Source organism: Trichosurus vulpecula, chromosome 5, assembly GCF_011100635.1.
Source record: "Trichosurus vulpecula isolate mTriVul1 chromosome 5, mTriVul1.pri, whole genome shotgun sequence".
Taxonomy (NCBI): Eukaryota; Metazoa; Chordata; class Mammalia; order Diprotodontia; family Phalangeridae; genus Trichosurus; species Trichosurus vulpecula.
This window is the reverse complement of record NC_050577.1, coordinates 66,988,092-67,132,270: the sequence shown is the minus strand read 5'-3', so window position 1 is coordinate 67,132,270 and position 144,179 is coordinate 66,988,092. Positions and strand designations below refer to the sequence as shown.

At 38.6% G+C, this 144,179-nt stretch overlaps 1 protein-coding gene and 1 pseudogene across 1 annotated transcript; one reads left to right on the top strand and one right to left on the bottom strand.

The window, feature by feature from the left end:
• Positions 1 to 39,358: 39,358 nt before the first annotated feature.
• Positions 39,359 to 91,819, bottom strand: RAB18 (RAB18, member RAS oncogene family). Its single transcript, XM_036759914.1, has 7 exons — positions 91,504 to 91,819; positions 83,387 to 83,442; positions 66,112 to 66,173; positions 43,906 to 43,978; positions 42,287 to 42,405; positions 42,144 to 42,210; positions 39,359 to 41,139 (listed from the first exon to the last, which is right to left on the bottom strand). The coding sequence occupies exons 1-7, from the start codon at positions 91,569 to 91,571 to the stop codon at positions 40,967 to 40,969; spliced, it is 618 nt and encodes a 205-aa protein (XP_036615809.1). The 5' UTR covers positions 91,572 to 91,819; the 3' UTR covers positions 39,359 to 40,966.
• Positions 91,820 to 95,431: 3,612 nt separating this feature from the next.
• LOC118850892 lies at positions 95,432 to 96,346 on the top strand (annotated as a pseudogene).
• Positions 96,347 to 144,179: the final 47,833 nt, after the last annotated feature.

The window sequence follows — 144,179 nt, the reverse complement described above, 5'->3', positions numbered from 1 at the left end:
ACTATCAGGGTACCAGAGCCCAAGTGTCCATCCTTGTGGCCTTCCCAGACAAGAGGGAGTTAAATTCCAATCTCTGGACTTTTCTTGTGTCTCTGGAAGAGATCATCAGACACTATGAGGATAAGGATAACTACAAAGATAAGTAAAGGCCTACCTGACCCAATCTGGAAAAATGGGCAGCCAAGTGGTGCACTAGATTATTGTGGTTGCAATTCCTCCTTTGTTCTTGGAGAGGACCGATGACATCAGGAGGGTGATGTGTTGACTTGCAAGTGAATTGGATTTAATTTAATTGTTCCTGGAGTCAATCACTTACTAGATGTGTGACCCTGGGAAAGTCATTTAACCTCTGTCTGCCTCCACAGGCCTGGATCTTGAAGTGTGGAGATGGTGTTACCAAGTAAAAAAGACGCAAGAAAGAGGAATAAAGTCCTTCAGAAACAAGAAAGGGAAATAAAGTCCTTACAGAGTAATCAGAGAGGGGCAGCTAGGTGGGGCAGTGGATAAAGTGCTGGGTCTGGAGTCAGGAGGACCTGAGTTCACTTACTAGCTGTGTGACCCTGGGCAAGTCACTTACCCCTGATTGCCTCCCCCACCCAAAAGAAGAGAGAAAGTAATTAGGGACATAAAGAGCCCCATCTCTACCGCAACCCCACACTGGGGGCAGGAGGACTCAGGTTCAAATCCTGGCTTAGTCTCTTGCTACTTAGTTGTAATATAAACCATTTAATCTCAGTTTCTTTATCAGCAAAATAGAGGAGCTGGACTAGATAACTTCTAAAGTTTCTTCCAACTCTAAATACTATGATCTGAATGAGGCTAGAGAAATAATGGGTCAGAAGGAGTAGTAACCATATTCACATTGTGTTTTCATTTCCAAAGCATCTTCATATTTCTTATTCACTCCAATCAATAGTGAAGACGTTTTTATGAAGAACCTCCATGGAAACCTGGCACTGGAGATAGACCCTGCCCTCAAGGAGATTATGTTCCATTTACACTGCATAGATCTGTACATACATGTGTACCTATTGATTTGCATGTTGTCTCACCATTAGAATGTGAACTCTCTGGACTCTGTTTTTGCCCTTTTCTGAATCCCCAGAGCTTAGCACAGTACCTGGCATGTAGTAAGCACTTAATAACAACTTGTGGACTGAGTGACTGACTGATATTTTTTTTTTTTGGAGAGGGGAAGGCAGGGCAATTGGGGTTAAGTGACTTGCCCAAGGTCTGAGGCCGGATTTGGACTCAGCTCCTCCTGACTCCAGGGCCAGTGCTCTACTCACTGTGCCACCTAGCTGCCCCCAACTGACTGATATTCTACTGGAAGGATGTAAGATAATCCATGAAATATCCCTGGATATCCAGGATGGAAAAGTATTATGATTCCCATCTTATAGATGGAAAAATTGTTATGTAGAGGGGGTAAGGTCTAATGAAAAAATTGACAAGTAATGAGGTGAAAGAATATAATGGAAAGAGCTCCAGACCTTTAGTCAGGAAATCTGGGTTGGAGTTGTGCCTCTGACAATTATAAAGCCTGTGATCATGAGAAACTCACTCAAATTTTCTGAGTCTCACTTGCATAAACTTTAAAATGGGAATAAAAATACTTCTAATACCAATCTCATCTTTGTTCAGTCATTTTCAGTCAAGTCTGACTCTTCATGACCCTGTTTGGGGTTTTCTTGGCAGAGACACTGCCACTGTTTGCCATTGGTTTGCCATTTCCTTCTCCAGCTCATTTTACAAATTAGGACACTGAGGCAAACAGGGTGAAGTGATTTGCCCAAGGTCACACAGCCAAGGAAGTGTCTAAGGCCAGATTTGAACTCAGGAAGATTCCTAGCTCAGTGCTCTATCCACTGCACCTAGAAGACAAAGGGAAATTGCAACTAAATGAAAGGACTGTTCACGGGATATCCTTGGAGAGACTAAGGAGTCGCAGAGATGGCTTCTCATGCATCTGAAGGTAAAGAGCAACACCATTTCACAGGACATTTGCTCATCTCATATGATAGGGCTCATGATAAACACTTGCAACAAAAACCATCATGAAGATATATGTGCATCTTCTGTGCCCCCATCTGTGGCTACTGAAAAGTTGTACAAATTCCAAATGTGATCAAGATAAACTTTAATATACTGGGCAGCTAGGTGGCACAGTGGATAGAGCACCTGGAGTCAGGAAGCCAATAAGGCTGTATATTGTCACCTTATTTGTTTGACTTATATGCAGAGTACATCGTGTGAAATGCCAGACTGGACAAATCAAAAACTGGGATTCGGGTTGCTGGGAGAAAAATCAACAATCTCAGATACGTAGATGATACCATCTGATGGCAGAAAGTGAAGAGGAATGAAGAAGATTCTTGATAAGGGTGAAAGAGGAGAGTGTCAACGCTGGCCAGAAGCTTAACACACACACACAAAAAAACAAAGATCTTGGCCATTGGTCCCATCATGTCCTGGCACAGAGATGGAGAAGAAATGGAAGTGGTGTCAGATTTTGTATTCTTGGGCTCAAAGATTGCTGCAGACAGAGACTGTAGCCATGAAATTAAAAGACACTTGCTCCTTAGAAGGAAAGCTATGGCAAAACTGGACAGCATGCTAAAAAGTATAAACATCACCTTGCCAACAAAGGTCCATATAGTCAAAACTATGGTTTCTCCAGTAGCAATGTATGGATGTGAGAGTTAGGCTAGAAGGAAAGCCGAGTGCCGCAGAATCGACGCTTTCGAATTGTGACGCTGGCAAAGACTTTGGAGAATCCCTTGGACAGCAAGGAGGTCAAATCAGTCAATCCTTAAAAAAAATTAATTCAGACTGAAAGATCAAATACTGAAGCTGATGCTTAAATACTTTGGCCACATGATGAGAAGATTGAACTCATTGGAAAAGACTCTAATGTTGGGAAAGATCGAAGGCAAAAGGAAAAGGAGACAGCAGAGGATGAGATGGAAGGATGGTGTCATGGAAGAAGCGAACATGAGTTTAGACAGACTTTAGGAGAGAAGAGCTGGGTATGCTGTGGTCCATGGAGTCATGAAGAGTTGGACAAGGCTGAAGGACTCAACAACAACAAAACTTTAATACTTGGTTACTTAAATGAAAAGGTAGGTGGGGGGGGGCAGGGCAAAGTCTAAACTAATGAGCCATGTGCTATAGTTGGTGACTAAAAACACTCTCTCGACTTCCAATCTCATGTTCTTCCCTGGACTCCATTAGTATCGTAGGACTATAGATCTAAAGTTGGAAGGATCCTAGAAGGCCCCTGATTCCAACCTCTTCATTTTTGAGATGAGGATACTGAGACCCAAAGGAGATTAACTCACTTGCCCGAGGTCACAGGGCACCAAGCATCAGACACAGGGTTTGAACTCAGGTCCTGTGACTCCAAAGCCGGTGCTCTTTACATTGTACCATACTGTCAGTCAATAAGCATTTATTAAGTGCCAACTATGTACCAGCACCTGAGACAGCTAGATGGCTCAATGGATTGAGTGCTGTGCCTGGAGTCAGGAAAATCTGAGTTCAAATCTGGCCTCAGACACTTAATAGCTGTGTGACCCAGGGGAAGTCATTTAACCCTGCTTGCCTCGGTTTCCTTACCTGTAAAATGAGCTGGAGAAGGAAATGGCAAGTCACTTAATCTCTGTTTGCCTTAATCCACTGGAAAAGGAAATGGCAAACCACTCCAGTATCTTTGCCAAGAAAAAACCCCATGGATAGTATGGGTGTGCTATGGTCCACAGGATTACAAAAAGTCAGACATGCCTGATCAGCTGAGCAACAACAGGTACCAGGCACTGTAATAAGTACTAGGGATGCAGGGAGAAGTCTTTGTATAGAGTCTTCGCTCTCAAGGAGCTCATGATCCAATCGCACTGTCTAGAAGCAAGAATTTACAGTAATATAAACAGCAGACTATATTTTTTGCCATTCATCCCGAAAGTGGGGACCGGTTGAGGGCATAGACATCCCCAGGACTGCCCTCATACCTTGGCAAAACATAATACGAGGGCTGAGAATAGCCGCCTAGCAAGGACCTCACTTCCAAGCTACTTTGAAGTCACCTTGGGTGGTAGCTCTCGGTTGCTTCCAGGAGCCATGACTGAGACTTTACTTAGCTGGAAGGAATGTTGTGAAATTCAAATGAGATAGTTTATGCAAACTGCTTTGCAACTGGAAAACATTGTGCAAACAGATATTATTACTGTTGTCGTCATTTTCCATGTTGGCTGCAGAGGCTCCCTTGCTTCCCAGACAATGGCACTGTTGCCACCGTCATCAGGAACCTATTAGAGACACTGTGCAGAATGTTAAAGCTGGAAGGAACCTCAGAACTCATCTGATCTAATCCAGCCTGTTCATTTAAAAAAAAATAAGGTTTTGTTAGTACTTTTGTTGTTGCAGCACAGTGACTTCTGGCTATATTCTCTTGTCCAAGCCCCTACACCATCCCAGGAATTGAGCCTTCTCTTATAATAAAGAAAAACAGTTAAACAAAAACAACTGACCATGTTTCACCATATATGCAGTATCTTGTCCATGTAAGTCCCCTGCCTCTCTGCCAAGAGGACACAGATATGTTTGATTATCTGTTCTCCAGGACCAGTAACTGACTTTTACCATTACACTGGGGCAGTCGTTATGGACCTTTTTTCTTTTCAGGTTTCTCCTCTTTTGCTCTGCATCAGTTGATACAAATCTTCCCATGCTTCTCTGAATTCCTCATTTCTTTTTGCATGACAATATTTCATCATTAATTATGTACTAGAGTTTGCTCAGCCATTCTCCAGGGGATGAGCTCCTACTTTATTTCCAGTTCTTTGTTACCATTCATTTAACAAATATAACCTTGGAATTCATGCATGGATTTAGGATAAAATAGCATTGATGATATTAGGGCTTACATTTGGACAATTTGGACAAAATTGCAAGATGAGTAGTTTGTCTCCTTTAAGTATCTTTTCCCTCTGCAGGAACCCCAGGAAGAAGTCCTATTATGTAGGATTTATCACCACATGTGAAACATCGACCACCCATGACCCTTACCAGAAGGCCCCTCCTGGGTCTGCTTTCTCCCTATTCTGCCTCCGCAGACACACCAGGCTGTTGCTGCTATGCTGATCCCCACCATTGAAACACCCCTGACCTATATCTTATTCCCTTGAGGTCAGGTGCCTTCTTCATGCCAAGATGACAATTAAGATCACAAGCTGAAAAGAGACAAAGATAACAATAAAAGCTGTCATGTGCATGGTGCTTTAAGGTTTACAAAGGGCTTTATATATTCATTCAAGTCTTGCTAAAAGCATTATTATCCTCATTTTGACGAGACAATTAAAGTGATGTAAGATAATTCATCCAGAGCCTCATGTTAAGGTCAGAGGAGGGACTCAAACCCAGACCTGCCTGACCCTAATCTGGCACTGTGCCATATGGTTTGAGTCCAGCCTTACAGATGAGGAAACTGAGGCTCACAATGGTGAAGTCTGACCAAGGTCACACTACTACTAAGTAACAACCAGGATTCTAACCCAGTTAGCTAAGCTGATGAGCTATGCAGCTGTGTTACTGGGAGGGTGGAGCAAATTTATAAAACCTCTACCTCTATGCCCACCCTACTCCAAGTAAAGGCCTCCTGGAGGCAATGTACCTGTCTTTAATGTCTAACTCAGTGGTTTCTATAGTGTTGGAAATGTCGTCAGTTGGTCAATTAACATCTATTAAGTGCAACCTGACCGGTAGATATTGAGTCTAGAATTGGAGGAGGGAGGGAGGTGACTCCAGAGGAGAGAAAGGAGTTCTAGACTCTACAGTTCTGGATTTGTGAGGAACTGCCTTGGCACATGCCTCATTATACTCTGTGCCCACTCTTCCCACAATTCCTTTATCTTTTTGAAGAAAGTACATCCCAGGTTTCAGTGGAAGAGCAGATGTGGGGCAGGGTATGTTCTGTAGTTACTGTTTTTGCTATGCTATTTTAGTAAATGTCTTTGCTGAAAGCTAATTGTTTTTATTGGCTGACTGTTACGTTGGTGGAGGCTCATGAGTTAGAAGGATAGATTCATCAGGGTTAACCCTAATACTCGAGGGAGTGGCCACCCTCTGGGAACCCATCCTGAAGAGCAGCCCAAAGGGGGTGCTCTAACAGTAAACCAATAAATAAAAGAATTCATACTAAAGCGTTAATGACCTGATATTTCTAGGCTTTGTTGGAGGCCCATTGCTAAAAGAGGACAAAAGAAAGGGAAGATGACAGGCACCAAAGATGTAGTCCTCCTATTCCATAGTTCACCACCCACTATAGCCTGCCAGCTCCATCATTTTGCTGGAAGTGGGGTTAACCCTACATTTCTTAGACCCAGCTGGGATGAGTTCCACTTCAGCATGCCATTTGATATTTACAACCCGGGCTCCGCTACTGACTTTGAAAGGAAGTTCTGCACTTCCAGCTGTAAAATAAAGATAATTAATTCATTCCACAGATGAGACTGGAGACTCAGGCTCCCTTTATTGATCCACCCACTCAGCTTGTGAAGAAAATGCCAAACATTACTCAGTCTTTGTCAGAGGTGGAGGAAACCATGGGTTGAAAGGTGGAAGGAGTAAGAGCAAAGCCAGAGGACCAGTGAGGAGGCAGATGAGGCCTGAAGGCCAGACGCTCCTGCTGTCCTGTCCCTATTGCCTAGAGAACACTCCTTCCTCAGCAGAGGATGGGGAGAAGGGGTGAAGGAGTCCTCTATAGAATAGGGATTCCTCTGTATAAACAGCAGGGTTGCTCCCTGCTTTCATGGGCAACCTAGAGGCCTAAGAAAGCCCCAGGTGTCAGTTTCTCAAAGATGCTTTGCCAGGAGTATTAGAACTTAAACTTCCATTAGGATGCCATTTAAGAAACTATCTTTTCCAGGATGCCAAGGTCTAGAAAATAAATTTGCTTCTTAAGAAAGAGTAGTTTGATTCCCACTTACCATCTAGATCAATCAGAAAGAATTTCTTAAGTGCCTACTATGTGTCAGGTCCTTTGCTAGGCACCAGAGATGCAAAAACAGAAATGAAACTGTTCCTACATTCAAGGAACTTATAATCTAATATTGTAAGGTAATGGCGAGGGAGCAGCAGACCAGCAACTGGAGGATCAGGAAAGGTCTCATGTAGGAGACAATTATCACTGCCACCACCAGCATCATTGTCATCACCATCATCATCACCATCCCCACCACCACCATCATCATCACCATCCCCACCACCACCATCATCATCACCATCCCCACCACCACCACCATCATCATCACCATCCCCACCACCACCATCATCATCACCATCCCCACCACCATCATCACCATCCCCACCACCATCATCACCATCCCCAGCACCACCACCACCATCATCATCACCACCACCACCATCATCACCATCCCCACCACCACCACCACCACCACCACCATCATCATCATCACATCATCATCATCGTTAATAATAGTTAACATTTACATAGCACCTACTGTGTGCCAGACACTATCCTAAGTGCTTTTACAAATATTTTCTCATTTGATCTTCACATCAACCCTGGGAGGTAGAGCCTATTATTATATCCCTTTTAAAGTGAGGAAACTGAGGCAAACAGCGACTTGCCCAGGATCATACAAGTTAGTATATGTCTGAGGTTAGATTTGAACTCAGGTCTTCCTAATTATAGGCCTGGCACTTTGAAAGAAAATAGGTATTCTAAGAAGTGGGGGTGAGGTTTTATATCCTTTATGATTCATAATACTTTACAAAAACACTACTCTGATGTCTCTGATGGTCTGGACTGACATGGGTTCTAAGCACCAACTCTGTCCCATTTGTTCATAGATTGCTAATGATCCTACCAGGCAATAAGCTCTTTGCTATTTATTACCTGTGTTGATATTAGACAAATTATTTTACATCTCTGGGTCTGATTCCTCATCTGTAAAATGAGAGGGTTGGGCTACATCACGGGCTCTTAACCTTTTCAGGCTCACCAATCCCTTTGAGAGGCTGGTGTAGCCCATAGAGCTCTTCTCTGAATAATGTTTTTAAGTATATAAAATAAAATACACAGCACTACAAATAAACCAATTATATTAAAATTCAGATGTACATTTTTCCTTAAGTGCCACTTTGGCTGCGTCCCATAAATTTTGGTATATTGTCTCATTGTTATCATTTTTTAAATGAATTATCAATTGTTTCTATGATTTGCTCTTTGACCTACTTGTTTTTTAGGATTAGAATATTTGATTTCCAGTTAATTTTTAATCTCTCTTTCCATTGTACATTATCGAATGTAATTTTTACAGCACTATGATCTGAAAAGGATGCGTTTACTCTTTCTGCTTTTCCGCATTTGGTTGTAAGGTTTTTAATGTCCTAATACACAGTCAATTTAGGTGCCATGTACTTCTGAGAAAAAGATTTATCTGGCAGAGCCAAGATGACAGAGTAAAAGCAGGGATTCCCCTGAACTTTCTCCCAAACCCCTCCAAATACCTGTAAAAAATGACTCTAAACAAATTCTAGAGCAGCAGAACCCTCAAAAAGACAGAGTAAAACAAATTTCCAGCCCAAAGGCAGCCTGGAAGGTCAACAGGAAATGTCTGTTAAACCAGGCTGGGAGAGCACAAGCCATGCTAGCACAGACTGGGCCCCAGAGAAACCAAAGCAGGCCTCAGGGGACTGAATCACTGGTAGGTATGGCAGTTTCCAGACTTTTCAACCCACGAATGCCAAGGACAGCTTAGAAGGTTAATAGGAAAGGTCTGTCAGACCCGAGTGACAGAAGAGCACAGTTCAGTCCCAGCACAGCCCCAGGATGGTAGCAGTGGCAGTGGCTGTTTCTGGAGCTCTCAGCCCACAGACAGTAAGGGGATCAAACAACTGATTGGAAGGAGATTACAGGGGCCTCTTTGCTGGCACTAAGGCAGGAATCTATTGCTTCACCTATATTTGGATCTGGGTCGCAGTCTTGGGTGGCAGTCCTGGGGCAAGGAGGAGTACTGGCATAGCAGAGCTTGTGGCAGCAATGGATAGGGAACCCTCCTCACAATTCCATGGCAGAAAAAAGGATTTGTGGTCACTCACAGACCACAACACAGGAGTAAATACCTTTCCTTACATCATAGCACCTTGAAAGAACTGAAAACTTACAGGTCTCTAAAAGTATCTCTGAAAACAGCTGTATGAAACCCTTGAAGCTTGGGACACTGTGCCCTGCACATTGGAAGCAGAGCTCTACATTAACAAAAAGTTAAAAAGTCAAATAATTGGCTGGGGAAAATGAACAAACAGAGGAAAAGAACTCAGACTATAGAAACTTCCTTTGGTAAGAAGGAAGATCAAAATATAGACTCAGAAGAAGACAACAAAGTCAAAGCTCCTACATCCAAAGCCTGCAAGAAACATATGAATTGGTCCCAGGCCATGGAAGAGATTAAAAAGGATGTTGAAAATCAAGTAATAGAGGTAGAGGAAAAATTGGGAAGAGAAATGAGAGTGATGCAAGAAAATCATGAAAAACAAGTCAACAGCTTGCTAAAAGAGACCCCAAAAATACTGAAGAAAATAACACCTTAAAAAAATAGACTAGACCAAATGGCAAAAGAGGTTCAAAAAGTCAACAAGAAAAAGAATGCCTTAAAAGGCAAAATTAGCCAAATGGAAAAGGAGGTCCAAAAGTTCATGGAAGAAAATAATTCCTTAAAAATTAGAATGGAGCAAATGGAAGCTAATGACTCTATGAGAAACCAAGAAATTATAAACCAAAACCAAAAGAATGACAAAAATAGAAGACAACGTGAAATATCTCATTGGAAAAACAATTGACCTGGAAAATAGATCCAGGAGAGATAATTTAGAAATTATTGGACTATCTGAAAACCATGATAAAAAAAGAGCTTAGACATCATTTTTTCACAAAATTATCAAGGAAAACTGCCCTGACAGTCTAGAGCCAGAGGGTAACATAGAAACTGAAAAAATCCACCAATCACCTCCTAAAAGAGATCCCAAAAGGAAAACTCCCAGGAATATTATAGCCAAATTCCAGAGTTCCCAGGTCAAGGAGAAAATATTGCAAGTTGCCAGAAAGAAACAATTCAAGTATTGTGGAAACACAATCAGGATAACACAAGATCTAGCAGCTTCTACATTAAGGAACTGGAAGACTTGGGATATGATATTCCAGAGGTCAAAGGAGCTAGGATTAAAACAAAGAATAAGCTAGCCAGCAAAATGGAGTATAGTCAATGAGGAAGGAAAATTGACATTCAATGACATAGAGGAATTTAATGCATTCTTGAGAAAAAATGAGAGCTATAGAGAAAAATTGACTTTCAAATACAAGACTCAAGAGAAGTATGAAAAGGTAAACAGGAAAGAGAAATCATAAGGGGCTTAATAAAGTTGAACTGTTTATGCTTCTACATGGAAAGATGGTATTTGTAACCCATGAGACCTTTCTCATTATTAGGGTTCTTGGAGGGAATATATATAGACAGAGGGCACAGTTGAATTTGAAGGGATGATATCTAAAAAATAAAATTAAGGGGTATAAGAGGAATGTACTAGGAAGAGAAAGGGAGAGGTAGAATAGGGTAAATTATCTCATGTAAAAGAAGCAAGAAAAAGCTTTTACAGTGGAGAGGAAGAGGGGCATGGTGAGAGGGATGAGTGAACCTTACTCTCATTGGATTTGGTTTAAGGAGGGAATAACACACACATTCAATTAGGTATGGAAATCTATATTACCCTACAGGGGGGAAGGGGATAAGAAAGGGGATGATAGTAGGGAGGGCAGAATGGGGGAGGAGGTAATCAGAAGCACTTTTGAGGAGGGACAGGGTCAAAAGAGAATAGGATAAATGGGGGGCAGGTTAGAAGGAAGGAAAATATAGTTAGTCTCACAACATGATTATTATGGAAGTGTTTTGCATGACTATACATGTGCAGCCTATATCGAATTGCTTGCCTTCTCAATGAGGGTGGGTGGGGAGGGAGGAAGGGAGAGAATTTGGAACTCGAAGTTTTAGAAACAAATGCAGCTGGGAAATAAGATACACAGGCAGTAGGGTATAGAAATCTATCTGACACTACAGGAAAACAGAAGGGGAATGGGATAAGAGAAAGAGGCAGGAATGGAAGGGAGGGAAGATTGGGGAAGGGGTAATCAGAAGGTATGTAGTCTTGTTTGTTCTGATCCCTCTGACTGCTCAGATGTTGTTGATGCTCTCCCGATCCAGTGGTGCATGTAGGTGGTTGTATTACCTTGTTCAGACAGATTGAAGCCCTGGCTGTTGATCTTTGTGCTAATTTCTATGCTTGTAATTTCTCTGCTTGTATTTTCCCTGCTTGTATTTTCTCCACATTCAGGGCACTGACTTTTTACCTGAACTAGTGAATATAATTAAAGCAAGATTGTTAACCCCTTTGAAAGCTATCTTTCCCTTAAAAGCAGATCAAAGAACCTGTGCTAGCAGACCATCCTGAGTATGGTAGGGTGCTTGCTGTTACAGGGGGAGGAGAAGGAAGGGGAGAAAATTTAAAACCCAAAAGTGAAGTGAATGTTGAAAACTAAAAGTAAAGAAATTATTTAAAAAAAGAAATTATTTTCTTCAGTGAGCTTTTGTACTACCTTTTCCATTTGTCCAATTCCATTTTTTAGGGAGTTATTTTCCTCAGTAAATTTTCGTATATCTTTTCCTATGCTATTGATTATTTTTTTCATGATTCTCTTGCATTACTCTCATTTGTTTTCCCATTTTTTCTTCTCTAATTTGCTTTTTAAAATCCTTTTTAAGCTCTTCCAGGAATTATTTTTGGGCCTGAGACCAAGTTACATTTTTCTTTGAGGCTTTACATGTAGCCGTGTGGACACTATTGTCCTCTTCTAAGTTTATGCCTTGATCCTTCCTATCGCCATAGTAGCTTTCTATGGTTAAGTTCTTTTTTGGTTTGGGCTCATTTTTTCTGCCTTTGTTTCTGGCTCGCTGTGTTTATGTGAGAGCTAGGCACGGGTCCTGCACGGTCCCAAACGTTTTCTGCTAGAGCTCTGGGTCTTACTGCTGGCTTTCCCTGGGCTTCAGAGCTTAGCTGCTTGCTTCCTCAGGAGGCTAGGCTTCCCTTCTGGCTTGTACTGGTAGATGGGGCCTCCTTGTTGGCCTCCCCTGGGTGAGGGGTTTAGCTGCTGGCCTTCTCCAGAGATGGGGCCCTGCTCCTGGACTGCTATGGAAACAGGGTCTCTAGGCTGGTAGGCCCCAAGGCAGGGTCTCACGGCTGGCCAGCCCCAGGGTGGGGCCGCACTACTGGTGAGCAATGGAGTCAAAGCATGGTTGGTGGCATGTGCTGGGGGTGAGGCCCTGAGGTGGGTCCTGGATGAGCTGTTCATTTGCATAGGGGGCTACTGGTTTGCAGGAGGGCAGGGCTTTGATGGTGGATTGCCCCAGGCTTGGAGCCTTGCTGCAGGCCCCCTGCCATGGGGCTGGCTGCTGCTGCTCCTGCTGCTCCTTGGACCTGGCTCCCCTACCACTGCAGTGAGAGACCTTTCCTGCAGGGCTGGTAAGCTGCTTCCTTGCTCCTAGACCAATTCTGAGGCAGTTTTCTAGGTGTCTGGAGGGGAATTTGGGAGGGCTTCAAAGGGTTCCTTCCTCACTCTGCCATCTTGGTACCAGAAATCCATTTTCCTTTTCTGTCAGATAAATACAGAATTACAGAACTTCTGAGTAGGAAAAGACTTCAGTACCCATCTAATCTAACCCACACCCCATATATTAGGAAGGCAGAATTTATGATTTCAAAGAGAATCTCATATGTGCCTAAAAGGTCCGGAACTGCAGGATATAAGGAATTCTCTAGGCAGAAGGCAGGAGAACTAAAGCATGTATTTACACTCCACAATAACAAGCCCACAAACCAGTGTCCCCATTTTGATATTTTCATCAAAAGCTTCCAGGCCCAATAAGTCCGCCTTACAAGGGTAACCAGGAGGCCACAGAGAAGCGAGATGGTATAAGGCAAAATCGTATACATGCTTCCCCTCTACGGTAAGAAGATTACCCACTAGCCTCTAGTCAGCTCTGCTACCGCGGCTGTAGGCGTCTCTGGCTCCAACAGGAAAAGGAAAGGAGAATCTTCAAGCTGTCCTCTCCCCTCTTATAGAGTTTTTGACATCATCAAGCGCCGCCTGAACGACCAGGGCCGATTGGTTCTTGACTTGGCCCCTCCCCCTAGTGTAGACCACGTTAACACACCTCCCCTCAGCCAGCCCCACGACTCATCACACAGGAAGCTCTCCGATCCCTGGCATGGTCGCTGGGCCTCCTGCCCCGGAAGAGCAAGCCCCAGCGTCCAGGGAAGCTCAAGGAGGCAAGCTGAGTCATTCAAAGAAAACAAAGTCCATTCTGGCTACACCCCACAAAAAATCCCCTCTTCAGCATATATCAAGATCCAGTCTTCCAGCATTCACTCAAACCCCTCTGACCAGGAATCTAGTACTGCCCCCTTGAATGCCCAGCACTTTTGTATAGCTCCCAATCAGGAGGTCTTCATTTGGGATCAATGATCTTGGTTGTGGAGGTCATTGTTTTAAGTTTTGATAACTGTACAACTAGGTCCTGATAAGTGCCATGAAGTGGTGGCATTTTTCAAATTTGCACTGCTTGAGTTATAATTATATGTAAAATATGCTAACTGGTTCCAGCCCAATGGGATATGCAATTCCTATTCAAATAATACAACTACTTCATGGGATGCCTTATTTGCCCTAATCAGGACCTAGCTGTAGAGAGAAATAATTGGCTTCCTTTATAAGTCTATGTATTTTATGTATTTACAACACTATTTTGAGAAGAGGCCCATAAGCTTCACCCATAAGTTGCCAAAGAGGTCTGGGACACAAAAAAGGATCAGAATCCCTGCTCTGAATATAAGGAAGTTTTTCTCTCAATCTGGTTCTTTACAGCTTCTACCCATTGCTCCTGGTTCCACCCTATATAGCCAAACAGAACAAATCTAATGATGATGATAGTTAGCATTTATGTAGTACTTTAAACACTTTACAAATATCTCATTTTATCCTCACAACAACCCTGTGAGGTAGGTACTATTATTTATTCCCTTTTTACAGGCGGACAGAGGTTAAGTGACTTGCTCAGAGTTACGCAGCACACCCTTTGAGTATCTGAAGTTAGATTTGAACTCATGTATTCCTGACACCAGGAATGAAGTCTTGATTCCAGCTCCAGAATGCTATCCACTGTGTTACCTAACTACCTAATCCATCTCACACATGGCAGGCTTTCAAAATACTAGGAGACCACGCTACCACATCTACTAGCAGACCATCACTATCACAACTTTTCTCCTCTAGGTTCAACAACTCAATTCCTTCAACCACTCTTCCTGTGGCTTGAATCCAAGGCCCTTTGCCACCCCAGCTGGCTTCTACTGTATGTTCTAACTTAACAACGCATTTCTTAAAATGTGGCTTCCAGGACTGAATCTGAATACAATAATCCATATGTGGTCCGACCAGGGCAAAACAGAGGGGGGGACTACCTCTTTATTTGCAGAAACTATGCCTCTCAATTAGACCCAGATTCCATGAACTCTTTTGAGCACCCTATCACACTCCATGACAGAGCCAGGGCCCCAAGACTCCAGAATACCACCACTGGCCCCACTATCCCTGAATTTGGGCTCAGCAATCACATAAATGGGGATTTCCACTACTACCTTCACCCTCTACTGGGCACATTATGACTTGAACACCACTGTTATCACTTAAAAAGACTTGAAGCATTGCCTCCAAATATAATGTTTATCCAAAGTCTCTTGACCATATGTGAAGCATCAGAAACCAGTGAAAATTGAAATATGGAGAATTAGTTTCCCAAAACGAAAACTTAAAGAGTGCAAACTCTTTAAAGCCTTTAAAGCACTCTCTAGACTACCCACAAAGCTTTCTTTATTGAACGTCTTGTTTCTTTTAGTTGCTGATTTAGCTAAATCCACATAGGATTATAGAAAGGGAAACAGCTCACTTCTTGTATAAAATACAATCTTTCCCCCAATGGCAAGAAGAAAATCCTGATGCCTAAGAATTCACTCTATTTGCCTTTGGAGCTTATTGACTTTGCCTCTCCTGGTATTTTGCAGTCTAGGAATAGCTTCACATTACCCAGCTTACTCCCTCTCTAATTTAAGCCTCTATCTGAGTCTCTTTGAGCAAGTCACGCCCATTTAAGCAGAAAACATTTGGGTGGGGAAGTGGTTCAGTCTAGTGCAGGTAGCAAGTTTCACGGAATATAATTTACATAACATTTCCCCTTGCAAAACACAAGGGGGAATAAAAATGCTATAAATTTGGACACAGGACAGAAAGGTGAAGTTAATTTCCTCTTTACCAAGGACATCTTATAAATCAAGCTGATATTTAAATGTCTATCATCTTAGATTCTATGCTAAAAGGCCTTATTAGGCAGGATGATTTTTCCATTATCCAGCCTCACTCTAATGCTGTCCTAGGGGGCCTATGTTGAGGGACCACTTTATAGGTCAAACAGTCCTATAATGAGTTCCTTTCATTACTTTAGTAACTAAACCCGCTTGGATGGGGTCCAAAATGGAGCTGCATTATGCTGGATTCTAGAGTGAATAGTATAAACATATCATTATGGTGAGTCAGATCTACTGATCTATGCTTCCTGTCCAGGTGTGGGCCCCTTGGAGAGCAACTTGCCAGGTGACACCTGCCTCACAGTCTGACCCTACCCATGTGCCCAGGTCAATGCTTTCTAATTAATGATGCAGAATACAGTACAGTGGAAAGACTGCTAGACTAGACAAATGGAGAACTGGGTTCTAGTCCTACTTCTGACACTAATTTGCTGCGGGGTTATAGGCAGGCTAATTAATCTCTCTGGTCCAGTTCATTCTTGTGGAAAATGAATGAGTTGGGCTGGATGATCTCAAGGTCTTTCTAACTCCAAACTCTACATTTCTAGTGGCTTAAAATAGAATTCCTTCAACCTCAAGTGAACAGAAACTGAAAAAAAAAATCCCATCCTTAATACCAGTTGGTTTTTTATATACAATAGTAGTATTTAATGTTTCTCTTAGTTTCTATTTATCCCTTTCCCAACCAAGCAGCCCAGTATGGAGTTTATAAGGGAAGGCACAAAGGAAGAGCCACCCTCCACATTTCTACTGGGAAAATGCACTGAGTACACCCCCAAACCAGGTCTACTGCCTTCATCAGAATCTGTTTTCTGGGGACCAGAAATTTTATGCTCACATACATACATATATATATATATATATATATATATATATATATATATATATATATGTGTGTGTGTGTGTGTGTGTGTGTGTGTGTATATATATATATATATAGAACCCAGAGAGACATACTTTGTAAGTAAGTAGTCCTCTTTAGCAGGGTTGCTTTGTTTCTCTCAGTGAAGTATTAGGCAGAGAATAGCAAACAGACTGGGCAGCAGTTTTTGAGAGAAAACAAATTTCTTTTCTCCTATTAAAAAAAAAAGCAAGGAAACTAGTCTTTAATTTTTGAAAAGGACTATACTCACAAGTTCCCTGATGACTTCTGGGTAGTTTCACAGGGATAGAATGGACCTGTACCTGTGATTTAGTTGGTATAGGGAATGCCTGATGAGGAAGTTGCCTTCCACCAAAGCAGGTCCAGCATTCTCTCTGCAACCTATATTCTTTAGAGATTTGTCAGAGCAGAAGTGTCAAACACAGAGCCAAAACGTAATAGGGAAATATCTAACAAGATAAATAAAAATACAATAAAATGTCAGTAACATTACATTTTTAAGCTAAGTCAATATGGGGCCCCAAAAATCCATTTCTACTTGAGTTTGACACTACTGACCTAGAGCCCCAAGAGGATTAAACTATTTGCCCAGAGCCACAAACTAATATATATTATAGGCAGGATTTGAACCCAGGTCTTAAAAATTATTTTTTTTTAAAGTTTTATTGATATGCTGTTTTTACCTCATAAACATTTACAGATTACTGCCACTTAGTGAACAGTCTCTTGTAACAAAGTAAAACAACTAAGTAAATCCAGTAATTCAGGACCTCATCTGGGAAAACATGCAACAGTCCATATCTGTAGCACTGCTCCCACCTCTCTTAAAAAATTAATATAAATCTATTTTCTCTCCCTTCCACCTCCTGTAATGGCAAGCACCGTGGGATTTTTTGCTGTTTTTTCTTTTGGAGTGCTTCTCAGCACTAAAGCAATCAAGTGCCTTTGATTGAGTCGACTTTGTTTGAGTCAAGAGTCTTTAATTGAATCAAGAGTCTTTGATGACTTGCTTAAGTCACAAAAAAGCCTAAGTCACATGAGTTTGAGTCACATGGTTGTGACACCCTCTGTGGGCTGACCCTGAAGAAGTACACATATACTCTGAGGTTAAAATTTTGCTTTGGGGCTCACTCATTGGAAGAGTGTTCATGTGATTTGACCAGGCGAGAGTCTGGGTAGCCGTTAAGGAGCCCCCTGGCTTTAAAAACCCAGATGTTGGTGCTTCTCTCTCTGGTATGTATTGCTATGGACAGACAGTTAGAAGCCCTGTCTGCTGATTTGTGTTATTTGCTCTGTTTTTGTAATTTCTGTTTGTGTTTTCTCTGAAGTTCAGGGTGCTGACTTTTTCCCCTGAACTAAATGAATGCTACATGTATGTTTAAGTAAAGCGAGATTGTAAACCCCTTAAAGTTGCTTTCCTTAGAAAAGCAGATCAAAGAACCAGCACTAACAGCCCTTCTGTGTGTTGCTGTTGTTGGTCTTACACCTCCACAGCAGCTGCTAGTAACATTGGTGTTACACCTCCCCACCCTGCTGGGGAAAAAAAAAGAAAGAAAAACAAATTTCTTCTAATAAATATGTATAGTTGAGCAAAATAAATTTCCTCAATAGATGTACATAAAATATGCCTCACTCAACACCCTGAACATATCACCCCTCTGGAATCATGAATGGACATTGTATTGATCATAGCTCCTATATCCATCTCTGCTACACTATGCCGCTTCTGAGTCCTAGAAAGTTCACCACAAAGTCTTTCTGGCATGGTTTTAAAGCCAGGTTGACACAGCAGAGATTGTTAGAGTAATAGTAGGGCCACATCCTCCTCAGTATCCACCACAGGATGGAGAAATATCCCCAGGGGAAAATGGGACTTAGTATATTAGGATTCAGAAACATTGGTTTCTATTCTTGGCTCAGCACCTGAATTTCCTTTGGTGATTTAAGATTACTATTAAGAGTAGTCTGTGCCTCAGTTTCTCTAGAGTCAGAATGAGTTTTTTTGAACCCAAGAAAATGGTGGCATCTCCAAACTCTTGAACAATATCTTAGCTAAAACTCACTCTCATCTTGGCACCTCATTTCCCTGGCAAATCATTGGGACCCTAGGAATCTGTGCACCTTTAAACACTATAAAGAGAATCTTGGTTCTTATCATTCTTTCTGTGCTCAATGCTTAGCACAGCGAGTGGCACATAGTAGGCACTTAATAAATGTTTACTGACTGACTGACCTTCATAAAAGGGAAGTAAGCTATATAAAAGGATCACAGGCCCACATTTTCTAGTGCTGAAAGGAATTAGCTTGTGCCTAAAAGAAACAGGGCTTTGATTTACATCATACACCAAAGTACGTAATTTTATAATGTTAATCAACATCCCTGATCCTCACAATTTTTATTGCTGTTCAGTTGTTTTCACTTGCATCTGACCTTTTGTGATCCCATTTGGGATTTTCTTGGCAAAGATACTAGAGTGGTTTGCCATTTTCTTCTCCAGTTCATTTTCCAGATGAGGAAACTGAGGCAGGCAGGGTTAAGTGACTTGCCCAGGGTCACACAGCTAGTAAGTGTCTGAGGCCAGATTTGAACTCAGGAAGTTGATTCTCGTTGACTCTATGCCTGGCTCTCTATCCACTGCACCGCCTAGCTACCAACAACAACAACATCTTTGATCCTCAATCAATCTTTGATCCTTCATTCTCACAATAATTTTGTGCAATAGAGTAGTAGGACAGGTATTACTAGCTCCATTTTATTAATAAGGAAACTGAAAACTCAGGTAAAGCGACCTGTGCATGGTCTTATAGGTAATGAATGTCCAAGCCAGGATTTAATCCCAGCTTTTCTGACTAATAAGAAATTAATTCAGGCTATTCACTAGAAGGTCAAATATTGAACCTGAAGCTTAAATACTTTGTCCACATAACGAGAAGATGGGACTTATTGGAAAAGATCCTGATGTTGGGAAAGACTGAAGACAGAAGGAAAAGAGGATGGCAGAGGATGAGATGGAAGGATGGTGTAATGGAAACAATGAACATGAACCTGGACAGACTCTAAGAGAAGGTGGAGGACAGAAGGGCCTGGTGAGCTGTGGTCCAAGGAGTCATGAAGATTTGGACATGATGAGCAGCCGCAGCTCCCTACTACCTAATATGCCCACCTCTTTTCCCCATTCAAACAATCTTTCATACTGCTACTAGATTTACCTTCCTCACTCTTTCTGTTATACCATTGCTCAAAAACATTCAGTGGATCCCTAGTATCTAGTAAGAAAATGTCAAAGCACTCCACCTCACATTCAACACTCTCCACAATCTGAATCCAACCAGCCTTTCCATTTTCTCCCATAGTACTTCCTTCTACAGCCTTTCCTAACCACACTAGACTCCTCGCTACCATATACATATATATATATATAATGTGTGTGTGTGTGTGTATATATACATATATATATATATGGTATCATGTATTATTTTGTAGTATCATTATTTGTGTCCTTCTAATGCTTTATGATGGTGCCCTGTGCTCTTAAAGGCTATGCAGAGAGAGCACAAGTTCTGGAAGTGTCTACCATGTTTAAAAGGCTTCAGTATGGTGCTGGTAATAACTTATGTATATTTTCTGAGGTGAAGCTTCAGTTTCCTCTTCTCTAAAATGGATTTAAGCAAACAGAAGACAAATGTTATTAATATGCAACTGAGTGGTATAGTAGATAGAGTGCTAAGGCTGGAGTCAGGAAGATGAGTTCAAATCCACCCTCAGATACTTACTGTGTGACCCTGGGCAAGTCACAACCTCTGTTTGTCTCAGTTTCCTCATCTGTAAAATGGAGATAATAAGAGCACCTACATCCCAGGATTGTTGTGAGGATCAAATGAAATAATAACTACAAAGCACTTAGCATAATGCCTGGCACATAGTAAACATATAAATGTTTAATATTATTATCTCCAAAATAGCTGTCTATATGTAGTCAGACTATCAAATTGTTAGAGAAAAGATCAAAATCAATACCAAACTGGAAGAATAAAAATGGAGAGATAGGGTGTACAATTGATACGACTCTAACCTGAATTATTTAAATACAATTGGATGCCAAAAAGTGAGTAATTAAAAGAACTGCCGTTGATGTGGGCTATCACCATATCCCAAAGCAGACACCACAACAAAGAGGCCAAAAGAGCCTAGAAACAGGCTTAGCTAGAAAACATTTAATCTCCTTGCCAGGGGGGAAGGTATGGCAGCCAAGGGTAATACCAGTTTATAAAATCTTATGGAGGAGGATGGTAAAAGACTATGAATAGTATCACCTCATAAAGCATTAAAGAACAGCAAAGGAAAAGACAAGCTTACAGAAGACTTGGCAAGAAACCCAACAGATCCAAATCATACTGAGAACATTTAAGGTTGAAACTGGATGGAAGCCAACAAACAGACAAAAAAAAAAAGACCTATCAAGCTTTTTATATCAAATTCTTTTATCCATCAATGATAGTTTTTTTAAAAAGTACTATTATAGATTTACTTTACATATTAAAGTACATACTTTACTATTATTTATATCTGATACATACGCATATGTATCAGAGACAGCTAGGTAGCGCAGTAGATAACACTGGCCTGAAGTCAAGAAGATCAAAATTCAAATCTGTCCTCTGACATTTACTAGCTGTGTGATGTTGGACAAGTCACTTGACCTCTGTTTGCCTGTTTCCTCAGCTGTAAAATTGGGATAACAACAGCACCTCTCTCTCTGGGTTATTGTGATGACTAAAAACGAGATGATATTTGTAAAGCTCCTAGCACAGCACCTGGCACAGAGTAGGTGCTTTGTAAATGCCACTTATTGTTATTAGTATGACCATGTACCCCAAGGCTATCCTTTAAAGATACAGGGAAAGGACCCATACGTACAAGAAAATTTTAAGTAGCACTTTCTGCAATAGCAAAGAAGTGGAAACAAAATGGATGACCGCCAGTTGGGTCATGGCTTAAACACACTGAGGGATATAAATGTAACGAAATATTATTTTACCATAAGAAATTATAAATAAGACAGATTTAGCAAAACATGGGAAGGCTTGAACAAATAAATAGTGTTGAAATACGAAGAACCAGGAGAACTATTTACATGATGACGATGCTAATAACGTCAAGGAATAAAAACTTCACAACTTTGATCAAAGCGGCGAAAAATAATGACTTCCAAAGGCTGATGAGACATACTTCCTACCTTTTAATGGAAAGGTAATGGACTAGATATATTCACAGGTATGAACAATCTGTTTAATTATCTTTCTGGACTCAACATATCAGGGCTGGGAGTGAGCATAAATAGAAATATATTTTTTTTTAATGCATAGAAGGGGGAAGGGAAGGGAATAAGTATTTGTATAGTACCTACTATGTGCCAGGCACTCTGCTAAGTACATATTACAAATATTACCTCATTTGATCCTCACAATAACTCTGCAAAGTAGGTGTTATTATTATCCCCAATTTATAGTTTAGGAAACTGAGATAAATAGAGGTAAACTGAATTGCCCAGGATCACACAGCTAGAAAATGTCTGAGGTCAGATTTGAACTCAGCTCTTCCTGAGTCCAGGACTAGAGCTATCCACAGTGCAACCAGCTATAGAAGAAATAAGTGTGGAAGGAGACAAAAGTATATATAGCAGTTTTAAACTACTTTATTAATTAATAGATAATCTATATTTAACAAAAGTTCAGTTTTGTATACAAGCCTCTTTATTATTCTTTGCATTTTGAAATGTTTATTTTTGCTGATAAAGTTCATCATAAAAAAGAAGGAATAATTTAAAAACAAGAGCACATTGGTTGCAGAATGTGACCTACATTTTGGGTGGAATATTATATATATAGACAGCAGGCTCAGGGTTAGTTGAATATGAAGGCATGATATCCAAAAAAATAGAATCAAATTAAGGGATGAGAGAGGAATATATTGAGAGAGGGAGAAAAGGAGAGATAGAATGGGATAAATTATCTCACATAAAAGTGGCAAGAAAAAGCAGTTCTATAGGAAGGGAAGAGGGGGCAGGTGAGGAGGAATGAGTGAATCTTGCTCTCATTGGATTTGACCTGAGGAGGGAATAACATACACACTTAATTGGGTATCTTACCCCACAGGAAAGAAGGAGGAAGGAGATTAAAAAAGGGGCAATGATAGAAGGGAGGGCAGAGAGGGGGAGGAGGTAATCAAAAGCAAACATTTTCAGAAAGGGATAGGGTCAAAGGAGAAAATTGAACAAAGGGGGATAGGATAGGAAGGAGCAAAATATAGTCAGTCTTTCACAATGTGAGTATTGAGGAAGGGGTTTATGTAATGATAACACGTGGCCTATGTTGAATTGCTCGCCTTCTTAGGGAGGGTGGGTGGGGAGGGAAGAGGGGAGAGAATTTGGAACTCAAAGTTTTAAAAGCAGATGTTCAAAAAAAAAGTTTTTGCATGCAACTAGGAAATAAGATATACAGACAATGGGGCATAGAAATCTATCTTGCCCTACAAGAAAGTAAGGGAAAAGGGGATGGGGGGGGGAGTGGGGTGACAGAAGGGAGGGCTGACTGAGGAACGGAGCAATCAGAATATATACCATCTTGGAGTGGGGAAGGAGGGTAGAAATGGGTATAAAATTTGTGATTCAAACTCTTGTGAAAATCAATGCTGAAAACTAAAAATATTAAACAAACAAATAAGGAAAGAATAAATTAAAAAAGGATTCCTGTGGGCCTCATCTTGACTTAGTTTTAAAATATAATGATGTATCGTATGTTTATTTATTTTGTTAACTATTTCCCTGTTCCATTTCACACCTCTGCTCTAGATGATTTTTTTTTGCAGATTACATTGTGCTGAACCCTGTACCACTGTAAAAATCTTGCCGAGGATGGAGGCACATGCCTCAATCCCTGCTATTCGGGAGGCTAAGTCTGGTAGAATGCTGGTGCTCAGGGGTTCTGAGCTGCGATAGGGCTAAAGCCAAAAATAGCACCAATATGGTGAACTCCAGGAATAGGGGGCCATCAAGTTGCCTAAAAGGGATAAACTGGCCCAGAACAGAAATGGAGGAGGTCAAAGTTCCTGTGCCATTCATAAATAGGATAGACTCTGTGAGTGGTTATTGAACTTCCATCCTGGGTGAGACAGGGAGACTCAATTTAAAAAAACAAAACAATAACCACAATAGAATGTCCTAAATGTGATCCATAATCACTCAAAAGAATTCAGTACAGCTACCCAAATAGGAAAGACAAGCGGACAAAGAATGCTTATTACCTAGGGTATGAGATGTAGTGTTAGAGAAGCCATAAAGCTGATATAGCTTTAAAAAGACATTGCAGATAGGCAAAAAAAAGACTAGAATAAGAAAGGAGACAAGAAGGCTGGATAGCCTTTGATGCTTTTAATGACCTCAAGTTGCTCCATGAAACAAAGGACCATCTTTTTAATATCAATATTCTCCCAATGTGGCTGTGAGCCATGGAATACCAATCTCTAAAGAGTTAAGTGGAAAATGAAGAGCTGAATGGACTGGGCACCCACTTTAAATGGAGGTTCTGAGAGGAGCTTTCCACTTCACTCTCCAATCAGAGGGGTCCCAGGGATAGAGGGTACTGTTGAAGTGTGACTACCACGGCTTAATATGATCTTGCAGGATGCTGAGGTTCCTAGAGATGTGATCGAGAAGTCCAAAGATGTGGAGCCAGGTGGGAAAAGACAATAGTCCAAGGGGTTAATTTAAAAAATTCTTTAACGAAACCTTATTCAGTAAATACTTGCCTAATTGTCTTACAGACATATTTGCCTTAAATTGTCATCAGATTGTTTCCAAACCACGACAAGGGTTTGACATTGCAAACCATTTCCCAACTGATGTTCAGACACACATACATATTCTCATCTGAATTCTGTCCGCTGCACTAGAGTGGCTCCTTCATTCCCCTGTTATCCTGTAATCGTAACTCATCAGCTGTGTAATCATGTGACCAAGTTATCATGAGTGTTTGTGTTCTTATGGTCCCAATTGCCTGTCTATTGCTATGAAAAAAGTCACTTGGATCAATACACATTTGCATTACTTGTACTAGCATGGTATTATTATATATTTAACAAGTATTGAATACGAAAATGAAATTTTTGTAGAAATGTAGTTTTATTTTTAAAATTATAGCAGCTCCAATGGATTATGAAATACAGACAGGAAGTATATGGAAAAAAGAATGTTGAAAAATACGTTAATGAGGAATCTCAAAATATTTATTCAGATCCAGCACGCTGCTATCAGGAAACTGGCAATGGTCATTTGGTGGGTCACAGTTCCAAAACTGAATGTCCAAAATATCTCTCTTATAATAGGCATGAAAAGGAGGAAATACTATGAATACATTAAATTGGTTTATTTATTTCTTGGAGATAATGAATATCTATGGCTGAGATGTATAATTTGTGGAGAAGTTCTTACAAATGAGAGCTTAAAACCTTCTCTTTTATCTTGACATTTTCAATAAAAACATGAAAGCTATAGTTATAAACCTATTGATTTTTTAGGCAGAAAAAACAGTATCTGAAAACATACAATATTGATTCATTTATTTCTGTGAACAAAAAAGTTAAAAAAGCAATCAATCAAAGTGTCATATTTAGTACCAAATTGCAAAAAAAAATGGAGAAACTCATACTATCACAGAAAATTTAATTTTGCCATATGCCAAAGCAATTGTCAAGTGTATGTTTGGAGACAATTCCATTAAGAAGTTAGAGATGATACTCTTTCTACGAACTCATTGGATGCATGATATATTCAGCTGAATCAATTATCATGGAGTTTAAAAAGTTATATTTACATTTTGCAATGACATGAGATAACTGATGTTTGTAACCTAGTAATTTTAATTGTATTTATAAGATAACTATATGATGGTAAAGTGGAAGACAATATGCTATTTTGTCATCAGTGAACAGGATGTGCAATTGGGGAAGACACTTTTAATCTAATTGATTCCTACTTTGAAGGAAAACAAATCAAATTGATTGGCTTCTGGTATTTGCACAGAGGGAGCAAAATTGATAACTGAGAAATTTGGGGACACTTCCCACATTAAGAAGATTATAGTACAGGTTCACTGCAGCATACACAAAAAAGTTTTGGCATTAAAGGGATACCATAACAACTTAAAAGCACTTTAGATGATGCTGTCAAAATTATTAATTTTATAAAATCCAGACCCACTAATTCTCAATTGTTTACTATTTTATGCAGAGATGGGCAGCAAGCATGTTATACTTCTAATGTGTTGGTGGCTCTCCCATGGTAGAATTATTGCTCATCTATCAGAACTGAGAGAAAAGGTAGTCTTCTTCACTAACTATCCTATTCATAAAATGAGTGTGCTAGTGATATGACATGGCTACAAAAAAAATGATGTCTTTAGGAGACACCTTTTCCAAAAATTAACAAACTCAACACATCATCACAGGATGCAAATCCAAACACATTCAATGTTTAGGACAAAGTAAAGAAGTATGATTAAGAAACTAAAAGTTTGGAACTGCCCAATTGAGAACAGTACTGACATTAGAAAATGAACTGTCTTTGGATTAGGCTATCAAAAAAGACATCTGAAATTTTTAGAAGTGACTTTCAATGAATATTTTCCTGGAATTTCTAATGAATTAAATTGGACTCCTAATCCATTTGATATGTCATTTACTTCTCTGGCTGATAAATTGACAATGAATAAAAAAGAAATTCTAATTGACACATCAATGGATTTTTAACTACAAATCACATCTGAAAATGACAGACATGTAAATTTTTGGCTAAAAAGAAAAACAAATTTGAATTTCTCAGTAAGAGAGCTTAGAAAAATTCTACCATTTTCTGCCACATATTTGTGTGAGTGAGCATTTTCACTTTATTCTTGTTTTAAATCAACATACAGAAATAAACTCAATGCAGAGCCAGATTTAAGACTGCATTTATCTGGTATGGGGCCAAATATTACAAACCTTTGTTCAAACAAAAAAGTCCAACATAAAGATTAAATTTACATGTGATTTTTATGTTAAACATCTTCTGATCTGTAACATTTCATTAAAATGTTATTTATATTCAATAAAATTTGTAAATTAAAAAACTGCATATGGAGTCATACAGATAATAGTAAGCATATGAAGTCTTATTGGATTGCTTTTTAAATTCTTTCAGAATGTCCCAGGTTTTAAAAATATTTGTAATTATTTTACAGAATTTTATGTTTTTTTTTTGAGTAACTTTTTTTTAATTTAATTTAATTTAAATTTATTTATTTAACATATTTGGTTTTCAGCATTGATTTTCACAACAGTTTGAATTACAAATTTTCTCCCCATTTCTACCCTCCCCCCCATTCCAAGATAGCTTATATTCTGGTTGCCCTGTTCCCCAGTCAGCCCTCCCCTCTATCACCCCCCTCCCCTCTCATCCCCTTTTCCCTTCCTTTCTTGTAGGGCAAGATAAATTTCTACGCCCCACTGCCTGTGTATCTTATTTTCTAGTTGCATGCAAAAACTTTTTTTTTTGTTTTTGAACATCTGTTTTAAAAACTTTGAGTTCCAAATTCTTTCCCCTCTTCCCTTCCTACCCACCCTCCCTAAGAAGCCGAGCAATTCAACCTAGGCCACACATGTATCATTATGTATAACCCTTCCACAATACTCATGTTGTGAAAGGCTAACTACATTTTGCTCCTTCCCAACCCATCCCGCTTTATTGAATTTTCTCCCTTGACCCTGTCCCCTTTCCAAAGTGTTTGTTTTGATTACCTCCACCCCCATCTGCCCTCCCCTCCATCATCCTCCCCCCTTTTATTTTTTTATCTTCCTCTATCATCTTTCCTGTGGGGTAAGATACCCAACTGAGTATGTATGGTATTCCCCCTCAGGCCAAATCTGATGAGAGCAAGGTTCACTCGAATTTTATAATGTTATAATTAACATTATAGGTAGGATAAAAATTTATGGTTTTTTATTTTAATTACATAATATAAACACTAATTTGGAGCTTTTGGGGTAAAAGTTATCATTGTAGTTATTGTAATTCTTTAAGGAATAAATCTAAAAGAATATTATGAGTAAATTACCCTGGGGGTTCACAGAACATTTTGTTGTTGTTGAAAGGAGTTCACAGAATAAAAAACGTTGGGAACCAAAGAGCCATGTTTTCCACCCAACTCTGCCTTATATAAAGTATTCAAATATATAAAAGAATGCCAAATGAAAGAGGGCAGAAGGAGGAATGAGTGAAAATTGAAAATTTAGGCTTGATGTCAGGAAAAACTTACTAAGAATGAGATCTGTCCCCAAGTACAATGGACTACCTTAAGAAAGGATGGGTTTCCCCTAAAAGGAGCTCATCATACAAAGGCTTGATGACAACTTGTTAGGGATGTTAATGATGTGGTTTCTTCATCCAGTATGGGTCAGACTAGTGGCTGTGGAGGTCTCTTCCAACTCTAAAATTGTATGATTCTGAGAAGAATTTAAAATTTATATTTTCATTGTGTACTTATCCATCATACTTCTGCCTCTGCGTGACCTTGGCAGGTCACATCTTCTCTGGGCCTGTTATTTCATCCAAAAAAACCTGGCATTTTGGACTATATTACCTGAAGATTCCCTTCCATCTCTAAATCTCTGATTGTATGATTTTTTTTTTCTTCCTTTCAGATAGATCTCATTTTAGGTGGGTAGCCTTGCTCTGGGGATAATCTAAATTTAGAACAATTTGATGTGTATTTTGTAATTGACAACCAATGTTTTATGTTTATAATATTGTAATACAATCTTTTCAAAGAAAGTAACTTCTACCCTCTCCTTAGTCCTACATATTATGCTTTCCAATGCAGTCTGAGCTTACATAAGCTTTTTTTTTTTTTTGATAGCCATATCAAATTGTTTGTCGGCTATAATCTCTAAATCTTTTAATTGCTATCTAGTCAAACCTCCCCCATGCTGTGTTTATGAAGTTGATTTTTAAAACCAAGAGCTGACTTTATGTTTATCGTCATTAACTTTCATTGTAGAGGAAACCATGGCAAAATGGATAGATTTGACTTCAATGCCAGAAAAATATGAGTTCAATTACCACCTCAGATTCACACTGGCTATTCCACCCCGGGGCACATGTCTTCTAGGCAACTCTCTAAGACTGTAAGTTGCAGATAAGATGCTGACCTGCCTTGGAAGAGGGAGTTTTCTTATTTGGGAGCTCCCTATATGAATGAAATAATAGGTTTAGTCCTTTTCTTCCAAACAAGACACTATCTCTTGGTTCCAGGCATTCTCTTTGGCTGTCCTCCAAGCTTGGAATACTCTCTCACTTGATTCTGCCCCCTGGCTTCTTTCAAGTCCCAGCTAAAATTCTATCTTCCACAGGAAGCCTCTTCCAACACCTCTTCATTCCAGTCTTCCCTCTTGCTCAGTGCTTTCAGTCATGTCCTGCTCTTTTGTGGCCGTTTCAAGTACCTTGCACAGGATCTGATCAGTAGTAGTTGCTTCACAGATGCTTTTCGACTCATTGTTGCCATGATTTTGTTTTCATCCTATGTTACCTGTCCTTGTTTGCATCTTCTGTCTTAAAAAACCTAAACAGGTGAGAGTTTCCTGTGCATTTGCCTAGGCAGCTTCTCTTTAAGCAAGTTCTCCCTTTCCTTCTCAGTAGAATGGTTTGTTTCTTCATCATTTCATTCTAGAAAGCACCCTATCACTCCAGGGTTTCCTTTACCTATCTGAATTTTAGGCCATGGCATCCTATCTATTCATTCTCTGAACCGTTCAAAATCTGCTCTACAGCACATATCAAATCAGACATGGCTTTCTTATACTTCTCTATCATAAAACCCTAAGTCAAAATGACCGCTTTAGTTAATTTCAACAAACATTTATCAAGTACCTACTACATACCAGGCAAGAGGCAGCTGGGTGTAGTTAGTGACTAGTGAGCCAAACTCAGAGTTGGGAATACCTGGTGTCATATCCCGCCACTTTAGTCAAGTCACATTAACTTACCCACCTCGGTTCCTGAGCACCTGAAATTTCCACCTATAAATCTATAAAATTAGGAAACACATATACATGGAAATATATATGGATATGTGTGTATATACATGTAATACAACTGGGGGAATTAGGAGATGGAACCTGAACTCCTTAAGGGGAGCCAAGAATTCCAAGAGGCATAGATGAGGAAGGAGAATATTTCACAAATGGGGCACAGTACATATGAAAGCAGATACCTAACAAGCCAGTCTTGTCGGAATGTGTCAGTGATAAGAGACCAGTGTGCCCATCTCCCCATAGTCATTCTGACATTAGCTATTTTCCCTTTTGGTCAACCTCAAAATTGTTCTAATGTGCATTTCTCTGTTTATTAGTAATGTGGAGCATGTTTTTATATGGTAGTTGACTGCATGGATTTCTTTGAGAACTGCCTTTTCACAGCCTTTGACCATTTATCTTTTGGAGAATGGCTATAATTTTATTTGTCAATTCCTTATATATCTTAAACATTAAACCTTGACTAGAGAAGTGAGTCACAAAATTTTTACAGTTGTTTCCTTTCTAATCTTAGCTATATTTTGTGGGGGAGAAATTTCCCATTTTAGATAATTAAAATTGTCCATTTTCCATGATACTCTTTCCCTTATCTGTTCATGAACTTCTCTCCTGTATCTAGTTATGAAAAGATTTTTCCTCCAAGCTCTTCTAATTTATATAACCTTTTTTGTCATGTATCTGTTTGGAGAATATTGTAGATGGTGTAAGATGTTGGTCTAAAACTAATTTCTGCCAGACAGTTTCCAGTTTCCCCATCAGTTTTTGCTGAATACTGAGTCCTTACTCCAGGGTTTTCAGGTTTACTTAACTCTACACTACTGTGTTCATTTTTTTCCTCTCTGTTGATGACCTAATATGTTCTATTGATCAACTGAACTCACACCAAATAGTTTGATGATTACAGTGTAAATTGACACCTGATACTAATGGGCCACCTTCTTTGCTTTCTATTTTTAAAAAATAACTTCCCATGAGAAAGAAGATATTTTGTTTCTCTAGGTGAATTTTGTTAATTTTTTCCTAGCTCTCTAAAGTGAATTTGTTAGTTTGGTAGTAACAAACAATGATAATTATAATAGCTAGCATGTATATAGTTTTAAGTTTCCTTTAAGTTATATTATACTTCACAAATGGTATTTCATTTGATCCTCAAAACAACTCTGGGAGGTAGATGTGGTTATTATCCCCGTTTTACAAAAGAGGAAACTGAGGAAGACAGAGGTAGTGAGTTGTCCAGGGCTATACAACTAGAGTCTGGGCTGTATTTGAATTCAGGTCTTTCTGATTCCATGCCCAGCACTCTATCCACTGTGCCACCTAGGTACATAAGTGCTGACATACAGTGGAATAAATAAATTTAGGTAGTAGTAATTTTTATTATTCTGGTGTGCTCAACATGAGCCGTTAATCTTTCCATTTATACAAACTAATATTTCTATAGTGTTTTGAAGCTGCATTCACATAATTCTATGTCATGGCAGGTGAACCCCCAAGTATTTTATACATTTGGATGGAATTTCTCTCTTCCAACTAGATTTTGTTGGTAACATACAGGCTGATGATTTGTGTAGGTTTATTTTTTACCTTGCTATTTTGCTGAAGTTAGTTTCAATTACTTTTTTACCTCTCTAGGGTTCTCTACGTAGATCATCATATCATCTGCAACATGATAATTTTGCTTACTCACTACTGAAATTTGAGCAAGGGAGTGACATGGTCAGTTTTATGCTTTAGAAGAATCACTTTGACAATTACATAAAGGATGAATTGGAGAAGAGAGGCTAGGAGATCAGTTAGAAAACTATTGCTTTCTTGTCTTTCAAGATGAGAGATTATGAGAGCCTGATTTAAGGTGGTGCCTGTGTGAGTGGAGAGAAGAGGAAAGATGTGAAATGAGAAGATTTGGCAACTGATTTGATATGGGAGGGAAATGAAAGGCAATTGAGGATAACTCCAACATTGCAAGCCTGAGTAACAAGAAGCATGGTGGGGCCCTTGACAAGAAGCAGTTAGGAGGGGGTAGGTTTAAGGGGAAAGATGAACTCTATTTTGAACATATTGAGCTTGAGATGTTTAAGGGACAGACAATGAGGTAGTAATGTCCAGCAGAGAGCTGGGAATGTGAGACTTAAGTTCAAGAGAGAAGGCTGGATAACATAGATTTGGAAGTAATCTTCAAAGTGACAATAGCTGAACCATAGAAACCGATGAGTTCAATAAGAGAGTGTAGTAAGGGAAGAAGACCAGGACAAAAGTCCTAGAGTATAGTGACACAGAGGGAAGTGGAATAATGATCCTCCCAAAGGAGCCAGAGGATTGATCGTGAGATAGAACCACAACTGAATATTATGATGAAAATCCAGGATAGATAAAGTATGCTATAGAGAAAGTTGTTTAACAGTATGAAAATGCTAGAGGTCAAGTATGAGGACTGAGAAATGGATTTAATATTTACAACATTAATGGTAAACTTGGAGAAAGCAGTTTCAATTAAGTGGTGGGGACAGAAGCCAGAGGGCAAAGGTTGAGATGTGGGTGGAAGGTGATAAAGGAAAAGAAAGGCGTGTGAAGAACTTGTTCTTTCTCCTCCTTCCCTCCCCTTTCCCCCAACCCCAGCAGTTTAGCTGGCAAAGGAATACGAGATAGATAGCCTGAGGGCTGGTAAGGTCAAGTGGAAGCTTTTTATGGATGGGGGACATGTGGGCACGTTTGTATGCAGCAGAGACTGAGTCAGGATAAGGAGAGATTGAAAGGGATGAGGTTAAGAACATATGTAGAGGAATTATTGATGGGTAGAAGGGTAAGGATAACCACATCCTTGGGGAATGGACCAGGTAGGAGAGGACAGGGGATGAGGAGATGTGAGGTATAGAAGTGTGAGAAAGAGGGATGACCTCAATTTTTTTTCATTGAAGTATGAGGTGAAATTCACTGCTGAGAGAGGGGAAAGATGGTGTGGATGACCTGGGGGGCAGAAGACATTTGGATCAAATATGGGGAGTGCAATAGAGTGAGTCAGGCAAGAATAATAACCCATTTATAAAGCACTTTTAAGACTTGCAAGGCACTTTACAAATATTGTCTCATTTGAGCCTCACAACGACCCTGGGAAGTAGGTGCTATGATTATTCTCATTTACAGACAAGGAAACCGAGGCAGAGAGGTTAAATGATTTACCCAGGCCACACAGCTAGTGTGTAAAGCTAGACTTGAACTCTGCTGGTATCGAAGCCAGGTATCCTGACTCCAGGGTCCAGCACTAATGATGGTCCAGTGAAGATCAGATAATAAATTAGTGGTCAACTATTCAACATGGTAGTATGCCTTCCTCCTCTATAAGCATTCAGCAGCACCCAACCAGTAGTAATAAAGGCCCGGCATCTAGAACGACACAAATGCCAACAGGACAAAGGGGTGAGGGATTCTGGGCTAAAAAGATCATTTAACTGTAGGGCCAAGGCTCTGAAGAAAGGAAAATGAGGTTAGATTAAGGGTGACAGCCTGGGAAAACAAATTCTCTGTCTGGAGAATAAAAGGTGAAGTCAGAATGGAAAATAAGTTCCTATCATTTCTACCCTGGCAACCTGTCTCTCACTGTTGCTAAATAGGGTCCAAAGTCGCTCCCCTCTTTGGTTCCTACATATTTGCAAGGATGAAATTATTATTAAGGTAAGCCAAGAAATTATTAGCTGCTCTGCTTCTGGAGGAAGACAAAGATTGTAGTATATGTACAAATAACTGATGTCCCTTATCAATACCACATCATGCCTTCTTGCTAGTTTTCTGGTCTATTTCCCAAACTCATTTTTTCTTTCTTTCCTGGTAGCCTATGAAATACTCTAGTGACAATGTTTGCTTCTGCCTTCATTGATCTTTATCCAAATTCTGATCCCTGGACTTTCTCACAAGCAATGTTAACATTCTTTGTAAATAATGTTAGTCCCCTCACTCGGACCAGTTAAGTAGCTTTGAAGTCTTAAGCAATATTTTTACAATCCACATTTACGTATGACTTTAAAGATTTCTAAATTCTCTCCATTGGCAGTGTATTACACCCATTTTACAAATGAGGCAATTGGGGTAAGAGGCTAAGTGTCAGAGCTAGGCTTCCCAACTGTTCTTGGGCCACACCCACACCCATCCACACATTCAACAGCCATCATTATTGTCAAATTCTAATACCAAGAAAATTATTTTGGAGTGGTAGAATTTAGTTTTTAAAGCTAAAGATTATAGGGATTTAGGTGGGGGAAACTGGTCATAGACTGCTAAACTAAAAAGAAATCTAGTCCAACTCTTATTTTACAGACAGGGAAATCAAGACCTGGAGACATGATTTGCCCAAGGTTAGTCATACAGTGGTAGAAACAAGACTTTTAACACTGGTCTTCAGACTTCTCGTCATTACGCCAAAGTCTCAGTTATCTGTGAGTTTTGCTCCTTCGAAGAACATCTGTTCAATACACCACGTATTTACTGGCGTAGTTCACATCCATCAACACTGGGTCCAGACGTGGTGTCATTGTTGGGCAATATCATGCCTTCTGAGTAAGGACATAGTTGAGAATGGCAGAGCCAGACTCTGATGAAGAATACAATAACAGAATTGTCATCTAATGTAAAACATTTGGAGAAAAGAGTCTATTAGAATTAAAATGTATTCAATATCCAGGAATCAAAATCACTGACCAATTTAGTTTTAAAGTTTAGTGGAAAATGAAATGCAATTTGGAATCCTTTATTTTAACTATTTCCAGAAAACAGCAATCCTTTTCTCTCCCCATCCCCAGAAAAGAGTAAACCTCTGTGCCTGCAATCCAATTTCCAAGCCCCCACACACCCTTCAGAGTGGGAAGGGGGAATAAAACTTTGGACTGAAAAATGCCTCATTAAATTCAGTTTTTAAAAGTGCTATTGGCACCTCCATTGCTTATATATCACTACTACTCCTGCCGCCGCCTCCTCCCCCAAAGAATCCTTTACAAAGCTAGAACCACAGAAAAGCAACCACCCCCTTCTCCAAAATACAGAATCAATCATGCTTTCATTTTCCCCACATTCAGCACAGTCAACCACTGTGAACGCTGGACTGTAACCTGACGCTGAAGGCTGTTGTGAGGTCGGCTTGTTGACATCAGCATCAGCCAGCCAGTTCAGAACAACAGAAAAACTTAGATCAAATAAAAAAGGCGTTAGCCTGCTCATCTCCCGCCAAAAAAGACTCCAAGGGAATAGGTGATGAGGGAGCAGAGGCTGGCAAAAGAAAGTACAGCCGGTATGAGTTAGGAGTCAGAATTCTCTTCCCATGCCGCCCTCCCAATAGGTCTGGGTTCCCCAGGTTACTTAAGAGTTGCTGCCACCTCATGGAAACATGAAAAATGTCCCAAAATAATTCTGCAGTCATGTCTTAAATCTTTCCCTTTTAAAAAAAAAAATGTGTTGCTTAAGGAGACATTAAAAAAAGAAAAACGGATTTCTTATGAGAACCCTTCTGAATTTTTGTGATTTCTTTTTTCTAAACCAATTATTTCTGAGTTAACATGCATTTTTTCAAAACATTCAAAACAACTTTGTGGTCATTAACCCAAAGGGAATAAAATATAGTAGTTTTTACAAGGTTCATTAAGCATCTTCATTCTCAAAACATGTCTCCCAAAACACAATTACTTATAGAAACCGCAAGATGTGGTTAGAACCTCAAACTACAGCTCACAGCCTAATGAAATCTCATTTGCTGACACCAGATACAAGGTTCTGGGGTGTGCTACAAACTTAGTAGCCAACCAGACCTTTTTGAGAAGAAGCCAACTCAATCTCAACACTACTTCCTACTCCTCCCCCCATTCCCCTGCTTGCAACATTCTCACTGTTTGAATAGATCTACCCATCTCAAGTTTTTTGCACTCTCCGCACTCCTTGAAATTTTGAGAAGCTGTGGGCCCGGCAGCAGAGATGGGTTGGCTCACAATCTCATGAGTGATGAGGTCACTGCCAGGAAGCCTCTATCTCTAACTGGCAATGCAAGGCAATGTGTTCCTCTGCTCAGTGTCTGAGTTTGATGCACAGGAGCCACCCACAAAGTTCTAAGTCTATGGCACTGCTTTCCAAACTTGAGATGTTTGGCCAGAGAAAGAGCATTCACTGCTCGCAAGTGCAAATGAGTTTGACATGTTTTTCAGATGCATGCAAAACTACTTTGGGTAAATCTATCTCCTAAAAGTGAATTATGCCTTCTTTAGTCATCTATACTGGACCTACTAATGTCTGAGAGCAAATCTGTATTATTCAGTCTTGATACTTCATGTTCCAATCCAAGTTAGTCATCCTCTGATTATTCCAAGTGGAAGATGAAAACTCAACATGGGTGCAATTTTCTTCTTCCATACCACTCCAGAACCTTCTAAAGCTCTATATACTGTCAGATGGGGGTGGAAGGAAATATGGGTTCTACAGTTTAACTCAAATTAGTAAAGAGCAAAAAGGAGGGAAAATGGTAACAATGATATACAAATGTTAAATGGACACCTGAAGATAAAACATGAGAACAATCTAGCATGTGCCTACCCAAAGGCTGTCAAGTCAGTAGGCATTTCTCTATTGTGTATGTGTACTTCGCTGTGCCATGCCACACACAAACATGGACACTACAGACTTTTTTCAGATTACCTAATTTACAGTCCAGATAAGATCTACAAACATGGAGTACAAGTGCTGGATTGTCTGAAACAGCTTCAAGGTATAATAGAAGTCAGAAAAAGAACTCATCAACGGGATCTAAAGTGCTTCACCAGAGAGGTCTCAGTGGAGATGGTGTATTTTTAGATACATTACAAATAGACTTGTTTCGCTGCATTTCTGAGCTGTGTTTTCAACCTTGCTTTCCTATATACTTTAAAGACAGTATGACTATACATATACAGGTCTTGGACCTTGTATTTCCTATGGAAAATGGGAATAGTGGGCTGTCCTGAAAAAAGTGTTTTGTAGGCATTCAATTGCTATATAAATACAACTAATCATCACACTTTTGCAAGGGGCTCCAGGTAAGTCAAGAGATCCCATCAAAGGTACAAAAGAACCTTACACTGTTGTCGTGTAATTACGAAGGATATTAACAAATCCTTTTGGATATAATACAAATGAAATGGCCTTTCTGAATTTGAATTCTACTTTGCCTTCTTCAATCCCTCAAATCCAAATTGGTCCAATCTATGGACATCTGAAAAATATACACCCTTCCTACCTCCAGTCCCATCCTGTTAGGTTCTCAGCGCTGTCTGTAGTCCAAAACTACAGCCAAGGTCTTAGATCAAAAAATGCATTCTTTATTCATTTTTATGGAACTCCTGCCACCTTTCTTGGCTCCTGGTTACCAAGAAGGTCTCATTTTGTCTTTGAGGCATCATCTCTCACCCTTCAAGACAACCCAGTTAGGGTATTTCTCCCCAAGAAACCATACTTGAACTCCAATTGAGATCTAAGGTTTCTCAGTGGCCCTTACATGAGAATATTTTCCTCCTCCATCCCTTCCCACCAATAACTTTGTTTCTGAGGTCAGGATTCCTCTACTCCACTTCCCTTTTCTAGGTCTGTCACCTATACCAGAGGGCAGAGTCTTTGGTGGATGAAACCACAATTTCAGATCACCCACAAAAAGCCAATAATCCTTTATCCACTTTCTAGATTTGGCTGTTACCTTGAAAATATACTAGCCTTTCCAAGACTTAGTACTTTGAATTAATTTCCAATAATTCCCTTCTCACCTCAATTTTTCTATAGGAAAGATTCATTAGGAAAACAAAGAATTGATAAAACTTCCCAATTTTACACACAGAAAATAAAAGTGAGTCAAATCAATTTCCACCTGCTTTTTCTTGTTTTTAGCTTTTGCCTTCAATGATAAGTGTCAAATTTTCTTGGATCCCAGTGAAGCTACATCTTATGGCATGGTGGGAAAGAGCAATGAAATGAGAAAACAGAACTGGGTGTTACTCCCAGCTCTGTAACCTTGGATAAGTCACAACCTTCTTGGATTTCTTTCTCCATCTCTAAAATGAGAGGGTAGGAAGAGATGATCTCCAAGTTCCTTTCTATGAGGTGATGAGCGTGATCCTTAGGCCAACCAGTTGAGACAGACTTGAGACAACATTTGTACCAGATACTAATCTAGGATCGAAGTATATTAATTAGAAAGTATGCCAGAAAGAAGGGAAATCAAAACAAGTTTCAGCCCTGAGGCAGATTATCCCAGTGCTAGCTTCAACCATCAAGAGTAATGTTACTTTCAATTACAATCATCATTCATTTATTATATGTATCAATAACAATTGGTAAACACATATACAAGTAGCCCCCAAAGTCAAATTATAATCTATCTTATTGTATAGGATTTCTTCTCCTATTTCACTTTATGTTTGTTGTGCTGTAAACTAACAAAACACTATGAATGTACCCTTACTTTTTTTTTTATTACAGACTGCTACATAATCTCAGTGTGATTATGAAACCAATCCACTTATACTTGTGGATACAAGATTTTACTTACTTAGGATTTTTCTTCTGGCACCATACATCCACTCATTTTAAACTAATGTCCATAGTTTCAAAAAAGGGACACTCAGATTTGAGTGCGAAAATAGTCTGAAATTAAGTTAAGCACCTAATTCCAAGCCTTCAATTTGAAACTCAATGGAAAGTCTGAGCACTTTTAAGTCAGATCTTCAACACTGACTCCCAAAAACTATGCCAGAAGGGTGCAAGCTCTTAGAGTTTCTGCCAAGCTGGAAAGACTAAGTATAGTACTGAGTTCGTGGTGTTGGATGGGAGACCGCCGGTGCTCCATGAGGTTTTACCCATGATGTTAATGTAATAGACTTTTAGCAGGTAGTATCACTAACAGATGCCTACATGGTTTAAATTTAAAAGCAAGTCCTTAGTTGTCTAGAAAATGCAAATGGGCAAACTACTTTATACTTCTACGTACTTCATACTCCTCATACTCTTGAGTTGAAACAAATCAACATTTTTGGGTTTCAGTTTCCTTATCTGCAAAATGAGATGGTTTTTTGGTTTTTGACGCCCCTTCCACTCTAAAGCTATGTTCCACTTGCTCTATGACCAATCTTGTTAAGCTCTGATAGGCTCATCAATAGAAGGCTAACCACATCAATTCATGAAACTATGTGTATTAGGGTACAGAGGGGTTTTAGTCTGCATTGGTAGAGGGATTACCCACACAAGGGACATACAGATCTTCTGAGTATGTAACATAAAAGTATCATCACAGATAATTTTCTTTTGACTGTATCCATGTGGTCCTAGACTACAGGGACATCTCCTTTTAATATTCAAAAATCTGTATTTACTATATACCTAATTCTTAAGTGCTTTTAATGATGAAGATGGAGATACTGTTCAAACACAATTCTAAGGATAGTAATATACTAAATCCTTAAACGATTTGTCAAAGTAATCAGAAAAACAGATTCCTAAATATTAAAATTACATTAAGTTAGCAGCAAAACACCAACCCTGCAACTTAGAAAAAGTTCATCACTACCATCAAGATCACTGACTTCTTATTTGATAATTGGAAACCGGAAAATTTGCATAACCTGTACAGGTACACTAGGGAAAAGCAGGCTATGAATTATTTATTTTTTAAAATTGTAAAAGGTTACAATATAAATGGTCTTTAAAATAAACAGCTTATAAAAGTTATATGATGCCATTTAATAACTAAATTCTGCCAATAAAATTAAGATTAAAAACCTAGTCCACAAAAAGATTATAGTTACAGGTCTTTAAGGAGGAAGAAGAAATAAAAAAATCATGTCAACATATGCATTGTATAAAGAACTCAATAATATGAACTAACATTTTAATGGAACACGAACAAATTACAAGTACACATCTGGATCATCTACCTTCTTCCAACATTACAATATTAATGATACAATATTCAGTTTAAAAAACCTACCCAGCATGTATAATGCCATCTAGCAAATGTAAACAAAGTAGAATGTGAGGCTTTATGTGAAGAGAATGTATTTGAGAAACCAAGTGGTAGTGAAATCTACTCTTTAAAAAAAATACACCCATTATATGATGTTGAAATATATAAAATGCTTATGAGCTCTAAATTCACATGCACAACAAACTTCCAAGACAAGAATACCAGTCACTTGCTGTCATGTATTATGGTGATTGACTTTCAAGGGAAAATAACCCTTATTTTTGGCATAAAATAGCAGAAACTAATATGTTATCAACTTATATGTATGTAAAAAATATACAAGTATACAATAGCAAGAGGTTAGAAAACTGAATACTTTGGAAAAGATTTATTAGTCTGTACAAGTTAGTTTTGATAAACCACTGCTACTTGTTACATAAATTCAAGATTTTCATTGCAACAGTATTTCCCCACACATCAGAATCCAGGAGCTATATAATGCCTTTTCTCACTGTCACTTCGTGCTTTTCTCCCTGATCCCCAAAACATAGAAATAAGGTTCAGAATATCAACTAGCCATTTAAAGCGATCATATGATACATATCTTCATAACATTAAACAAGCTACAGTTGAGATATTTGGACAAACACTACCAACATGTAAGAAAAAGCATTGGCTTTAAAATGTGCTAAGTACTATATGAGCAAGTCACAATGAACACACTAATTTCATATCCCTCTGGAAACAAAGTGGGGGAAAGAGCTTGACTGCCACTGTCAGACACTGCACTACAAAACCTGCAGTGCAAAAGTGCCAGGAATCTAATGTATATATCACAGGATTAAAACTCCAGTTAAGCAACTGAGTTATTCATTGAAGTGAATTAAAAAGTAGGTCCCAATTGTGTTATTTCACTGCTAGTTCAGAAGCATCATCAGACAAATGCAGGCGACTATAAACTGGCCACGGCCATAATAAGTCTTGAGTTTTTGCTAAATACCCCCCACAAAAAAATTTTAAAAAAGAAATCTGTAACATCAGCTTCCTAGAGAAGCCATAAGAACATGCTGTTAAACCTGCAAAGGAATTCATCAGGAATAGATCTGTTATACCTATAGCTCCCAGTGTTTCTGGGAGTTATACAAAGCAATCCAATAATCAGACAAAATTAACCAAAAGGAGACCAAAATGTAGACAGACAGCTTTACAACAGATATTTGTTGGATGGATTTTTTAAAAAAAGTACATGATGAATGTAGGTCATAAAATCGAGTGCACTTAGTAATGCACACCCATTTTATGTTACATAAAAGACTGAAGGTTGCAATTTGTGCATGCTTACCATAAACATTTTTATCTGGGAAAGCTGATGAGTGTTTTCTTATAAATGTTCATCGCCATGATACAAAACAAATATGTGCAAACTGCAAGGTCCCTAAAATAGCAGTTAAGGAGTTTATATACAGAAAGATGACATTATCTGATCAAAAATGCAAAAGATAGACCTTCCCAGAGTTTATAACATAGAACAATATCCTCCACAAGCTCCTCCATGGCTTTCTTCCCTGTGTGATAGCCTTACTCCTTTATTCTGGTTCTCACTCTCCCATAGTCCAGGGGTTTGAATGATCTTTTCAACAAGTTCTTCAAAGGCACATTGTACACCATCACAGGTTTTTGCACTAGCCTCTAAAACATGGGAAAGAAAATAACGTTCATTTCTCTTGCAAAAGAAAAATAAGCACTTGGAAGTAATGTACAACTTTCCCTCTGTTTCTATATTACCAAGTTTTGCTTGGAAGTATTTTGGTATTAAGTCATCTTGCCAAGGTTTATTGTCACACTGGCAGTATTTCCCACAGGTCTCCCATTAGTCTTTCCTGACTCACCTCTCAAAACTGTTATCATAAAAATAACTAGTATCAACTCATAATCTATATTGTACTTAATATTCAATAATCTGCACTGACCTCTAACCCAAAAGAAACCCTGGATATAACACGGACTCTCCCTATGAGTTTGTCATTACATGTAGTTTTAGCTAAGAGATATGATTGAACTAGTGGCTGGCTCATTTAAACTCATGCAAGTTTGCCTTATAAGAAAGATTCAATTATATTGTACAAGGAGGATAAAAGTAATCTAATTTCTCATTTGGTGTTTGTAATGTTAAGTAAGGAAAAAAATAAGCTAGGTGATACAATTTAACGAAATTACTGATTCTTCAACATTTAGACAATTTAGAATGCAAAACCCAAGTTGATTTTAAACACAAAAACAGGCAAAATCAGGAACATAATTCAGGAAATAAAATCCTAAGATCTTCTGTCAAACACGTGAATTGATTCAAGTACTTAAAAGAATTCAATATTTATATTGACTTAACAACTACTTCATATTAAGAGAAAGTTTTCAAGTAGCCTAGTACAAGAAGTTCAAACATTAAGATATAGTATCACTGATATTTATGTCATACCTTTAGGTGCAAAGTTTTTTCACATCTACTAGCTCATTTTACCTTGGCATTATGATGATTCCCATAAGATTAAACTGCTACCCACAAAAGGAATATTAGAATCCAAATTCCTGGTGCTCCTGACTCCAGAACTCACACACTTAACAGTACTTGAATTAGTAGAAACTGGTCTAATTACTTCATGGCCCCAGTGTAACGTACAACTTTATAAACCTACCTATAAATAACATGGAATGCTTCCGTGCAAATTTCAGCCCTTCATTTCTATCAACTTCACGGTTTTCCTATAAGAAAAACAAGTGTATTAATAAAAGTTCTATAAAACATAGGGTTAAAAGGTCAATTTTTCTACCTTCATACCTTGTCAATTTTGTTTCCAACTAGCATTTTTACTATGTCATTTCTTGTGCAGTATGTTTCCAATTCATTTAACCAATTATCCAGCTTAACAAAAGTATCTCTTCTTGTGACATCATAAACTGAAATAGAAGGTTTAAAAGTCACAAAATACACATCAGAAGGATGAAAAGAATTTTTAAAAGTTAAAACTTGCAACAAACAGCTCACATCTCTTTATAAAGTTCACTTATCTTCAGCTAGGGTTACTATTATCTACTTTATCCAGATGAAAATGTCACAATAAAAATTCACCTTTAATGGTTATAAAAACCAGGCTCTCCATAATGTGTTCCACTTGATGGCAAAATAGCAACTGCTCCTAACCACAGTAGTAAGAGTTCTGTGATCTATACTTAATGAATATAAATCAGCAGCCATTATTTTTAACTTCATTGTAGGTTTGAGCCTAAGTCAAACCATGTTTAGATGTAAATCCTCAGTAAAATACTGAGAAATTTCGAATGTATTTAACCTCTCATTAACCTGCTAGCCAGTTTTCTCCTAAGCCTGCTATTATTCCATTTCAGGGAAACTATGACCAAATTTATGTTCCTTATTCTGTCCTTTGATCATTTTCTTTTTACTACCTATCACCTTGCTCTTATTGTTCCTAATAATAACATATGAAAATACAGTCACACACATAGTGTTTACAGCACCATTTATGAGAAAAGAAATGAAGCTGGAAATGTTAGGAAACGCTTTCCTGATGAACAAAAATGAAATTAAAGCCTTGCAAATGATAAGAACTGTATGTTCCTCATTGACACTTTACAAAAATCCATTTCCTACAACTATAGCACAAAACTTGCTAGAAAAAAATTTTCATTTGCATGCTCAAATGTCCTACACTGAAATTTTTTTAACACACTGATAGGAATTATAACTTGGCAGAGGGCAGTAAGCTACTGAGCAAATTAAGTATGTTTAATGTACATGGAAGTAGGTGGTTTCATCCATGGACTTGTCATTATGATTTAGGAGTCTAGAATATTTGAAGTGAAGAAGAGTAATCAAGGGTAATTAGGGTAAACGGTGAACAAAGCAGTGGGACGTGGATTACTATAACATGACGCATATTGCAAAACCACTGCTGTCAATAAAAAGCATATGCTGCCCTTTGCATAAGGATCAGTCAGTAGCTTCAAATGTCTTGAGTTGTTTTTCTACTAGTGGTAAATGGTTTATGCTGAGCCACATAATCTTTCTTTATCCTCATCAACCTTGTGACCAAAGGAATGGATTGAGTAACTGGCCAAAAAAATAGGTTCTCTCTGCCTAAAGATAGCTGGTCTAAAACACATTGACCCTGTAATATTATCTTCATTAACATGCTGCACTAACCAAATAAGTAAACTAGTCTGGATTTTTATCCTTTGAAGGAAAGATAGCTGAGAAGTAGTCACTATACAGTCACATATATAGCATGAATAAACACTTCAAAATTAAAGATGTAGCACTGAAGAAAAAGACTTTTAAATACAAGGTTTAATAAAATGAGAATTTTCTAAAAATACTTAATTTCAACAAAAAAACACATGCCCAGATGTTTACATATCACAATGAAGTAAAATGCTTACCTAATATAACACCTTGTGCACCTCTGTAATAGCTAGGTGTCAGTGTTCTGAAGCGCTCCTGACCCGCTGTATCCTAGAAAGGACAAATCAAAATTAAATACACTAAGCCCATCTCATGATTCACAGGCACCTGACAAGTCCTCTAGCTCAACCTACTCATTTTACAGATGAGAAAACTGAAGGCCAAAGAGGTCAAATGACTTGCCCAGGGTCACATAGATAGTAAGCACTGGAGCTGAGATTTGATTCCAAAAACTATGACTTTTTCCACTGTACCATGTAAAACAGCATATTTTCCAAATCCATTAAATTAAGTAGTCAAAATAGCATTTGTTCTTCAATTTGTTCTTCACCAAAACATCATCTCCCATAATAACATGAAAATAAAATGTTACACAACTGAAAAGTTTTCATTAAACATGAAATGAACCAATATTAACAGATTTCTCTCTGGAGAAAGGGAATAAACATTTTACATCATTTTTCTTTTAAAGTTTTATTATGAAACGCTTACTTCATTTAAAGGGAATTATAAGTATGCCATGCCATAGTTCGTAAAATATGAACATTAAGCAAAACTGACTAAATATACATTTTAAACTATTTACATTTTAAATATAAACTTTAACATAAAAATACCAATTATTTCTGTGTACCCTTCTATTCTCCTTACACCTGTACTTTCTTCTGATTATCTTTTTACTTTGGAATATCTCTTATTTTCATATTTCTTTATGCTTCATTTTCTCACTTAATTACATTATATTCCATTATACTGGTATACTAGTTTTTTTAGCCACCCCTAAGCTTAGATATTTAGGCAGTTTATAATTTTTCGCTACTATAAGCAACTGTCTTTTAAATATGTTTTTAGAGACTTTTTCCATAATTCTGCAATAATTCCAATGGCAAGATTGAGTCCAGAAAGTATGATATTTTGGGGACAGTATTCTACCAGATTGATCTCCAAAAGGATTCCTCTAAGTATAAACTAAGCAATGCAGAAGCATACTTTCTTTACCTCAAGGACAGCATTATTTTTACTCATTTTGATCGCAGACCTAGAACCTCTCATTTTACAGCGGAGAAAACTGAAAGCCAGGGGGTAAACTAACTTCACCTAAGTAACAAAGGTAAAAAGTAATAGAAGTGAGATCTGAACCTAGGTCCTCTGACTGCAGAGCCAGCAGCGTTTCTGCTAGAACCTCAGAGGGCTTTAAGATGCTTTTAAGAGAGGCTGAACATTTTTTCAAGTATTTATAATCTTTTTTTAAAATTTTAATAAATTTCCTCTTGATCATTTACCAGTTGGGAGTGGATATTAACCTTGCATAGAATCAGTTCCTTATACACATAAATGTCAAGGTTTTTGTAACATATTTGCCACACTTTCCTCAATGTTAATTTATAAATTCTGCTTTTTTGTTTGTATAAAAATTCTGAACAAAGTTTTCTACACTGTCCCCAAATAATTTCTCTTACTTGTTTAAGAGATCAAAATTTGTCTTTTCATAAATAGGTACATTATTCCACTTTATCTTAACTTTTGTGTTATTTTTTTTATCCTGTATCTTGGAAGGAATTTTCTTGTGTTAGATTTGCACAAGTTATGTGTAATTTCTTACTATGGAAACAGAACTAATGAATTAAATCAAAAATACTAGCTGGATAAGAGAAGAGAGAATGCATCATTATATATCACTCTATCCTCTACCCTGAACCAAATTATGTTTTCCTTTCACTTTCTTTGGGTAACAGGAGGTTACTCTAAGTACTCTCACCAGTAGCAGTAAGCAATCAGCCGGACATGTCAGCTGACAGTGGTAGGTAGGCCTGGCTGGGAAGCAAAGTAAGTGAAAGCTTCTTTCACCATTTGCTTCTCATAAACCTTCAAGCCTGAAGGCGTTAAGAGCAGTGCTATGGAGCTAGAGCAGATGCCTGATCTTTCCCCTTGGGGAAGCAGGGAAAATAGTACATTGAGGATAAGGACATTCATTTTTGTTTGTATCCTCCATCTAGCAGAGTCTGGCATACGCAACAAGAACTTAAGAACTTCGATATTATCTAGTCCAACACTGGAACTTTAGAGATAAGAAACCTGATACCCAGAGAGATTAAATAAATTGCCACAAATTGCTACAAAGATAGTATATGTGCTAGGATTAAAACCCAGGTACTACTGGGTTTTACTTTCTGCATTATGGAATGAACAAAGTTCTTCTCACTCACACTAGCTGTATGACCCTGGGCAGGTCATTAGTACCTCTCAGTGCCCCCAGGCACTGCTGCAGATTACATGAGGTTCTGCATTGGTAGAAGGAGTTTCCTAAACCAAAGAAATTACAGTCCAGGTGCCTAGCCCCTATCTCCTTCCCCACCTCCCTTTATCTGCTGATAATTATAATGGCAATTATGGTAATTCCATTTAGAATTATTAATTCTTAATTTCAATTAATTTTTTTTAATGAATATTTGGCAAAAATCACCAAACCAATACTATCTAGAATGTTTCTCTAAGGGAATCACAGATTCTCTGAATACTCTAGTTATGGAAGGGAATGAATTTTCAGGTTAAATTAGCTGCTAGTAGGAAATTTCATATCTATATCAAACATCCTTTTTATAAGTCTTATGATACCAGCATTAAATTAAAAATTAGTTTTAAAATTCACTAAAGAAATATACAACACTATCAAAGTAAAACAAAAGACAAGGAATTAGGAAGACTCATCATCCTGAGTTCAAATCCAGCCCCAGATACTTACTAGCTGTGTAACCTTTGGCAAGTCATTGAACCCTATTTGCCTCAGTTCCTCAATCTATTAAAATGAGCTAGAGAAGGAAATGGCAAACTACTCTAGTTTCTTTGTCAGGAAAACCCCGAAAATGGGGCGATAAAGAGTAAGACACAATAGTTGTTGGCCTCCCTGGCACCACTCAAAAGCTCCCATATCAACCTCTAGAGCACAGGGCTACTGATTCACACAGGGAAAATAGAATGGATTTTAAAAAAAACTCTACTGTACTATGACACAGTTGGATGGATTAGTTCATTAAATTAGAACATCTATCTGGGGAAAACACTACAGAGGAAGCATGATATAGTGAGAAGAGTGCTAGACTTGGAGTCAGGGGAAATCCAAATTGAAATTCTGAATCTGACATTTACTAGCTGTGTGACCATGGGGCAAGTCACTTCATTCCCCTGAAACTCAGGTATCTATATCATGTGTAAAATGTTACATAAAACACTTTTTGCAAATCTTAAGGCACTATGTAAAAATGAGCCATTATTATCATTATCAAAATAATAGAGCTATGGAAAAGGACTACAGAGAATGAAAAGATATTGTTGGGTTGTAATTTATACAGAAGGAAGAAAGAACAAATGGATTATTTAGGTATATAAAATATGGTCTGTGGCAACTCTTACTTGTTCAAACTACTTCACAACTTACCAAGATGCAAATGGGAGGAAATGGTCACCCTGCATCGTCCGTGAGTTATAGCACAACCTTCCCAAGGGATAACCAGAGTGGGCAGATGACTCATGTAAGTCCACCACATGATAGCCAATCACAGGGCTTGACTCCAATACAAGCTCCCCCCACCCCTTCACTCAACATTCCTTCCACAACCCCTTCCCTCTGCTGTGTAACCTCTCAACCCTTATGTTCCAGGCAGAGGCCCTTCAGAGCAGTTATAACCTAACTACAACCAGAGCACACGCACTAGCAGCTGTATGGGTGAAATTCTCTGTGTTCCCTTCACCTCCATCACTTTACAGCTACAGCAAGCACCAGCCAGAGGCAGTGAATGACCAGTAAGAACCCAGCTTCTCTCCTTTTCATTTTTTGGCGAGACAAAGTAATAAGATGAGAAGATATGGCTAGGCTGCAATCTAAATCTTATTACCTTACATTTCCCCCACAAATCCACCCTTCTTCCAACTTTTCTCATTTCTTCTTGATGACTCTACCATCCTTCCAGTCAGCCAGATTCATACTTTCGGTGTGATGCCCAATTTCACATGCTCTCCTCATCCCATACATCTAATCAGCTACCTAATCTTGTAGCTACCTCTACAACTTCATTCACAGGTCTCTTTCAACTCTATCTTCAATATCACCATCAAATTGGTATTTCTTAAGTAAAAAGTCCAGCCATGTTAACTCTACTTAAAAAAATTCCAATGTCTCCCAATTAACTCTAGGATTAAACATTATTTCATTTTTACTGCATCCTTTAAATTTCTATCTTTGTGTTCTGTAATATGCATAATTATTAGTATAGTAGTACAGGTATTTACTTTATGAACAAGTAAAAAGATACTGAGGGTGCTCAAAAATTTATACTGATGAAGTGCACAATTATCACTACTACCTTTATGGGCTTCAGTTTTCTTATGTGTGACATGATGCGATGAAGTTAGATTATCTCAGATCTTTCCAGCTCTAAAATTCTATTTGTGTTACCAGTTGTCATATTTCTAGTCTGAAGTCAAGAGCTGTGTATGTTACAACACCTCCTTAACTTCTTAAAATCAAACAAATTCCATTTAGAAGGGGAAAGGAAAGGGTCAAATTCTCAAATCACCTCCTTGCACTCTGCTGATTTCCTTGCCTTTTCAACCTCTGGTGTTCTCTGCTTGCTCATTCTTTCTCCCCGAGAAAGTCACAAGGGTAGAATGTTAAAGGACAGATTTCCAAATTATGTCAGCCAAAGGGAATAACCAATCTAGTGGCCAAATGCACAGCAGATGGAAAAACATTAGATATAATATATGATGTAGTAAATTGATGGCTGTGACTATTTCTCTGAAAAATAATTGGCAATAAAACCAGATAGACAGCTCCATTAGTGCATAATATTTATAAATATATAAAATACTTTTCACTTGACTACAAGCTGAAAGTCTTTCTCATTTTCACTAATTCTAGTCAGTTGGTTTTCAACTCTTGTCTACAATAGTTAGGAATCATTCCCACCTCAAACCATAATTTCTAATACTCGGAAACCGTAAGGAACCTGTATATGAAAGCTATATATAAAACAGTATGTGATCTTATTAAAGTTGTACAGTATCTGTCCCCCTAATTACAATACAAGGAGGGTGAAAAGAAAGGACAGGAGTCAAAGTAAAATCAAGAACCTCTAGAATTTTAAACAAATGTAATTTATTATTACCAGGATCTTTAACATAGGGTATTTTAATTATTGGCCACAGATAAAATGGTAAAATTAACGAAAGGACTAAAATCTATTTGAGCCTGTTTCAAATCAGCTTTAAATTTTGGCACACCAGGCAAAGGGCACTAAATCTCAAGTGAACATTCCAATTACATGCAAGATCGGTCATCAGGAAATGAGACAAGAGGTTATAGAACCTGAAGACACCAAAATGTTATGTTCTCACTTTAAAACAAAAGCCTATTAAAGTTCCTAATACGAAAATGAGTTTCTACCTAATGGCCAACAATTTCAATGTCCAACGTTATTTAGGTCATGTTACACAATAACCTAAGTTGATAAGTAAATGAAAACCACTGCAGAAGATATCCACTTGAGGTATGAAAATAATCTGATGTTAGTCTTTTAGATGGGAGAAGAGAATTTTTTAAAATTTGTGATGAATATCAGCCAGCCTAACTAGCACTAAATTTTTGTTGTTGAACACTAGCTATACCTGCGTCATTGTAGGAAGTCACTTAACTTCCATCGGCCTCAGTTTCTTATCTGGAAAATGAGGGAGTTGAACTAAATGTCCTCAAAAGTCTCTAGGAGCTCTACAACAATAATCTTAGGATTTTATCACAATTACAAATCTAGGCTACAACCAGTATAGTTATATAAAGGTCTCCAAATGGTCAAATGGAGATCTCTAATGGTTTAAGAGAGGGCTGCAGGAAAGATTTCCTAAAATGGTATTGAAAGACACAGAACAATGGAATTCCAGAATTGACAGAGAACGCAGAGGTCTCTAATCTAAAAGCCTTCATTTTAGGACAAATTAAGACCCAACAAGGCTAAACGATGAACAAGGTCAACAAATGCCAGACCAATAATTTACTTTAAGCCAAGATTACCTCTACATATGTTCTTTCTATTATGTCAAATCGCCACAATAATGCCTGAGCTGTGTTCAGGAAAACCATGTCCTATTTCTTCAGTATAAAGGATCTTACTATACCACTTCTATAACCATCCCATTTGTCTTTCATTCTGTCCAGAAATGTTACTGAAATTGTGTGTCCTTACTCAGGAATAGAAAAGAGTACAGGAGTGGAGTTTTTCAAATACTTCTGAGAATTTCAGATTTAGAATGGACCTTAATGGCCATTCAGTCCAACCCATATTTGAAAAATAGTTCCTTTTACAACAAATCCAACCAGTGATCAAATCTTTTCTTAAAGACCCCCAATAATAAGGAATTAGCTAATTCCACATTTAGAAAGCCCTAATCATTAGGAAGTCTAAATCTCCTTTTAACTCTCCACCCTTCTGCCCTCCGGGGCTAAGCAGACCAAGTCTAATCTTTCTTCCACAAGAGGACCTTTATTTTAACTTGAAAATAGCTATTGTGCTCCACCTATCCCAACCTGCTCTTCTCCAGGATAAATATCTTCAATTCATACAGCATAAACCTATGATCTGTTCAAGACCCTCGTCACAACACTTTCCTTAATGTCAACAGATTAGAGCACTTCTCCCAGCAGGAACAATTCTGTTGCTAACTTAGAGGAAAAACTGAGTCAACACAAGGTTGGCAACAGTATAACAGAAAAGGAGTGAGCAGTTTTCAGAGATGTGGTATACAGCACTGCATTTATTCACCTGGGCTAGAACACTTGTAAACATCAAGATTGGTTTGACAAAAATAAGGAAATTCAGAAATTGCTAAATGAAAAACAAGAACTCCACAGAGTTTACCAGCAGGATAGTTCATCCACCTCTAAGAAGGCAGCATTTAATTCCATCAAAAGTAAAGTATAAGCAAAGCTTAGAGAGATGCAGGATTCTTGGCTCAGTAAGAAGGCAGATGAAATTCAGTTTTACTCTGATAAGTTACAATCTAAAGTGCTTTTATGATGCCCTGAAGGCTATTTATGGGCCAAAGACTTATGGTGCACCTCAACTACTCAGTGCTGATGGAGACACATTGATTAGTGATAAGGGTGTGATTCTGAGAGATGGGCTGAACACCTCCATAGTGTTCTCAACAGACCATCAATCAATGCTGACACTGATTGCCATCCTACAACTCCAGAAGAAATGCCAGCAGCAGAACAGAGAATGGGTACACTACATTCATTGATCTGACAAAGGCCTTTGATACTGTCGTGAGGGCCTGTGGAAAATTATGGCAAATTTAGTTGCCCAGAGAAGTTCATCAGTATCGTATGTCATTTTCACGCTCACAAGCGTTCTGGATGATAGACAATGCTCTTTTACTTTCATAGTCACCAATGGAGTGAAACAAGGCTGTGTGCTTGCTCCCATGCTTTTTAGCATGGTGTTTTCAGCAATGTTGTCAGACACCTTCAAAAGGGAAGAAAAAGGCATCAGACTATAAAGCTGGAAGGAGAGTTGCTGCATGATTTTTTTTTCTTTGCAGATGATTGTGCAATGCAGCCTCTGAGGCCGAGAGGCAACAAAGTGTGGATTGATTCTCTGCTGCTTGTGCTAATTTTGACCTAAAAATTAATACTAAGGAAACATAGGTTCTCCACCAGCCAGCACCACACCATCCGTGTGTGTGGAACTCTCAGTTACCGCAAAGGGAGAAACAGTGAATGCTGTGGATAACTTTGTTAGAATACTTTCCAGGGATGGACCAAAGCTAGCTCAGTTTTGGGGAGGATCCAAAGGAAAGAGTGGGAGAGAAGAGGTATCAGACTGCCTAGTAAACTGAAGGTCTACAAAGCTGTGGTGCTGACCTCACTGTTGTATGCCTGTGAAACCTGGACAGTATACCAGCACCATGCCAGGAAACTGAAGTCTTAGGAAGATTCTGAAGATCACCTGGTAAGATAAGGTATCAGACACCGAGGTCCTTGTTCCAAATGTTCAGAATTCCAAGCTTTGTCCACACTGTTCAAATGCCAAATGTATGTTTGCCTAAAAGACTATTTTACAGAGAATTCACATAAGACAAACACTCACATGGAGGTCAGAAGAGTGATACAAGGAAACTCCCAACATCTCTCTGAAGAACTTTGGAATCAACTGCATGATATGGGAGATACTGGCAAAGGACCTCCCAGCATAACGTGTCTACATCAAAGAAAGCACTGTGTTTCATGAAAGCAGAAATGCAGCAGTTCAAATGAAATGTGAAATGCACAAATTTAGAGACATCTCCACTCCAAATGTTAGTGTGCACTATTTGTGCCTGAGCTATGATAAAGCCTACCAAGCTCTTGGCCTGATCGGCCACTGTGGGACACACAGTATCTTGACTCCAATATAGTGATGTCATTTTGGTCCTCTTCCAGAATGAAGGACAACCACCAATACAATACTTTGCATCACATCAACATCCTTCCTAAAATCTGTTACTCAGCATCACACATTAACATGTGTTGACTGGTTTTGCTGTGCTACCATTCAACCGCCACCCCTCAACCCTTTCCTTTCCCTTCTAATTCTGGTTATATGGGATGGTTCTTTGGATAGGGGAAAGGATTTTTGGAAATGAAGATGATAAATCTGATCAAGGTAGAGTACAGCAGCAACACTATTATCTTATTTCCAGAAACCATGACACTCTCGAAAAGGCCATAACTACACTACAACATTGGCCAGGAAATAACGGGGTCCCCAAGAGTCTGGTATTCCATTTCCACTCTTGCTCTCTCTTAAAGCTGAGTTTAGTAATCACAACTGGAGAGTTTAACTTTCCCAAAGAGCACATGATGATATGGACACAATTACTGACATTTTCATCCTTGAGAAAATATTGATACTAATACTGAGCAAACAGAGAATAGATACAAAGGACTGAGTTTAGGAACAAAGTATATATCTAAGGATATAAACAGAGGAGGCAGAGCCAAGATGGCAGCTGGAAAACAGGGACTTGCTTAAGCTCTCCCCCAAATCCCTCTAAACACCTGCAAAAAAAAGCTCCGAATAAATTCTAGAGCTACAGAACCCATGAAGTGGCAGAGGGAAGCAGGTCTCCAGCGCAGGACAGCCTGGATGGTCGCTGGGAAGGGATCTACTGCATGGCGCTGGGAGTGCAGCGCAGCCCAGTATGAGCTGTGCCAGGACCAACCAGATGGGGAGTCAGGTAGAGCAGGCCCTAGGGCCCTGAATCAGTGAGCTGCGGCAGTTACCAGACTTCTCAACCCACAAACACCAAAGACAACAGAGAAGGTTAGTGGGAAAACTGCTGGATAGAAGTGAGAGAAGTGCATGGTCTGGCCCCAGCCCTGGTGGCAACTGAGGTACAGCAGCAGCAAGAAGCTCCTGTGGCTGCTTCCAGAGCTCCAGAGGTGGCTGCTTCCGGCCTGAGGCCCACTCAGTGAGAGGAATCAAGCGGCAGGTCAGAGCAGGAGTGCAGGGATTGCTTTGCTGGCACAGAGGCAGGTTCTCTTGCTTTGCCCTGCTTGGATCTGGGTCATGGTTCTGGTTGGCGGTTCTTAGGGGAGGAGCGCTGGTGTGGCAGAGCTAGCTGTATAGAAATAGCTCTGAAAACACCAGTGCAAGGCCCCTAAAGCTTGGGACAAAGTACTCTCTACTCTACAAGAAGTCATACCCTGACAAAAAGCTCAAGGGTCAAGTAGTTGGCTGGGAACATGTCCAGGCAGCAAAAACAGACTCAGACTTAGACTATAGAATCATTTTTTGGTGACAAAAAAGATCAAAACATACAGCCAGAAAAAGTCAACAAAGTCAAAGGGCCTACATCAAAAGTTTCCAAGAAAAATATGAATTGGTCTCAGCCCATGAAAGAGCTCAAAAAGGATTTGGAAAATCAAGTAAGAGAAGTAGAGGAAAAATTGGGAAGAGAAATGAAAGTGATGCAAGAAAATCATGAAAAACAAGTCAAAGACTTGCTAAAGGAGACCCAAAAAATACTGAAGAAAATAACACCTTAAAAAATAGACTAACCCAAATGGCAAAACACTCCAAAAAGCCAACAAGGAGAAGAATGCCTTAAAAGACAGAATTAGGCAAACGGAAAATGAAGTCCAAAAGAGCACTGAAGAAAATACTACCTTAAAAATTAGATTGGAGCAAGTGGAAGCTAGTGACTTTTTGAGAAATCAAGATATTATAAAAACAGAACCAAAGGAGTGAAAAAATGGAATACAATGTGAAATATCTCATTGGAAAAACCACTGACCTGGAGAATAGATCCAGGAGAATTTAAAAATTATTGGACTACCTCAAAGTCATGATCAAAAAAAGAGCCTAGACATCATCTTTCAAGAAATTCTCAAGGAGAACTGCCCTGATATTCTAGAGACAGAGGGTAAAATAGAATTTGAAAGAATCCACTGATCACCTCCTGAAAAAGATCCCAAAAAGAAAACTCCTAAGAATATTGTCACCAAATTCCAGAGTTCCCAGGTCAAGGAGAAAATACTGCAAGCAGCCAGGAAGAAACAATTTGAGTATTGTGGAAACAAAATCAAGACAACACAAGATCTAGCAGCTTCTACATTAAGGGATCAAAGGACTTGGAATATGATATTCTGGAGGTCAATGGAGCTAGGATTAAAACCAAGAATCACCTACCCAGCAAAACTGAGTATAATACTCCAAGGCAAAATATGGACTTTCAAGCATTCTCAATGAAAAGACGAGAGCTGAATAGAAAATTTGACTTTCAAATAGAAGAAGCAAGAGAAGCATGAAAAGTAAACCGGAGAAAGAAATCATAAGGGACTTACTAAAGTTGAACTGTTTTGATTCCTACATGGAAAGATGGTATTTGTAACTCATGAGACCTTTCTCAGGGTAGTTGAAGGGAATATATTTATATATGTGTGTGTGTGTGTGTGTGTGTGTGTATATATATATATATATATATATATATATATACACGTATATATATATATATATAAACAGAGGGCACAGGGTGACTTGAATATGAGGGGGTGATATCTTAAAAAAAAATAAAAGGGGTGAGAGAGGAATATATTGGGAGAAGGAGAAAGGGAGAGACAGAATGGGGTAAATTATCTCACATAAAAGTGGCAAGAAAAAGCAGTTCTATTAGAAGGGAAGAAGGGACAGGTGAAAGGGAATGAGTGAATCTTGCCCTCATCTGATTTGACTTAAGGAGGGAATAACACACACACTTATATGGGTATCTTACCTTACAGGAAAGTAGGGGAGAAGAGGATAAGAGAGGGGGGATGATAGAAGGGAGGGCAGATGGAGGGAAGAGGTAATCAAAAAACACTTTTGAAAAGGGACAGGGTCAAGGGAGAAAACTGAATAAATGGGGACAGGATAGGATGGAGGGAAATATAGTTAGTCTTTCATAACATGACTATTATGGAAGTGTTTTGCATAATGATACATATATGGCCTATGTTGAATTGCTTGCCCTCTCAAGGAGGGTAGGTGGGGAGGAAGCAGGGAGAGAATTTGGAACTCAAAGTTCTAAAAACAAATGCTTAAAAAAAAAGTTATTTTTACATGCAACTGGGAAATAAGATATACAGGCAATGGGCACAGAAATCTATCTTGCCCTACAAGAAAGTAAGGGGAAAAGGGATGGGGGGCAGTGGGCTGACAGAAGGGAGGGCAGACTGGGGGACAGGGCAATCAAAATATATGCCAGTCTGGAGTGGGAGAGGGTAGAAATGGGGAGAAAATTTGTAACTGAAAATCTTGTGGAAATCAATGTTGAAAACTAAAAGTATTAAATAATAAAAAATAAACAAAGTATATATCTAAGAAGTTCTCAAATTTAAACTTGGCAACTAATTTATAATTCTTCTGGGGTAACAGAAAGAAAATGACAGATTCTTTAACTAAGTTTTCTCATTTGGAAAAAACTGGAATCAAAAAGTATTTATTACTTAGTGCTAAAGAGAAATACAACATACTATATGATCATGTTTTGTACTGCATAAGTGCTAAGTAACTAAAACAGGCATTTCATAATGCTTTTTATGAGTTTTCCTACAATTCCAATGAATTTTTATATTCTGTACAGAATTCTGATTTTATCCAAAAGAAAACATTCCCTTTTTCATCTCATTAAAGGAGACAGGAAAGTAGCATCCAGTTTATTATTCACCATGTTTTTCCATTATACAGTTTTTCCAATTGTTATAGTTTTCACTGGTTTGGAGAAATTTAACAACTCAAGCAGCTGCTCCATATACACACATACACCAAATAAATGCAATTCAAAATTCTATTATGATCAATTAAAATTAACATTTCTATTTTTATTAAGTCAGAAAATTCTATCCACAAATTAATTATGTAACTTTAAAATAAAGTAGAGCCTAAAGTCTTCAGAAAGTGACCAAAACCCATGTATTACAATTGGTATTCCTCAAAATCAACTTCAATAATAATATTACCATGGTGAACCACAAAATGAAATCAGAACAAACTTATCAACATGAAAATTTCCACTTTCAAAGACGGTGGAGAAAAGCCAGGAAGTTGCCTGAACTCCCCCCAGGTTCCCTCAGAAGTAATGTTAAATCAGTCTCTAAATGGATTCTGGAGCAACAGAATCCACAAAAACACAGAGTGAAACAATTTTTCAGCTTAAGATAACTTAGAAGAACTTTAGTAAAGGTCTGTCTCACTTAGGTAAAAGGGGAACACAACCCCAGCACAGGTGGTGCCAGGAAAGCCAGTGGGAGGCTCTTAGCCACAGCACAGATCAGCAACCAAGGCCCTGTGGTCCTGGTTCAGTAGGCCAGTGGGACAACAGGCCAGCTATGAGGCCTCTAGTCCTAGAGCAGAAGGCAAACTGCTAGCCCCAGAATGCAGGGCTCAACAGGTATGACTAGGCTGGGCCACCCCAGTGCAGTGGACAAGTCAACAACACCTAGAGGCCCTCCAGAGCAGAAAGTGAGTGACCAGCTGGTCCCCAGCACAAGAAGCTTGGGACTCTGCTCCCAGTACCCCAAGAGCAGAGTTCAACTTTGAAAGTCATGAAAATACATGAGAAAATGAGCAAAAAACAGAAAAGAGCTCTGACCATAGAAAGCTACTACAGCAACAAGAAAAATCAAAACACAAACTCAGAAGGACAACAATGTCAAAAAAAAGCCTACACGCAAAGCCTCAAATGGGAATATGAATTGGTCTCAACCACAAAAGTCCTCCTGAAAGAGCTCAAAAAGAATTTAAAAAATCAAATAGGAAAGGCAGAAGAAAAACTGGGAAAAGAAATGAGAATTATGAAGAGAGAATCAATAGCTTAGAAAGGGAAAAACAAAAACTGAAGAAAACAATTGCTTAAAAAATACAATTGGCCAAATGGGGGAAAAAAACCCACTGAAGAAAACAACTGCTTAAAAAGTAGAATTGTCAGGGCAGATAGATGGCGCAGTGAGTAGAGCACCGGACCCTGGAGTTAGGATGACCTGAGTTTAAATCCAGCCTCAGACACTTGACACATGTACTAGCTGTGTGACCTTGGGCAAGTCACTTAAACCCAATTGCCCTTCCAAAAAACAAAAAACAAACCAACAAAAAAAAGTAGAATTGTCCAAATGGAAAGGAAGTTACAAAAACTAACTGAAGAAAATAATTCCTTAAAAATTAGAGCTAGTCAAGTGGAAGCTAATGACTCTGAGACATTAAGAATCAGTAAAACAAAATCAAAAGAATGAAAAAATAGAAGAAAATGTAAACTACCACATTGGAAAAACAATTGACCTGGCAAATAGATCCAGGAGAGATAATTTAAGTATTAGACTACCTGAAAGCCATGATTAAAAAAAAAAGAGCCTGGACAGCATAATTAAAGAAATTATCAAGGAAAAATCCTAGAACCTGAGGATAAAATTAGTCATTGAAAGAATCCACCGTTCACCTCCTGAAAGAGATCCTAAGATGAAAACTCCAAGGAATATTGTAGCCAAATTCCAGAACTATAAGGTCAAGCAGCCAGAAAGAAACAACACAAATATCAAGGAGCCAGTTAGGATTACACAGGACTTAGCAGCATCTACAATAAAGGGTCAGAGGGCTTGGAATATGATATTCTGTAAGTAAGGGCTGTTTAACCTTAAGTTATCTTAGGGCCGCATTAAAATAATTATGAGGGCCGCACCCAGAATAAAAAATACAGTACGCTAATAGAAAGGGGGGAACGTGCATCATAAATACGACAGGCAAAGCACGAAAGCAAACACAAAACAACAAAGCAACAACACAATAATATAAAGGTAGGAGCATACTGACTAGTCTGCATCCCACAGATCGACTGAAAATTCTGTGCAATATGTCACATGTTCTGTCCGTAATACTGCTTAAAAACACCAAAGAAAATTAACATCAATGAGATTATTTATTAGTGATGGAATTAAAAAAATCTAATACACATTCCATTCAAATTATTATTTTATTTTTTTGCTCATGAAAATTAAATACGCAAGCAGGCCACATAAAATTGCACTGTGGGCCACATAAGGCCTGCAAACCGCATTTCGGACAGTCCTGCTGTAAGGCGAAGGAGCTTGGATTACAATCGAGAATCAACCACCCAGCAAAGCTGAGCATAATCTTTCAGGTGAAAAGATGGGCATTTAATGGAATAGGGGACTTTCAAACTTTCCTGATGAAAAGACCAGAACTGAGCAGAAAAATCAATCTTCAACTACAAGACTCAAGAGAAGCATGAAAAGGTAAACAGCAAAGAAAAACCATGTTAATCAATAAGGTTAAACTGTTTACATCTCTACATGGGAAGATGATACTTGTAATTCTAGAGAACCATACCTCTTATTAGAACAGTTAGAAGGAAACAGGAAAGAAAAACCATGTCAATCAATAAGGTTAAACTGTTTACATCTCTACATGAGAAGATGATACTTGTAATTCTAGAGAACTATACCTCTTATTAGAACAGTTAGAAGGAGTATACATAGACAGAGGGTGTGGGTATAAGATGACTTTGATGTGATGACATAAAAAAAAATTAAGGGGTAGGGAAATAAAGGGATTATACTGGGAAAAGAGGAAAAGGGGAGGCAAAATGGAGTAAATTATATCACATGAAGAGTCTCAAAAGACCTGTTACAGTAGAGGGAAAGAAGGGTGGGGATGAGCATTGCTTGAACCTTACTCTCACTGGATTTGGCTCGATGAGGAAATAACATACTTATTCAGTTGGGTATGGAAATTTAACTTGCCCTATAGAAAAGTAGGAGGGGAAAGGGAAAAGAAAAGGGGGGAGGGGTGATAATAGAAGAGAGGGCAGACAGAGGGAGGCAGTAGTCAGAAGCAAAACTATGGTGAGGAGGGACAGGGTGAAAGGAGAGAGAAAAGTATAGATAGGGGAAAAATAGGATGGAGGGAAATACACAGTTCATAGTCATTACTGTGAACATAAATGGGATGAACTCTCCCATAAAATGGAAATGCATAGCAGAGTGGATTAAAAACCAGAATCCTACATTATGTTGTTTACAAGAAACATTTGAAGCAGAGAAACACTCAGAGAGTAAAAGCTAAAAGGTTGGAACACAATATATTTCTTCAGTTGAAGTTAAAAAAAAAAAGCAGGGGGAGCAATCCTAATCTCATACAAAGCATAAGGAAAATTAGATCTAAAAAAAAAAAAAAGAGATAAGGAAGGAAACTTCATTTTGCTAAGAGGTACCATAGACAACAAAGTAATATCAATACTAAACATATACGCACCAAGTGGTATAGCATCCAAATTCTTTGAGGAGTTAAGTGAATTACAGGAAGAAACAGACAGCAAAACTATACTGGGGAGAACTCAATCCCCCCCTCTCAGAACTAGACAAATCTAACCACAAAATAAACAAGAAAGAAGGAGGTGAACAGAATTTTAGAAAAGTTAGACATGACAGACCTCTGGAGAAAACTGAATGAGGATAGAAAGGAATAAACCTTTTTCTCGGCAGTACATGGCACCTACACAAAAACTGATCAGGTATCAGGGCATAAAAACAATCCAATCCAATACAGAAAGGGAAATTAAATGCATCCTTTTCAGATCATGAGGCAATAAAAATTGAATGTAATAAAGGGCCATGGAAAGACAGATTAAAAATTCATTGGAAACTAAATAATCTAATTCTAAAGAATGAGTGGGTTAAACAACAAATCACTGAAACAATCAATAATTTCAAAGAGAATGATAATAATGAGACAACATACCAAAATTTATGAGATGCAGCCAAAACAGTACTAAGGGGAAAATTTATATCTCTAAATGCCTACATGAATAAAATAGAGAAAGCAGATCAACCAACTGGGTATGCAACTTAAAAAAGGTAGAAAGAGAACAAATTAAAAACTTCCTAATTAAACGCCAAATTAGAAATTCTGAAAATCAAAGGAAAGATTAATAAAACTGAAAGTAAGAAAACTACTGGACTAATGAGTAAAACTAAGAGCTGGTATTATGGGGGGTGGGGGAGTACCGAAAATAAAATAGATAAACCTTTGCTTTAATTTTTAAAAAGAGGAAAACCAAATTACCACTATCAAAAATGAAAAATGGTGGTGAATTCACCACCAATGAAGAAATTAAAGCAATAATTAAGACCAATTTTGCCCAACTGTATGCCAATAAATCTAACAATCTAAGTGAAATGGATGAATATTTACAAAAATATAAATTGCTGAGATTAACAAAAGAGGAAATAAAATACTTAACCTCATTTTAGAAAAAGAAATTGAACAAGCCATCAGTGAACTCTCTAAGAAAAAAACCTCCAGGGCCAAATGGATTTACAAGTGAATTCTACCAAACACTTAAAGAACAACTAATTCCAATACTATACAAACTCTGTGGAAAAATAGGCTAAGGAAGAGTCCTATTGAACTCTTTTTATGACACAAATATGGTGCTGATACCTAAAGCAGGAAATAGAAAAACAGAGAAAGAGAATTACAGACCAATTTCCCTAATGAATACTGATGCAAAAATTTTTAAATAAAATATTAGTAAAGAGATTACAGCAATTTATCATCAAGTATTTAATATATTTTGACCAGGTAGGATTTATATCAGGAATGCAGGGCTGCTTCAATATTAGGAAAACTATCAGCATAACTGATCATATCAATAACAAAAGCAAAAGAAATCATATGATTATCTCAATAGATGCAGAAAAAGCTTTTGAGAAAATACAGCACCCAGCCCTATTAAAAAAACACTAAAGAGCATAGGAATAAATGGAGCTTTCCTTAAAATAATAACTAGTATCTATCTAAAACAACCAGCAAGCATTATTTGTAATAAGGATAAGTTAGAAGCCTTCTCAATAAGATCAGGGGTGAAGCAAAGACACCTATTATCACCTCTATTATTCAAGATTGTACTAGAAATGTTAGCTTTAGCAATAAGAAAAAAAAATTGAAGGAATTAGGCAATGAGGAAACAAAACTATCACTCTCTGCGGAGGATATGATGATATACCTAGAGAATAAACTAAAACACTATTTGAATTAACAACTTCAGCAAGTTGCAAGATATAAAATAAACCCACATAAATCATCAGCATTTCTATGTATCACCAACAAAGCCCAGCAGCAAGAGATAGAAAGAAAAATTCCACTTAAAATAACTGTAGACAATATAAAATATTTGGGAGTCTACCTGCCAAGACAACCCAGAAATTATATGAACACAATTACAAAACACTTTTCACACAAATAAAATCAAGTCTAAACAATTGGAAAAACATCAATTTCTCATGGGTATATCGAGCTAATATTATAAAAATGACAATTCTACCTAAATTAATTTATTTATTCAGTGCCATGGCAATCAAACTACCAAAAAATTATTTTACAGAGCTACACAAAATAACAACAAATTCATCTGGAAGAACAAAACAGTCAAAGAATATCAAGGGAATTAATGAAAAAAAATGCAAAGGAAGGTGGCCTACCCACACCAGATCTAAAACTATTTTATAAAGCAGCAATCATCAAAACTATTTGGTACTGGCTAAGAAATGAGAGTGGTGGATCAGTGGAATAGATTAGGTACACAAGACACAGTAGTAAATGACTATAGTAATCTACTGTTTGATAAATACAAAAACTCCAGCTTCTGGAATAAGAACTCACTATTTGACAAAAACTGCTGGGAAAACTAGAAAATAGTATAGCAGAAAACTAGACATAGACCAACACCTCACACCGTATACAAAGATAAGGTCAAAATGGGTACATGAATTAGATAAAAAGGCTGATACTATAAGCAAACTAGGAGCACAAGGAATAGTTTCCCTGTCAGATCTGTGAAAAAGGGAAGAATTTATGATCAAACAAGAGATAAAGAACATTATGAAATACAAAATGGATATTTTTGATTAAATTAAATTAAAAAGGGTTTGCACAAACAAAAACAATGCAATCAAGATTAGAAAAAAGTAGAAAACTGGGGAAATAATTTTTACAGCCAGTGTCTGAAAAATGTCTCACTCCTCAAATACATAAAGAACTGAGTCAAATTTATAAGAACACAAGTCATTCCTAAACTGATAAATGGATATGAACAGGCAGTTTTCAGATAAGAACTCAAAGCTATCTATAGTCATATGAAAAATGCTCTAAATAACTACTGATTAGAAAAATGCAAATCAAAACAACTCTGAGGTACCACATCACACTTATCAGACTGGCTAATATGACAAAAAAGGAAAATGATAAATGTTTGAGATGTGGGAAAACTGGGACACTAATGCATTGTTGGTGGAGTTGTGAACTGATCCAACCATTCTGTAGAGCAATTTGGAACTATGCCCAAAGGGCTACAAAATTGTGCATACCCACTGATGCAGAAATACCACTACTAGGTCTGTATCCCAAAGAGATCATAAGAAAAGGAAAAGGACCCACATGTACAAAAATATTTGTCAGGTCTTTTTGTGGTGGCAAAGAACTGGAAATTGAGGTGACTGAACAAGTTGTGGCATATGAATGTAATGGAATACTACTGTGCTATAAGAAATGTTAAGCAGGTGGATTTCAGAAAAACCTGGAAAGACTTCCATGAACTGATGCTGAGTGAAATGAACAGAGCCAGAAGAACACTGTACACTGCAACAGCAATACTATTAGATGAAGAACTAGGAATGACTTAGCTCTTCTCAGCAATACAATCCAAAACAATTCCAAAAGACTCATGATGGAAAATGCTAACCACATCCAGAGAAAGAACTACAGAGTCTGAAAGCAGATCAAAGCATACTATTTTCACTTTTTTTTTGCTTTTTGGTTTTTTTCCCTTTTGTTCTGATTCTTCTTTCACAACATGATTAATGTGGAAATATATTTAACATGATTGCATGTATATAAGCTAAATCAGACTGTTCGCTGTCTTAAGGAGTGGGAGTAGAGGAAGAAAAACTGGGAACTCAAAATCTTACAAAAAATGTTGATAACTGTCTTCACATGTAATTGGAAAAATAAAATACTATTTACAAAAGAAAAATATATAAGTCTCCTAAAACACACACATAAAAGAAAATATCCACTTTCCCAATAAATTTTTTAAAAAGACTATATTAAAATAGTAAGTTTTAAGAAAATGGCAGTTATTAACATTTCATGTAAAACTGGGTCTATGGAGTATATAAATGCTTAAATACCGAGTGAGGTAATTTTAAAAAGTATTTGTCACAGCTATTGAGACAGGGATCAAAGAGGATCATCTATGTAGAGCTGTAAGGGACCTTAGAAGTTATCTAGACTAGCACTTCTTAAACTGTGGCTTGCAACCACATATGAGGTCAATGTAACTGAATGTGGGGGTCAGGAAAAATTTGGCAACAGAAAAAGGCTTCTCAACACACAATTAATTCAAAATCAAAACATGTAATGAATCTGAGGTGTTTCTGGCAGTTCTTGCCCAGATTGCCTTACATGACTTCACTGCAGCCCTGGTATTGGACATAGCATTGACGATTATAACATCAAAATATCAATTATAAAATCAAAATATTGATCACCTCTGAAAAACACTGAAGATGTTCTACATCCTGCAGTATCAAAAAGTTGGACATGTACAAGCAGACACTTTGTTAGACGTAATGCCTAGCTCTATCAAATCAAATTTGTTTTAAGGTAAAACATAAACACACTGGGATCTTATATGTTCTAACACTTGTAGTCAATTGTATAAAATGAAATGACCTTTAAAGGTGTAACCACTGGATTTTTAAAAAGTTTTATGCATTAAAAGAGTCAAAAAACGATAAGCACAATGAGATCCTGTATCCTCTACATCTTTTAAGTCAATTGTAAAATAGATCTTTTTACTCTCGAATTTTCTGAAACTTGCTATGTAATTAAGCTGAGTTATCCCAGTGTTATCTGACAATTCTTTTACTTAGAATCTTCTTCTTGTATTTGAATTTAATAAATTTTAAGTAAAAAGATCTCAGGATAAGATAAGACAAAGGTCCTTAAAAAGTCATGTTGTCCAACCTCATTTTATAGACAAAAAAACTGAGATTCAAAGAAACCGAGTGACTTGACCAAAATCACAAAATGTATACATAGCATAAGTCTGGGATATGAATCTGTCTCATTTAACTCCAAATGCAGTCACATAATATACATTAAAGTATTCAAACTAAGTTTAGAATGTAATATCCCAAAGAGATAATGGAATCAAAGACCTACTAGTTGCTGCTTGTTAAATGAAATTTTTAAAATAAAATTTTATTACTATCTTTGGTTTTCACAGAATCTACATTCCCCACTAAATCCCTCTCTTCTCCTTTCTCACAGGGTGCATACCTTATAATTTAAAAAAAGTTTAAAAATAAAAAACACCAGTTGTGTAAAACAAATCAACACAATGAAAAAGTTGAAATGTTTTACACTCATAGCTCTTCTCTGCAAAGAAGGAATCAAGATGCTTTTTCATCTTTTTCAGTCTGTTTTGATTTTTTAAAAAAGAAGTTCCTGAAATATGGGAGTTCAGAAGGGAAAATGTTTAAAGTTGTCTGGCAAATATAACCAATTCCAAGGATAAGGATAAATAAGTGGAAGGGGGTGGTGGTGGTTTAAGAGGGTGGGTAAGGGAAAGAAAGATATTCATCCAGGTATTACCCTCACTCCTGGGAAGTTCAAGTCTTCCAAAAACCAGCAGATATATTGGGGGTGGTGATTAACAATTAAAATAAAGGCTCTGGGAAAGAAGCCATCTCAGGAAGAACCAATTTATAAGGACTAAGAATTATCACAATATGGCTATTCTGTATTACCAGAGTGAATCTCAGCAGTTCTAATTATCTTCCATTGGAGGACACCCATGAAGCTAGGTTAGTTCCCTAACAAACACTTTTCATGATTCCATGAAAAACTGAGGTTCTTTATTCTCTGGGACTACTTAGAAATACACTGGAATCCCCAAAGTACCCATGGAAATAACCAGCCTTCAATCTATCTTCCAGATCAAAAATGATTCATGTGCTTCTTTTCCGGTACCACTTAAGAGCATCCACACAAGACTTGTTCCAGCACCCTAGAGCAGCTTGTTTTTTTTAACCAGGCAGGTATATTATTAGGTCCTCTTGCTATGACAGTAACATAACGGATTCTAATTAGGATCATAGTAAGTGACAATCTATATGATAAAAGAGAAAAAAACTAAATCAAGGAAGAATGTCATGTCAATAAGAAAGGCATTTGGCAAATCACCAAACTTTACAAATAGAATGTTAAAATAAATTCCAATCTGAGATCCACTGGGGCACTACATTTCTTCCTACCAAGTGCCTTCAGTATTAATTCATACTGAATGGCATTTTAATATCTGAGACACTCAAGTTGAAAATATTTGACTTCTTTTGCATTTCTAAGTCTATCCTTCCCCAAAGGCCCTAATAACTTCGAGATCAAGCATTTATTACATTTTTAAAACTGGTAACAAATTACCACAATATCTGAGACCTATTCAAAATCTACCTTTTAGAATACTGTATATATCTTTATTAGATTCCCAAACATTTATGCTTTATGGACAAGATTTTATTTAGCATGCACAAAACTTACCCATATTGCAAGCTTAGCTTTATTTCCATCAACTGATATAGTCTTCACCTTGAAGTCAACACCTGGAAAAGATAACATTTAGTTAAGTCTACAGTAGCCCATCAATTTTAAAGTCAACTACAGAAAAATATATATGAAACTCCCAAAACAGAATTTTTTAAAAGTCGTATGCCCCCAAATATAAAAAATAGCTTGGAGATAAGAAAGAAAGCATGGTGTAGTGGAAAGAATTCTAGATGTGGAGCAAATGGAGCATAGGACGTTGGCCTGATGCAGAGAAAAGTAAGCAGAACCAGGAAAACAATTTACACAATAACAACACGGTAAAAGGGCAAAAGAGTCTGAAAGACTTCAGACCACTAATCAATGCAGTGTCCTCTCATGATCTTGATGAAGCACTCTAGAAGCTTGCAGAAAAGTTATGGATGCAAGGTGCAGAATGAGACATACATTTCTGGATATGGTAAATGTGTGAACTTGTTTGCTTAAGTAAACCTCTTACAAGGACCACATTTCCTCCTTTTATTGGGGATAGGGAGAACTACTGATAAAGATGACCAAAAGGGGGTGGGGAGGAAGGAGGAGGGAGAGAGATGGCCATTGAGCATTTTTTTTTAAATAGACAGAAGAGAATAAAAATTCAGAAGGGAACACAGATGAGCTGGACAACTTTGAAACATGTTGAATGTATTACACTTTTCTTTTAGAGCAAGCTTTTTTAAAAAGGACACTCATGATTTTGTGTATAATCCTTTTTTCAATTCTACAGAATATATGGAAATGTCCTTTTTATTGATGCTCCTTAAATTAAGAATAAAAATATAAAATCTGGAGGAAAAAAGAAAAGTTGAAGTAAAAAAATGCACAAAAGAAAACAAGGTCAGAGTTAAATGAGACACAAAGGACAAGTTTGGAATGAATTTATTATATACTTTTTAAAAATGTAAACTATATAATATATATCCACAGCTGAATATACAATTCTTTTCTGTTCTACTTTGCATACAGAAATATTAGTGTTATTCGTCTTTGCCAACACAATACCAAAATTAGACAAGCAGGGCTGGAATCCAGCAGCACCACTAACACTTCCCACCTGAATGATCTCAGGCACCATCACTTGCCTTCTGTGAGCCTTGGTTTCCTCATTTGTTAAAAGGGCTAAAAAAGACAGCCTCTAAAAGTTCCTTCTAGTTCTAAATCTATGATTCTGTGATATATTCAAGATGCTGTTATTTGATTTTTGTAGACATGTAACACTTTAAACAGTAGTCACTAAAGTACAAGAGATTGTGGTTTCTTGGTATCATGAAGAATGAGAAGTCAAAAAATTACTAACTTAAGCCTCAACCATGTGTCTGTTTTTTAAAATTCCCCTTTAATTTGATATCTGCCTTTGCCCTACCCTCTGCCCCCATCTCATCCTGTACTACCAAAGACAAAGAGTCCAATATAATGGATATCCCTAACATGATAGGGAGAAGTCTGAGAGCTATTCTTTAGATCAGAGAACCTTTAAAAAACTGATATTCCAGTCCCAGACTGCTTCTCATTCCCACCAACAGTCAACTAAGCCCTGACCTGCAACTGATGTGACATTAAAATTCATATTTAACTGTTAAATGCTCACTTTTTAATGTCAGCTTCTCTTTTACCCGACACTCTTTATTTTTGAGCACAACACGAAACTTGACAGAACCTCATTACAGAAACCTTTTCTTATTAGAAAGTCACTTGACATACAATTTGAAATTACTAGATATGAATGAAGGAGAGAAGAGTTAATAGTTTCATGTTCAAATTCTTAAGAATCTTAGAGCCTATCAGGATCACAAAATTTTATGAAAAGCTTTTCTCAGAGCTACTTTACACAAAAGGGGGCAAGCTCTTCATAAGCAGTCACATAAGGTTTTGCTACAGCTGCTCAACAATCTCTCCCTTTCCAGGAAAAGAGGCTTAAATATGCCATCTGGCTCAAATGAATGGTAAGTGCCCAAACCTCTTTCATGAATATCAAAAATGTGTGTAGCTTTCCCCAGTGACCAGAGGGAAAACATTAGCACACAAAGCTTGGAAAGAAAACTTTCAAAAGATCTTATTAGTTTGTCACAATCCATTTAGAACAACCTCAGCTAAGAAAAATGTATGCTTACAGAGCACCTGTCACTAGTACGGAAATAAATAAAACTGTTAGAGGTTCAGGATGATCAGGGGGAGGTTTTGCATACAAATTAGGTATTGTCAAAATCAAGCCAAGCTTTCCTCCACACACTAAAGAATGACTTGTTTTGCCTTTTTTTTTTTAAGTTTTGGTGGTAAAAGTTACTTGACTAGAAGGACCAAGTATACAATGGCTTAGAGGTTACTACTTAGAGAATCACTGAGGTAAATCACTGATTCCCCTAGGTGTCCATAAGATTTCAATTTGTTTCTATTATTAAGTAACCTTCAGCAAGTTAACAGAAAAAAAATAATAAATGAAATATGTAATTATAATTCTAAAGATACTAAAAAGGTAATAACTGAAAAAATTAATAGCTTAAACTATATCAAATCAAAACATTGTCAACTTAATGTTTTCCTGAACAAATTAAAATATTTAACTTTATGCTTATTTCTGAGTATTGTCAAGTCAGAAAATGCACTCACCACTATTGATTGCTATGCATGTTGAATCTTTCACAAATTCAAACTTAAAATTACAAAACCAAACACACATATATTCATATGCTACAAACACTAATTCTAAAAAATACTTTAAGGGAACTGCTTATTACTGTGAAGATTGGGTGTCTTATAGAGGAACCTCTCTCTCAAAGCAAAAAAGGCCACACAGTGGAAGTAGTTGACATCTTGTTAATTACAAACTCCCCCTGGCAAGACAGTAGGTAAGGGCAGAATTAAACAGCCTCTAACATTAGCTAACCATGACTTAAGAGTTACAAAAAACTCTAATTCCACTTGAAAAGACTTAATTCTACTTGAAATAAAAGTATGGATATCAAGTCAAGTGACCTGAAAAGTAGGTTGTACACAGAGATATGTCTGCTCAAGGCAGCCAACAATTATATGTGCTACAGATGTAATGGCAGATTTACTAAGGAAAAAAGAGTGTCTAAACAGGGCATTAAAAAACCATCTAAAAATAAAAAGGATCTGAAGAAACAAAGAAAAATAAAAGACAATATAACAAGTTGATGAATGGGACAAGTAAACTGTAGAGATGAAGAAAACAGATATACAACTGTGATACATTTTATTTTTATGTCATCTACATTTCCCAGCCCCTCCCAACTCTCTCAAAATTTCTGTTCTTGATAACCTCATTTCATGAGATGTAAGGTGCTTTTTAGCAGGAGATTAAAATTACTAGTTCCATGGGTATCGAAAAGAACCATAGAAAGTAGAGAATAAAAGAGATTTTGGATAAGTAGCCTCATTTACTTAAACTATAACTATCACCTGTATGGAAGAATATCTGTATACCTTCCTAACATTTCACCACTCCTAAATTTTTTCTAGCATTTAAGAAAAAAAATTATCATAAATGCTCCTCCACCAAACCATATTTGGATGCCTCAGTGTCGAAAGGTGGTGCTCCCAAATTCACTATGCCAAAAAAACCCTCAAGCTCTGAAAAATCTAGAAAGGTCTTGAATACAGTGACAGACTTCGTATCTCCTATCTCAGAAGCATAAGAGAAAAAGAGATTCATCACCAGATTGACTGAAAGGTAATGAATTTTTCAGCTACAATTACTCCTGAGGATCTTTTAACCAAGCTGTGAAGTAACTTGCATCTGTATCTGTGGAGGGAAATACCTACACAAATGAAATCGCAGGCTGTGGAACTAAATATATTAAATGAAGCTTCGACAAATAATCACTCTCCGGAAATAAGAGTTTCAAATAGACAGCTTTCTCAAAACGGGACTACTCTATGTAGAAATACAGTTATCAAACACAGTACAAAATTAAGAAAACTTTTTGACTCACAGCTTCTGGAAAGATGCCACTAAATCTGTGGCTTTTTAAAGAGTAGAACAAAGCCTCGATTTTTTTATAGTCTCCAAAAATCCGATACTAATAATAAAGAACCAGTATTAAGTCAAAAGATAATTAGCAACCAGTACAAATTCCTATGTAAATGACCTCTCATTCCTAATTACTATCAGAAACAAAATGATAGGCAGTACCAAACTGAAACTAATTATCTTCCAAATTAATTTAATAACCAAAAGATAGACTATGAAATATAAACAGATTAATTTCAGTTACATGAAACAGAAAACTTTTTCCACAAAAAAAAAAAACAGTACAATAAAGATAAGGGAGGGAAGGGGGCAGAGGGAGTATTTACCTCACATCTCTCTGATATCTAAGATATATAAGAAATTAGCACAATTATGTAAGATCAAGAGACATTTCCCAATAAATAAGCTATTGAAAAATATGAAAATAGTTATTTTTAAAAACCACTGAGCTTCCTACTTATACTCAGGTAAAAATGACAACAACAACAAAAAAAAAGATGGAGGGAAGAAAGGCAAATGAATACACTGTTGTTCGAACTAAAATGGTCCAACCAATCTGGAAAGCAACTTAGAATTTAGTTTTAAAAAAAAGCAAAACTCTCTGATTCAGAGATTCTTTGACTAGGCATATATACTTAAGAAAGACAAAGACAAAAAGATGCCATATAAACCAAACCACTCACAAAGGCATTTTTGCAGTGTCAAAGAACTGGAAAAAAGGAGATGACCATCGAATGAGGCAGATGTACATAAAATGTTACTTTATCATAAGAAGTGATGAACATAAAGAATTCAAAGAAGTATGAGAAGTCTTATGAGGTAGCTAAATGATGCAGTGGATTAAACTGCAGACAGAGTCAGAAAGACCTGAGTTCAAATTGCATCTCAGAAACTTACTACGTGTGGCACTGGGCAAGTCACTTAAACCCTCTGTCTTGATAACCCTACTTCTAAAATAGAGACAATAAGAGATCTACCTTTCAGGGCTGCTGTGATGATCAAATGAGGAAACATATGTAAAGCACTATATAAATGCTATTAACTGTTTAAAAAAATGAAAAAACAATGCACACCTGAACACTGTATAATTATAATAACCAAGCTGAACTCTAGAGAAGAGTTAAGAAAATGCACCTTCTTCCTTCCACTGCAAAGATAGGAGGCTTCGAGAGCAGAATATTGCATATATGATAGGATATAAACAATGTGATTAACAGTTTTGCTGAACTGCTTAATTTTGCGCTAACAGATAGTTCTTTGGATAAAGAGGTATATTTGGAAATGCAAATGGCCAGGTGAGAAGCAAAAAATTTTAGCTCTCACAGATATTACAGCAAGCATTTTTTTTAAAAAGCAAAATATCTAGGAATGATTTTTTTCTTCAAAACTCCAAGGAAAAACTGCATTAACTATATTATACTATGCCACTTAAGGTCCACAAAAGGGGATAGCCTGAAATCTGCAGGCACTATGGAAAAGGGGGCCAGCCAAAAATACTTGGCCCAGAAATGCAGTGCACCAAAGTCTTCTAGTATGTAAGCCAGGGTCCTAAAAGCTAGGGAACCCTAGACCTTAAAGCTGTTGTTTTCTGACTGCAACCGGGATTCAAAAGCCACTTGGACAGACACGGCAACAGTCAGGGCAGAACTCTGATCAGAGTGCTCCACGTAGACCTGGTACAGATCACACACCCATCTCCCCCTCCATACTCCATCAGATTGGTTCACATAGACTACCTGGTGCAGCTCACTTACTAGTTAGCTCCCAAGGTCCTCCAGGAATACAGTCCATTATCAAGATATTAAGTATATAGATCAGTACCAAAGATTTCATCATTCCTCCCAGAACCACAGTCTGACCCTGACACAAAGTTCAAATTCAGAAAGTAAAGCTGGAAATATAAGTAAACAGAAGAAAATATCAGCGATAAAGAAATATCAGAGCCAGGGATGCTCAAGAAACAAATCCAGAAGAATTCTTGTCACCAAAAGTAAAGACTCAAAGATATTCACAGATACATCATAAGCTATACTGAAAAAAAATGAAACACATTTTAAAACAATCATATAAATTAGATGAGAGCTCTAGAGGAAAGAATCAGAAAGGAAATGTGAGAACTACAAGAAAGAACTGAAAGAGGAATTATCAGGATGGTATAGAAAGTGTAAAATTTTACTCAATTAACAATCTCCTTAAAAATTATATTGGACAAGAGAGACATTAAGAAATACTAGAACATGGTCAAAATACCGAAAAAAAAAAGTCAGAAAATGTTAAGATATATCCTACTGAAATCAACTGGGGGGAAAAAAACAGGTCAAGGAAGACAGAATTTCAGTATCATCAATCTACTCGAAAACTTTGACCATTGGAAAAAAAAACAAAAACACCCAGACACATTTCAAGAAATTACGGATTAAAAACTCCCCAGATCTATTTAAAACCAGGTTGGCAAAATGAAATTGGAGAGAATCCTCTCATCACCTTCTGAAAGAAATCCCCAAAGGAAAAGTGTTCTGAGGAACATCAAAACCAAAATCCAGAGCTTCCAGGTCAAAGAAAACAAACAGAAAAAAAAAAAAAAAAGAGTTCAAATACAAAGAAACCAAACAGGATCACAAAAGCCCTGGAAACTACCACTATAACAAACAGAGGAGGTTGGAATATAATATTCCAGTAGGCAAAAGATAAAGACTTTTAACTAATAACTTATCTAGCAAAGTTGAGTATAATTTTATAGAAGAAATACAGACTTTTAATAAATAGAGGGCTTCCAAGTGTTTCTGATGAAGAAACCACAGGTGAATAGATATCCTGAGGTACAAACACAGAAGAAAGAGAAACAGGGAAGTAAATAATTATAGGAAAAGACTATATGATGAAGTTTTTGTATTCTAATGGGGGGCGGGGAGGGGAAACAAGTGTCCCCTAAGAACCTAAATGTTCTTTATGGGAGCAGTTTCATTATGTTTTGATGATCTTAAGAGAAAAAAGAAAAGGAAAGGAAAAAGGAAAACATTAGGGAAGAGAGGGAGAGGAAAGGAAGGAAATAAATATTTTATGTACCAGGCATTGTGCTAAGTCTTTTACAAATATTATCTCATTTTATCTTCATGACAACCCTGAAAAGTATATTTTATTATTATACCCATTTTATAGTTGAGGAAAGTGAGCCAAACAGAGTTATAATAAATAAGACAGTAAGTGTCTGAAACTACATTTGAACTCAAGTCTTCCTGACCCTAAGCCCAGTCCTCTATCCAGTGCCCCAACAAGTCACTTCACAAAGAGAAGAAGGGAACGGAACTTAGTATCTCATATAATCTGAGTGTGGAAGATTAAACAAACATCAGGGAGAGACTGGGCTACACATGAATAAATTTCCTCTTAGAAGCACGGAATGTGAAGGAGGGAAGAAAAGGAAAGAAAGAACAAAAACTTGTGATCAGAGACTAGGTAAAGTTAAGAGAAGAGGAATGGTGGAACAGAACTGCAGCAAATATAGATCACTAACACTGAAAACACATATACACACAGGCACACACACCCCATCTTGACATTCTTTTTGTCTTTGTAAAGTTGGAGTGGAGAGCAAAGTGTTTTGCAAAACTTATGTAAATGTCAGCTGTTACTATTATAAAAAAATTCCAAAGCAACTATTAAAATCATTAAAAATACTACATAAAATTATTGTACTAAAGAGCTAAAAAGAAAATCATGTTGCTTTGGCATTAGAATGGAACAGAGATGGGGGCAGCTAGGTGGTGAAGTGAGTAGAGCACCGGCCCTGGAGTCAGGAGGACCTGAGTTCAAATCCGGCCTCGGACACTTGACACACTTACTAGCTGTGTGACTTTGGGCAAGTCACTTAATCCCAACTGCCTGCCCTTTCCCCTTTGCAAAAAAAAAAAAAAAAAAAAAAGAATGGAGCAGAGATGACGGTACAATTAGAATCCAATATATAAATACAGCTGATTCATGCTATAGCTCCCACAGTTTCAAAACTAAATCTAGGAAGCTTTAGACTCTCAAGCATTCTAGCTATTGCATAACATACAAGAAAATGTTACAAGAAGTTATGATTAGGAAGAAAATATATATGATAACAATGTAAAACACAAAGGAAATGAAACTTAATGCTATGTAATTAACAGCTGAGTCTGTCCCAAAGAGGAGAGACAATGAATTACCTGGGCAGAGATAGTGGGCTAGCAACATGGAAATGTGACATGTATTGTCAGACAATTAATGTATTGCTTAGTTCTGCTGAATATTCTTTTCCCTCATTTATTAACCTTTATTTAAGGAATGGCTAGCTGAGTAGGGGACAGGGGAAACAATATATTTTGAAATGAAGGCGGTGTAAAAAATAAAAGATATAAAAAAAAATTTTTAGAAACAAAGAAATGGTTAAGACAAAAGACAGTAACTTTTCTAGGAAAATGTTCTTAAGGAAAGGAAGAACTTCCCAAACTGTGAAGTGTGCCTTCCTGGAGAGATATGAATCCCATAGTCAAAATCACTGGATGACTTCTGCAACAATTTTTTTGAAAGTTCAAATGAAGGCCAATAAAAGCAAGACCAACTAGGCACATTCACTGGGGGTGAGGGGTCGGGGGGAGAGAGACAGAGGTAGAAGGGGGGACAGGAACCAGGGTCAGTGAATGGGTGGCAAAAGAACACAACCATCCAGAGCTGCTTGTGAAAAGTACAGAGACAAAGGGACAAGACGTTCCCCAAGGAAGTGGAAGCATGCTTTTATGTAGGCAGGAGAAAGGTCCTATATGACACCCAAATATTTATAGTAACACTTTTTGTGGTTGGAATTGAAAGCAAAATAGATACCCATCAATTAGGGAAAGACTAAACAAACTGTGGTACCCAAATGTAATGGAGTATTGTCGTTTTTCAGTCACTTCAGTCTTCTCTGACTCTTCATAACCCCATTTGGGGTTTTCTTGACAAAGATACTGGAGTGGGTTTATCATTTCCTTCTCAAGTTCATTTTACAGAAGAGGAAACTGAGGTAAACAGGGTTAAGTAACTTGCCCAGGGCCACACAGGTAACAAGTATCAGACCAAATTTGAACTCAGGAAGATGAGCCTTCCTGACTCTAGGGCCAGCACTCTATCCACTGTGCCACCACTTAACTGTACAAGAAAAGGTAAATGTGATGGACATAGAGAAGCATGGGAAGACTGACATAAAAATACACAGAACCAGGAAAATAATAATAAATAATAATTACAACAATGTAAACAGAAGCAACAGTCAATCCACAGGCGTTTTACAAAGATCTGCTACAAGCCAGACACTGCCTCAGAAAAAAGGCATTATTTCAGAGGTGAGGAAGGGAGGAATAAGTGGAAGATCAGAATGGCCTCTTGTTGAAGAGAGGAGTTCAGCTGAGTCTTTAAGGAAGCCAGGGTGGCCATGAGATAGAAAGGAAAAAGGAAAGTATTCAAAGTATGGGGGACAGTCAATGAATAAGCATGGAGCTGAGAGATGAAGTATCAGCAAAGAAAGAACAAGAAGGCGAAACAGTATTAGTGGATTCTACAATGCATTGAGGAGTACAAAGAGTGAGACTGTAAAGACAGGAAGAAGTCAGGTTATAAGGAGCATTAAAAACCAAACAGAAGACTGGATATGTGGGATGAGTGAATGGAGACAAGGACACCTCTGAGGCTGAGACTGTGAGCTTGAGTGACTAAAGAACGGTATTGTCTTCTACAATAATAGCAAAGTTCAGAAAAGGAGAGGGTATAGACAGAAAGATAATGAGCTCTCTGTTTTGGAGTTTGAGGTGTCTATCCTGCAAGGGTCAAGCCCACCGCTAAGCTGTTTTTATATGAACCCAGCTTCTGTGGGACCCTTAAGTTAGAAATGGTTTTTAAATAAAAGAACCATTCGAATGATATTACACTTAAAATCATTTAAGCAGTGATTCTATATATACACGTGTGTGTGTGTGTGTGTGTGTGTGTACACATGGTTTGTAAGTAGGACTTAGAAAAACAGCCCCCAGGCCAGGATTTGGCCCTCAGGCTGTAGTTTGTGGGCCACTCCCCGCCCCCATCCACAGTCTATGGAATATCTAGTGCAAAATTCCAAGTAGTTTGTGATATACTACTGGACCTCAAGAGAATGATTAGAAGGATATATAGAGATGAGATTTATTTTCACAGATAATAAACTCATGAGGCCTGAAGAGAACTGCAAGTGAGACAGAAGATAGCAAGAGTTTTTAATCTGGGGATAGATTTCAGGAGGGTTGTTAACTTGAGATAGAAAAAAAAATATATCTTTATTCTCACTAACTGAAAATTAACATTTTCTTCAATTATAAATGTTGGCAACAAAGTAGAGTAGTATTAGTAGAACCTTGACTCTGTCACCAGTAGAAATTACAGTTTCGTATTACACTACAGTTATCACTTATGCTCATACTACTTCAAAATTACTACATTATAAGTCTTCCTGACTTTAGGCTAATCTTAATATAATTGGTTTCTTTTGTAGTCTTATGTATTTTATTTTGTGCATTTAAAAAATTATTCCAAAAAGAGTTCCATAAGCATCATCAGACTACCAAAGTGGTTCATGATACGTTTAAAACCCCTGATATAGAGAGAGAGAGCAGAAATGAGGCCCAGAGGGCTTTGGGGGGACCACTTATAGTCAGTAGGTGACCAGGACAAAACAATGATTTGTAAGAGATGTAGGAAAAGAACTAGGAAGCAAAATGTATACAGAACAAGGTGAATGGCAATGTCAAAGGATGCAAAAAGGTCAAGAAGGAAGAGAACTAAGAAAAGGCCATTAGATTTCACTATTAAGAGATCAACGATAATTTCAAAAGAAATAGTTTCAATTTAATGATGAGGATGGAAGCTAGACTGCAGAGGGTTTAGGACTGAAAGAGAGAGGAGAGACAGAAATATTAAGTTTAGACATTAACCATGAAGGGAAGGAAGGGCTTAAAATGATAGCTTAAGAATGAAGTGAGATTTTGTTTTGTTTTCTTTTGTCTTAAGGTTCAAAAAACATGGATGGACAGGCTTGGAAGAAGTAGGGAAGCAGCTAATAGATAGGGAGAGACTGACGATTAGTAGGAAAGGAGGCATGATAGGGAGCAAATCTGCTGCAGAAGACTTTCTGACAAGTGTTACTAGAAAACGAGAAAGCAGAATGACTGCAATAAAATGTGTTCCAAATCAATAAAAGAGAATGCAGGTTCCAAACATCTCACACCATGCCAGTTAAAAAGGTGAGAACAGTAAATTTTGGAGGGACTTTGAGAAGACAGGCACATGAATATACTGTTGGGGTAAGTGAAGCTATCCAACCTTTCTGGATATTAATTTGAAATTAGACAAGAAAATCATAAACCATAAACCTTTGAATGAGCAACCCTAAACCTCAGACTATGTCCCAAGGAAGTCAAAGACAAAAACAAAAGTCCAAATAAATCAAAAGATTTTGCTGACTTGAGTGACCATCATTTGGGTTATGGATGAAAAGACTATGATGCATGAATGTAATCAAATATTACTATGCAATAAGAAATGGCAAATGAGAGATTCCAAGAAACATGGGATGTGTATGAATTGATCAATGCAGTCAATAAGCAAAACTGAAAGAATATACATAATGATTATAACCATGTAAAGGTAAATATCATTAAAAGAAAGCTGAGTAATTAAAAAACCAGCTATGATCCAGATAACAGATGGAACATATTTCCTTTCTCACAGGAAAGAGGTTACTAAGACAGAATATGTTGTATGCATTTTTCACATCTGATCATAATACTGGGTGTTTGTTACAGGGGAAGGTTGAATCTGGAGGGCAGTTGAAAGGGGTCTTTTTCCAGAAGTGACTGGAAAAAGTGAAAATACATCATAACAATTTTTAAAAAGCAAATTTCTTGGGAGGCCTGTCTATTCTCATCTCATATCTTCAAGAACTCCCCTCAATACATGTGACTCATTCTCAATGATTTCATAAAGATGAAAAAATGACCCTACGGATAGATGGTTATTCATGTTTTCTAAACCAATCAATTAACAAGATTTATAAAGCAGCAATGCACCAGATAAAATGCCAAATGCTAAATAACAGAATTGTAAAGCAGTTCCTTCGCTCAAGGGGCTTACATTCTAATGGAGAAAAACTGGATATGTGGGATGAGTGAATGGAAACAAGGACACCTCTGAGGCTGAGACTGTGAGCTTGAGTGACTAAAGAACGGTATTGTCTTCTACAATAATAGCAAAGTTCAGAAAAGGAGAGGGTATAGTATAAAGTATAAAATAATATATGCAAAATGAATGCAAGGAGTAGGGAGGAAAAGCACTTAACAGCTAGGGTATCAGGAAAGGTTTCATGTAGTAGATGGTTTGAGCTGAATTTTAAAGGAAACCAATGCAAGAGGCTGAGGTAAGAGGAGAGTATTCCAGGCACAGGTGACCAGTCAGTGCAAAAAGCAGGAAGGTAGAAGATGGACTATTGTGTCCTCAGTGACAAAGAGCAAGTTGGCTAGTATAGCTAGACCACAGAGTATGAAGGGAAGAAATACATAACAAAAAGAATGGTCAGATTGTGAGGCACTTTAAATGGAAAACAGAGCAATTTATTTGATGCTAGAGAGAACAGCAAACCCCTAGAGTTTACTTAGCAGAGAAGATGACATGGTCAAACCTACACTTCTAGAAAAATCATGTTGGTGGCTTTTTCTTGAAGTAACATCATACTTATTCCTTCTGGAATCTTCCATTCCCTAAAAGCCTCTTCATAATTCAGTAATTTTAAGATAATTGCCCATGAATACTTGGTCTGGCCCAGTAACTCTTACACAGTCTTAAATGCCATTTTAACTTCTTAATAAACATCAGAACTCAGCTGTGATGGTTCAAATGTAGCACTTCTATTAACACTGTTGATACTCTATTTTGTGAAGTATGTCATACTTTTCACTATCATGAAGAGGATTCTTAGATTTGTATATGCAACCCCCTTTCAAAATTCTAGTCCTTCATCAAACCATTGGATATGTTCAATCAAAAGTTCAGAAGTTCTCTCCAATTCACTGTGTCCAAAAGCCTTCAGACACTTATCATCTGTGTGACTCTGGGCAAGTCACTTAACTCTGTTTGCTTAAGTTTTCTCATCTGTAAAATGAGCTGGAGAAGGAAGGGGCAAACACCTCAGTGTCTTTCCCAAAGAAAACCCCAAATGGGGTCACTATAGAGCCAGACATGAATTAAAAAGACTGAACAATAATAACAATGACAACAACAACAAAAAAAAAACCCAGAACTCATTATCTACTCATTCCCCACTCAAAACTTCCCTCTTCCTCACGTCTTATTTCTGTTGAACGTACCAGTTCACAACCCTGGGCACATCAAGTCTTCCCTCTTCCTTTCTATCCAATTACTTGCCAAATATTGTTGATTGTATTTATACAATAGAGCTCACATCCATTCCCTTTTCCCTACTAGAACTGATACTATCTGGTTCAGGCCCTCACCACCTTTCACCTGGACAAAGCTATTTGAACAGCTTCCTCATTGGTCTCTTGGCCTCCAGCCTCTTCCCCTCCCCATTCAATCTACCAAATTGAAACTCCTAAAACATAGGTCTGACCATCTTACTCCATTGCTCAAGAAGTTCCTGGTGGTTCCTTCTTGCCTCTAGGACTCATAATAAGCTTCCTTTCTTTGGATACTTTACCTTCCAGACAAACCAGTCTGCCTGCTATCTCCTGTACAGGTTGTTCCATCTCCCACCTGATGCTTTTCATTCCCCAAACCTGTAACACACTTCTCCCTCATCACCTCTTCTTCTTAGAAATCCCAGACTCCTTCAAAGCTCAGTTAAAGTGCTACTCCCTGTAGGAAGCCTATACGAATTCCCCAACTTACGAGCGCCCTCTTCAGAAATTGCTTTGTACATATTTTGTATTTAATCATCTACACATATGTAGTTTCCCACCTCCTTCCTCTCCAACCCCCAATATAAAGAGAGATCTCAGAAAGTAGGAACTGTTGCATTTTGGGCTTTGCATTCTTATTGACTAGTACACTGCCTAACACATGGTAGGGAATAAAATTAAGACTATAGAAAGACTTTCTTTTTAGCATCTTACCAGTTTCATTTATCAGCTTTCTTGGGAATGTCCACACTCACTAGCTGAATTTTATTGAAATTCAAATCAGTAGATGCTAGTTCTGGTTCAAACCCCGAAAGTGTTTTGGGATGTAAATAGAAAGCATCCAAGCATCCAATGTCCTCCCCAAGTCTGCAATATCTGCACCTGATTTCTCCAGTTGTCAAAGACTGGTTCCAATACCCACTCCCATAGATGAAAAAGGACCACCACCCATCAATGCAATGAAGATACTACTAAGTGGACCAACCACCTCAACCCGACAATTATATAGCACAGTGCTTTATGAGTATTACCTCATTTAAGATACTGATTAGGAATCTGAATAAAAGAAAATGAAATGCAAACCATAATGTTTTTGTTGGTTTTTTAACCAACAAACTTTTCCTGTTCTGTACAACTGTGATTTCAGTGGTGTGGTTAACACCCTGTGTGAACACAAATTCCCAACAGTGATGCAGATCAGCTGCCAGAGCTCAAAAGTGCCAATAAATGACTCTTAGAGTAGCCTAGAGTACTGAGAAATTAAGTGACTTGTAAGAGGTCACAGAGATAATAAGTAAAAGGCAGGACTTGAGTCCAAGCTTTCCTGATTCCAAGGTGATACCTATACCATCCTGTACCCCACATAGAACTCTGTTAATTATTAAATTGGTTTTTAGTCCAAGAATTTTTTGGAAGGGTTACGGCAGAAAATATAATACTTAAAAGATCTTTGTCAAAGGGTAAGTAGCAAGCATTAACCACCACTTTACAGTGATGACTTTTCAAATTAACTTTTTGTTAGGCACCAATAAGAGTTTTGTGAGAAGTGAGGTGATGTGTGAATAGACTACAGCCTTAGAGTTGGAAAGACCTGGTTTCAAGTCCTGTCTCTGGACAAGTCACTTAACCTTTCACTGGCCAGGCAACTCCATGACTATAAAGTTGCCAAGCATGTGCTACACCAATGAAATCCCAAGTACAGACCAAAGAAAAACAAACACTATATCATGCACTGTGAATTAGAAGCAGAGTTGTCCTCTGTTCTTGATAATAACAGCAGCTAACATATAGACAGTACTTTGATGTAAGCAAAGCACTTTATGTAAATTATCTCACTTGATTCTCTTAACTCGGTAAGTTTGGTGCTCTTAGTGTCTGAGGCAGGATTGGCTCAGATGGTTTTGACACTAAGTCTAGCACTCCTATCCACTTACACCATCTATCAGGAACCTTAAAGAACATCTCATTCAATCTGTTCGTTTTACATATAGGGAAATCGAGGCCCATAGAGTTGAGTGACTTCCAATCTGGTTACCGAATTCATGTAAGTCAATTAAGTTTCCTGAAAACAAACAGGAAATAAGTAGTGGAGATAGGAAGAGAATCTAATTCATTATGCTTTATGACTTGATGGTTAGCTTTTGATTGAAATGTGTCAACCCTCTGAAACATTCAGAGTAAAATTAGTTGGAGTTTTAAACTCAAAAACTGCGGTAATGTGTTCAAAAATAAAGTGTCAGCTATCAAATTATGTATTACTATTTTCAAAAGTTTAATAAAACAAAGCACATTATGATGAATGCAAAACAAGTTTCTCCTAATTAATAAGCCTACCTTATTACATGTCGAGTCAGATATTTTGGGTAATTTGCACAAATTGTATAGCTATCAACTTCTATGCTTAACTTCCAATCAAGTCTATCTAGCATAAGCCAAGCTAAGTGAATCTCCAACCGATAGATAGAATTGCCTCTAAGAAGGGCTTTCTGCCACATCCCACAAGTTGCAGAAACATTCTAGCTACTCTATAGCCTTGGCACGAAAGAACCAACAGCATGCTACTCTCTCCTTTTTGTTCATATGCCTACAGTGTTAAAAATAGTCATCCAAAAATAGTTCTGTGCCAGTAAGGAAAGAAAGATATTACTACATAGAAACCTGGAATTCAACAGCTCCAATGTAGTACTAAAGGTCATAGCAATGTTTAGTCAAGTATTTCATTATTTTGTAAATGTTGTTTTCAGATGTCAAATGAGAGTGAAAGCAATTAAGGTATTCCACGATAAAAAAATTTTCTAAGTATCTGTGCAGATAATCTGAGAACTAATGTTGCAAGAACAACTTTGTTTGCAGTTCAGGACCCAGGGCCTATTATGGGAATAAATTATGCATGTCTTAACTTTATTTCTTGCCAAAGTATATATGGTCTCGCAAACAGCCAAGATCTATGTGTTATTTTTTTTAATATACAGTGCCTTTCTATAATCTCCTAAAGACTCAAATCTTTGAGGCAACTAAAGATAATGACCACTCTTTCTGAATACAGATCAATCATTCTTAAAGTTCAATGGATGTGTATTTAGTAAACAGAATTAGCTTTTGACTAATGACAGCAAATTCCTAATTCTGGGTTGGTTTACCATCCTATCACCTAATATATCCCTGGGTGGTCTTTCTTAGCATTCACTTCTTAAAAAAAGGAAATTTTCATTTTGGCCATACCAAATTATAATTAATAAGGAAGTCACTTAAAAAAGAAAAATAGCAAGAAAAATGTTATAATACATCCTAAAGTCCAACAAATGTCTTCTGAAGTACCTGATGTTTGAAATCAATATTTTTCTTTTCCATTAATGAAACTGAGAGAGACAACTACAAATGCTTTGTCAAAAACATTTCATAGGACTACATCATTTGAAGTGTAGTTTGTATGGAACTGAAAATCACAGAATTTGGAAGTTTGAAGGACTTGTGGTCACATAATCCAATACCCTCACATTCTAGTTGAGGAAAGAGAGGTCCGGTGAAGACTGACTTGCTAATGTCACTTTTCTAGTTAGTGGCAAAGCCGGGACCAGAACTCAGCCCAGTACTCTTCCCATCATAATAGGCTGCATCAAGATATTAAGTCTACTCACTAAACAAACAACACTCAAAATATTTACTTTCATCTTCTGTCCAAAAAATCATGTGCTTCTATCCACAGCACACAAACTTCTGTCAGTCCACTTGATTTGAGGGAGTCATAAATACGAAGTCTTACCTTTCATTAATACTACCATTTTTTTTTAACATAGCTTACCAATTGTTGCTGCAAGCTCTGGATCAAAGGTATCATCTGTGAATCTCAACAGAAGGCTGCAAGAGATGATAAAAATTAAGTTTAGAAACATTTTTCTTTCCAACAGTTTGATAAAAAGTTTATTAATGGTTCCTGAAAATTGCAACAATATATAAAAAGAAAAAGACAGCTATCTGTAAATGATGGCACAACCTCAGGCATGAAGTGGGAAGGGAGGGGGAAAAGGAGGTGCTACAAGAATATTCAAAAAGTTATTTTGGGAGAAAGGCAAGGAACTAATTCTAATAACTTGAGGATGAAAGGCTACTCTCATATTCTACTGAATAATCCCTTAACTACAGCAAAAGTAAACCTTAACTGTACAAGTATGTTGCCTACATGTCCCTTTGGGGAAATCTTCTAATATCCATCTTTACCGCCTTCCTAATCTTTACTCCACAACTCAAAATTCCTCTACATCTTCACCTGTCTTCTTCCTTTGCATAAGTCTGAGGAAAAGTTGATGGGAATAGTTAATGTTGGAGGTGTTGCAGGAAGGCAAGCATACTGACAGACCACTTGTGGAGCTCTGTATTTGTCTAATTATTCTGAAAAGCAATTTGGAAATACTAATTCAGGATTGCTGGGCATGGGAATCAGCAGGAAATGTTGATGAGGTATAAGTAAAAGATCAATAAATCTAGATTTTGCTAGGAATCAAAGTCTAGCTTGTGGGACTATAGTTTACATTCTACTTTTCTATTTGCAGTCATCCCTGATAATATACTCCCCCCTACACCCTCCCACACCACTATCCCAAACAGTTGCAAAGGTCTGTCAATTCTATCCACATAAATTATCTTGCATACATCTGCTCTCCCTCACAAAGCACCAACCAGGCCTCAGTTTCCTCATCTATAAAATGAAAGGAAATAAGTAAGTTTGATAAGGTAAACTTCCCCCAAAAGCTAAATTTTTTATCCTCTCATCTCTTCTCACCTGAACTACTACAACTGCAACTGTAAACCCTAAGTCCCACAAGATTTAGGATCATAGCTGTAGTCCTGGAAGGGACTTCAGAGGCCATCACAGACAAACTCTGAGGTCCAAGGAACTTACTCAAGGTCACACAGGTAGTAAGCATCAAAGGCAGGATTTGATCTCAAGTATTCTGACTCCAGAGCCAGAACTCTTTCTACTGTTCAAAGCTATCCATCCCTACACAAGTACCAAGCTAACAGACTTTCTATTGCCTCTATGACAAAACACAAACAACTTAGCCTGGTTTTTAAGGTCCTTCAATACTTGCCTCCAACCTTTTTTGGGCTTATTTTATATCATTCCCCTTCACAAATTCACATTTCAGACAGATTTGATTAGTAGCTTTTCAGTCTTCCATTCTATCTTCTCCTTCCTCCCACCCTCACTCACACAAATTATTCCCAGTTCAATGAAATACATTGACTCACTTTTTAGAATTCTTATATTTCTTCAAGAGCCAGCAAGATTCTACCTCATCTAGAAAAGCTTTCTTGGATCTCCCAGTTATTAGTTCTCTCCCTTCTCAAATTAACCCATATTTACTTGGGTTTACGGTTGCCCCTTAAGGTAAGTAAACAGTTTTGTAACCCCACTCACTGCTTAGCACCCAGCATTATACATTGTAGGGGCATGATAGAGATTCATAGACTTGAACAGTATAGTTTGCATTTATATGTCTTTAGATATATTCTCTTATTTGATCACAAAGAAAATGCTGTGAAGCAAGTAATCTAAACATTTTAATCATATTTTACAAATGAAACTATCTAGAGACTTGCCCAGGCCACAAGGCTACTAAGCTGCAGGTCTTCAATAAATTGATGAAAAGCTTTGATGTGCCATTTCTATTTGGCAGAGAAACAAATAATTGCTCCAAATCACTAATAAGAGAAAAGCAAATCAACTCTGAGGTTTTTTGCCTCATATCCAGCAAATTGTCAAAGACGACAACAGATGAGAACAGACAGTGTTAGAGGAGCTACGCACGCTAATACAATGTGATCAGAGCTGTGAGCTACTGCAATCACTCTGTTAAGAAATTTATAATTATGTAAAGAAAATGACTGAAATGCCCACACCTTTTGTCCCAAAAAGCCCATATGCTAGGCATAAAGACCAAGAAGGTCAAAGCCAGAAAGGCCTCCTATTACCCAAATATTCCATGCAACACTTTTTGTAACAGAAAAGAACCCTAAACAAAACATATTTCCATTAATTGGGGAATGGCTAAACAAATTTTGTTTACGTGAATGCAGTGGACTATTCTTGTTCCATAAGAAATAAGGAGTATCATAAATACAGAGAAGCATAGGAAGACTTATAACAGATTCAAACTGAGTAAAAAGAACCAGGAAACAACGTATATGACTGTAACACGGTAAATGGAAAAAAAGAGCAACCATTAAAAAAATGGATCCCTGTATAATTATAATGAATAAGCTATAGCTTGTTTTAAGAGATGACTCCAGTGAGGGGAGGAATATACTGAGAAATAAAGGTGCTGTAAAAAATAATAAAAAGAAACAATTTTTTTTAAAAGACAAGCTCAACTCAAAAAAAAAGATTATTACTCTGTGCTAAGTTATTATTTGTTACTACCAGATTCTGAACTAGAATATGAATATCTAATACTACGTAATATTTACAAGATAACACGATTAAGGTAAAGAGAAACTTTGCATAAAACACTGCAACAATTTGGACATTTTGATACAGTTTTAAATAGGAAGTCACATGTTTTCTTTCAGCTTGATTTACTACCCTAAGAAACTACTTTGAAAGCTCTATCATCAAAGTGAACTCAATTGTCCAAAGAAACAGAAAAATAAATAGCTTTATAGATGTTAAAAAACAGTTCATTTACAGAAGTCAAGATCAGAAGAAAAGCAGAAAATTGGGCTAGACAAGTAGGTGGTGCAGTGCATAGAGCACCGGGCCTGGACTCAGGCAGACTCATCTTCCTGAGTTCAAATCTGGCCTCAGACACTTAGAAGCTTCACGTCCCTGGGCAAGGTACTTAACCCTGTCTGCCTGTAAAATGAGCTGGAGAAGTAAATAACAAACCACACCAGTATCTTTTGGAAGAATACCCCAAATGGGGTCACAAAGAGTCTACTGAACAACAACAAAATGGGGGGAGAGGTGGGAATTTTATAGCCAATTTCTCAGATAAAAGCTTCACATCTCAACTATATAGAGAACTGAGTCAAATTTATAAGAACATGAGTCATTCACCAACTGATAAAATGGTCAAAGGATATGAACAGGGAGTTTTGGGAAAATGAAATCAAAGCAATATAGTCATAAGAAAAAAATACCCTAAATCATTATGGATACCATCTCACACCTATCACTTTGGATAAAATGATAGAAGAGGAAAATGCTAAGTGTTGAAGGGAATATGGCAAAATTGAGACACTAATACACTGCTGGTGGAATTACGAACTGATTTAACCACTTTAGAAAACAATTTTGAATTATGCCCAAAGAATTATAAAACTGTGTATAACGTAACCTTTAACCCTGAAACACCACTGTTAGTTCTCCTTCCCAAAGTGGTCAGGGAAAAAGGAAAGGAATCCATATGTTCGAAAATATTTATAGAAGCTCACTTTGTCGTGGCAAAGAACTGGAGTGGGGAGATGCCATTAACTGGGGAATGGCTGAATAGGTTACGGAAGTTGTGGTATATGATTGTGATGGAATACCATTGTGTTGCAAAGAGATGATGAGCACAATGGTTTTAGAAAAACATGGAAAGACTTGTGTGAAATAATGAAGAGTGAAATGGGCAGAATCGAGAGAATGTTGTACATGGTAACAGCAATGCTATTTGAAGAGTACCTGAATGACTAAGCTACTCTGAATAATATGATCACTCAAATCTACAACAAAGGACTCATGAAGGAAAAGGCTATCTACCTCCAGAGAAAGAATTAATATATGGAAATAAGTATTGTATGGCTCCACATGTATAAATCTATATCAAATGTTGGCCTTCTCTAACGTGGGGCTGGGATAGATGGAGGGAGACAACTCTGCACTCAAAATGTTACCAAAAATAAATAATTCTTTTTTTAAAAAAGCAATTCATGTCTCATTTTGAAATGTGATTTTATTCAGTACTTAGAACTGAAATACATGCACCTTAAGGACCAAAATGCCATCAACTGTTAATAACTTCCAAGGTTACCCTTTTATGTACTCTGTATGTAACCATTTCTATACGTGTAGGCTGCCCATTAGAACATAAGCTACTGGAGGACAAGAACATTTTGTTTCTTCCTTGTATTGCCAGTGCTCAGAACAGGACCTGGCCCACAGTGAAAGCTTAATATTGATTGACTGATCCTAACTCCCACATCCAGCCTCTCTATTATACCACAGGGCCTCTTTTCTACAAAAGCAGTAACTATCCAAAACTCCTTCACAGTGTGAAGCAAAACTCTATAAGAAACCAATACTCTCTTGAACATGGTAAGTATTTGACAAACATTTCTTGAAAGGGACAAACCAAATTTACAAAGTGCTTTAAAATTACTTCTGAATAAATCAAATTCTGCTCTCATTAACCTCCTCAAATTAGGTTTTCCTAAAAAGGAAAAAGAAAACAATACCTTTTGGAAGTTTTGTTTCTGATGGTTTATTGTTGGGTCTGGGGGTAGTAGTAAGCAGAGAAGTGAGGCAGTTACCATAAGGTATGATATATCTAGTAGCAACAGATATTCAGTAAAGTATCTTGGGAAGTAAAAATGTTAACACATTTTCAGCAAAATTAAGCACGAATATTGTTCAAAAACACTGTATAGCAGGCAGAAGCTTACAAATGGTGAGATTTGGGAAAGGGCAGACTCTCAATGGAGATCTATTTTGTAATAAGCACATCATGCTTAATACAAATATATTTATTTGTTCATTCTTTAGACTTGGTTTGGAAAGAAGCTTTAGAGGTCAAATAATAGAAACCTTTCCTCTTTCATACAGGAATTGTCCAACAAAAGGTGTATCTCCAACCTCTGCTTAAATACACATACTGGTGGCCACAATCGCTACCTCAAACAGGAACCCATTCTACTTTCAAATGGAATTCATCATACTGAGCTGAACTATGGCTGCCTGGAACTTTTACCCATTCTTTCCATGGATCCAGACAGAAAATCTTGTCCCTCTAGTGCCCTTCAAATATTTGAAAATAAGTATCATTTCCCCTCCCCCAAATCTCTTTTTTAAGCTAGATATTTCTAGTTCCTTCAACTGTTCTCCATGACACAGTTCCTTTACTCGTCACCATCCTGGTCACCGTCCCAACCCCCTCTTAAAAAGTGTTACCCAGAAATCTACAGAATATTCCAAGAGTGAGGTGACCAATAAAAAGTTGGGCCTTTTTTTTTAACTGTTTCTACTAATGCAGACTAATATTAAATGCACTTTGACAGCTCATCCTACCATGGACTCCCACTAAGCTTGCAGTCAAGTAACTAAAGCTCCTGAATTGTTTCCACATAAACTGCTGTTAAGCCACTTTTCCCCCATCTGTCTCTATCATTTGTCTGTATCAAATGTTAGTCACTGCCTATCAATGGGATTTTTAATATTAGTGATAAAGATGACAGAAGAAAAGAGGCAATAGGCTGACCCAACATAATAAGACTATTAAGATCTGGAAAGGTTGTTATAAGTTATCTAATCCTACTTCCTCCTCATTTTACAGATGAGGAAACTGAATTGTCCAAGATCATACAACTCGGTTAGAACCAGGGCTAGAACTTTTAGGATTCTTGACCTCTCTAGTCCAATGACCATTCAACACTACCGCAAGTAAAGTTAGCAATCACAGATATACTGATTAAGATTGGTTAGACACCCCATGTGCCACTCAGGAATTTCTCAACACACTAATAATATAACTCATAAAACTGACAGGATTTAAAGCTGGAAGGAGTCTTAGAAACTACCTCCTTCACTTGATTCCACAGTAGGTTCAATTTTCAATCCAAAAATTAATCATTGGTATATTTGGTTCAGGCTGACATTCATGACAAACTTGTCTGGTATTATTTGCTTTAAAATGCCTGAGCTCCTACTACAGTAAAGTAATGAATGGTGCACTGGAAAGGGGAATGGATTTGTAGTCAGAGAAGCTGAACTTGAATCACAGTTCTACCACTTATTACCTTGGGGATGTCACTTTACTTTATCCTTTATGCACTTGAGTTTTGTCATCTGTAAATTGGGACTACCATCACCTACCACACAATGCAGAGTAAATAAAGTGTTTTGTAAATCTTTAGGTGCTACATGTACGTTACCATCACTGATTTAACATGCAGAAAGTGACTTGTGACCACAGGCAAATCACAACTTCCCTGGGCCTCAGTTTCCTTATCGTTTGAACTAGATGGCCTCTGAGGTCCTTTACAGATCTATGATCCTATGACCATAGTGAAAAATTTCTTCTTTACACTGTTTGAGGAAAAGACAGTAGTCAAGGTCTAGGGTTAGAAGATTCCTTTAACATTTAACATAACCTTTAACATTTACTAAATTTGGGATGATAATGGACAATGGAGAAAATAAATACATGCTTACTAAAGCTAAGTATTATATACAATCCTAATTTAAACAAAAAAAAAATCCAACATGGATATAGCAGTCCATAAACTTTCAATGGTCTAGCCCAGGGGTGGGGAACCTGCAGCCTCTAGGTGGTCCTTGGGTTAAGCCTTTTGACTGAGTCCAAGTTTTACAGAACAAATCCTCTTATTAAAGGGATTTGTTCTATGAAGTTTGGATTCAGTCAAAGGTCCTAGAGGGCTACCTGTGGCCCCACCCCCACCCCGGTCTAGCCCCAGGGATGTGGGATACTTTTCTCAATTCACTAAAGTGGATATATTCAAGGAAATGGGATATATGGTAATACTGTAATACTCTAAAAAAAAAAAATCAGGAGAAACCATAGAACAAGCTTCGAGGATTCACCTTTCTTTGAGCTGAGTACAATTCTTATCACTAAGAAAAAATCAAAAACACCCCCAGTATATAGTTTTAAGAAGAAAAACTTCCCTCAGGTGGGGAGCGCCTGAGACTTTCATCTTGTCTAAACATCAAGGCTGCTCACAGGTAGCCTTACTCATGATCAAGTGACCAAACGATGACTTCATCTGAAGAACTTTGTTCAGGAGAGACGGCGGTAATCACTACAACATTCCTGCAACCTCCATACAGACCCACATCTGAGGGCGGATCCAAAAGCAAGCCATAGCTTATCCTCCACTCAACCAACAGTCAGCATTATTCATGAGGGGTAAAAAAAAAAATCAAGGAGAAAAAGAAAAAACCAGCAAAGCTGAACTGCTGGCTGCTTTTCTCCTCCTGAAGGAGCTGGCGATAAGAAGTGAGGCTTTGACCCCGATAAGATAAGCCTCCTGCCCAAGTGGAACCTGAACTTGGGAGGGCGGAACCCTCCCGGACCAGCCCTCCCCGCCCCCTCCCCACGGGTTGCCCAGGGACGGAGCTAACTGGGAAAGTGACCCGGGGAGTTTGGAAAGACTGGCAGGTCTGGGCTACGTAGTTACCGAACGCCAGATAAGAATTAGCAAACGCTGAGGCAGTGACGGCGACAGAAAGAACCGGGCCCCGACACATGGATGGGGCGGGGGTAAAGGTCTTCCTCCTCAGCCCGCAAGCGCCCGGCCCCCAGCCCCACACCCCTAAGTAAGAGGCTGAGGGGCAGATGACAGCCCGGGCCACGCCTTCAGCTTGTTTTCCACAGGGCTGGTGGTCCCCCACCCCCACCCCGTGCAAGGCTCCCCAGGGGAGCCCAGCTGGGCCTAGCAGCCCGGCCCGTCCCGGCCCGGGCAGAGGTGGGGGTGGGGCAACCGGGAGGGGAGCCCCGGGGGATGGCCGGGGGGGAGAGGCCTCGCCGCCAGGCGCAGGCGCAGGCCTAGGCCCAGACCCAGGCCCGGCCCAGGCTCCGCCGCCCGTCCGCCGGCCTTGCTGTTTACCGTTCCCCGTTCCCCGTCGGGACAAGAACGGAAGGGAGCAGGCGAGAAGGAGAGGGTCAAACCCGCCGGCCGCGTTCCCCGCGGACCCCTCACCTGGATTTGCCCACCCCGCTCTCCCCAATGATTAGGATCTTCAGGGTGGTCAGTACGTCCTCATCCATCCTGGCCACCGGTAGCAGCTCCTGAGCCAGCTGGCCGCCTCACTCCGGCGCTCTCCCCTTCACTGAGGGGGAGTGGCCTGCGCATGCGCAAGTCGCCGCCGGCCGCCGCTGCCGTTTGGGTTTTGGTTTTTTTGTTGGTTGGGTTTTTTTTTTTTTTTAACCGGGGCTATTTGGGTTATGGGTGAAGCTCGCAAAAGTCGTATCTACCCTCCCCCGCCCGGATACAATTCTGCGCCTGCGCAGACTCCAGAGGCCGACGCCTTCCGGCAATCGTGTTGTCTCACTCTTACGCAAGCGCATTCCCAAAGGGAAGCCAGAGTGGTTTACTTTGACTTTTGCCTGGCCCATAACCCCGCCCACATGGCCAGACCTCTCCCCGCCCCCCTTCTCCCCAACCTCCCCATCGGGTGATGTGGAGGTCCTCGGCTGGGTGATGTAACCCAGAGATCAAAATGCCCATTTGCTTCACCCCATGTTGCTCGCTGTGCCAGCTTTGGTTAAGTGTCCCCTTTTTCATTTTTTTCAGTAAATTAACCCAGAAACCTATTCTTTGTAAACCTTAAAGCATTGTAAAAATTAGGTTATTTTACATGAAAGGTACTGGGGAGAAGCTACAAAAATGCAGAAAACTCAGGCCCTATGGCCCAAGGAACTTGCTTTATTGGTAATAATGAACCGCACCAAGGGCAAAGGTTCTTAACCTGGACTCGGTGATCTTTAAAGAATATATATTTTAGAACTTTTATTTACTACATTGGATTTCCTTTGTAATCCTACTTACTTGATTCTATTCATTTAAAAACATTATTCTGAGAAAAGATCCACAAGTTTTACCAGACTGCCAAAAGGGTCCATGATACACAAAAAGGTTAAGAATCTCTGATGTAGAGCCTTAAGGCTCACAAAATCTTTTCCATACATTAGCTCATCTGAGTCTCAAAATAACCCAGCAAGGTAGTTACTACAGATACTGTTTTACAGATGAGGAATCTCAAGCTGGAAAAGGTTAAGTGGCTTGCCCAGGGTTACACTGTAAGAAAAGAGATGATAAAAATAATAACAAAAGCAATGGCCAGCATTTATATATGGCTTTAAAGTTTGCAAAGCACTTTTTATGTTGTTTCATTTCATCCAGATTTGATGGGAAGGCTTATATGTATAGGATATATATGTACCCATGTAAGACAGGCATATCTACATGGGTTGTCTAAATGCAGCTCTGAGGCAAGTGGCATAGATTGATAACCTATCCCTTTCCAAAGGAGACCATGGTTTTCTCCTGGAGAGGAGCTGGAAAAGGGCTGTGAATGCTTGTTCCTTTCCTCATTAAACTAAAATTATGCCTGTCTACTCCTTTTACATATTGTTGGTTTAAGGGTATCATTTTTTTTTTAAGGATTCAAAACAAAAGCTGCTTCCTTGGTCCTGAATCCTCAGTTATGTTTGACAGTTTGACTGCTTCCTACCTGACCCTAGTTATCGCAAATAGCAAGTAGAGAAGTAATTCAGCTTAGAAAATATACTAGTGAATGGGACCTCTACCTGGGAACAAGATATCTCAGCACAAACCAAGAGAGTGACCTGGATCTCATTCAAGGGGAAATTCCCAAAACCTCTAGGGAGATAAGCAAGAAATCAGGGGTATTTTGAGCCAGCTTCCCTTATATGTCTGAAACTTCTAAGTGCCTCTTTCTCTTCCGAAGAATATCTAGAACCCATTGGTGCCTCTCCCCAAAACTCTGACCCAACTCTGTTCCTCACATAGGTATCTCAGTATCAGTCTTGCTCAGCATTTTTTTCCACCATTAGGAGTCTTCTTCCATATACTCGACTGAAGACAGACATCCCCAGTCTTGGAAACCCATTTTTTTACATACAGCATGGCCCAAAAGTCTTAGTTCAGTTTTAAGTTTTAATAGATTTAGTAGCTGAAAGCCACCCTCAGGCTTTTAGGCCATCCTATATACATACACACACATATGTATAGTGCGATGTATAAAAAGTTCGAGAGATGTAATTTCTGTGTAATCATTTTATCAATAATGCTTAATGAATCATTAATAAAAGTGATTGGTCATTTGGCAATCTTTCATGAACCAAAGATCATGGTGGCTTCTTGATGTTTATATGCCCTTCAAAATGTGGGTGTTCCGGACAAATGGCAATCAAAATTGGTTAACAACTAATGAGAATGAATATTATAATGAGCAGTGGGCCGATTCTAACAAGGGGCTGGGGGACATGACTTGGATTATGTTACTTTTAGTACCAGACCACCCCCAGTGTCCCATCCCCCCTGTAAGCTGTCTAGACAAAGCCAGACTAGAACATTGTGGGCTTGCCCACTTGGATGAGGTCTGAACAAGACAGCAATATCCCTTCAATTGCTGGCTAAATAACCTAGAAGGGGCTGATTTCTGAATGATGAAATAGAAAGGGGAAAAATTTTAGTCCTAATTCAATAATTGGCTGTTAATATAAGAGAGAAATAATATTTCCCTTGTTAACAACACAAAGTAGTACATACTAAGAGCCAGGTATATGGCACAAAGTGCTATAGGAGTCCATAAGAAAATGACATCACCAAGAACTGTAATGGCTGGGTAAGAGTTGATGGAGGGGGAGGTAGAACATGACATGGGCATTAAAGGGAGGCTAGGACTTAGATAAAAAAAAAAAAGAGGAGGGAATTCCAGGGAGAAGGAATGACTATAGACAAAGAGTATAAGTAGTATGCATTGTGTCTTCAAGATCCATGAGAAGTAGTCTAGCTGCATCCTAGGATTCAGAGAGGATGAGAAGGCTGGGAGGGGCCACGTTGTGAAAGACCTTGAATCCCAAGAGTTCGACTTTATTCTGTAAACAAAATAAGCAACTGGAAGTTTTTGAGTTAAGGGTAACATGTTCAACAGTGTTTTGAGGAGAATCTTCTGGCAGAGGTATGTAGAATAGTTTAGAAAGGGGAGAAAGTGGAAAAAGGAAGAATCTGTCAATCAATAAACATTTCTTAAATGCCTACAGCTAGGTGGTGCAGTGGGTAGAGTACATGGCCTGGATTCACAGATTCATCTTCCTGAGTTCAAATCTGGCCTCAGATGCTTACTAGGTGGACGACTCTAGGCAAGTCACTTAACCTTATTTGCCGCAGTTTCCTCATCTGTAAAATGAACTGGCGAAGGGAATAGCAAACCACTCTAATTTCTTTGCCAAGAAAACCCCAAATGACATCAAGAAGAGTCAGACAGGGCTGAAACAACTGAACAACAACAACAGCAAATACCTACTGTGCGCTAAACATTGCACTAGGCACAGCGATACAAAGACAAAAAAAGAAACAGTCCTTGGCCTCAAGAAGCTTACATTCTATAAGGGGAGAAATCATGCATATAAATAAGCATGTATTCAAAATTCTTTGAGGAGAAAGTACTAGCAACTAGAGAGATCAGGAAAAGTCTCATGTAAGAGGTGGCATTGCAACCCAGCTCTGAAGGCAACTGGGCATTCTAAGGCACAGAGGTGAGGAAGGACATGGGAAACGGTCTACGTAAAGGCACGTTAGTGGACAGAAAATCGGGTGTTATGTGGAGGGAAAAGCAGGAAGGTCAGATTGTCTGGACTACAGAGTATACGAGAGTAACATATAATAAAAAGGCTAAAAAGATAGGTTCTAGCCAGATTCTGAAGGATTTTAAACGTGAAACAGAGGAATTTTGTATTTGATGTTAAAAGTAATAAGGAGTCTCTGCAGATTATTGAGGAGAGTAAACTGTGCTTTAGAAGTGTCACTCTGGCAACCCTGTGGAATTGGACTGAAGAGGAGAGAGACTTGAAGTAGGGAAGACAATTAGGAGACATTTGCAATGGTCCAAGCAAGAGGTGATATTGGAGCCTGTGAGCTGAGAGATATAGGGACAGAGTCTCAGCCCCACTGCTGCCACTGCTGCCATCCAGAGACTGCTGAACCCCCATCCATCCAGACACCACCACCACTCACTCCGGGCATGGAACATTCAGTCGTGGATAAAAATGAGCTGGTGCAGAAAGCCAAATCAGCTGAGCAGGCTGAAATATGATGACCTGGCAGCCTGCATGAAGTCTGTAATCGAGCAAGGAGCTGAATTATCCAATGAGGAGAGGAATCTTCTCTCTGTTGCTTACAAAAATGTCGTAGGGGCCCAGAGGTCATCATGGAGGATTGTTTCAAGTATTGAGCAAAGGATGGAAGGTGCTGAGAAAAAAACAGCAGATGGCCCGGGAATAAAGAGAGAAAACTGAGACTGAACTAAGAGATATCTGCAGTGAGGTACTGCCTCTATTGGGCGAGCTCTTGATTCCTAATGCTTCACAAGCAGAAAGCAAAGTTTTCTATTTGAAAATGAAAGGAGACTACTACCATTATTTGGCTGAGGCTGCTGCTGGTGATGACAAGAAAGTGGATAAGCATATCAAGAAGCATTTGAAATCAGCAAAAAGGAGATTCAGCCAACGCATCCTATAAGATTGGGTCTGGCCTTGAACTTCTCTGTGTTCTTCTACTAGATCCTGAGCTCTCCAGGGAAAGCCTGCTCCCTTGAAAAGACAGCTTTTGATGAAGCCATTGCTAAACTTGATACATTAAGTGAAGAATCATACAAAGACAGCATGCTAATAATGCAGTTACTAAGAGACAACTTGACATTGTGGACATCAGACACCCAAGGAGATGAAGCTGAAGCAGGAGAAGGAGGGGAGAATTAACCAGCCTTCCAACTTTTGTCTGCTTCATTCTAAAATTTACACAGTAGACCATTCATCATCCATGCTGTTCCACAAATAGTTTTTGTTTACCATTTATGACAGGTTTATGTTACTTCTATTTGGATTTGCACATATCCCATGTGGTTTTTATATTTAATATTAGGGGAGTAGAGCCAGTTAACATTTGGGGAGTTATCTGTTTTCATCTGAGGTGGCCAAAAATGGAATTTTTATATGTTTGGCATAGTACTTTTGGTACATTGTGATTTCACAAGGCCAGTGTTAAAACAGCTTCCATGTCTAAGCAAAGAAAACTGCCTACATATTGGTCTGTCATGGTGGGATAAAGGGATAATTGGTTCCAGCCACAGGTGTAGTTATTGTGGGTACTTTAAGGTTGGAGCACTCATGGCTGTGGTAGAACAGATGTCCCATAGACATTACATGTCTTTCCATGTGTATCTGTGGAATACATGATCTCAACATGTACCCCTGCGTGATTGCATTTGCAAAAGTGTTCCTTAAGACAAAGTTTTAACCCAGTCAGTTTCCTCTGGAGAAGGGCAAAAATGGTTCATGTTCTATTATTTGTTTGCTTTCACTATTTTTGCTACAGTCATCTTATTTGTATTTAAATGGTTTAGGCAACCTAAGAACAAATGTACAAGTAAAGATGCAATAAAAATGAATTGCTTGATAGTCATAAAGTCACTATATATCAAGCACAGAAGTAAAACAAGAAACCCATGTATTTAATTTTTTTAGGTTTTTTGCTCTTGTGATTTTTTTGATACTTACCTAACATGTATGACCTGTAAAAATAGTTAACAGGAAAATAACTTGAGATGATGGCTAGCTTTGTTTAATGTCTTATGAAATTCTCATGAACAACCCAAGCATAATTGTTAAAAACATGTGTATTAAGTTGATGTAAGTGGAATAAAAGTTTTATGAATGGATGGCCTTTTGAATGCCTGAAGACAGCTATTGTGTCTTTCCAGGCTAATCACTCCCAGCATTGCCATTGTAAGAAGGAAGATAGTGAAGGAAATAAAGGAGTGTTTGGAGAGGTAGAAAGAAAACAAATTTCACTATCCTTCTTCCTTCGTGCTTTATTATACATGGTTGCCAATTTAGAATTTTAGGATGGGTCATTAAAGATTGTCTGGGAGGGAGGGGGGACAGCGCCAAGATAGTGGCTGGAAAGCAAGGACTTGCTCAAGCTCTCCCACAAATCCTTCCAAACACCTATAAAAACTGGTTCTGGACAAATTCTAGAGCTGTGGAACACATGAAATAGCAGAGGGAACCAGGTATCCAGCCCAGGACAGCCTGGATGGTTGTTGGGAAGGCTCTATCACATGGTGCTGGGAGCAGAGCACAGTCCAGTGTGGGCTGCACCAGGACCAACCAGACCAGGAGTTGGGCAGAGCAGGCCTGAGGGCCATGAATCATTGAGCTGTGGCAGTTACCAGACTTCTCAACCCACAAACACCAAAGACAATTGAGCAGGTTAGTGAGAAAACTTCTGGATAGAGGTGAGAGCCGTCTGGCCCCAGCCCTGGGGGTGGCGGAGGTGGTATGGTTGTGGCAGTGGAGGCAACAGCAGGCAGCTCCTGCAGCTGCTTCCAGAGCTCCAGCGTCAGCTGCTTTCCAAATTCCTGGCTCACACAGTGGGAGGAATCAAGCAGTGGATCAGAGCGGGAGTGCAAGGAGTACTTTGCTGGCACAGAGGCAAGTTCTCTTGCTTTGCCCCGGTTGGATCTGGGTCACGGGCCTGGTTGGCACTTATTGGGGGAGGAGGAGCGCTGCTGTGGCAGAGCTTGTGGTGATGGTGGAACAGAAGTAGCTCTGAAAACAGCAGCACAAGGACCCTAAAGCCTGGGACAAAGTACTCTCTACTCTACAAGCAGTTATACCCAAACAAAAAGCTCAAGGGTTAAGTAATTGGCTGGAAACATGAACAGGCAGCGAAAACAGACTCAGACTATAGGATCTTTTTTTGGTGACAAAGAAGAGCAAAACATACAGCCAGAAAAAGTCAACAAAGTCAAAGAGCCCACATCCAAAGCTTCCAAGAAAAATATGAATTGGTCTCAGGCCATGGAAGAGCCCAAAAAGGATTTGGAAAAGCAAGTAAGAGAAGTAGAGGAAAAATTGGGAAGAGAAATGAGAATGACACAAGAAAACCATGAAAAACAAGTCAATGACTTGCTAAAGGAGACCCCCAAAAATATTGAAGAAAATAACACCTTAAAAAATAGACTAACCCAAATGTCAAAAGGGCTCCAAAAAGCCAATGAGGAGAAGAATGCCTTGAAAGGCAGAATTAGCCAAATGGAAAAGGAGGTCCAAAAGACCACTGAAGAAAATACTACTTTAAAAATTAGATTGGAGCAAGTGGAAGCTAGTGACTTTATGAGAAATCAAGATATTATAAAACAGAACCAAAGGAATGAAAAAGTGGAAGACAATGTGAAATATCTCATTGGAAAAACCACTGACCTGGAAAATAGATCCAGGAGAGATAACTTAAAAATTATTGGACTACCTGAAAGCCATGATCAAAAAAAAAGAGCCTAGACATCATCTTTCAAGAAATTATCAAGGAAAACTGCCCTGATATTCTAGAACCAGAGGGTAAAATAGAAATTGAAAGAATCCACTGATCACCTTTTGAAAAAGATCCCAAAAAGAAAACTCCTAGGAATATTATCACCAAATTCCGGAGTTCCCAGGTCAAAGAGAAAATACTACAAGCAGCCAGGAAGAAACAATTTGAGTATTGTGGAAACAAAATCAAGATAACACAAGATCTAGCAGCTTCTACATTAAGGGATCAAAGGGCTTAGAATATTATATTTCAGAGGTCAAAGGAGCTAGGATTAAAACCAAGAATCACCTACTCAGCAAAACTGAGTATAATGCTCCAAGGCAAAATATGGATTTTCAATAAAAAGAGGACTTTCAAGCTTTCTCAATGAAAAGACCAGAGCTGAATAGAAAATTTAACTTTCAAATACAAGAATCAAGAGAAGCATGGAAAGGTAAACAAGAAAGAGAAATCATAAGGGACTTACCGAGGTTTAACTGTTTTGTTTACATTCCTACATGGAAAGATGATGTGTGTAATTCATGAGACCTTTCTCAGTATTAGGGTAGTTGAAGGGAATATATAAATAGACAGAGGGCACAGGGTGAGTTGAATATGAAGGGATGATATCTAACAAAATAAAATAAAATTAAGGGGTGAGAGAGGAATATATTGAAAGAGGGAGAAAGGGAGAGATAGAATGGGGTAAATTATCTCACATAAAAGTGGTAAGAAAAAGCAGTTCTATTAGAAGGGAAGAGGGGACAGGTGAAAGGGAATGAGTGTATCTTGCTCTCATCAGATTTGACTTGAGGAGGGAATAACATACATACTCGATTGGGTATCTTACCCCACAAGGGGAAGGGGATAAAAAAGAGGGAATGATAGAAAGGAGGGTAGATAGGGGGAGGATGTAATCAAAAGCAAATACTTTTGAAAAGAGACAGGGTCAAGGGAGAAAACTGAATAAAGGGGGACAGGATAGGATGGAGGGAAATATAGTTTGTCTTCAACAACAAGGTTATTGTGGAAGTTTTTTTGCATAATGATACATGTGTGTCCTATGTTGAATTACTTGCCTTCTTAGGGAGGGTAGGTGGGAAGGGAAGAGGGGAGAGAATTTGGAACTCAAAGCTTTAAAAGCAGATGCTCAAAAAAGAAAATTGTTTTTGCATGCAACTGGGAAATAAGATATATAGGGAATGGGGCATAGAAATCTATCCTGCCCTACAAGAAAGTGAGGGGAAAAGGGGTAAGGGAGGAGCAAGGTGATAGAAGGGAGGGCTGACTGGGGAACGGGGCAATCAGAATATATGCCATCTTGGAGTGGGGGGAGGGTAGAAATGGGGAGAAAATTTGTAACTCAAAATCTTGTGGAAATCAATGTTGATAACTAAAATATTAAATAATAAAATATGAAAATACTGAAAAAAGATTGTCTAGTCTAACATCCTAATTTCACAGATGAGTAAACAAAGAAAACCAGAGAGGTTTAAGGGTCTTGCCCATAGTCACATGGGTAGTCGTCGGCAGAGTCAAGATTTGAACCTAGTTTTTCAGATTCTAAGTGCAGTACATTTTCCACTATACCATACTGCTGAATAGACATCAAAAAAATCTGGAGGTAGAGGGTGGGGCAGTGCTGCAATGATTTGGCTAGCAGCTGCTGTGGGGGTGAAAGACTAACACAAGCCCAACAACAAGAATGCTGCCAGCACAGATTCTTTTGATCTGCTTTATTAAGGAAAGTAACATTAAGGGGTTAACAATCTTACTTTAATTCAACATATACATATATCATTTACTTGGTTGAGGGGAAAAAGTCAGCACCATGAACTTCAGAGCAAATACAAACAAATTACAAAGATACATTATAAACAGACCAAATATAATTCATAGTTACCAAGAAACCATCAACTTCTGAGTTCAGGAACCGGGGAGCTCATAACAATGGCTGGCCCAGAGTTACGTGCCACTCCTCCTGTGGCTCAGAGCCCCAAGCAAATAGCTCTGTTCTCTCTTTTTATACAGTCTTTAGACATCATCAGATGTCATCTGAGCTACCAGAACTTAGGTTCATACTATTGGCTCTGGTCTTAACAACTGTCCTAAGGGCCCTAAGGCCCACATGGGCTTAGCATCTAGCAATTAGGGGTTTGGGCCTGGGGCTTTGCACCTAGTAAGGCTCAATCAAAGAGACTTAATTAATTTATCATTCTAAAACAGTAAGAAAGTCTCACCTTAGTTACCAATGGGGGGTGGGAGGAGTGGGTGGGAGGGGGTGGGAAGGGATATTGGGGAAGGGAACAGCTATCACCCCCATCAGATGCCTTCAATGATTCAAATCCCAACTGTCACCTCCAAGTTGTATAATCTGAAACAAGTCACTCAGCCCTAAACCTCATCTGTAAAGTCAGAGTAGTAACACTTACACTACCTTCCTCACAGGTCTCATAGACTCATAAAGCTAGGAAAGAAAAGGGACCTCAGAGACTATCTAGTCCAATCTATTTATTTGATATATGAGGAAACTGAGGACCAGAAAGTTTGGATTGCTTTTCCAAAGTCACACAGGTAATATGTAGCAAAAATAGGTCCTCTGACTCTAGCACCTATGCCCTTTCCTTTGTACCAAAGTGCTTTATAAACAGGGGCGGGGAGGGAGGGGGAGATGGTCCAGTAATACATACAGAAATGAAGATAATATAAAAACAAGATAGTAAGAAAAAGGAGATTTTTAAAAGTGAGTTATGATCATTACTTGATTATAAACCCCTACCATGCAGGAGCTAGGGGATAGAGTATTGAATGCAGAATCAAGAAAACCTCAGTTTGAGTTCTACCTCAGATTTTTACTGGCTCTGTAATCCTTAACCAGAAGTAGATGGGGTGTTCAGGGAGAACTAGTACCTCTGGTGCGAGGGCTTGCAGAGCCCTTTACAGGACTGCTTATCCACCTTTGGTGTCCATCTGTCACCCAACTCTTACCTGTAGCTCCAAGAAGCTATAGCATGCGCATGGGCCATACTCTGGTAAACCATCTTAGCAGATGGGCTAAACCAAGTTGAGGGTAACCAATGGGCCTCAAACCCATTGGTGGGTAGGGGTGTGTCTACCCTAAACATGTGAAGATTCTCCCTCACCCAAGCGGGATGGGCATTTGTTCCAACAGTCATGAAGGCAGCTGAAGCAGGTACTGAGGAGTATTTAGAGCTTGGTCAGGCCTCAGGGACACCAAGGTGCACTGCATCCTGGGCCAGTGCCAATAATCTTGACTTTTGTCTTGCCGCTGAGCTGTGATGACTCTGGAAGAGAGAGTGAAGCTAACAATTTTGTGCGACTCTGCCTCACTTACATCCATCCAAATTCATGTGCAACTCAAGATACCACCCATCATGTCATTGGTCCTCTTTGAAAACTAAGGACAAGCAACAATTCTTGTCTAGTCATTTAACTAACCTCTTTGAGCTTCATCTATAAAAGAAAGAATTTGACCCAATGGCTTCTAAATTCCCTTCTAGCTCTAAACCTATAATCCTATGCCTGGATAACTCATTCTGTATATTATAAAATGTCATGCGGAAGCAGTCATTCCAGATACAAAGCAGGACACGAAAACAAGATTGTATATGAAATCATGAATCTCCATTTCATTAAATATTTCCTTAGTTAATATATTCTGGTGACTGAGATGAGGTCATAAAATCCAACCCCTTACCTCTAGATACCTCTGAAGTATCCCAAATAAATTGCCACCTATAATACTAATATCTTCAGGGAATAATCATTCACAGCCTTACAAGGTACAACATATCCTAAGCCCTTTTCCCTTTCTGTCTAAAAGCCCTACTTCATCTGTCTTTCCTTCCCCTGAGTATGAATTCATATTCTCATATTGTCCAAAGGCATTCTTTTTGCATTTTATTTTGAATAGCCTTTTATTCTTACTTCCATTTAGTGACACATATTATTACATCGTTTTGCTCTGCCTTTCAGTGTTCCTTATTATATTGTTAATAGTATCCACCCTTAAACTCAATTTCTTGCCCCAAATACAGAAACTGCTTCAGTTTTAGGCTATGGTTGAAGCCCAAACACATTTTATTGATTGTTTTTCTTGGCATAGCTTTGAATATCTTCTCAGAAAAAATGTACTTTGTGGAAATCAGTGAGTTTTCATTTGTTATTATGTGGTGTTGGAGGCTTTAGCATTTCCAATAAAAGACAATCGAAAAAGAAGTATCATTAGAGCTATTATTTTATAATGTATGGTCTTATCCACTGTGATATGTAAGCTTTTGGGCTCAGTTAATGCACTTGCCATTTGGAGCCACATTGGAGAGGAAAAAACCCCCCAACATATTTTGGAGGCATTTCACGTTGCCTGGTCCACTTTGCTTTTCATTAATATTGTTTATTTTTTCCCTGACTTGGAAATAAGCCAGTAAGTACATAGAGTATTCACCCAAAATGTTAATCTGCCAAGACAGAAACCAGCCTTCAGTAGCAGAGTAAAAGAATTCGGGGTGGGGGGGGCAGGGAGAAGCAGCTGTTTCCTTAGATTGACCTAGCAAAGAGAATGTGAACAGAAATAGGTAATGAATTATTAGTAACCTCCATTGATAATGGATTAATAAACTATGTGCCTTTTCAGTTTCCAGTATTTTAGTGACATCTATTCTTATAAATCATACCATGCCAAGTACATTCCAAGCTGCAGTATTTTATAATTTCATTTGTCCATTGCTCCATGTGCCTTGTTCAGCTGTTGACTATTACCACATTCTCTCAGCCAATGATTTTCAACTACTCTGCCATGACAGACTTTGAAGAAGAGGATGAGTGGTTTTCAGAGAGGTAGTCTCCCAAAATGGGATAGAAATTTTAAAAGAACAAAAACTAAGTGTAGTAAAACTCATTTAAAAAAATGAAACTCAACTTAATGAATTGTGAAAATGAGAATTTCAGTTTGATTTTTAAGTATAAAGTCAACCACAACCAATAAAGAGTGCAACAGACTAGAATAAGGGGCCAACAGCAGAGCCAGTGTGCTGAAGTGGAAAGAAAGCTGGGTTCAGAGGCACAATTCCCTGGGCTCAAACCCCAGCTCTGCTACTTACTGTCTGACTTTATAGAAGTCACATTACTTCCCTGGGTCTTAGTTTCCTTATCTGCAAAATGAGGAAGTTGGATCATATGGGGTTTAAGGTTCCTTACAACTTTAAATCTGTGATCCTAAGATGAAAGTTATTTAAGATGACTGTAAAATCCTACTTTGGGGTTCAAAAAAATCGATTACTCAAATATTGAAGAGGGGTGGTATGTCTAGACAACTGTTTGGGTTAAGGGGGGAGGAAGCAGGTGGTTTTAGAGAACTGAAAATTTAATGTAAGCCAACAGTGTGACAAGGCAGCCAAAAAAAGCTAATGGGCTTTGAAATTCCATTAATAGAGGTACGGTGTCCAGAACAAGGAAAGTAATGGTCTTAGAGCACTCAGCCGTGGTCAGACCACAGCTGGTGTATTGTGTTCAGTGCTGGGAATCACAGTTTAGGTAGGACATTGACAAACAGAGCAAAGGATTTCAAAACCTGGCCTATGAAGATTGGTTAAAAGAAGTCAGGATATTGGCCTAGAGAAGTGAACATTCAGTGAAGAAGCCATGATTGTTGTCTTCTAGTGTTTGAAAGGCTGCTGTGTGAATGATTAGAACAGTTTTGCTGGACCCCAGAGGGAATAACTGGGGTAGACTTTGCAAAGTATATTTAGTCTCTATGTAAGAAAAAATATTCCTAGCAATTATAGCTATTCAAAAATGGAATGAACTGTCTCCAGAGGTTGCAAAGTCTCCATCAATAGGGGTTTTCAAGTGAGGTCTCTTGTCAAGAATATTGGAGGAGATTTCTGTTCTAAGTACAGGCTGGACTAACTGACCTTTTTAAGTCTGAGATTCTGTGATTAACAGAAAAAGATCTAGCATAAAAAAACACAGCTTCTGGTCTCTAAAATACCATGGAATAAGGCATTAGAAAAACCTCAAAAGAAATAGTATACATAAAACACTTTTCAGTTATCATTGTTATAATCATTTTAAGTGAAGAAAAGTACTCACCTTTTCATAATCTCAGAGTTGGAGAGACCTCAGAACTTACCTAGTTCAATCTATAAGCATACAAGAGTCCCTTGTAAAACCTACCTAACAAATAAATTATTCGGTCTTTGCTTGAAGACCTCCAGAGAGGGTAAATCCACTCCCAACTAAAATGGTCTATTCTAGTTTAAAATAGCTCTTATCACTATAAGTTTTTCCATGTATCAAGCCTTAATTTACATTGTTCCTCATTCTGTCCTCTAGCATCCAGCAAAACAAGTTAATGATCTTCCACAAGATAGACCTTCAAGATAAATCATTTTGTGTAGAAAACTTCAAAACCTAATGCTTAAGCAAAGGAAAATTTCCCCTTAATTTTAACTAGTCCTTTTGTAGGTTCTGTACATTGTCACATCTAGTCACGGAGACTTCATGGAGAGTAAGATAATATTTGAGTCTAAAAGTTTAATATATTGCCCATTGTCCAGAATCAAAACTGTAGGTTTACATAGACCAGGTTCATTTCTGGTTACTTCTCACATAAAGCATACTCTTTGATTCTTAATCCAACTCAGAGTTTTCCCTGAGAACATCAGAACTTTCTTGCTTCTAAATCTCTACAGGAAGGGTAAGGGTTCCTCAGCAACCATGAAAGCATTTAGGCTAACAATAAATCAAATATAGAAAGCCTGATTTAACTAGACCAAAAAATACAAGGCCTGGCACATAAGCCCATAATTAGCCAAGACAAGTTTTGTTGTTTTTTTTTTTTTGTCTCCATTTATCCCCCTTTCCTCCCAAAAACTCTGTAGTCCTCTAGACATAATATTATCTTGGGATTGAGGTTCCCCTCTCAGCAGGGGAAAATTCGTTAAGTTGCCAGATAATCAAGCAATCCACCCTTCCAGTTAGCCCGACCCATCCCAGGTGCTATACAATCCTCCAGTCTTATGCTATTTTCTGAAGTGGAAGCACTCATGTAAGGGGGAAGAAACCTCTGGAGCTCTCCTAGAAAGTTGATTGCTTTTCTCTGGACCTACCCAGTCTACTCAACTCACAATATCAGATAAGAACAAGGTTCATATTTATTCTTCCAAATCATAACTCCATCCCTTGGTGCTTCTTGTCTCTGGCTCTTGATTGACTGTTGGTCCAGCAACTCAGTGTTGTCCAGGAACTACAACTCTATCCCAGAAGGCTTTGTCCAAGATTTCCTCCATTTGTCCAGGACTCCTCTATCACTCCGTCACTGACACTCTGATGATATCGGTTCTCATCCCTGAACTTTGAGGCTCAGCCCAGGCATTCCTTTTCACTGCTCCACCACGGCTTCTGATTAGGGCATATGAGGTGTTCAGGGAGGACTAGTAGTGTCTCTTACCATGCTGTTTTTAGTGTCACTCATCCATCTGTGGTGTCTACCTTCACTTAACTCTCTCCTATGGCTCCAAGAAGCATACGCAGCAGCCACACCACAGTAAAACCGTCTCAGCTAACAGACTAAAGCAGGTTGAAGGTAACCAATAGGCCTCAAACCTGAGAGTGAGTTAGGGGGATTTCTACCCCAAGCATGTGAAGACTGCCCCCACCAGAATGGGTGGATAAGAACAATTTGTTCCAACAGCCATGAAGGTGGCTAAAGAAGGCACCGTGGAGAGCTTAGAGCTTGGTCAGGCGTCAAAGATACCAACGTCATCCGCTGCATCCCAGACCATCACCAGTTGTCTAGACTTTTTTCCTGCCCCTGGACTGTGATGACTCTGGAAGAGAAGGAGGCTGATGACTTTGTACAACTCTGCCTCACTTAAATCCAATTCACGAGGGGCTCATGATGCTGTTGATCTTCCTCTAAAATGAAGGATGAACAACTGCATCTGATTACTTTCAACTCTACCTTTCTAGAGGAGTTTCCTAGATACACACGATTGTCCTCTAGGTAACCAAATCCAGGTCTCTCTATGTAGTAGCTTGCCTGATGGCTATTCCTCTCGGCTCTGATTCTCGTCTTCTTTCTGTCTCTGCCCTCTTTTTAAAATACCAAGTCCAAAGGGTATATAACTATGTGTAAGAACTGGCTGTGAATAAATCAATCCTCTTTAATGTGATGTTAAAGTGGATAGGGGTAGGTACTTCAGACAAGGGAGTTCATGTAGTATCAAAGAACAAACTTCATTAAACAGTGCCACATGGAAATAGTCCTTTAATAAATGTAAAGCTTTTAAGGAGACACAATGTTAAGGAGACTTCAGAGATCCAAGAGGGACTTAGCAGGCTCCTTTTGGGCATATCTTTTACAAACATTTGTTGCCGAGTTGTAAGGGATGACTGAATTTTGTTTCCACGGAAATCATGTGACACATGACTTGTGAAACCTAGGACAGTTAGGGTAGGAAGTAAACTGACTGCAGAGAGAGAAGTTGGGGTTCTCTGAGAATGCCTTTTTCCTGTGTCAAAAGCTGCCAGGCCAGGTGAAGCTCATTAAGGATGAGGCCCATTAACCCACAACAATATCTTAGATAATGGGACTTTTCTTATGATATCCTGGGTTGAATCTTCAACTCACACTTTTGTCAACTCTCTTAGCAATTGGGAAAATTCCTTTCTTACGCTATGAAGATCATAAAATCTGAATGATGTGGACATCCTGGGTTGGAATTGTTCTAGAAAGTATTTATGGCTTGTCATTCTTTTAGTAAATAAAGTATAAAGAAAATGAGGATGGGGGTGGGGGGTGTCCTGAAATGTGAAATGTAATGGGGCAGAGACCCACGTGGGGGGCGGGGTTTAGGTGTTTTTGGATCCTGAAGTGTCCAGCCAATGATGAACAGGGGAGGGAAATTCAAATCAGGAACAGGGAATAAATAGCCTTACATTTATCTTAGTAAGTGTTCTACCTTAAATAAGAGCTTTCCTGGCTTCAACAATGAGAATTGTTCTTTCTAAAGCAGCATGTTTCTCACAGATTTGATCTCAGTGAATGATCCTAGTGTGAATGTATGACTGAAAAAGCATTTTTAAGTGCTTACTATGCCCCAGGCAATGTGCTAAGTGCTGGGAATACCACTACAAACAATCAAGACAGTTGCCATTAAGGAGTTTACGTTCTTTTTTTTTTCCTTCTTTTTTTTTTTTTTTTTTGGCAGGGGGAAGGCAGGGCGATTGGCGTTAAGTGACTTGCCCAAGGTCACACAGCTAGTAAGTGTGTCAAGTGTCTGAGGTCACATTTGAACTCAGGTCTCTCTGACTCAAGGGTCGGTGCTCTACTCACTGTACCACCTAGCTACCCCGAAGGAGTTTACTTTCTAATAAGGGAACCAAGACAGAAAGAGCAGCTGAAGTTGGAAATGTTGAGAGGGGGATGGGGGGAGGGGCAGGAAATGACCAGAAGGTTATGCAGGCATAGTTTGGAAATGACTTGAAAGTGAAAAGGCACCGCAGTCCAGAAAAGATGAAGTGATAGTTCAGCTTTCAGAACCCAGGGACTCAGGAATAGAGTTTGAGTTCCAGAAGTGGAAAGCGGAGGGCCAAAGTTCAGGCAACATGTCTTAGAAATATTTGTTGTTGAGTCATTTCAGTCATGTTGTGACTCCATTTGGGGTTTTCTTGGCAAAGATACTAGAGTGGTTGACCATTTCCTTTTCCAGCTCATTTGATAGATGAAGAACTGAGGCAAACAGGATTGAGTGACTTGTCCAGGATCACAATGCTAGTAAATGTCTGAGGCCAGATCTGAACTCAGGAAGATGAGTCTTCCTGATTCCAAGCCCAGCACTCTATCCATTGTACCACTTGGCTGCCCTTGTTAAGACATATGTCTGCATATATATGTATGTATGTATGTATGTGAAATATAGATAGGGCTAAAGGAACTACCTAGTAACTTAAAAAGAAGTCCTAGTTCCATCTCTTAATCAACAAGACTGGAAGATCATATATCAAAGAGAAGCTTATTCCAGAGAATGCAGGTTGTATTATTACCAATTTTGTACTGTTAACAAAAAAATGCACCTTCCTTTGACTCTTCTCTTCCCTCTCCAAACCATCCTTCACACTCTTGCCAAAATATGCAAATATAATCACAGTCTCTCCCTACTTAAATACCTTCAATGGCTCTCCTTTGCTTGCTAGATAAAATAGAAACTCCATAGCTTGTCATTCAAAGACTAAATCAATCTATCTACCTTTCCAAACTTATTTCATATTATACTCCTTTGCACAATTGTTTTCCAGAGACATTAGGTTACGAGACATCCTCAGAAATTTATTTACTATTTTTTTCAGGAAAAGTTGTTTTGATATGATCTATAATGTCGCTTTCAGTCAATCATTTGAGCAATGAGCATTTATTAAGTGTCTATTATGCGTCAGGCACTATGCTAAGTGTTTCATACACAAAGATCACATTTTAGGAGCTACCATCAATTGGGCCAGCACTTTGAGTTGTCTTTCTGGTAGTGTGGAAAAGATGAATTTGTGTCAATCCACTGATAAATGCTTTCTTCTGGTTTCCCTGTTGACTAACGACACTGACATGCAAGACACATGTGTGACATTAGGGATATAGTCTGTTCATGGAATAAAAAGCCTTGATACAGGAATCTATTCCATGATCTTGGTCCCATGCTTTGACCAAAACCAAGCTATTACATAACCCATGGGTAAGGCCTAGAATCCAACACTCTGGACTTATGTGAATCAGGTTTGATCTTAGGGGGTTTTCATAAAATCCTATTTTGGGCTCGTTTTAACCCCAATCAAGTTTCTCTGAGAAATCCAGAATATAGTTTGTGTCTAGGCTGAAGGGCCCCAGGTCCTATAGAACCACTGAATTCACAATGTCAGATGTAGGACAGCCTTCATTTCAACCAACAGAAAGAAAGCAAAAAACACTAGTCACAGCCCCTGAGCAACTATATAATTTTCTTTCCCTCTCAGGTGAATCCCAGCTTCCCCTCCCAAAAGGATTTGCAGATTGATTGGATCTCTCCTCCCCACCAAGAAAAATGAATTTTTTTTTTTAAATGCAATTTATTTATTTAACATATTTGGTTTTCAGCATTGATTTTCACAACAGTTTGAATTACAAATTTTCTCCCCATTTCTACCCTCCCCCCCACTCCAAGATGGCTTATATTCTGGTTGCCCTGTTCCCCAGTCAGCCCTCCCCTCTATCACCCCCCTCCCCTCTCATCCCCTTTTCCCTTCCTTTCTTGTAGGGCAAGATAAATTTCTACGCCCCATTGCCTGTGTATCTTATTTTTTAGTTGCATACAAAAACTTTTTTTGTTTTTGAACATCTGATTTTAAAACTTTGAGTTCCAAATTCTCTTCCCTCTTCCCTTCCCACCCACCCTCCCTAAGAAGTTGAGCAATTCAACCTAGGCCACACATGTATTATTATGTATAACCCTTCCACAATACTCATGTTGTGAAAGGCTAACTACATTTTGCTCCTTCCCAACCCATCCTGCTTTACTGAATTTTCTCCCTTGACCCTGTCCCCTTTCCAAAGTGTTTGTTTTGATTACCTCCACCCTCATCTGCCCTCCCCTCCATCATCCCCCCACCTTTTATTTTTTTTTTTTATCTTCCTCCCTCTTCTTTCCTGTGGGGTAAGATACCCAACTGAGTATGTATGGTATTCCCCCTCAGGCCAAATCTGATGAGAGCAAGGTTCACTCATTCCCCCCTCACCTGCCCTCTCCCCTCCTCCCATAGAACTGCTTCCTCTTGCCACCTTTATGCGAGATAATCCACCCCATTCTATCTCTCCCTGTCTCCCTCTCTCAGTATGTTACTCTCTCATCCCTTAATTTCATTTTATTTCTTTTAGATATCTTCCCTTCATCTTCAACTCACCCTGTGTCTGCTCTCTCTCTTTTACATATATATATATATATATATATAAACACATATATATATATATACACACATACATACATATACACATAGATACATACATACATACACATTCACTTATATATATACATAAACATATATATATATATATACATGCATATTCCCTTCAACTACCCTAATACTGAGGTCTCATGAATCATACTCATCATCTTTCCATGTAGGAATGTAAACAAAACAGTTCAACTTTAGTAAGTCCCTTGCAATTTCCGTTTCTTGATTACCTTTTCATGCTTCTCTTGATTCTTGTGTTTGAAAGTCAAATTTTCTATTCAGTTCTGGTCTTTTCACTGAGAAAGCTTGAAAGTCCTCTATTTTATTGAAACTCCATATTTTGCCTTGGAACATGATACTCAGTTTTGCTGGGTAGGTGATTCTAGGTTTTAATCCTAGCTCCATTGACCTCTGGAATATCGCATTCCAAGCCCTTCGATCTCTTAATGTAGAAGCTGCCAGATCTTGGGTTATTCTGATTGGGTTTCCACAATACTCAAATTGTTTCTTTCTGGCTGCTTGCAATATTTTCTCCTTGATCTGGGAGCTCTGGAATTTGGCAACAATATTCCTAGGAGATTTCTTTTTGGGATCTATTTGAGGAGGCGATCGTTGGATTCTTTCAATTTCTATTTTGCCCTGTGGCTCTAGAATATCAGGGCAGTTCTCCTTGATAATTTCCTGAAAGATGGCATCTAGGCTCTTTTTTTGATCATGGCTTTCAGGTAGTCCAATAATTTTTAAATTATCTCTCCTGGATCTATTTTCCAGGTCAGTGGTTTTTCCAAGGAGATATTTCACATTGTCTTCCATTTTTTCATTCCTCTGGTTCTGTTTTATAATATCCTGATTTCTCATAAAGTCACTAGCTTCCACTTGCTCCAATCTAATTTTTAAAGTAGTATTTTCTTCAGTGGTCTTTTGGACCTCCTTTTCCATTTGGCTAATTCTGCCTTTCAAGGCATTCTTCTCCTCATTGGCTTTTTGGAGCTCTTTTGCCATTTGAGTTAGTCTGTTTTTTAAGGTGTTGTTTTCTTCAGTGTATTTTTCAGTATTTTTTTGGGTCTCCTTTAGCAAGTCATTGACTTGTTTTTCATGGTTTTCTCGCATCCTTCTCATTTCTCTTCCCAATTTTTCCTCTACTTCTCTAACTTGCTTTTCCAAATCCTTTTTGAGTTCTTCTATGGCCTGGGGCCAGTTCATGTTTTTCTTGGAGGCTTTGGTTGTAGGCTCTATGACTTTGTTGTCTTCTTTAGGCTGTATGTTTTGGTCTTCTTTGTCACCAAAGAAAGAATCCAAAGTCTGAGACTGAATCTGGGCGCGTTTTCGCTGCCTGGCCATATTCCCAACCAACTAACTTGACCCTTGAGTTTTTCAGTGGGGTATGACTGCTTGTAGACTAACGAGTTCTATGTTCTACGTTTGGGGGGGAGGTGCCAGCTCTGTCAGAGCCGCACTCCTCCTTCCCCAAGGACCCCCAGTCCAGGCTGGACTTAGATCTTCAGCAGGCTATTGCACTCCTGCTCTGATCCGCCACTTAATTCCTCCCACCAGGTGGGCCTGGAGCCGGAAGTAACAACAGCTGTAGCTGCCCCACCTCCGCTGCCCCCGGGGCTGGAAGCCGAACCCGCGAACTCCTTCCACTCCCGCAGCTTTTCCCACTAACCTTCTCCGCAGTCTTTGGTGTTTGTGGGTCGAGGGGGGACTGGTAACTGCCGCAGCTCACTGAATCAGGGCGCTAGGGCCCCCTCCGCCCGGCTTCTGGTCTGGATCGTCCACGCCGCTCAGGCTGGGCTCTGCTCCACTCCGTTCCCAGCTCCCAGCTCCGTGTGGAATAGACCTCACCCAGAGACCATCCAGGCTGTCCTGGGCTGGAGCCCTGCTTCCCTCTGCTGTTCTGTGGGTTCTGCCGTTCTAGAATTGGTTCAGAGCCATTTTTTATAGGTTTTCGGAGGGACTCGGGTACGGAGCTCACTCTAGTCCGTGCTTACCAGCCGCCATCTTGGCTCCGCCCCAAGAAAAATGAATTTGAAGTTGTTAGAGATTCAACTGCATATGTTCAAGTGAGTCCCACTTTCCCCCCAAAGGCATTAAACAGTCTTTAACAGTCTAAGGGCTGAGACTTCCCTAAAAGGAGATAAAACATTTGGGTTCAATTGGAAGTCAACCACTCACCCATCAGATCAGCAAAATCCCAACAATTTATGGTACTTATGGTTCTACCTCTTGTCTCTAGAAGGGGGATACAGGAACTTCATGTGTCTAAAATGTCTCCCATCCTGGGGATGCATAATTTCCTCAATTAGTAATACTTTGATCATTCCGTCACTGCCTCTCCATGGCTTGGTCTAGTAATGCAGGAACTCTTGATGCTCCATCACAGCTGCTGACACTTACTGCCAAATCTTGAGGTCAAGAGGCTCAGCCACTGTGGTCTTTCTACTCCTACCATCTCAGGGGCTGGGGTCAGTCGTGGTCTCTGGTGGAAGCTGTGCCTATATACAGACTTCAATCTCCAGGGACCAGAAAGCCCTCTTAGGTCGCTGATTTCTGGTCCATGCTCCATTCTCTCTGGATCACTCTCTGACCCTGTGGAAGACCTATTTGGCCTTTTACGTAGCCCTAGTACAAAGGAAGACCTCAAATAAACAATAGGCTGATGGGATTTTTAAAATCACAATTAAAGACCAGGACTCAATAAATCAACAAGGAATTTTAGAACGATCAAGGAGACATAATTAAAGTCATAAAACAGTGGCTTCATCCTTTAACCTCATCAACTGGACTAGTTTCTCCTGGCCAACCCCCTAAAATTTCCCTAAAATACTTCAGTGATGTGCTATGTAGATGAATTATGTAGTCACAACCACATCAGGGATAAAAGCCAGACTTAGAGCACTCCAAAATTCTCAGCAATCTGCTTAGATAAATGATGGAAAAACTGACCTATTAGAAAGGAAGGAAAAGGTTTCATATGAATGTAGAGAGAACAGGGTTACCATGCTCTCTGCTCTCCAAATTCCAGAAGACCACTATGGCCTATTTTGCCAGAAATATCCAGCAGTTCTCATAAAATGTTGATATATGTGCTGTTTATGCCCATAACTTTTTGTACATATCACATTAAAGTACCAAATGTGAAAACCAGCAGGCCGATTTTTCAGTGAAATGAGGGGACAAAAGTAGAACAGGAGAAAGTTTGTGTTAAAAAAAAAATCAAATAATTCAATTTTATTTAAAATTTAGCAAGAACTATGATTATTAATGCTGTCTATTTTTTCTGCTCTTTTTTTGAAGTGTCCCAAAGAAGATTAAAAAAATTTTTTTCAGTGTTGTGAAAAGTATTATGAGCTCTGAGTTGTTTTCTGTGTATGCGCATTGAACTCTAACTAAGTGCAAGGTGCTATGGGGAAAATAAAAAATAAGACAGTCTCTGGCTCCATGAAACTTAAGTCTTGCTGCTTTCATTTGATATCTGTCCTAGCTAAAGAGAAGGCACAAGCTTTGTATTCTGCATTTTGAGAAAGGAAAAGACAAAGGACCTGGAATGGATGAGACCAGGATTAATATGTGTCAGTCATAAAGAGTGGTCAATCAGTCAATAAACATTTTTAAGTACTCACTATATGCCAGGTACTGTGCTAAGTGCTGGAGATTCAAAGAAAGGCAAAATATAGTCCTTGCTCTCAGGAAGCTCACAGTCTAATGGGGGAGACAACATGCAAACAAGTGTGTTCAAACAAGATACATACAGGATAAATGGAAGATAATCAACAAAGGTAAGGCATTAGAATTAAGGGGCTCAGGAAAAGCTGCTTGTAGAAGGTTGATGCCTGAAGGAAGCCAGGGAGGGCAGGAGGCAGAGATGAGGAAGGGAAACAACTTTAGGCATGGGCAACAGCTAGTGAAAATGTCCAGAATCTGGAGATGGGGTATCTTGTGCAAGAAACAGCAAAGGAGGCCAGTCTCACTGGAACAAAGAGTATGTGAGAGTGAGTAAGGTGTAAGAAGACTGGAAAGATGGGGCTGAGGGGAAATCAGAGGTAGTAAAAGGCAACCCTAACATCAGGCCCTAAAAACAGAACCCAATAAGCCAAGATTTGTATGAAGTCAATAGTGTCAAACTCAAATAGAAATGGGGCTGCTAGGTGGCTCAGTGGATAGAGCGCTGGGTTTGGAATCAGGGAGACTCATCTTCATGAATTCAAATACAGAATCATATACATACTTAACTGTGTGACCTTGGGCAAGTCACTTCACCCTGTTTGCCTCAGTTCCTCATCTGTAAAATGAGCTGTAGAAGGGAATGGCAAACTACTTCAGTATCTTTACCAAGAAAACCCCAGAATAGTCACAGAAGAGTCAGACACAAAATGATTCAATAGCAACAAATAGAAACATCCCTGCAGATGCATATTGACTTGAAAATACACAAATTAACATTATCTATATTGCACTATATTTTTATATATTTTGTTAAATATTTGCCAATGACATTTTTATCTGGCTGCTGCAAGTTTAATACTTCCAAAGCAATAGTTTTAGGGTCAGAGCACCTGGATACCCATCCCCATCACTTACTGACTCCCATATGAGACTAGACAAACCCTTTGTGAGTCTCAATTTCTTATCTCTCAAATGGGTCCGATTAAATGTAATTACCAACGTAAATGTAAATACCCAACTATTCGAACTGTTGTGGGGAAAGCACTTTGTAAACCTTCCACCTTAAAGGGTACTGTTGCCTACTTCGCAAGATTGTTGTGAGACTCAAATGAGATGTATCTATAAAGTGTTTGTAACCCTAAAATTCTATATAAATGAAAGCTAATCTTAATATGCAATGGAATGGATACCATTTTTCATTTTGTTTTTTTCTTAAACCTATTATATTTTTTGAAAAACTATAAACCTAACTTTATAAACCTAGAGGTAATTCATTCAGGCAGTATTTTACTCTAAATTAGCCTGTGTCAGTTTTTGATGACTGCTTCAAGTGTTGCTGTTCAGTCATTTCTGTCACGTCCAACTCTTCATGACCCCATTTGGGGTTTTCTTGGAAAAGATACTGGAGTGGTTTGCCATTTCCTTCTCCAGATCGTTTTACAGATGAGGAAACAGAGGCAAAAAGGATTAAGTGGCTTACCCAGGGTCAAACAGCTAGTAACTGTCTGAAGCCAGATTTGAACCTAGGAAGATGAGTCTTCCTGACTCCAGGTGTCTGTTCTATCCACTATGGCGCCACCTAGCTGCCCCAACTGCTTCAATTGGCTAAAAGTAAAAGAATGAAAATTTAGGGTGGAGACACATATGTAAAAGGTATTTCAAAAGTTTAAGTGCACTTTGAAATTTATTAATTGTAATAGCTCAAAGCTGCTCTAAGTCTTTTGTACCACCCCACATATGTAGCTTACATTTATTTATCTCCAAGGCTTCAAGGCTTTTAGAGGGCTTTCTATTATTTCACTTGACCTTCACAACAGCCCTTTGAGATCGCATTCTATCCATTTTGCAGATGAGGAAAGGGAAGCTCAGAGAACTTAGGTAATTTGCTCATAATTTGCCCATATTGTTAGTACGTGTGCCAGATGGAGGACTAAAACTGGGATCTTATCTGCTATCGATCTTTCTGAGAAGTAATGAAATTTACCTTTCCCTACTTCCTTTCAACTTTTCCTTGAAATTGAAAGACATGTTAAATCCGAGAAATGAGCCATTGCCTGCAAAACCTAAAGTCATTCGGCCATTCATCAAGTAGTGTTAAATGCGTGCCTGCATTGAAGACCAAGAGGAATTCTCTGGTCATCTCTCCAGGCCGTGCTGCCTGGGCTCTGGCCTCCCCCCAGCTCAGAAATGAAAGGCCTCTTACCTGTGACTGGGCTCTGATTGGTGAACATTATGTTGCCTGGTCTCAGGCCCTGCACACCTCTTCCTGGAGGTCATTTCCATGCCATACTGGTGCTATAAACATCCATGGCAGTCCCAACTCTACTGTTCAATTTTGTTTCTAGATGTTTTGTTTTGTCCTATTACAATGTAATCATCTTGAGGGCAGAGATTATTTTGTTTGATTATATTGGCATCTGCAACACTTAGCATAGTGCTTGCCATATAGCAAAAGCTTAATAAATGTTTCCTGATGCATTCATTTGTTTATTCTTTCAAGTGGGAAGTTATGCCAATGCCCAAAACATTGTGAGACACTAGAAATCTGGCCTCTGGAAAACAAAGAATCTTTAGCAATTAGACAAAAAAAAAAAGGCAATTACCAGACTTACACTGATACTTTACTCATTAGGGAAGAAATTCCCCACCAAATGAGCTCTTTCTCATAAGGGGTGGGACTATAAGCAGTCACAGGATTCCAGATTTGTTGGAGAGGGCCATCTTTTTCAGGTTTGAGTGGGCCTAGAAGGGCCCCTGAAGTTTCTGAGATTCTGTAATTCCTTTGCACATATGGCTTTCTCAGCTCAAAAAAGATGAATAAAACCATTCATTATTTACTTAATTGTGTCATTATTTACTCTTAATTTAAGAGGGGAAGACCGCATATATGATTATAAGGTACTATAATATTAAAAAGGGCATAGTGAAAGGAGAGGCAAATAAAATGAAGGGAGAAACAAAAGTTGTAAAGCTGATCCTCTAAAGAAGTTAGAAACTGCCAAACAATTCAAATTCAAATTCTCCCACTAAGCAAGACAGAATCATTTCACCGTAGAATAGAGTAAAATAATTTTTAAATGAATATTAATCATTCCCAAAAATCTAATATATTGGACTAATGAGTAGAAAAGGGAGATGTTTGCCAAACTACTGGTAACTTCAGGTGTAGAAACACGTAGCCAGGATCTTCATTATTCAGAAATTATCTCTTAAAGGACTTTGTAGATTGCAAATTCCCAGGTAAACTGGCAAAAGACTGATGGACTAGGCATACAGAACAGGATACACATGGCCAGTGTATGAATTTGTTTTGCTTAACTATACTTTTTTTGTTACAGGTTTTGTGTGTGTGTGTGTGTGTGTGTACGTTGGAGATAGAGGGTAGCAAATTGTAAGGCAGAGTAGCAGGGAAATGATATATTAATACAAAAAGTAGAAGAAATAAATTAATATTAATGCAACATTTGTGTATATATATATATATGAAAATATACATAATAAATATGAGTATGTATATATATTATATATGAATAGAAGGAAATTCAAAAGGAGACACAGACAAGCAGGGCAGTTTTGGTATTGGGTTAAATTTAATATCTACTTTAAAATTATGCAGCCAGGTGGCACAGTGGATAGAGCGCTGGACTTGGAATCAGGAAGACTCACCTTCATGAGTTCAAATCCAACTTCAGACACTTACTAGCTATGTGACCCTGGGCAAGTCACCTCACCCTGTTTGCCTCAGTTTCCTCATCTGTAAAATGAGCTGGAGAAGGAAATGGCAAACCACTCCAGTATCTTTGCCAAGAAAATTCCAAATGGGGGTGGAGCCAAGATGGTGGAGAAAAGGCAACAACTCACCTGAGCTCTCCTGAAAACCCCTCCAAACACCTTTAAATAAAGCCATAAAACAATTCCTGGAGCAGCACAACACACAAAAGGGTGTGAAATGATTTTCCAGCCAAAGACAACTTAGAAGGTCAGCAGGAAAGGTGTGTTTCACTGGTGTGAGAATGAAGCACAGTCCAGCACAGGCCTTGGCAGCACAGCCCCAGCCCCAGCAAACCATGGGGAGGCCATGGGGCCACTGAATCATCAGTGGAAGCAGCTGCTTCCAAAGCTCTCAGACCATAGACAATAAAAGAGTCAGACAACTAGTCAGAAGGAGACTGCAGTGGTCTCTTTGCTAACACTGAGGCAGGACTTGATTGCTTTGCTCATACTCAGGTCTGGGTCACAGTCCCAGGGCAAGGAGGAGCACTGGCACACCAGAGCTTACAGCCTCAGTGGAGTGGGGACCCTCTTCACAGTTCCAGGACAGAAAAGAGTGCTTGTGGTCTCTCACAGATCAGAGCACATGCCAGAAGAGTAGTGAACACACCTCTCCTGAGTTCATATCACCTTGGAAGGACTGAAAACTTACAGGTCCCTGGAAATATCTCTAAAAACAGCTGCACAAAACCCCTGAAGCTTGGGACAGTGCGCCCTCCACCCTGGGAGCAGAGCCCTATTTTAACAAAGAGTGAAAAGCCAAGAAGTAGGCTGGGGAAATGAGCAAACAACAGAAAAAAATTCTGACCATACAAAGTTACTATAGTGACAAGGAAGACCAAAAGATATACTCAGAAGAAGAAAATGAAGTCATCCAAAGCCTCCTAGAAAAATATGAATTGGTCTCAGGCCATGGAAGAGCTCAAAAAGGATTTCGAAAATCAAGTAAGAGAGGTAGAAAAAAATTTGGGAAGAGAAATGATGCAATAAAATCATGAAAAACAAGTCAATAGCTTAGTAAAGGAGACACAAAAAAATACTGAAGAAAATAACAACTTAAAAAGCAGGCTAAGAGAAACGGTAAAAGAGGTACAAAGAGCCAAGGAGGAGAAGAATGCCTTAAAAACCAGAACTGGGCAATTGGAAAAAGAAACACAAAAAGTCATTTAAGAAAAGAACTCTTTAAAAAGTAGAATTGGCCAAATGGAAAAAGGAGGTACAAAAGCTCACTGAAGAAAATAATTCCTTAAAAATCAGAATTGAGCAAATGCAAGCCAATGACTTAATGAGAAATCTAGAAACAATAAAACAAAACCAAAAGAATGAAAAAATGCAAAATGTCTCATTGGGAAAAAAAATGCTCTGGAAAATAGATCAAGGAGAGATAATTTTAAAATTATTGGAATATCTGAAAACCATGATCAAAAAAAGGTCCTCAACATCATCTTTCAAGAAATTATCAAGGAAAATTGTCCTGATATTCTAGAACAGGCCTGCACAACATACAACCTACTAGCCATATGTTGTATAGGTGTGTTCTAGAATCAGAGGGTAAAACAGAAATTGAAAGAATCAAGCTATCACCTCCTAAAAGAGTTCCCAAAATGGAACCCCCCAGGTATATGATAGACAAATTCCAGAGCTTCCAGGTCAAGGAGAAAATATTGCAAGCAGCCAGAAAGAAACAATTCAAGTATTATGGAATCATAGTCAGGATAACATAAGATTTAGCAGCTTCTACATTAAAGGTTTGGAGGGCTTGGAATATGATATTCCAGAGGACAAAGAAGCTAGGATTACAGCCAAGAATCACCTACCCAGCAAAACTGAGAATAATACTTCATGGGGAAGCATTCTTGATGAAAATACCAAAGTTGAATAGAAAAGTTTACTTTCAGATAGAAGACTCAAGAGAAGCATAAAAAGGTAAAGAGGAAAGGGAAATCATAAAGACTTAATATGGTCAAACTGTTTACATTCTTACCTGGGAAGATGATACTTGTAATTCACAAGAACTTTCTTATTATTAGGGCAGTTAGAAGGAGTGTGTATAGACAGAGGGCACAGGTGTGAGTTGAATATGAAGGGATGATATCTTAAAAAAAATTAAGGAGTTGAATATGAAGGGATGATATCTGAAAAAAATAAAATTAAGGGGTAAGAGAGGAATGTACTGGGAGAAAGGAAAGGAGAGAGGCAGAATGGGGTAAATTATCTCACATAAAAGAGGCAAGAAAAAGCTTTTAGAGTGGAGGTGAAGAAGGTGGGGAGGTCAAGAGGAGTAAATGAACCTTACTCTCATCAGAATTGACTCAGAGAGGGAATAATATACACACACAATTGGGTATAGAAATCTATCTTACCCTATAGGAAAGAAGTATGGGAAGGGAATAAGAGAAGGGGAGCATGTAATAGAAGGGAGGTCAGATTGGTTGGGGGGGCAGTTAGTCAGAAGCAAAACATTTTCAAGGAGGTACAGGCCAAAAGGAGAGAGACAATAGAAAAAATAGGGGGAAATAGGATGGAAGGAAATACAGCTGACAATTGTAACTAAAAAAAATTTGGAGCAAATTTCTCTGATAAAAGCCTCATTTCTCAAACATATAGAGAACTGTGCCAAATTTATAAAATAAGAACCATTCCCAAATTGATAAATGATCAAAAGATATGAACAGTTTTCAGATGAAGTAATCAAAGCTATCTATAGCTTTATGAAAAACACGTTCTCACTGTTGATTGGAGAAATGCAAATTAAAACAATTCTGAAGTATACTACTTTATACCTATTAGATTGGCTAATGGGACAGAAAAGGAAAATGAGAAATGTTGGAGGGTATGTAGGATAAACAAGACATGAATGCACTGTTGGTAGAGTTGTAAATTGATTCAACCATTCTGTAGAACAATTTGGAACTATGCCCAAGGGGCTATAAAACCATGCATACCCTTTGACTTAGCAATGCCACTACTGGGTCTGTATCTCAAAAGAGATAAAAAACAAAAACAAAAAGGAAAAGGACCTATACGTACAAAAATATTTATAGCAGCTTATTTTCTGGTGGCAAAGAATTAGAAATTGAGGGGATACCCATCCCCTCAATAGGAATGGGTGAACAAATTGTGGTATGTGATTATGATGGAATACTATTGTGGTATAAGAAATAATGAGCTGGACACTTTCAGAAAAACCTAGAAAGACTTACATGAACTGAAGCAAAGTGAAATGCACTGTGTACAAAATAACGGCAATAATATAAGATGATCAGCTATGAATGACTCAGCCATTTTCAGAAATACAATAATCCAAGACAACTCTGAAGGACTTATGATAAAAAATGCTATTCATCCCCAGAGAAAGAACTACTGGTGTCTGAATACAGATTGAAGCATACTTTTAAAACTTTCTTTATTTTTCCTTAGTTTTATTTTGGTCTATGTTTTCTTTCACAACATGACTAATATGGAAATGTTTTGCATGACTACACATGTATAACCTATATTGAATTGTTTGTCTTCTCAATGGAGAGTAGGGAGGAGGAAGGGAGAGAATTTGGAACTCAAAGTTTTAAAAACAAATGTTAAAAATTGTTTTTACATGTAACTGGGGAAAAATAAAATATTAAATAAATTTTAAAAACAACAGCAACCCCAAATGGGGTCATGAAGAGTCAGACATGACTGAACAACAACTTTAAAATCAAGGTGTACATAATAGAGATTCACAGTTATTATGTATAATCCTCTTTGGTTTTTCTTCGTAAATGGAAATATTTCCATTTGCTGGTGTTTAAGTTCATAATAAAAATTATAAAAGGAAAACTTGTTTCTCAAAAGGAATGTTCTCTCTCTTCATCTCCACCTCCTGGCTTCCTTGGCTTTTCTCAAACCCTAGTTAAAATCCAACTTTCTACAGGAAATCTCTCCTAATCCCTCTTAATTCTAGTGTCTTTTCTCTGTGGATTTTTTCAATTTATCCTGCATATAGTTTATTTGCACATGTTTTGCATGTTGTCTTCCCCATTAGATTGTGAGAACTTCCAGTGCAGAGACTGTCTTTTACCTTTCTTTCTACCCCCAGATCTTAGCACAGTGCCTGGCACATAGTAGGTCCTTAATACATTTTTATTGACTGACTCACTGACTGAAGGACCCTGGGCCAAGTGGTTTTGACTTATAACACCCAGATCCAACCCTGAAGTGTCAAATGACCTCCTTATTCCCTGAATAGTCTACATTTCTTTTTTTTTTTTTTGCTTATTTGTCTACTCCTTTATTCTACACATTCCATTTCCAAATACATAGAAAAAGGCATCTAAAAGGTGACCTCAATATTCAAGTGAAACTCTTTACTTGAGATACTGATATTACAAAAACAAGTTTCCCTTTAGGCCAGAGATGTGTGATACACATAGAGTTTGCCTAAGGACTCAATTCAGAACACAAAAATTCTCACTGGGAGTGGAGGAAGAATTGGCTGCAGATTTACACAGATAGGTAGAATAGAGAGCCATTGAACACAGGGTAATTTTAGGGGTCCTACAAATGCTATCCACCTCCAGAGAAAGAACTGACAAATAGAGGTATGCATAATATGGTTTTGCACACATGAGCACACGCACAAGGTTTCCCTCAAATATCTCCTCCACGAGCCTGTCAAATTCCAAATTAAGTCCCACTGTCTATAAAAGACCCCAACTACAAGGCAGGTATTACCTTAGCAGCCACCACTATAATAACCAGGATTAGGATATTAGATTAGATAAGAGAGAGAACCTCAAAAATGGTAGGATTTACCAAGTAGATAAATTTTGATTAGATGCAGGAGAATGACATCAATTATCATAGGATACCACCGAGGAAGGCAAAAGAGGGTTACATATGTAACTGTAAATCTCTATAACATATCCCTTAATTTTTAAAGTAAATATTAAATTTGACACAGGATCATAGGAACATGGGGATCGGACATCAGGACACCTGAACAGTATAGGGAGAAGTTGGTAGGAAAAAAAGAACCTCGAGAGGAGACACAGAAGATCAGTTTTGTTGACCTTCGAGTTTTGCCAGGGCCAGCTCTATCAATCATCTTTATAGACTGACAGTGATCGCCATAGGTGCTAAAGAAGTGAGGGAGGATGGTGAAAAGAGGAACGAGAACAAGAAGGCTATCACTCCTTCAAGCACAGCCTTGAAAATGGGGTTCAGGGATAAGGGGCAAACTGGTTCCTAGTCACTCGACAAGCATTTATTAAGTGTCTACTGTGTGTCAGGCACTATGACACTCATTTGAAACAAAGGCCAAAAAGTAAAACAAGACAAGACCCAAACCAAAATAGTTCCAACCCATGAGCCTACATTTTATTGGAGAACTGGGAAAGAGAACAAAATTTATGTAGAAAATTAAATAAAAGATACATACAAAGTAATTTTCCTGGGGAGGACAATAGCAAATTTAGGGAGGGGAATCAGGGCAATTCTTCTGTAAGAGATGGCACTTGAACTTTGAAGTAAACTAGATAATCTACAAGGCATCAGGGAAGATGGAGGGAATTCCAGGCATGCAGGTTGTATAAAGGCTGGAATATCCTGTCCAGAGAACAGCCAGTAAGCCAAGTTTGGTTGGAATGTAAAGTTCATGAAGAGAAGTGATGCATGATAAGCCTGGAAAGGTCTTTTAGAGCCAAACTGCGAAGGGCTTTCAAAGCCAACCAAAAGAGTTTGTATTTTATCCTGGAGGAAAAAGAAGACGCTGGAACTCCTTGAGTAAAGAAGTGACACTCTTCAGGTTGTGAATTTCGAATATCGCTCTGGCAGCTGTATAGAGAACAGATTGGAGAGGGGGGACTTACAGGCATGATATCATTGAGCTGGCTGTTGTTATCATCTAAAGAAGGGTGAGAGATGATGAGAGTCCAGGAGGGCTAAGGTGGAGAGGAGCAGGTATGAACTATACTGTGGACAGAGATAGGATGGGGCAGTGGAGGTGGTTTGAGAAGAGAAGATTTTAGAGCAAATGTTAAGGGAGATCAGATAGTCACCCAAGGAAAAATAAAAAAATTGGTGTGCAGCAATTGGGGGCAGGCTATGAAGGGCTTTGAATGCCAAACAAAGGATTTTATATTTGATCCTGGAGGTGATAGGAAGCTACTAGGGTTTATTGACGTGGGTTGGGGGTAAAGTGAGGGATAAGATGTGCTTTAAGCGTTCCCCTTTACAATGGACTCGATAAAGAGTCCCCTAATTAAACCCACCACTATATATACATCTGGTCACCATGATTCTTTGGACAAGGCCTAGCTAGCATGTAACAGAGCCTAAAATGTATCCATCTCTATTCTTACTTCACTTCAAAATGGTAGGCTGTACTTCCATCACCTTTCTGACTTCTGTGTACTTCTAAAGCACTTTAATTGTTGGTCTATTTTCAGGTCTAGGAAGACAGATCCTAGTGGGTTCAGTTAGCCTCCCAGATGCTGGCATCATTTACTTCCCACTTCATAAAGATGATCAGTCACTTGCCTGTAGGGGATGAGCTCATCCAAAACTCACTTTGTAATTTTTATAATCCACAAAATACCTTATAGATAAGGTAATAATAGAATATAATTTCTATGAATTGTAAGGCAAGGATAATTTCATTACAAGGTATATTCACCATTTCTCATCTTTAAATAGAGAAAGAGGATCACTAGGCCTGTAGTCTTGGTTCCCAAATATCACATAAACAAGGTTTTCTACCAGTCCACTCTCAGAATCAATACATGGCCTGACTTTCTCAGTATGCCATCCTTGCCTGATACCCAATCTGACCATCAGATCCTTCCATATCCCCACATCTATCTGACAAATACAAAAAGTATTTGGTACATTTTAGACATCTGTAGTCAAAAACATGGCCTTCAGATAAGAAAGAACGGCTTAATTTTTTTTAAACTTTCAATAAAAAGGAAAGTGACATGTTATTGGTTACTCGTCGTTATACCCAAACATAACAGTGCTTTTCTGAAACTGGTCATTACACAGAGGTTCATCTCTGTTTTGCAGAGGCACAGAAAATTCTATTCATTTTTGTGGCCTGACCAGCCAGTCTGGTTAGTCTTGGTTTTTAACAATGCTCTATGCCCACACATGCCATAACATTCCATGTCTAGTGCTCCTGTGAATTTACCAAGAGGTAGATTCTCTTTACTCTTGGAAAATTTTAACAACATAAATGAGAAAATGTTTTCCCCTTGGGATACAATATGGTACAGTGGCAAAGGCAATGACTGTAGGGCTCAAGGCCTGGATTCGAATCCTGCCTCTGATATTTACTACCTTGGTGACCTTGTGCGAATCTCTTAACCAACCTGGGCTTTGGTTTACTCATTCACAAAAAGAAGAGGTGTGGGCTAGTTGGCCTCTGAGGTCCCTCTAGACCCAGATCCTATGAATCTCTTGTGATCATACAAGCAAAATGAAGAGTTTCAAACAGTTGGCTTCTAATGTCCCTTCAAACTCTGTATACTATGAGACTCCATTGACCAGGTAGACAGAAATATCCAGCCCAAGAAAATATGTTTTAGGAAAATTAATCTCTCTATAAAACTGTGAGATCACTGGAAGTGAGCTTTTAATGTTGAATGAACAGTTTTAGATACCATCCCCCAGATCAGTCAAGAGCAGATTATTCCCTAGTCTCCTCTGCCCTATACTCATTAAAAGAGGTATTGTATTTGAGAAGGAAGAGAAAACAAGTACCTGAATTGAATTCCTGTATCATCTTGCCTTGCTACACAGAATAATTAGTAAGCCTTGACTGGGTTGTACTCCCTAAACTTGTACGATGATTCATTAATTGAGCACTGAGGCTGATGGTTAGTTTAACTGTGAATTCATGACTATTTTCAGACTCAGAGTCTTTTTCTATGTCAACCAGAGCCTTTATTCTTTGACTAGAACTACAGAAATCAGTTGTTGGGGGTGGGAGGAAATCTGATGTCAGTCCAATTTTCTTTCCTTGCATAGGAGCTCTTGGAAATGTTCTTCCTCCATGTGTGTCTAACAGAGGATGCAGTGAGAATGCGTCATCGACAGGTATATTTCCTCTATCCACCTCTACCTTCTCCTCCCTTGCCAGGATCATTCAATCAATCAACAAATATTAATTAGATACCTATTTTTCCAGCATTGTGCTAAGCCAAGAGAATACAAAGACAAAAATGAAAGAGTTCCTGCCCTCAAAGAGCTTCCGTTCTACAGGAAAGATAATTCATTTCTCCTCTCCTCCCTTTTACCCTGCCTAGCATCTTGACTCCCATCTTCTACATAATTACCACTCTTACCTTGAGTTCACATTAAAGGCAGACGTGTCAACAGAGAGGACTCTTTATAAACAGGTAAGTTGGATTTGTAAAAGGGCAAAGGATCGAAAGGTATACGAGAGTAGAAAGAGTCAGAGTCCTCTGGTTTCACCTTTGGCCTCACGCCTCTAATTACATTAGTGTAACAGAACTTGAGATTATCCAGGGATTGTGGGTAGAGGGGAAATGGGGACATGGAAAGAAGAGAGAGGGTATACACCCAATTCAGATCAACCTTAGCCATGGCACTGGAAATTCTGAAAGTCTCAAAGGTTTATGCAACCTCCACTTTTCTCAAAAGATATTTCCATATTTTAATAGAGCTTCTATTGTAAGGAATTTTTTCCCTTGATATTTAGCCTAGATTCATCCTTGCCTAATTTCATCCCATTACTTTGATTTATAGCTTCGAGTGCCATTCTAAATAGCATACTTCCTTTCATGTTTATAATATGGAAGCCTTTGAAGACAGCTATGATCCCTTCTTTCCCATTAGTTGTGACATGGCCTGGCTATGTCTATTTAATCCTTTCAGTGTTTCTTTTAGCTACTCACTCTACCCTGTAAGTGTTCTTTTAGTTCTCTGAATTTCCTTTCCACTGAATACTAATATAATCCTGGATTTATAACACATCTAACTTCTGAGGATAAAAAATATGGGGCCATACCTATTGAGTTGGTGGTAAGTTTTTTTTTTTTCAACAGAAATGGGACAAAGGCTTGAGCTAAACCTGAACTATATTTAAGAACTTGATGTCCTAGACAGGATGGACACAAGCATAGACATTTTATACATAGCTATGAAATTACAGGGTCCCTTTATGGCAAGCCAAGTGCCCAAGCCTACAAGTGTATTCTTGTAGTTTCCCTGCATTATGATGGCTATAGTACAGCCTGGGAGTCATTATAGCTTTCTTGTCTGAGAGACAATGCCAGTATTGGACCCCAAGGTGGATAAAACAATATTCTTCTGGATAAAGCTCAACCCCCCAGCCTAGGTTGAGCTGAAGCCGAGTTGTCTTTTCAGTTGATCTTTTGCCAAGACACCCTACTCTTACCATATGCCATTCCCATCTCCCCAACCCCGGAGGTTGGTCACTAAGTTCTAGCAGAAGTACAAAATGTATAAACCAGGGATGGGGAACCTACAGCCTTGAGGCCACATGTGGTCTTCTAGGTCCGTGGGTGCAGCCTTTTGACTGAATCCAAGCTTCACAGAATAAATACCCTTAATAGAAGGGTTTGTTCTGTAAAACTTGGACTCAGTCAAAAGGCTGCACTTAAGGACCTAGAGGGCCACATGTAGCCTTGAGGGAACAGGTTACCCACCCCTGGTATAAACAGAAGTTCCTAACCATTTTATGTCATACACCTCTTTGGTAGTGTAGCAAAACCTATGGATCCCTTCTCAGAATCATGTTTTTAAATGCAAAAAATTAGGGGCAAAGGAGAAAGGAACATGCATTTATTAAGTACCTACTACCCATCAGGCACTAGGTTAAACACTTTACAGATATTATCTCATTTAATCCTCAATACAATCCTGGAAAGTAGGTGCTATATTATTCCCATTTTATAGTTGAGAAAACCAAACCTGTGAGAGTTAAGTGACTTGCCCAGGGTCACATAGCTAAGTAAGCATCAGAGGCCAAATCTGAATTCAGGTCTGCCTGACTCCACTTTATCCACTGTGCCATCTAGCTGTGTTTAAATACATAGGATTACAAAGGAAACCTATTATAGTGAAATACAGTTAGCAAAATATTTTTTAAAACAGGTTCATGGATCGTAGGTTAAGAATCCTTGGCTATTAACAACAAACTTCCAGAACCATCCATTGTATCCCAGGGATTTGGGATTTAACAGAATGACAAGAATACTATTCAAAGTAGCTATGACTGTTGAGGGACCATATAGATTTCCAACGTCCCCCTGTCTCCATGGATCCTACAAAAAGCATACACAGGCAAACCAACCACAAACATATGCACTGAGAAGCCCCACAGCAGATTCTTTGAAACCAGAACCAAGACACACAGGCACTGAATAAAGAACAATCATACCATTCCAAACTCTTCAAATACAACCCACAATTCATTCTATTTTCTGCCATCTTACTTTGAAAAATCATATCCAATTCAGAGAAAAAGCAATATGCTTTAATGAATGGATGTGAATCCTCTTGAAAGTAGGAAGCAGACTAGTGTACTGAAAACGGCCCTGAATTAGAGGTTAGGAATCTGGATCCTAGTCCTTTCACTAGCAAGGAGACCTTGGGCAAGTCACATATCTGCTATATGTCTCAGTTTTCTCATCTGTAAGGTGAGGAGATTGGACTAGACAACTTCCATGATCTCTTTCAGCTTAAAAATTCTATTCTATTCTACATTGCCCACAGAACAGAGTTTGCATAAGGAGATAATGATACTGACTTTTGTTTGGATATGTAGAGGTGGGGATGAGGGGTGCTGAACCTGTGATTTTACATCCACTTAAATCCATCTTCTACACCAGTGGTGTCAAACCCAAACAGAAATGCAGGCATTAAACCATCCATTATGATTCCGCCTGTAGGAGGAGCATATTGACTCAGAAAACCACATATTAACATTATCTATGTTCTATTGAATTTTTTTATTTTGTTAAATATTTCCCAATTACATGTTTATCTGGTTCAGCCCTTATGGGTCACCTCTGTTCCACACAGCTGCCAATGTGATTGTCCTACAGGGCAAGTCTCAGTATGTCATTTCTCTATTCTATCCACTCCAATGGCTCCCTAGCACCCCTAGGATCACTTCTTTTGACTGGCATTTAAAGCCTTGCACAAGCTGGTTCCAATCAATTTTTCCAACCTAATGCCACATTATTCCTTTTCACATACCCAATGGTGCAGCCAAACTAAACATTATTTCTCATACATAGCACTCTGTATCCCAACTCTTTGCCTTTGCTCAAGCTGTTCCCCATGCCTGGAATGTACTCCCTTCTCACCTCTGTTTGTAGATCCCTCTTTTCTTTCAAGATTCAGCTCAAGCATAACCTTCTACACGAAGCCTCTCCTGATTCCACTCCTCTCTTCCCCACCTGGTAGTGCTTTCCCTCTAAATCACTTTGTATCTATTTTGTATCAATTTCTAAAATATCCCTGTTTCCCATGACTAGAATGTAAACTCACTGAAGACAGGGCAGATTTTTAAATCCTCCCCCTGGTACCTTCTAGCTGTGTGATCAAGAGCAAGTCACTTCTCTTTGCCTCAGTTTCTTTATCTACAAAATGGATTTGTCTCTGTATACCTGACATCTAGCACAATGCCTGGTATATTAAAGGTGCCTAATAAATTTTTCTTGAATGTTTTCAGACTTCTGGTGGAATTTGGAAGTGGAAAAGCCCTCTATGGATTTTTGTGGCTATTCAGTCTTTTTTTCAGTTGTGTCTGACTCTTTGTGACCGTATTTGGGGTTTTCTTGGCAAAGATACTGGAGTGGTTTGCCATTTCCATCACCCCCCTCGGTGGATTTTTGTTGCTATTCAGTTGTTTTCAGTTGTGTCCGTTTCTTCATGACCCCATTTGGGGTTTTCTTGGCAAAGATACTGGAGTGGTTTGCCATTTCCTTCTCCACCCTCCATGCAGCTCCATAACTTATATAGTCCTAGAGATTTACCTAAGGCACTGAGGCATTCAGTGACCTTCAGAGGACACACAGCTGGGTATCAGTGGTAAGGCTTGAACCTGGGTGTTACTGATTCTGTGGCTAGTGTGATCCATTCAGGTGACTAATTTTTACTAATACTTACAAAGTGCTTTAAAGCTTAAAAAACACCTTCCATTCATTCACCAGGTCATTTGAGCCTCGCAACCACCCTGTGATAGATGAGGAAACTGAGGCAAATAAATTAACAACAGGGTCACATAGCTAGTTAATATCAGGTCTTCCTGACTCTGAGTTCAGCTACTCTGATATAACTACACTTTTGCTCTTTGGCTTCCTGCTTCCAGATAGTAATAAATGTATATTTGATTGTATGTTTATTCAAGTAAATATAAAATTTATTTAAATAAATAAGCACATAATTTATTTTAAAAATGAAAATAATAGTAACAATAAATGTTTATTGACTGATTGACAGGACAAAGAGATGACTGCTTTAGGAGGAGAACTGTACCCCCTAAAATAGCTAGAGCAAAAAACCCAGACAGATCTGAAATATTGAAAAGCAGAGGAGTCCTGACTATCCAGCTCTTTTCCATTGTAATCAAAGGGCTGAACCAAAGACTCTTGTGCCATCCCTGCATCTTTTTACCTTATTCTCCTCTTCCATGAGGGCCACTCTGGTATTCATGTTCCAGCTTTTAAAGAAATTCATTTAAACTTTGCTGCCAGAAGGAAATAAGTATTTATTCAACACCTACTATGTGCCAGGCACTGTACTTACTAAGTGCTTTACAAATATTATCTAATTTTATCATCACAACAGCCCTAGGAGGCAGGTGCTATTTTTATTATTCATGTTTTACAATTCAGAAAACTGAGGCAGACAGGGTAAGTGACTAGTCCAGGGTCACACAGTCTTCTGAGTTCACTTTTGAATTCAGATCCTCCCGAGTCTAGACCCAGCATTTTAACTCCTGCACCATAGGTGCTTCCAGCAATAGGAGCAGCTAGGTGGTGTAGTAGAGAGACTGCTGGGCCTGGAGTCAGGAAGACCTGAGTTCAAATCCAATCTCAGACACTTACTAGCTGTGTGACCTTGGGCAAGTCACTTAATGTCTGTTTGCCTTAATCCAGTGAAGAAGGAAATGGCAACCCATTCCAGTCTCTTTGCCAAGAAAACCCCATACAGGGTCACAAAGAGTCATACACAATTGAACAGCTACAGAGGAATTTAAGCTTTAGGCCCTTGAGTGGAATGACAAGGAGACCCACTTAAATCAAGTGTTTGCCTTCTCAGTCAGTTTCACTCCATGCTATGGGAATCCATTAGTTGGTAAAAGGCTACCTCAAGGCAAAGATCACTGTGTTTGCATCTGAACAGCACAACCTGCATGATACTGCTGTGTTTATCTTACTTAGCTCACAGGCTCTCAGAGGGAGCATTGTGTAATCAAAGTCCTCTTACAAAGCTTTGTACAATCAGGGAGCAAATATTGACTATTTGCCCAGTGTAAAGCACTGTGCTAAATGCTGAGTGTAAGGGACAGCTACAGGCACAAGGGATAGAGCATTGGGCTTGGAGTCAGGAAGATTCCTTTTCCTGAGTTCAAATCTGACCTCAGGCACTTACTAGCTGTGTGACCCTGGGCAAGTCACTTAACCCTGTTTGCCCCAGTTTCCTCATCTGTCAAATGAGCTAGAGAAGGAAATGGCAAACCACTCCAGTTTCTCTGCCAAGAAAACTGAAGCGGGGTCATAAAGAGTCAGACACAACTGAACATGACCAAACAATACTCAAAAGTATATTTCATCTGTTTAATTAAACTCTTCCTCCCTCTAAATATCAAATAATTTCAGTTTTCAGGTACATGAAATATGTTTTAAAGTGGATTTTGAGAGGCTGGTTTTCTCCATTATTCTTTCTCTCTATCCCTACCCCTTTTTTCTTTTTTACTTCTTGCTCTAGAAATAGTGACCAAAGGGGCACTACCATTCCTAGGAAGGATATGACAATCAGTTGCCTTCTGGCTCCACTCGCCATCTCTGTGAGTTCTCAGTTCTAAACAGCCATCCCTGGCCTCCACTCATACGTGTGTATATGTATGCATGTGTGTGTGTGTATGTATAAATGTATAGGTGTGTTATGCATAGGTGTGTATATATATATAATGTGTATATATATATATATATATATATACACACACACACATACACATACATATGTTGTCTGCCACATTAGACTGTAAGTTCCTTGAGAGCAGGGAGTCTCTTTCATATTTGTATCTCTAGTAGCACATAGCACAGAGCCTGGAACATGGCACATAGTAAACATTACATAGATGTTAGCTATTACTATTATTACATGGTAAATACTTAACAAATGTTCTTCATTCATTCATTTATTCGTTCATGATCTAGCTTCCTTCTCTTTAATCAAGAATTTTCATTTTTAGGCACCTTGGGTGTGCATTTTAATTTAATTATATTGTTGAATTACTATCACTATGCCCATACACAGGGCTCAAGACATATATACACACACGTAAACACACATCCATGCATACATACATGCATAAGTATGTAGTCATAAATATATATAATATAAAATAGATCACAGCACAATGAAATAGACAATGAAGGCAATTATTTTGATAATTTCAGACTTCCTCAAAGAGCTTTTGCTTCAGTTAGTTGACTATTTCAGGTAAAAAGAACTTTGGGGTTTAAATAATTAGTCAATGTGAAAGAAATTCTCCACTCATTTTGTTAGTGTTTGTGCAGTCTCAGAGGCAGGAGCCCAAGACTCTCAATGGCTTGGGAATGCAGTGCCAGAGGCACTATGCAGGGGAAGGAATGGCAGAGCCATGGGGCCTAAGTGTAAATCCTGGCCCTGCTCTTCCCTGCCTATTTGACCCTGGGTAAATCACTTCATTTCTCTTCAACTAGAAAGTCTGCATCTGTGATCCTATGATCTCAGAGCCTTTGGTCAGAAGCAAGAGGTTGATCATTCAACTCATTGATCATTCAACTCATTAATCAAGGGCCTACTATGCATAAAACACTATGCTAAGCTCTGAGCTCCAGAGACAAAAAGTAAAAAAATAAAGTCTTTGCCTTCAAGGAACATACATTCTATTGGTGAAAATGGGTCAGGATCAGAGCAAACCAGGATCAGAGGCAGGGCCACGGCTAGAGTTGAGAAGAAAAGTTTGGCAATGCAACAGGTATACGATCCAAAGTGCAAACGGGAAAATGTGGTCCAAGGTCAGGCATGAGTTCAAGAAACCTGCTTTCCAAAAAGGTTTGGACTTGTACAAAGAGTTGAGATAAATTGGACTCACTCAACACAGGGTACCATGTCTACTGGCTTATAGTGATTACTCTGCCCTCCTGGTTGCTCTGAATAAATTTTAGCCAGAGATAGCTCCCAGCTACCACCAGCATTTCCAGTAGGGACAGACAGCAGGCCAAAGGGGAAGAAAAAAAGGTGACCTCTTCTTTAGTCAGGATTTGTATTTTCAGCTCTGTTCTGAGTAAAAAGTGCACCTGGGTTATAAATCAATCTTGGCACTTAAGGAATCCCCTTGTCTAGAGATCTATAAAAATAGACCTTGAATATTCTTTCCTTTTCCTTTCTTTGCCTGTCTGAAGGCAAGGAGAAGGAAAGAATCTCTTAAGATCCCAACTGACCCTTGTATTCCAAGGATCTCCAATATTTGGATGTCTTGGAAAAAGAGCAAGTGGGTTGACCTCCCAACAAAGCCAAAGGATGACTTCAAAGCCCTTTGAAGGGGGGTTTAAAAATTCAGAATTTATTCATGCCAAGATGTTTTATATAGCAACCCTTGATGGTAATGTTCCCCCATTTAATGTTTTCCCTCTCATAATGTTTAGTTTCAAAAGTCCTAGCCAAGGACCCATAAAGCAATATTACTCTTATATAACAATTCTCCACATATTATTATTTTTTAAATTGAGTTTCCCTGGCACACATAACAAAGACGTTTCCCTACAGATCAAACCCAACAACTTGAATTGGACCAAAGATAGTAACAGCTTTTGAGTCACCACCCACCTGGGTCTGATTCAAGCTGGCAATCTGAAGGGAAAAATCCACCTAAGTGTGTTATCGACCTCCCAAGCCATCCGGTATTCAGGTGTATATAACTGAGATCACTCAAGAGAGGTGATACAGTCAATCCTGACTGGAGGTGAATTCTGGAAGACAGCTGGTTGAGAATAGCCCAACCTCTTGGCAAGCAGTATATGGAAAAGACATCGGACTGGAACAGTTTGAGAAAGAACAAGATTGTTCACGATTGAATTCCAATTCTGTTGCCAGAACTCACTGAAGGCTCTTTAGCTAAACATGCCTTCAGGGCAAGGCTTTTCCTGGCAGGTAATGTCCAACTGGAGGAGCCCAAGGCCTGAGACAAAACCACATTTTGCTATTATGAAATTTTACAATATCTAAAATTGTAAAGAAATGCTCAAGTAATTACCCTTTTATGTGTTGGAAAAATGAGTTGTTGAACTATTCTTTGCCTCTAGAGGTCCCTTCCAGACTGGGTTTTTACAGCACTCCAGAAAGTGGAATCCCAGGTATGGTGGCCAATTGGAAATTTCTCCAGTTCCCTTGTTCCACTGAGTCAGGTGAGAAAACAGTGTAAGTCAGGTGAATTTCCCTCAGCATAAACACCATTTACTTTTCTTAGGTCACCAAGATTCTACTTTTTGTTGCTTGTGGTGATTCATTACAGAGTACATAGTGACCTGAAACATTCATGGACCTTTCTGAAAAGTTGGAGAGAGGGAGATTGTAGAGCAAATTTTACTTGGAAAGAGTCATGAAGCTGAAAAGTGAGTTTGGGGAGTCATCAGTGACTACCCCTTGGAAATTTTTATTGGTGGGATTACTGACACTCCTAATCCACCCTCTCCACTGCCTCATATACATATAGTCTCTAGAGGGTCCACAGAGTCTCCAGCCAGCTGCCTTCTAGAATTTGTGGGGTGATAGTTATACCCATGACTATAGTCTTAAGAACCTTACTTATCAGGTACAGACTGGGTTAATTCTATTTATTGGAAGTATGAGGGCCATTTGTGGACGCCAAAGACGTTCCATTTTCTCATCTGTGTCTGTGGGATTTAGAGGCACTGTGAGGACTTTGTAGGTTATGGTGCTTTATGCCTCATGACAGCCAGCAAAGAGGAGGGTAGCGGCTGATTAGTTGCTAAGGTAGGAACATCAGAGAATATTTTATACTCTTTCCCATGGTAACCTCGTCCATTCATTGGATTTTAAGTATCAATTAATCAACAAGCAATTATTAAACACCTGCTAGATGCCAGGCATTATTCTAGGTGCCAGGGATACTAAGACAAAAATAAACCAATCCCTTCCCTCAAGAAAAGACATGTACACATAGAAATAAATGCAGATTTCATACAAAATAAATTCAAGGTCATTTTCAGAGGGAGGGCTGAAAGGGATCAAGAAAACCTTCATTCTTTGGCTTGGGCTGAGCCTCGAAGAAGACAAGAGATGCTAAGAAGCGGAGGTGAGGAGGAGATGCATGCCAAGCAGGGGTGACAGCCATGGAATGCAAAGAGATGGAATAGCTTGTGTGAGAAATGGTAGTTTGACTGTTGAACACCTCTAGATAACTGACTCTCAGAGAAAAGCAATGTGATATAGTGCAAAGAACACTGAATTGATATCAGGAGACTTGTTTTCAAGTCTCATCTCTGACATTCATTGCCTAATTAGGGACACATCACTGAACCTCCCCGAGCCTCAGTTCCCACATCTGTAAAATGGGACAATAACACTTGGTTGAGACTAGCCCAACTTCTTGGCAAGCAGAGCTTGCCTCACAGAGCTGTTGTGAGGATTAAGTGAGATGCCGTACATAAAACACTATATAAATGTCAGCTCATATTAGTGCCCTCACAGGTTGTTGTGAGAATAGCTCTTAGTAAACCGTAAAGTGCTATATAAATGTAAGCTATTATTAGTTCCAAATGTTCTCCCCAGACTTTATCCATCATTGCAGCTAACTCATTGGTTAAGTTGTTTTTTTTTTAAAGTCTTCCTTGCCTTCCGTCAAGCAGTCTCCAGGTCTTTGATAGTATGGGCTCATTCATTCATTCAAGAAGCATACTCTGCCATGGGATAGAGCTACAGATGCCAAACCCATGAAGGCAAGTCGTTCATTGGTTGAAACCAAGAGTTGGAGGATGTGTCTCAACTCACACAGAAGTTGTGGGGAGAGAATTATCTGTCTTCTCCAATGGCCAAAGGAGCCAGAAGGGAAGAAGTCAACTATTTAACAAATGGGTACTTAACAAGTATGTCACATTCTAAAAAAATGTATTAAGGACTCTTCATGTGCAAATTATTCTGCTGCTGGTACTGAAAGAAATGAAAATAAGACACAAAGTCTAGACTCAAGAAATTTACAGTCAAGTGGAAATAAGACACGTTCTTGGTTACTCTGCTAGGTGGCACAGAGCATACAGCACTGGGTCTGGAGTCAGGAAGACCTTAGTTCAAATATGTCCTCAGAGACTTACTAGCTGTGCGACCCTGGGCAAGCCATTTAACTCCAGTTTCCTTATTGGTAAGATGGGGATAATAATAGCACCTACCTCCTGGGGTTGTTGTGAGGATCAAAAGATATAATCATCGTAAAGCGGGTAGCACAGTGTCTGGCACATATGAGGTGTTCAATAAAAGCTTTTTCCCTTCCCCACCCCACTCTCAAATCAATCACTCAACAAGCATGCTTAATATTTGTTAGCTGATTTTGCTCTGATCATGTCATGACCCCCAACCAAACACTAGAATAAAGTACAGATTTCTTAAACTTCTCTTTTTTTTTTTTGGAGAGGGGAAGGCAATTGGGGTAAAGTGACTTGCCCAAGGTCACACAGCTAGTAAGTGTGTCACATGTCTGTGGCTGGATTTGAATTTAGGTCCTCCTGACTCCAGGGCTGGTGCTCTACTCACTCTGCCACCTAGCTGTCCCAAAATACAGATTTCTTAATTGGATGTCTGCCTACCTTTCCACACTTATTTCATATTGTCCTCCTACACAAACTTCACATTCCTGGCCCTGAACTTGCCATTCCATTGGGCCTTTGAGCAGATACATTCTACCTCTTAAGAATTTCCAGCTTCCTTCAAGGGACTTCAGCTTTCTTCAAAGGATCTCCTCTTTAGATCAGGGGCTTGCTCTTTTTGTCTATCCCCAGGTTAATTTTTTCCCCCAATCAACTACTATGTACTTATTTTGGGAGAAGGCATGAAACAAGGACTTATTTGGAATCAGAGGATGTGGATTCAAATCCAGAATCTGCTTCTAACTTCAGAACAGTCGGTAAGTTAATTGACCTCTTCTGGCCTCAGCTTCTCCATCTGCAAAATTGGGATGTTGGACTAGAAGACCTCTAAGGTCCCTTTCAACTGGAAGTTTGTGACCTTATAATCCTATCCAAAGCCTTTCCTGAGCCCCCAGGAGTTAGTTAGGTAGCTAGGTGGCCCAGTGGATAGAGCACTGTGCCTGGAGTCAGGCCTTCCTGACTTCAAATCCAGCCTTAGACACTTACTAGCAGTGTGACCCTATATAAGTAATGTAACTTCTCTCAGCCTCAATTCCCCCAAAATTCCTCAACTGTAAAATGAGGTTAAATAATAGCACCTACATCCCAGGATTATTAGGAGGATCAAATGAGATGATTTTGAAAAATTATTTGAAATATTACCTAATAAATATTTAATACATTTGAAAATTATTAGAAAAAAATTGAAAAAACACTTAGCACAGTGCCTGGCATGTAGTAGGTGTTCAGTAAATGCTTATTTCCTTCCTTCTCCCTCCTGAAATGACTTTGTATTTACTTACTTTACTTACAATGTGTTTACACATTGTATAGCCAGAGTGAAAGTAAACATCATTTAGCTTCCACCACCACCACCACCCCCCATCCCTAGTGTCTAGCACAGTGCTTTGTACATAGTAGGTACCTAATAAAATTTTCAGTTGAACTGAATTCACTAGTGCCCAAATAAGATGAGTAGTCACCTTTTTAAAAAAAGACACCCAGAAACTACTCACACACCCACCACTTAAATATGTTTTTCGTCGTATGGTTACAGCAGTCCTAAATTTAAGAAATCCACTAATGAATTTTCCCCAAGAGCTCACAAGACACCTAGCAGCACTGTGGGTTCCAATGAAATGAAAAATAAGTGGATATGACACAAAACAGAACATTGGCCCCTCAGGGAAAGTTTTATTGCTTTTGTAACATTTAAGTTCATTACTTTTCAAAGTGAAGCCCAGCGTGCTTAGCCAACATCTAGCATAAGACACTAGAAAATTATTTCCATTTGAAAAGAGAATGTTTCTTAGGACAACTAGGACAATCTTTTATCGGTGTACCGATGGTGCTTTTAGTCCTTACAGTATAATGCAAGTGATTCTTTGACCTTTGCCAGAGAAGGTTAAAAAAGCCTTCATTTCACAACACATTTGAAGGATGGAATGGCTCAATGCCCACTCGCAGAAGAGCCAGCCTCTGGGGACAGGCTCCCCACTAAGACATTCTGGTCTACAGGGGAGCCTTCTGCTCATAAAATGTTGCCTTCAAAGCCCTAGCCAGGGCTGTCATATGGATCACCTCTTGGTTCCATATGGTGAAAGCATAGAATGAGATGGTGTTCCAGCCTTTAATAAGACTCTATTAAATTCTCATAACATTTTTGGGTATTTATAGTAGCACTGAATTTTAGTGTTACCCATAGTGATGAAAGAAAAGACATTTTTCCAAGTTATCAATAGGTCCTTGACTTGTAGTTACTGAAATCCAAGCAAAGGATATAGGTGTCTCATGACATTAAGGGGGCATTTGTTTGCATATACATTAATGTATGTGGTTTTCATTGACTATGGTCCAAGTCTTATTACGAAATTATTTCTTTACAAAATAGCTCCAAAATATGTAATGTTGGATTCATGATAGTTTGCTACACCAGCGTTTTCACCCTGTGGCAATGGTGGATAAAGCGCCAGATCAGGCAGAGAAAACAAACCAAAGAAGGGGTTTAGTTATAATAGTAACTGTATATCTATAGCCCTTTAAACCTTGAAAAGCATTTTACATAAGCCTCTCTCAACCTTTCATTGCCATCATTTCTTCATCCGCCATACTGAAACAGTTCTGCCCCACCTTTTTTAAATCTCACCTTTGTTCCCCAGACATAGGTAAAAGAAAAAAAAAATCAGATAATAGGATCATAGATTCTGAGCTGAAAACCTTCCTTGGAGATGATTTGATTCAATTTTACTCACTCGTATAGTTCTCTTTAGACAGTTTGCCTTTTTCTTCTCCATCAAGTTATTTGTGTGTGTAATCAGAACTTGAGAACATCCCATGCTTCTTTTTAAATTAACTAATTTAGTTTTGTTTTCAACATTCACTTTTATAAGATCATTCCTTTCTTCTTGAGTTGACTTTTGCCTGGAGAATTTTAAAATCTGGGATCGTATCTATCTTTTGTTTGGACTCTCCACAATATATTCTACCCAAAATAAGTGTGAGTTGGGGTCTTCCCAACTTCCTCCTCCTCTTCTATTATGGCTTTTAAAATGGCAGATTCACTTCTGTAAAGATAGAGTATCCTAATTCCCCGACAACTTGAAATCTTCAGATTTATTTTAACCCTGTTTTGCCAGTTTTACTGTGTCCAAAAAAGGCCCTCTTAATCATTTTTTTAAAAAAATCTGACAATGCATCTTCTCTTTTGGTATGTGAATCCACTTTATAGGGTGGTTTGTTTTTTTTTTGTTTTTGCCCATGAACAAATCTAGCACAGATGAGCTATCGTTGTGTGAAGCAGCAGCGCCATGCAGTGGCCAATTGGAATAGTTTGTTCTCTGTAGATAACATTCTCATTTCAAAGATAGGACAGATTTCTCCAAATCCAGAGTCCATTTCAAACTATTCTTCCTCGCACATACTCATCACTACAGGAAATGAGAGAATCAGCCCTGTGTGGTATAAAGCGTTAGACAAATTGGACTACTTGTTCCCAGAACTCAACATTCCATCTCTTGTCTACGTGCCTTTGTTTCAGCCATCCCCCATTCCCATAATGAGATCCATAATGGTCTCTTAAATCTCTAGATTCCTTCAAGGTTCAACTTAGGTATCATAGGAAGTATTTCCTCACTTCCTTAATTTGTTAGTGTTCTCTTCCTCCTCAAATTATCAGCATGATACAGTAGAAAGAGCAATGGGTCTGGAGCCAGAGGTCCTGCATTCAAATTCTGAATTCAAATCCTGTGGCCTCGGTTTCCTTGTCTGTAAAGTGAAAGAGTTGGACTCCCATACTAAACCTACTCCAGTGGCTTCCTGTTGCTTCCCAAAGGAAATATAAACTCTTCTGTTCAACTTTTTTTTTTTTGGAGGGGGGAAGGCAGGGTAATTGGGGTTAAGTGACTTGCCCAAAGTTACACAGCTAGTAGGTGTGTCAAGTGTCTGAGGCTGGATTTGAACTCAGGTCCTCATAACTCCAGGGCCGGTGCTTTAGCTCTCCCTCTGTTAAACTTTTTAAGCCGTATTCAAACTTGTTCCAACTTATTTTTCCAGATTCCTTACGTTACTCTCCTTCCCTAACCAGCCAAGCTAGCCCTTCTCTCTGTTACTTATATACTCACACGAACTATCTCCTATCTTCGTGGCTTTCTATCTCTCTCACATGCCTGGGATGCAGTCCATCCTTACCTCCATGTCAAAGAGTTTTCTTCCTTTAAGAGGCAGCTCAAGCATCATCCTCCAAAAGAAACCTTTCCTGATACCCTCAGTCCTAGGACCCCCTCTCCCAAACTACCTTATATTTAACTACTTTGTAGATAACTGAATAGCTTCCATTTGAATTGTCTTAGGAAGATTCTGAAGATCACTTGGCAGGGTAAGGTACCAGACACTGAGGTTCTTACTCGAGCTAAACTGCCAAACACTGAAACTCTGCTTCAGAGAGCACAATTCCGATGGGCTGGCCACGTTGTTCAAATGCAAAACGTAAAATTGCCAAAAAGACTGTTTTATGGAGAACTCACACGGGGCAAGCATTCACATGGTGGTCAGAAGAAGAGATACAAGGATATTCTCAAGGTCTCTCTTAAGAACTTTGGAATTGATTGTGTGACACGGGAGACACTGGCACAGGACTGCTCAGCATGGCGTGCCCGCATCAGAGAAGGTGCTATGCTGTACAAGCAAAGCAGAATTGAAACAGCTCAAAGGAAATGAAGGACACCAAGTTAAGAGGATCCACCCCAAATGTTCACACAGACTATTTGTGCCTGACCTGTGGTAGAGCATTCTGAGCTCATATTAGTCTGATCAGTCACAGTTGGGCACAGTGAAACTTAACTCTAGCATAGTGATGTCATTTTGGCCCTCTTCGAGAACAAAAGACAACAACCAACCAAGATATTTGTGTTTATTCACTTTATATTTACATATGTATTTGCCATCTTAATTAGAAAATAAGCTCTTTACAAATAGGAATTATTTGATTATTTGTTATTTGTATCCCTAGTATTGCTGTGTACAGTGCCTGGTGCATTTTAAGCGCTTAATAAATGTTTGTTGATTAGTTGTAGGCATTCAATAAATGATCATTGATGGCAACTGAAGAGGAAGAGATTTGATGGGTCAACGTAGAGTATGGTAGATATCTTAAACGTCATAAACACATTTCCCAGCCATCTTGTGTCTATTACATGATCTTGATGCTACTTTGGGGAAATTCCCTGGTATGCATAGTGTAGAAAACAGGAATTTAAAATAGATAGGTAGTAAGGCATCAGATTTTATAATAGCAACATTATGATTACTACTCTTTTAATTTAAAAAAATGCAGGCATCACCTAGATGGGCGAGGGAGGAAGTTCACAGCTGCTATACACCACCTAAAAACATTACATGTGAAACATCATGTTTGTCATGTTTCCTTCAGCATTCACCTCAAGTAACACTGCCTACATGAAGCCTTTCCTGATCTCCCTAGCTGCCAGTGTCTCCTTGCCAAATTATCTAGTATTTGTTTTTGGTATGTAAATATATATATGGTATACATATCTCTAAATACACATCTACAAATATAAACTATGCACAAATACATGTAATGCACATACATGTGTATATATTTGTCTCCTCTAATCATATGTAAGCTCCCTAAACCCTAGAACCATTTCCCTTTTGTCAAGTGCCTTGATAAATGCTGCTGATTAACTGATCAACTATGGTACATTCGTGTATCTGCCTTCAGTCACAGCCCATTCTCATATATCCAAATAAAAGAGAACAGAAACCATCTCTTACATTAAATGAATTTTTGTAAAAGAATTTTTGAAACACCTTCTAAACAACTGGCAAAAGTAAACATTGGTAAATAGAGCTAGGCTTTCTATGGGAAATAGGTCTTCGGTTTGATTCCATGATCAGCAGGGGATCCTCTTAGAAATAACAAGGAAGTCAAAGCCTGGCCAGCACTAATTGTAACTTTATTTGATGGTGACACAGAATTTAATGGGCAATAGTCATGAGATAAGCATTTTTGCTGGACTGCCAAGAGAAAAATGTACATGTGTCTAACAAAGTATTATATTGTATTAGTTATAAAATAGAATTCAGAAGTGTGGCACTAACAGTCTTTCAGGATTGTCTTTGAGATGAGCAAAACAGAACAAGAAGAGACTTGGGAACAACAGGCCCAACCTAAACAACAGCAAAATGTTAACACTAACTCACCAATAGTAAAGAAATCTTGCAGATGTCGTGAAGGTTATTAGCAATCCGAATACATTAAAACGAATGGTTACATTAGGACTGATTGGAGACTAAATGACGGATAACAGAGACGACACTCCAGAATCCTATTTAGCAGTGAATCAATGAATACTATTGAGAGGCTAGCATTGTAAGGCTCTTAGGGAGACCCAGGAAAAATAGAAAACATGAGCCTTACTTTTAAATTGCTTGATATTATATGTATATATGTACACATATATATATATATATGTGTGTGAATGTATGTGTATGTGTGTGCATGCACACTTGTGCAGCTCCAAGAAAATTAAGCCAAAAGCCTAAAGTTTTCTTTCTGTCTGACCTTGAATGCAGAATTTTATTCTTTAGCAAAAGAGCCAACTCAGATTCATTTTTGTTTTAAAGTCTAAGCTATTTTGCATTTCACCCTAATGGCTGGCTTTATTATGAATGTTTTCTTTACTCTGATTTACTGCACTGTGCATGTGTAATTAGGGTGATGATTGGACAAAACATTTTTGACAAGTAAGGAAAACAGTAGTTAATAATGTCTTCCATCTGTGGGGTACTACTTCACGAAAAGAGCCATTAGCCTTTAACAGAGCAGAGGGGAGCACCTTTATGAGGACATGACAAATACATATAGATGCCTAATGAATTCATTCTGATCATTGCTTACACATTTTAGAAAATGCTACCATATGCTCTGTAAGCTAAATATTGCTGTAATTAATGTCACCATGTGTTTACATTCTGTCATTTCCAGGGGTTTCACTTCATATTCAAGACTTCATGTTTCAGTGGAAATAATGGTGTATTTTTATCTGTTGGCAGAAAACGTGTTGTCGTTGGAATAAAATGTGTGAATGTTCAACTACTGACTTTGGTAAATGGAATTTGTAAAAAATTTTAATTAAATAAGATTAACTTTGGAAGCCCAAAGTTTCCCCTAATGTATAGAAGTCAATGATTCAATAGGAAATTCCTTTTTTTGGT

Coding starts and splice junctions, on each gene's coding strand:
- RAB18 (XM_036759914.1), bottom strand. CDS start 91,571: ATGGATGAGGACGTACTGACCACCCTGAAGATCCTAATCATTGGGGAG. Junction 43,979..66,111: donor AAGCTAAGCTTGCAATATGG/GTAAGTTTTGTG, acceptor TGTCCTTTCTAG/GATACAGCGGGTCAGGAGCG. Junction 42,406..43,905: donor TGCACAAGGTGTTATATTAG/GTAAGCATTTTA, acceptor CTTCTATTTCAG/TTTATGATGTCACAAGAAGA.